Genomic DNA, 143719 nt, shown 5'->3' on the forward strand with positions numbered 1-143719 from the left:
GGTCTTCTACCAATTCTCTGATCTGGAGAACAAAATTCCATGGAATGGGGTAGAGAGGAAGATAAAGAATCCTAAGGTAGAACAACCTATAGAGGGCAGTCTCCTGTTTTAACAAAGGTACGAGGCCAAACTCAAATTGAGGTGTGCAAGGAGGGAGTTGCTACCCAAGATACAAATTGCCTCTCAAAACAGCTGGGAGAAGCCCCCACCCCTTTGGTACTAGAAGTTAATCCTAAGGACCCAGCAGTTGACCCTGGTTCACCTCTGGAGATCCCAGGAATGGGCTATAAATCAGAGGCCCACACTCGAGCATACCCTCCCAGCCTGGCTTTGGTCCTACACCCTAGTTGATCCACACTACAACGTACCCCCTTGCCTGCCCCCGACCCGGGTCACTGTTCCCCAGCCCCACTTCATCCCTTTTTCTCCTGCACCAGGTTCACATTGAGCACAGGACCAGTCACCTGGGGACACAACACTGCCCTGTGTCTTGGCAGGAGACCCCCACCACACACCCACCTAACCCTCCCCACCCAGGCCCACTAGTATCCCAGAGATGGAGGCTCTGAGCCCCCAAACCCACCCTCCACAGCCTTCTGCAGACAGTTAACTGCAGCTACGTGGCTAATTACAGCTCAGGAAACCATTTCAGCACCATTGCCAAGCCAGATGCCTCCTGCTGTTGTGGCATCTAGAGCTGGAGAGCCAGGAGACAGGACTCCTGCTCCTCCATGCAGACCTCTGGGGACAGGAACTGCCCAACTGAAGTGCTCCTGCAACTTGAGGAAAGAGGTAGGAGATGCCCAGGCAGGAGAAGGCAGGTTTTGTCTTTTTCCTTGCTACCTGGGGACTGTGGTTAGACCCACCAGTCATCTCCACCAGGAACAGGGCCTAGAGCCTATAGGATGAGCAGCTGGCCCACCCAAAGGAGCCTTGCTGGGACTCACTGAAGGCACTGCTGCCCAGAGGCGCCACTTGGGAGCACCTGGTGCCTGAAGCCTCCACTTCCCCCAGTCCTGAGAAGTCCCTCCCTTCCTCAGCCCTTCACTTCCAAGGCTCCTACCTTAGCCAATCTCACCTCAGTCAAAGGGATTTCTTATGAATCCATACAGTGCCATTTTCCCTGCTTTACATGGTCTGATAGGCCTGGGCAGGTGCTGCAAGAGGCCCCAGCCCGTCCTGAATTCTCAGACACAGCCACCTTCACCCGCGCATACACATGCAGGCCCACATGCACAGGTGTGTGCGCTTCAGCCTACCTGCCTTCTCTGGGAACAGACTCTCAAGTTGCTCTCTTTGCCCCGGTTTTTGGGTTTTTGTTTTTTGTAAAAAAACCAAACTTCAAGATATAAGTGGCATTTAACACCATTGGTCTACAAGCCTTCACACTCACAGCTAACTGAAGGCATCACCTCCCCCAGGGACTCCCCCTCCCGAGGCCCCAGACACTCTGGCAAGCCAGAGAAAAGCCTTGCAGAAGGATGCAGAGCACTGCCTGAGGGTTGGCGGGGAGGAGACGTGTCTATTTTGAATCTGTTGGGATTAAATAGCTGCCTGCTTATTTTTAGCAGGTCCATTTGCCCGGGAATAGATGCATGCTGGCTGGCTGCCCAGTGGTCACACAGAGCCGAAGGCAGGCACGTGCTGTGGCCCCACAAAGCCTTAGGTTCACCTGCTCTGTCTGGGTTCTAAAAGGATTCCTTTCCTTCCTCCCAGAGGAACCTGCGGCTTCTCAGAAGAACTTACCTCTGGAGAAGTAATGGCCTCACTCCCAGCACCGATGACCAACCCAGTTACTGCAGTCTAGAGCCTTCTGCTAAACAAGAAAATAAATTTCTGGGAACAGTACAAACTGTGGGTCCCAGTGACTAAGCCTGTTTGGCTGCAGTTATTGTGGGGGAAAAAAGAGCTTCATGTAGTTAACTGACGGGAAAGCTGATCATCAATACAAGCACTTGGGAGCCAAGCGGCTATCAAGTCCAGTGCGGACCTGAGCCTGGTCAGTGAAGTCACATGCACTCAGCAATCTAAATAGTCTTAGGTAATGCCCGCTCCAAGTGGAAATATGAATATATCCATTATTCCAGGCCTATGTGTTCATATCACCAAAGACTCTCCCCAGGTGTTCAACCCAGTCCATCTCTAGAATGCTCAGCCCATCAAGTTGTTGCTGAAGGGCTTTTCCCCTTGAGGCGGTCTTCAAGGGACAGGAAACAGCTACATGATACAGAACCTGAAGTCCAGGACTTGCTGCCACTGCCTTCAAAGAGCAGATGGCTGTGGGCCAGGTCAAGTCCCCCTCGCCCTCCCCCTTTCCCACTCCACCCCCACCAGTCAGCTGGAGGAAGACCACACACACGGAGGTCTGTGCAAGACCACAAGAGGGCCTTTTGGTTTCTACAGGATGGGTTTACCTGATTCCTCATCAGGTTGAGCCTACACACATACATTCACTCATGTAATAATTCACACATAAATAGGTTTAAGTTGCTGTCAGGAAAAGACTCTGTCCACCGGAAGCTCACAATGCATACTGAAGAATCTGTGTGCATCTCTCACACACCTCCACCAATGTCAGATTTCACGCACCTGAGCCCAATTTCAGAAGCAGGCAAACAGAACCCAAACAAGATTGCATCAGAGGCAGCCAGAATTTGCTCAGGTTGCAATGGTGGGTTACAGACATAAATTAAAGTTCTAAACCCAAGATGCCTTTGGGGATGGAAGGGAGCAGCAAGATCCAGACAGAGCAGAACAAGTCCTGGGAGCCAAAGCTGAAGAGCTGGTAGGGGGCCAGACAAAAGGGAGTTTGACCTTTACTGTCAAGGCAATGGGAAGAGGAGGCAGCAGCTGAAACATGGCCAAAGCAGAGCAGGTCACAAGAGGCAAACGCCCGGGTGATCTCCAAGTGGAGACTATCTGACAGCTACTTACTCACTTGAAATGTGACCAGTGTAACTGAGAAACTGAATTTTAAATTTTTATTTAATATTTCAATTTAAATAGCCACATACAGCTGGTGGCTTGCTACAAGAAAGCACAGTCCTAGAGGTGTTCCCAGCAGACCGGAAACAAACACAAGAGCTGGGTGAATGCTGTGAAAACCAAAGCCTACCTTGTTGGGCAGTCTGGTGCTGCCACTGAGGGTGAGGCCGATGGTAAGCTGGGCCACTCCCCCTCAGCAGCATGGCTGGGGCCCGGGAATCAGAGTACTGGAGCCATGCCTCAGGGAGATAGCTCTCAGCCCAGCCCTGATGTTCAAACAGTTGTTACCTTCAACCGTAGGGGGCTGTGTGGGCTGTGACTCATGCTGGCACCCTAAAGATTCCAAATTAGCTCACAGTGGGGCTGTGAGGTCCTGCCCCATACTTCCCCCCACCCTTCATTGTGATGGCCCCACAGAGCGGCCAGGTGAGGCACCATGCCTTGCCCAGGCCTATTCCCTGTTCTCGGTAGATCAGCTGTCCAGAAGTCACAGAACACTTCCTGGGCTGCTCTCCAGGAAACTGGAGGCTTAACCCAGTAGTGTCTGGGTGGGAGCACCTGCTCAGTGAAGGTTTTTCCAGGCAAAATGGAGACCCAAAGCCCAATCCCAGGAACTCCAGGTTAAGAAGAGCCAGAAGCGAAAAATCCCTTCTTAGGACATGGTCTCAAATTAAGAGCTGTTTCTCCTCTAGATCAATTACAAATTAAACTAACTCCCAGTTTGGAAAACTTGGTAAAAAAGAGAACTCCATACAAAGGTGACATGCCCAGTCTCCCTTATTCTGCTGACGTAACACCTGACAGGTCCAGTCTCATTAGGTTTCAAATGATAAAGGGGAGATGGGGGGAAATCAGCATTTTCTACAAAGGTCTTCCCACTGCTTCATGGGGGAGGGGGTAGGAATGCAGCTTTCACATGGTTTTCATATCCATCCTGTCCCTTATTCCTAGCTCTTGGCCACCAGATTGCGTTACCAGTAAATTCTGACAGATTTCTGAGGATAGTGATAAAGCAGGTGCCAGGGAAGTATTCCCAGGTACACAGAGTTCCCGATCATGACCACGGAACAATACCCAAGACTGCCCAAAAGATAGGAGCTTGTGCTCTGACAACAATCTTACCCAAAAAAGCTAATGAAGACACACACCTTCAGAAGGAATCAGAAAAGACCATGTAAGGCAAGCAGACCTTCACACCATCACCTCAGGTAGGCAGAGCAACAGGTGAAACAATGATTTCCCAAATGGCAGATGGAAGAATATGACCAACTCAGAAATCACATAAAGGCCTAAGGTCATTTCCACCCAACAAATATTTATGGGCACCTACAGGGTACAAAGCACAGCAGAACACAGAAATGAAACAGACAGACTGTACTTTTGAGGCACTTTAAAGTCTGTTTCTTTGGGGGCAAAAAAAATAACAAACAAAACCAATGACCTTCTTCAGTGGGCCTCTTGGTGCCACCCTCTGCCACTGGCCAACTGACAACTTTGGTCCAAGAGTCAGGCAAGTATCCTAGCTGAGGCTGGGGACAAACAGAAATGAGGCTGCCAGTTTCCACAGATTAGAATGGTCCAATGTCCTGGGGTGGAGAGGTTGTCAGTTTGAACACTAGCACTGTGAAAGCCAAGAGGGCTCGCTTGGGTTGTCCCATTCAATACGTAGACTTTCATTCCATACCCTTTCTCCTCACTACCTGATGTCCAATCCAGATCCCCTCTCATTGAAACTATTCCATAAAGAGAAGCCAGACACTCTGCTGGCATGGTGAAAGGACTGTGGGCGCCTCGTTGTCTTTGCTGACTTCCCACCAAGTCTTCAGCCACACCCCAAACCCATCCCTTCAAAAGGACTTGTCCTTGAGCATGAATCAACTTGCTTCTAGTTAGTTGCCCACCCTCCTCCATTTTTTCCTCAGCAAGCTCCACCAAGACAAGGGAGTAAACCAAGAAAGGAGGGGGACACCCATCCACAAAGCAACATAAAAGAAGGGAAGAATGGATTCCCAGAATGAAGGGGAAGCAGAGTCAGGGACAGGGGTGCCTCCCAGGAACAGCATCAACAGCTGAGAACCTGCTGTGTTTAAGCATAATGAGGTACTCAGCAACGGCCAAGGCTCAGTGAAGACCTGGCAATCAGGTGAGACCTAGACAAGGGAGGTAAAGAAACACAGGAAATTACCTAGGAGAGGAAAGGTGGGGGGTGGATACAAGAAAGGAAATAGGGAATACCAAGAACTCTGAGGCCATAAGCAATATTTACATCATAATGTACACTCAACAGCAGCTTGACTAGAAGTTGTGCTAGCTACCTCCATACCAAGAAGATGAGGGGAGAAAAAAAGTGTAGGAATGAGCCAAGTCCTTACCTTCCAAAGTAGAAAAACAATCATGTAATATTAAAAAAAAAATTTTTTTTTTAAAGGAAGAAAGGAAAGCAAAGAAAAGCATTCCACCTAGAAATACAGATGTAAATGGCAAGGAGGACAGCCTAGAAGAATTGAGGGCAGCTGCCTTCAGCTCCTTGCTGGTCAAGGAACACTCAGAAGAAAGAGCTGTTCTTTCAAAGAGTAACTGTGTATAACTTGTGTATCAAATCTTTCTACCAGCAGTGCTTTGATAGAACAAAAAATACATTCGTGGGCACCTGGGTGGCTCAATCAGTTAAGTAACTGCCTTTGGCTCAGGTCATGATCCCAGCGTCCTGGGACTGAGTCCTGCATCAAGCTCCCTGCTCAGCAGGGAGTCTCCTCCCTCTCCCTCTGCAGCTCCCCCCTGCTTCTGCTCCCTCTCTCTAATAAATAAAATGTTTTTTAAAAATTCTTAACTATTGGGACGCCTGGGTGGCTCAGTTGGTTGGACGACTGCCTTCGGCTCAGGTCATGATCCTGGAGTCCCGAGATCGAGTCCCGCATCGGACTCCCAGCTCCATGGGGAGTCGGCTTCTCTCTCTGACCTTCTCCTCGTTCATGCGCTCTCTCACTATCTCTCTCTCAAGTAAATAAATAAAATCTTTAAAAAAAAAAATTCTTAACTATTAAATACCAAGAGATGCTCTCTTACCATAGATTTTTTTTTTTTTTGAAGATTTTATTTATTTGACAGACAGAGACAGCAAGAGACAGACTAAAAGCAGGGGGAGTGAAAGAGGAAGAAGCAAGCTTCCCCTTGAGCAGGGAGCGAGATGCAAGGCCTGATCCCAGTACCCTCCCGGAACATGACGAGCTGAAGGCAGACGCCTAACGACTGAGCCACCCAGGCGCCCCTCTATTACCACAAACCTTTAGGATTCTTGTTAACCAGTATAGCCTGTAGTGTCAACTCTATGTACAAACTTGGATTGCTTTAATTTTCCCGTAGCTGATGTCAATTCTGCTTCAGAGCCCCCGAACTGCCCTGCCAGTATGACAGTAGTAACCACAAGAGCAGGGGCTTTAGTGACAGCAAGACCCTCCAGTGCTAAGGTACTGGGGTTCCCCACTCTCCTGAGGTCTAACCAGCATCAGGCAGCAGGACCCCTCAGGACTAGTCGTTGAATAAAGCTTTTAATTCCCACAGTGAGCCAGGTCCAGCGGAGGGGGCTGAGGAGGTGTAAAGAGCCCTCAGGAAGCAAAGGCAGAGGGAGGGGTAGGCAGTCACATTTCAGAGAAGACGCTGTGAAGATACAGTGACCCAACAGCATCAACCTGGAGCCTCGCAAGGGTGTTCAGAGAACAGAGCCTAAGCACCCCTTGTAGATAACAAATTAACTATATTCCTGTGCATCTGGAAGGGTACTAGTGGAGTTAGTCACTTAGTCATGTGCTCTGTAGTTTAGACGAGGAACCCAGGTGGAGAAGAGCTGGGTTAAGAACGCCTGGCAGAGGGAGCTTCAGACAGAATGGTCAGGGAATGCCTCTGCAAAGGTGGCAGCAGAGCTGGAACAGTGAGGGGTAGCTGTGCCAAGATCTGGGAGGACAGGGAAAGGAGAGGCGAGAAAGTTCCAGGCAGGGAGAGCATGTGCCAAAGTACTAGGACAGGAACACACTTGGCTGACTCAAGAGACAGCAAGAAGCGGGGAGGGGAAGATGAGGTCGAAGGGCTGTTGCCAGAGAAATCGCTCTCCACCATCAACCAGCTGAAGCTGTGCTGAAGGTCAAGAACCCGGAGGGACAGGTTCACCTAACTTTCTCCAAAGAGGAGAACAGACTTACTAAGCTCAAAGAGCCAAGAGGCTGTAGTTTCTTTTCGTTTCTTTTTAAAATTTTTTGAGTGATGCAGTTTTTAATTTTTTTTTAAGAGTATTTATTTATTTGAGAGAGAGAGAGAGAGAGAGCAAGCATGAAGGGAGTGAGGGGCAGAGGGAGAAGCAGACTCTCCACCAAGCAAGGAGCCCAATGCAGGGCTCAATCCCTCATCCCCAGGATCATGACCTGAGCCGAAGGCAGACACTTAACTGACTGAGCCACCAGGCATCCCTTGACTTTTATTTTTGAAGTTTTATTTAAATAATCTCTACAGGGGTGCCTGGGTGGCTCAGTGGGTTAAAGCCTCTGCTTTCAGCTTGGGTTGTGATCTTGGGGTCCTGGAATTGAGCCCTGCATCGGGCTCTCTACTCAGCGGGGAACCCGTGTCCCCCTCTCTCTCTGCCTGCCTCTGCCTACTTGTGATCTCTGTCTGTCCAATAAATAAATAAAATCTTTATAAATAAATAAATAAATAATCTCTACACCCAACACGGGGTCTGAACTCACAACCCTGAGACCCAGCTGAGCCAGCTGGGTGCCCCTATAGTTTCTTAATTAATAAACAGAAGCAAATTCTGGAATCTATTTCAGAAATACAGTGCTTCTCTGGCTGGTAGATTAGGTACACACTACATGATCCAATAGGGGCTCACTTTCTACTTGGGAGTTCTCAGCAAATGCATTTGCCAGGAAGCCCTGAGGCCACACCACTCATTGGCCTTGGAGCCAATGCTAGGCCCTCACCCTAGCACCCCCCCAGCCCCACCAGATGAATCTGTTCCAAGAAGGCAGTCCAGCCCTAGGGAGCAGATGGGAATGGAGGCACGCATGCGCATGAGCGCGCGCGCACGCACCCCTTGCTACTTCTTTGAATCAGACTGCAAAAACAACCTCGGTCTCCAGCCAACATAAACCACAGGCAACAGAGGGCCTTATACGGCTCGAAGGTTTCTTAATCAGAAAAGATAGATGGGCTGGAGTTGGCAGCTCCAAGTTAGAGGATGGGAGGAACAGAAAAAAGGGGGAGAAGGCAGGATGGTGGTGAGGAGCAGAATTCAAACTCCTCCTTCATATCTCTTCAGCTTCTGTAGCCCTCCCCCCCACTTGAGAATTCCTAGTAAGGGGCATGGCTCTTACTGCCTCTCGTTTTGTTTTGGTTCTTAAGCCAGAAGATGCCAGTAATCAGGCTGCCAACAGAACCACAGTTTGACAGAGTTTTTAGAGTCTGTGTGGAGGACCACTCTTGAGTCAGGTGACTTCCCATGAAAGTGGGATAATGTCATTTTCAGAGAAACTGGCCACAAGGGCAATAAGAGGTCCTAAAACCAGGGAGTTCCCTGACTCCTGGGCTGCCTCTGCCACAGATCCAGAACAAAAAAGGCAGCCCCAGGGAACTCTAAGGCAGCTACCACCCCACACACTCACCCCACGAGAGTTTTTAGGGTGACTTTATTCTCCTCACCACCCCGCCCCCCCCATACTGACTGGGAGACAGCAGCAGCGTCCACAGCAGGACCTGCTTGTATGCTGAAACCACATGTACTTGGCCTTCCTAAAGGATGCCACATGCTAAAAATAGCACACAGCACAAACTTGGCTGGGTGGGCCTCACCAAAGTCAAAGGACAAAGCAAGAAGGTTATACTCAGCACAGCCTTTTCTCATCAGAGCTCAAGGCACAAGGGTGCAGGCCTCCTTCCAAGGCAGCTCGGGAAGTCACTCCTGCTTCTTTCTCTGTGGAGGGACAGGAAGGTCTACAGAAGACTGAACTGGCCTTCAGATCCATCGTCCCAGGCCAAGGCTACAGGAGATGGCATAGGGGTGGCATGCTGAGGATTGGGCTTGAACAGATCTGTGCCTCCTCTGGCAGAGACAGACCAGGCTACTCCTAGGTGACAGCCTATTGAGGTCTCAGGGGTCTGGGTCCATGACCTCCATGTGAGGTCCCATAGGCCGCATTATTATGAGCCAAGGAATGACCACTTGAGGTTGTCTTTTCAGCCAGGTGACTGAACTACATCAGAGTCTGCAGAGCCGTTTCCAGGCCCTAAGGCACAGCTACCTAGCCTACAAGTCTGTCTCAGTCACACTCATTATTTGTGCCACTAAAAGGCACTGGACAGTTGCATAATTTGGAGCTAAAACCTGACTTTGGAAAGACAAGAGCATTAGAGTAGAATCCTGATTCAGTTTCCCATAAAATGAAAATATCCTGCAAAATGGGTTACAAATACCTCTACAAGGCTGTTAATGAGGCTGATGACTCAAAACACTGAAGAGCCTTGGGGTTATGGACACTGGGGAGGGTATGTGCTTTGGTGAGTGCTGTGAAGTGTGTAAACCTGGCGATTCACAGACCTGTACCCCTGGGGATAAAAATATGTTTATAAAAAATAAAAATTTAAAAATTTAAAAAAAAAAAAACACTAAGAGCTTGACTGTTTGTGGGATACATCATTTCAATCTTAGGAACCCAGTTTCATTTTCCAGACGAGGATGGAACGATAACAGGGCAGTAAGAAACCATCTCTAAGCATGCAGCTAGAGAGAGAACCCTCACTTAAGTCAAAGCAGCCCTGTGTCCCCGGGGTCGGCTTAGTTTCCTGAGGGCCTCAGCTCCCTCACACGCAAAGGAGAAATACTTTACCTTGTAGAATTGAGATAAAATAAAAAGGGAACATAGCTGACTCTTGAACACGGGTTTGAATTGCATGGGTCTGCTTGCATGCAGATTTTGGGATGTAGTACATTACCATAAATGTTTTCTCTTCCTTATGATTTCCTTAATAACATTTTCTTTTCTTTAGCTTACTTTTTTGGTAAGAATACAGTAGAGAACACACATAACATACAAAATATGTGTTCATTGACTGCTATGTTCCCGTAAAGCTTCCATTGGCTTGTTCAGCTTCTGGGGAGTCAAAGTGATATTTTTTTACTGCAGGGATGGGATGGGGGCGGTGCGGCTGGTGCCCCTAACCCCCACATCATTCAAGGATCACTGTAGTTTGAAAATAAACAAACAAACAAACCCTAAGATGCCAGGTGTACAGTAGATTCTGTATCCTATGCTGGCTGGGTCTGGGACAAGAGAGCTCTCACATTATATGCCAGTCTAGCAGGGTTCAAACTAGGCATACCCAGGACTGGATGAGAGGATATCTGGAAATAAAGCTCACTCCCCAGAGCTAGCCCACACCAACACTTCAGGACCCCCACTGTGGCCCAACTTCCCCCAATGCCTTCATAAAAACAGGCCTCCTAATACCCAGATGGACTGGAGAGACAGAATGAAAAGGTCATTTGTTTGTAAGGTGCCTGCAAATCTGGTCCAGCCTTGGTCCCACAGTGGGATCCTACAGGAAGTCACCAGGTGGGTGAGTGAAGGGCCAAGTAGCAAATCCACAGTGAGCACAGGCTCCAGACAACCAGCAAGGGGCTTTAGGATAATAATTTTGAAACCAAAACAGCTTTCTGAGGGCTTAGCATCTGCCTCTCCTGTTTTGCACTCCCATCCCCAGCCTCCTTACTATGTTCTTCTCTAGAACCATTTCTTAAGTGATCACTGCCCTCCAAACTGGCAAAACAAAACCTGTTGAACACACCAAACATAGAGCTGATAAATAATTTGTCACCAAAACTGTGGATTCGTGGACTCTATAGAGGACTAAGCCCAAACATGTGATGCTTTACAAGGTGAGACAATTAAGCTTTTACAGTTGGCCCAAAGCTAAGACCCGCACTGTCCAACTAGAACCTTCCGTGAAGGTGAAAATGTTCTAAGGCCTGCCCTGTCCAATACTGGCCACATGAAGATACTGAGCACTTGAAATGAGACTAATGTCACCAAGGAATGGGTTTTTAAATTGTATTTAATGCTTAAAAGTTGTGTTTTTTTTTTTTTTAAGATTTTATTTATTTGACAGAGAGTGAACAAAACCAGGGGGACGCACCAGAGGGAAGAGAGGGAGAAGCAGACTCCCTCCTGAGCAAGGAGCCCAACTTGGGGTTGGATCCCAGGACACTGGGACCACAACCCAAGCCAAAGGCAGATGCTTAACAACTAAGCCACGCAGGTGCCGCTAATGCTTAAAAGTTTAAATTGAACAAGACACACATCACTGGTTGCCACCCTACAGGACAAGGCACCTCTAGACCCTCTCTCCTAAGGATAGGTTTAGGAGATAAGAATAGAGATAGAATAAAAAATAATAATAAATAAGAGGTGCCTGGCTGGCTCAGTCAGAGGAGTATGCAACTCTTGATCTTGGGGTTGGGAGTTCAAGCCCCATGTTGGGTATAGTGCTTACTTACATAAATTAAAAACTTTTAAAAATATAGCACTGTAGCATCTAAAAGCTAAGAGAACTTGAGATGCCCTTAAAACAGTGGACTATGGCTCCCCCCACCCTGTGGTCTTTGACTTACACTATCCACAAAGCCATGTTTCCTAGCCCAAACACATCCCTGCCAATACACACCCCTGCAGGTAAATCCACCCTGCAGTATCCCAGAGGCACTCTAAGGAGCAGAACCTGAACACTCTTGACTGATGTTGATCAACCCTCCTTTTACCAGCTGAAGAAACTGAGACCCCACAAGGGTCTATAACCACTGCCAGGTTTCAGTCCTGAAAGCTGCCCCCCCACCCCTGTCCTCAACCCCCAAATCAGGGCTCTTGCCAGCTAAACCCAGGGTTAAAACAAGCCTCATTCCTAAATCCTCAGCCTTTGCATTTTGACTTCCACAACTCACCTGGGGCTCTGCTTTGTTCCTGAATGCTATGGGCCTCAGTAACATGGGGCTGAGTGAAGGCAGGCAGCCAGTCTTACCAGATGGGGACAGAGTGTTTACTACCAACTGCTGTAAACTACCAAACTGAGTTGTAGAAATATCCAAATGGCCAAGATTTGAACAGAAAGAAGACCACTTAGCAAGAGGAAAAGAAAGTTAAGGAAAAGGACACCTTGAAAGCTACTTATTACTAAAAGCCAGTCTTCAAAATGCTGCATGATAACATACACTCCTTTACTCCAATAATCTGCTTAGAAAGCAACAGAAAGATTAGGAGAAAAGCCCACGGATTTGACTATTCCTTGGTTCTTCTCACAAAAGCCCTCCAGAGGACCTAGTTTAAGCACAAAGCCATACTTGTCAGTATCTCTGCCCCTCAATCTGTATTTATACTAGCCATTGAAACAATCCCAATTGACCTCCAGCATCACCCTCCTCAATTGTACTCAGAGGTGTGAAGATTAAAGGATCAAGGAGGTGTTTGCCTGTAACTCTCCCAGTACAAGACAGTAACAGTCAAGGAAAAGGCATCCTCTAATTTATAGTTTCCACATCCCCACCAGCTACCTCTTCAGCCAGATTCTGTCCCACTCAAGACACTACCATTGATCCTGTTTTCCACAGCCCAAGTATAAAATCAGGTATTGGAGCCAGCAGAGCTGCTCTGTGGAGTGCCACAAACAATGGATATTTCATGTTAAAATGATCATAAAGGTGAAACCTGCATGAGGCATTACACCAGAAAGGGCTGTGGAAAAAAAAAAAAAAAAAAAGAACTTGCCTTAGAAAGCCAAGGTTAGGATTTAAATACATCCCACGCAGATTAGCAGCTCAAACCACAGGAGAGGATTTCAGTGGGACAAGAGGCCCAGAGGACCCCTGCCTCCCCAGAGCAGAAGAAAACAGAATGGCAAACAGAAGGTGGCTAACTCATACACAAAATTGACTTCCTTACAACAGCACAGCAGACCAAGCTACAGAGAGTTCCTCTCCTTCGACACTCACAGGGAAGATTAGGAAGGAGTGGCCTGGAGAGAATGGGCAGGAAGGCACCAGCTGGCCAGGCACATGGGGTGCCCACTCCTCAAACCCTGAAACGTGTACTCAACCAAATCATGTTGCTTCAGGCTAGAGCCAGGAGGCTGGGAGCACAGTGTGGGGAAACCAATTTGCTTTCCTTCCAACCAAGTATCCAGGTCAGAGGCTAGCAAGGAGGGGTATCTTTAACAAAATCCAAATCACTCAAGTGATTTAAGAGAAATTAACGTTAATCTCAGAGATTCTTTAGGAGAAAAAAAGCAATGCTTGAACAGCCATCATGAACCAGGCACAATGCCCAGTCTAAAATATAATCTCAATCTGTCTTTAGGATGAGAGGGAACACTGTAAAGGCTAAAACTAGTCTTCACCCACAAACGAGGGCTATGGCCAGGCCTGGGTTCAACATCCACAAATAATTTAGATTACCAGCTATAGCAAAACCAACGGCTTTAAAATATTGATGTTCAGCATTTACACCATAGCCACATCCACCTGGCATCTGAGCAGAACCTTTGTGCTCACCCTACGGGGGCCAGGAGTTGCTGTACTTCCTAGAAAACGGCTGGGCAGAGGAAAAGATATTCATACAAAAGGCTCTAGGGACCAAGATATGTGTCACTCAAGGGCTTAGATGGGATCTATTATCTGCAAATTTTGGGTCATCGCCTAGCAATGTGCATGACAAAGGAGCCAGTTTAATCCAGGTAGGTACCGAAGCTTCAGTGATTTGCGTATCTGTAGGATCAAAAGGCCCTCTCTGATCCTAGAGCCATATTTCCTGAGAATATACCCCGGAATTACTTCCCAGAACCCACAAAACTAGTTAAGAAGTGAAAGAGTCTAAAGTTCAACACAAAAGCCCCCCCCCAAAACATAATTGCACTTGTTCCCAGTGCTCAGAACATTTTTAAAGTTTTATTTACTTTTTAGTAATCTCTACACAATGTGGAACTCGAACTCACAACCCCCAAATCAAGACTCGCATGCTCTACCCACTGAGCCAGGGAGGCGCCCCTCAGAAAATCTTTTTTTTTTTTTTAAGATTTTATTCATTTGACAGAGAGATCATAAGTAGGCAGAGAGTCAGGCAGAGAGAGAGGAGGAAGCAGGCTCCCCACTGAGCAGAAAGCGGGGCTCGATTCCAGGACCCTGAGACCACAACCCAAGCAGAAGGCAGAGGCTTTAACTGAGCCCCAGGCGCCCCCAGAAAATATTAAATAATCAGCAGGTGAACTACTTGAATGCTAGAAACAAAGAAATGTGATAAATGATCAAATCATGCTCTAGCTATCATCTATCCACTCATTTCAAAGGTGCTCTGTGCCTTTAAGAGCAAAAGGGATGGGTGGTGCTTACTAAGAGTCCAAGCTTTGCTTTCTGAATAGTTTAAAAAAAAAAAAACAAAACACAACAAACTAATTTGAGAAGCACTTGGTTACAAGAACACAGTAAGGTTACCAGTTGCTAGAGTTAACAGCTTTTTGTGAATGGTGTTCCTTGATCAGTAATTGCGACAAAGGGGGGAGGGGGGAGGGGGATAGGAAACCAACAGATATGACCGTACCAGGTGTCAAGCAGCCCAGATTCCCCTGCAAGAGATAAATTTAAACACAAAGTAGCCTACACTTCAGTAGGGAAAAGATAGTTGGCTTAACCTAATTGCTCTGCCCATACCCACTACCCGGCTGGAGCGGCCTTCACTAACACCTGGGGTGAAGAGCACCGGGTTTCTGTTAGCGGCGGCGGAGCGCAAGGCACCAGCCACCCTCGGCATCTCTGCAGGAGAGGTCTCGAAAGGCCCTGGGGTTCCAGCAGTCCCGGGTCTGTTCGACACCGCCCACCATCAACAGCGCCTTTCCTAGCCTCCCTCGGGGGTGGTGGGGGTGGGGATAGGGAGGGACTGTACCCTAGGGCGCAGCGGAACTGGTGAGAGCCTGCCCCGAGGCGTTCAGACCACAGTCTTCCCAAGCCCATTTTGACCCATAACCCCGACACTAGTGTGGTCCCTCCACACCGCGGGCCGGGGCGGCGGGGGGGGGGGGGGTGGTTGTGCAGGCGGAGTGTGACACGTGACCCACGCGCCCCGGGACTTGAAGTCAGCGGGCACTACCGCCAGGACAGTCTCCACCTCTCCCGACACCCTTGAAGGGGCTGCATATGCTAATCCTCTCGAGAGACACCAAGCCCTAGACCTCAGGACCCTAACTCGGTTCCAAAGGTCCCTGCCCCCAAAACCGTTCCAATCACAACGTTGCCCTAGCCCATCCTCCGCGTTCCGCAAATCAACCCTCTTCCCAGGTTCGCCGCACTGAACTCCCAGGGGCTAGGCTACCTGCACGGGTTTGCCAGCACCGTGCCTAGGCGGGGAGCAACCCAGCGCGAGCTTAAGGGGCCCAGAAGTTGGATAATGTTCCTGAAGTGACCATTTCAACTCCAGCCCTTCAGGAGGAAGAAAGGGGTGCCCGCGGGCCTCGGGGCACCTCCTCGCCCTTATGAGCGCCTGGCCCTGCCCACAGCCCGCCCCGCCGCCGCCTCTCCCAGTTCCCACTTGGGTACACACGACCTTTGAAAAGTAAACGCGTGTGGGGTTGGGCGACCTTGGGTGGGACGCGCTCGGGTCTGTCTCACGGGAGGGAGTGAACGCTCGGGGAAACTTAAGCCGCAGAGGGGTGCCCCGGGAGCCGCGTCCTCGCCTCCCTACCCCCAGAGGGCTGTGACGCGCGTGGGGGGCACCATGCGGCCGCAGACCATGGCTCCAGCCGCGCACACGCGACCTGTCAGCAGGAGCCCGCGGCAGACAACCCCGGCGGGGGAGGAAGAGGGGGCGCGCAGGCGACGACAGAGAAAGGGCCTGCTTGACAGCAAGCGATGGGCCGGATCCCCTCCTCACGCTCTCGGCTTCCGCAGCCTCCCGCCTCCCGGACACCTGGAGCGCGCGTCGCACACCGCACCTGCACCTTAGACTCCCCGCGCCCGACGGCGTCGCCCTCGGGGGCCTGGCAGGTGGTCATCGCGCCCGCCGCCCTGGCGGCCCCAACTCACCAGGTCCTCGGCGACAGTCGGGATGCAGAGTCCTCGCCCGCCGCCGCCCCCCCCCACCCCCGGGCCCAGCAGCCCAGCCCCGCTGCGCTGCGGCCGCTCCCCCACGTGCTTGCCCAGGCCGGAGGAACACAGAGACATTAAATACTGAGGACGCGCAGCTACGTGCCCGCTGCGCGACGCAAGGCCCCGCCCCCCGCCCTGGTGCCCCGCGCCGCCCCTCTCACCTGCGCGTGCGCGCCGCCTGCCTCTCCCGCCCGCGCTTCTCCCAGCTGCGCCAGAGAGGGCGCGGTCTGGAGCGCCTCGCCAACATCCCGCAGCCGCCGCCCGCAGCCTGGCCTCGCTCGGGCTCTCGCGAGAGGAAGTGTAATCTCGGCGGGGTTGGAGAGAGCGGCCTGGCTGGAGCCTGGGGAGATGTCTCGGAACCCCAAAGGTCTACCGGGCGAGCGCAGCGTGGGGTCTCCTGCCTCAGCTCTGGGCGCTTTCCCGGCGTCAGTTAGACCATCTGCCTGCCGCGTCGCGGACAGCCCCCTGGAAAAGGCGGAGTGGCCTGGCCGGGGAGGGGCAGGACCCCGTTGCTTCCCCGGAACTGTCAGTACTTCGTAATGCATAATCAGGTGGCCATTAATAATTGTTCAATAATGACTGCAGAATAGGGAGTACCTCGCACTACTCAAATGCAACTTTTTTGCCCATTTTCACATTCGGTGAGGTTGAACTGAAACAAACACTGTCCTCTAAATGGGTTTGGGTTTTGGAAAAATTCCTGTGAAGAGGTGGTCACTACGAGTCACTAACTCTGCCAGGAAACTTGGGAAAATAAGTTGCCCCCAGACAAGTGAACAGGATGGGTTGCAGTAGGCTGGGCCTGTTCTCAGTCTTAAAAAATAGGGACGTGAAGTAAACATTTGGGCAAAATAAAAGAGATCATGCTAACCACTAACCATTACTTGGGAAAACGCTTCATTCATCCTCATTAGTGACCAAAATGCAAATTTAAATGACAATGAGATACCATTTACTATTGAGTTTTAAGTATAAACTTATATATATATATATATATATATATATATATATATATGAATCCCAGTTGCATGCTGCGATTAGTGTTATGAAGGAAACAAAGAGGAAGCTGAAATAGGAAAGAAAAAGAAAAAAACAGTTATATGGTTCCAAAAGGCATAGGGTAAAACTTAAACTGAAACCTTGTGGATGAGAAGGAACCAGCCTTGCAAATAGTATTTGGGAAGAAGGATTAGGAAGTATTCCCAGCAGAGGCAACAACACAGGCAAAAGGAAGAAACAGCTTCTAGTGAACTAGAAGGTCAGTGTGGATGGAATATATAGTGGGGGTTGAGCACAATGCTGGAAAAAAAAGGTTGCAAACTGGGGAGAGGATAAGAGAACTAGATCACCTTATAAACTACAGTAAAGCTTGAATTTTATTCTACTCTGCTTAGCTCCAAAGCCGAGCATGCTTCTACCTCAGGACCTTTGCACTTACTATTTCCTCTGACTGGAATATTCTGCAGAACTCTGCAGACTATACTCACCTCTTTCAAGTCCTTTGCTCAGTGGTCATCTACTCAGTCTCAGTGAAACTTTCCCTGTTCTCCCTATTTAAGATTGTAATTACACACATGCATGCAGGTGCACGCCCCCACCCACACAATTCTCTATCCCTCACCCCTTCTTTATTTTTCTTCACAGCACTTACCACTATCTACATTCTATATACTTCATTTATTCACAAGAGCTGATATCATTGGGGGCATGACATATGGAGGGCACTCAGTAAAAAAAGTGTTTAGTGAATAAACGGGAATCCATTAAAAAAGGTTAAGTAGAAAGTAATACTAAGAGTGCATAGGTGGCTCAGTAAGTTAAGCATCTGACTCTTGATCTCAGCTCAGGTCTTGTTCTCTGGGTCCTGAGTTCAAGCCCTGCGTTGGGTGTGGCACCTACTTTAAAAGAGAAAGAGTGATACAATATAACTTCTGTTTTTAAAAGGAAGCTGAAGCTGCTATGGAAAGAATGGATTAGAAGACCAGTACAGAAGCAGGGAGACCAGAAGAGAGACTGCTACAATGAGCCAGATGAGAAATTGTGCTGGCCTGAGCTAAGAGTCATGGCAGTGGGTATGCAGAGATGGCTTTGGACACAAGGTATATTTTGGAAGAAGTACCAACAAGACTACTTCACTCATGTTGAGGTAAGGAAAAGGGAACAATTAACAATCCTTTCTCTGGCTTGAACCACTATGTTAAATGGGGTACAATTTATTGAGATGAGGGAAGATGGGGACAGTGAATCATTGGTTTCATTTGGGAGCCACTATATATATAGTGTTTTGTGACTGTCGAGTGCAAATAAGTAGTTAAGTTGTATATGCACATATGAAGTTCAAATTGGCAGAAGTTGGAAATACAAATCTGTATTGAAAATCATTTAAAAAGTGGACATTTTAGGGGCGCCTGGGTTAAGCCTCTGCCTTCAGCTCAGGTCATGATCTGAGGGTCCTGGGATCAAGCCCCACATCAGGCTCTCTGCTCAGCAGGGGGCCTGCTCCCCCCCCCCCCGCCTGCCTCTCTGCTTGCTTGTGATCTCTCTCTCTCTGTGTCAAATAAATAAATAAAATCTTTTTTTTTTTTAAGTGGATATTTTAAAGAAAGACAATGCCCTGGTGGTGGTGGAGGGATGAAATGTCTATGGGGGAGAACCTGGGAAAATGATGTCCAAGCTGTTATGTCCTGGAAGGATTGGTAGGAAAAAATGGGGAATAGGAGGAAGTAGAAAAAAGAGGGAGACAAGGCTATGAATATGGTTATGAGGAGAGGCAGAAAAGCAGGAGGAAATGATATCAATGTGTTAGTCCTATCCTAGGTGTGGTCACATGAGCAAAGGAAGAGGTGAAGTGGGGTAACTGGAGTACTAGGGAAAGTGTAAGACACAGTTGGGGGGGGGGTGGAGGGGTGGGAGCTGAAGACAGGATTAACTATAATCACAGCTAAAGATCAACCCAGCAGCTGTGGCGGAGGCAGAGGTGGCCAGCCACAAGGTCAGGGCAGTGCAGAGGTCACGAGGTGGCCCTAGTATGAGAATGAGAAGGTGGAGGAATGAGAAGGGAGGTGAGGATGGAGGGCCATCTTAAGAACTTGGCCCTGAGGAAGAGGCTTAAACTTTAGCATCAGCTCAATATGGGAAAAAGCCTGCTTAAGACAGGGATTTTAAGGGGTGCCTGGGTGGCTCAGCAGGTTAAAGCCTCTGTCTTCAGCTCAGTCATGATCCCAGGGTCCTGGGATTGAGCCCTGCATCAGACTCTCTGCTTAGCAGGGAGCTTGCTCCCTCCCCTCTCTCTGCCTGTCTCTCTGCCTACTTGTGATCTCTGTCAAATAAATAAATTAAATCGATTTTTTTTTTTTTTTAAGATTTAATCCTTTAAAGAGATCACAAGTAGGCAGAGAGGCAGGCAGGGGGGTGGTGGCGGAGAAGGCTCCCTGACTCCCTGCTCCCTGCTCGTCAGGGAGCCTGATGTGGGGCTCGAACCCAGGATGCTGGGATCATGACCTGAGCTTAAGGCAGATGATTTAACCCACTGAGCCACCCAGGTGCCCCAATAAAATAAAATCTTAAAAACAAAAAAAAGACAGGGATTTTAAGATAGGATATATAAAACAGCTTCAAGGACTTTTGTGAACCCTCTGAAATTGCTCACATAGTTTTTTAAGTATGATGTTTTTCTGTGAAAATAGTCATGAATAACTTCTATCAGATTCTCTAATCCTGATGTTAAAAAATAATAATAACGGAAACCTGGCTGGCTTAGTCTGTAGAGCATGTAACTCTTGAGCTCAGGTTCGTGAGTTGGAGACCCACATTGGGAATAGAGATGACTTAATAAAAAAAATTTTTTTAAATAAAAGAGTAAGAATCTAATAAGTGGAACAAGACAGAAGGTAACAGTGTATCTTTAAAAAAAAAAAAAAAAGGAATATGTCAGTTAGAAGTAGGAAGTGACAAAGGAGACCAAAAGAAAAAGTTGGGGAGCGAGTAGTGCCTGTCTTAGGGAGAAGGCACTCAATCCAGTCTAATCAAGACACTGCCCTCTCTGGTTAAGTGGAAATGGTCAGATCAGAACCCAGTACTATTATTCATTTAAATCCTAGAACTCTGCCCCTTATCCTGTTTCCATACCCACAAAACAACCTTCTGATAATTCTCTCCGAGGAGAGAAGCCATAGCTGGACTGCCTTACAGGTAGATTTTGGTCACTGTAAATTACACAAATGACCCTCTTGTTTTCTCCATCTCGTAGACCTTGTAAAGGTTTGTTGTTTGAGTCAGCTTTCAGTTTTGGAATTCAAATGTGGTGGAGTTTCTGAATCTGTCATAAGGCTGAGTGAGGACTTTAGGACCACAGCAACTTTCATCAAAACATCACCAGTATGTCCTCTTGTGAGGCTCTTGTTTTTTGTTTTTTGTGTTTTTTTAAGTAGGCTATACACCCAACGTGGTGCCTGAACCACAACCCTGAGGTCAAGAGTCACACATTCTACCGACAGAGCCAGCCAGGTGCCCCTGTGAGGCTGTTATAAAGTCAACCAGTTGTCTTCTCTTGGCAGCACATTTAACTTCAGAGGACACATATTTGAGAAGTGTCCTGCGTTTCCTACCAGAAGCATCCGCAGACGGAACTTTTCCAGTGCTAGCAAATATGAACTGTCCCCTTAATGGGCAATACAGTGAGGGAGTGTCCTAGCACCTTCAGTTTCATTGAATAAACAAGTGAAACTAAACCCCTCCCATTCTCCACTGGTTATACCCCCAGGATCATGCTGTGTCTGCAGAGAAGAGTAAATGATCTACTCCTAAAGAAGTCAATAGAAAGAGTTAGGGAGGGACACCTGGGTGGCTCAGTCCGTTAAACATCTGTCTTTGGCTCAGGTCATGATACCAGGGTCCTGGGCTTGAGTCCCGCATTGGGCTCCCTGCTCAGCAAGAAGCCTGCTTTTCCCTCTCTCTCTCTCCCCCTGCTTGTGTTCCTGCTCTCTGTCAAATAAATAGATAAATAAAATCTTTAAAAAAAAAAGAAATAGTTGGGACGCCTGGGTGGCTCAGTGGGTTAAAAAAAAGAAATAGAGAATAATAATACCCATAGGTAATACTTAATGAACACTTAATGCCCGGCACTGTGCAAAGTACTTTCTTCCAGTCCTCCACCAGCCTCAGATAATAGACGCTCTCATTCTACTGCATTCCCATTTTGCAGCCCTTAGTCACACAGCAGTGGAGGCAAGGTTTTAACCTCAGAAATCTGACTTGAAGCCCATGGATTAACCAACTCACTATAGCACTACTGGAGACAGACCTAGAGAATCAGCAAGCAGTTTGATACAGAAACATGGCTGCTCCATGTTTGATTTGTGTCCCCTTAAAAAAGATATGCTGAGGGGCCCCTGGGTGGCTCAGTGGGTTAAATCCTCTGTCTTTGGCTCAGGTCATGGTCCCAGGGTCCTGGGATCAAGCCCCACATCAGCCTCTCTGCTCAGCAGGGAGCCTGCTTCCTCCTCTTTCTCTGCCTGCCTCTCTGCTTGCTTGTGATCTCTGTCTGTCAAATAAATAAATACAATCTTAAAAAAAAAAAAAAGATATGATGAAATCCCAACCCCAGTACCTCAGAACATGACTATTTGGAAACAGGTTTGTTGCAGATGTAAGTTAAGCTGAGGTCATGCCAGAGTAGATTTGACCCCTAATGCAATCTGACAGACAGCCACAGGAAGACAAGAAACACAGAGAGAAGTGCCATGGGACAGGAGAGGATTGGGTTTATGCATCTGGAAGCCAAGGAATGCCAGAGATTGCCAGCAATCCACCAGGAGTGAAGAAGAAACAACACTTCTCGAACACTTTCATTTTTTACTTCTTCCTTCGAGAACTGTGAGACAACACATTTCTGTTGTTTTGAGCCACCCAGTTTGTGATACTTTGTTCCAGCAGCCCTAAGACACTGATACAGTATCTTTCTTTCTGGAACCCATGGCAGACAGTTGGTGAAAGGGAATGTGAAGTCATTTAGCTGGTGATAAAAGGGGGCTGTCCCCTTCCTCCCCCTCTGGACCCAAGGTGTCCTAGCTTCACAGGGCAGAGGCCCCATCCAAGGGGTTATCATGAAGGGGCCTCAGATAGCCAGCACTCAGGCTATCGCCTCACCACCACCATATATTTCCTGGGAACTTTTCAGCTACATATTTAAGACCTTGATTCAGGTTCTGTTCAGTGGGCGTCATGCAGGGGTGTGTTCGGCCCTTTCCCAGAGCCTCTCCACTCCTCTCAGCTTCTTGCAATGGCAGTACAGTTGGGAAGCGGAGCCTAAGAAACTCTGTAAACTACTTCAGACAGGGTGAAGTTGTACCCCAAAGCAGTTTAGGTCCTTCAGCTCTAGCCAAGCTCGTGGACACAGAGAAGCAATTAATTATCAGAGACTGTTACCTACTTTATTTTATCCCGTGGGAGGGATATCCTTCTGGGCCCACTATCACAATCCTCCCAGGAGGCCATCTGACCATGCTGCGTGTAGGGAGGCTCAAGTTGCTTGGACTCTCTAAGAACACTGCAGTGAGCCCTCTCTCATAAGGTTTATAATCTGTTGTGCAGTGTTTATTTTGTTAGTGTGCATACCTTTTGGTACACCGCTGCAACTGGGATTGTCTGAAACAGCAAGATCTAGGAGTCTCAGATAACCCACAGGGATGGGAACTTCTGTGGGATGACACCTTTTCCCAAGGCGACTCACCTCTAGGAGTGATGGGGTAGAGCACATAATGATATGGGAGCTCAGATACTGCACCCAAAGTTTTCCATTGTCCCCAACCTCCACTCACCCTCCACAAGTCCTCTGGAACTATTTTCTTGGCTCTATCTATTCTAAAATCTGGCAAGTTTCTGACTTCTGTTTGATGAGACACTCCAGTTTCCTACAAACTAACGTATTCCATCGAGAACTGCCAGTAGCCCACACGGTGGCATTGTGCAAATTAGGTAACAGGTGTCCCCTCCCCCAGACAGACACAGCTCTGTGCCAGGCTCCATAGTGAGCAGAGTGCAATGGCACAGTCTAGATTTCAGCCTCTACTTGCCCTTGGGCTAGATGTCCTTGTGCAGGACACAACCTGCACAACCCTCCATGACATTCCTGCAGTTGGCAGTGAGCTCTAACAGAACAAGTGCTGTCTACTATGACACAGTCAAGCAACCAGACCTCCAGGGGTTTTGTGCAACACACTGCAATGGCTTCATTCACTTAACCACTGCCAAAGCCTAAAGTATTGCCTTGTTCAGTATAGGTTTTGGTTTGGTCGGTTTTGGGTTTGTTTTGTTTTGTTTTGTTTTGTTTTGTTTTTTATTTGTCAGAGAGAGAGAGTGAGCACAGGTAGACAGAGTGGCAGGCAGAGTCAGAGGGAGAAGCAGGCTCCCTGCGGAGCAAGGAGCCCGATGTGGGACTCAATCCCAGGACGCTGGGATCATGACCTGAGCCGAAGGCAGCTGCCCAACCAACTGAGCCACCCAGGCGTCCCTGGTTTTTTGTTTTTAAAGAATTTATTTTTAAGTAATCTCTATACCCAACATGGGGTTTGAACTCATAACCCTGAGATCAAGAGTCACATGTTCCACTGACTGAGCCAGCCAGGCGTCCCTCAGTACAGGTATTTAAAATGCTCTTGTGGCAAACAGTCTCTCCTTTGCTGGCCTGCCCACTGCTCCCTTGCAGTGTATTCAATAAATTTCTATCTCTTTTGTTCTGCCTTGGGTGAATTCTTTCACTGCCCACACATTGGCCTCCACTGGATTGGGTCACCCCCACTTGGTGGCCCTCACAGGTTGGAACCACAGCCATGCAGGGCCAGGACTCTCCACGATTTTTCTGGGAATGTCTCGGGACTCTCCCTTGGTGGACTGACTCTAGTACTCCCTGGGAATCTGACGACCTCCAGCTGAGGTTTCTCCTCCATGAGGATCAGAGCCCCAGGGGGAACCTGCTGGACCACCCTTGCCCAAAAGGGTGAGGGATTTTCCCCCTTGCCCTTCGGAGGGATCCTTCCCTCCCCCTTCTTTCAACTTTCGGCCCTCTATCAGCCTAACCCTGGTGTTCCTCAAACAGCTGAAGGTCTCTGGCCAGGGCAGCTCTCTGGTGTTGGTCTGAAGGGCTGAGGGCAGAGAGGTTGGACTGCCTGTGTCCTCACCTCTCACACTCCATCCCCCTGAGGCATCCGTTCCTAATTTGTGGCACAGTTGGCAGTGGCAGCCCATCCAGGGTGAATCCGCACATACTGCAGATTCAGACTCAGTTGGAACCCCTCCTGAAGCAGACTGCAGACTGCAGACTCAGTTGGAACCCCTCCTGAAGCCCGGTGACCCTCAGCCTTGCTTCTTGCTTCTTTCTGCATCTCGCTTTTTCCTTTGTTTCTATGGGTCCAGCCACCATCTTGATCTACATTTCTGTGGATCCGAATGAATCCAACAATTCCACATACAAGTGATGATTCCACAAGGGTTCCAGCCGGTGCCATCAGACCTGACCACCAGAGAATCTCACTTGGATCACCTCTCAGCACATTCCTCTAACACCATGCTCTGGTCTTTAACGGCACAGAACCCCTGATGGACAGCTTAGGTCGGGACAGCCCCCACCTACATCCAGCAGAAAGCAGCTACTGAAGATGAGACCTCCACCCAAATGCCAAAGATTTGTCCTCCTTAATCAGTCAGGGGGGCATATAGAGGCCACTTTCAGGCAAACAGGCTTGAGCAATGGAAGCTTGATTAAGGCAGAAGAACCCACAGTGACCCCAGGGCTGAATACAGACAGGCCATCAGGCAACCCACCTCAAAATAGCCCAGAGTCCCTGGCTGACCAATGGGCTACTTACAACTGGGAACAGGAACCAGAAAATTCCATATATTCCCATGCCTTCTCACTACCCCCAACAACAACAGCAGCCCCCCACCCCACCTCCTGGCAGACAGTCTCTCCTTTGTTGTCCCACCCTCTGCTCCCTTGCAGTGTCCTCAATAAACTTCTGTCTCCTTGTTAATTAATTAAGAAAAAAAGAAACAAAACACTTGTAACCTCAAGTAATTTGACCTAGCCTCTCAGTATCCTCATCTGTAAGATGAGGGTAATTACAGGACCCACTTTATGCGATTTTTGTGAAGATAAACTGAGATACCCCATATGAAATACTTTGCACAGTGCTGAACCCAATAAATAAAAGCTATTATTCCATTTCAAGTGCTTTTATTAAGCAATCAGGAACAAGTCAAGATTCATTCAACATATGTGTATTAATTATTTTGTGCTAGGTCTTGTGTAAGGTGTTGTGGTTACCAAGGCGGAGGCCCCGCATCTGGTAGAGAAGGTAGACATGAACATGGTGAAGGCCATGTGCAGTGGGGTCAGTGCTGTGACAGAGGTAAGTACAGACGCGGGATGAAAAGGTGGTAAATGTCAGTGACTTTTATTCTGCCTATGTTAGAGTTAAGGGAGCTCGAAGGTATCCCCGCTACTCTTTCTGCATTTGTTATTTACCAAAATAAAATGTATTGCTCCCATTATTTGTTGTTGCATACCAAACCATGCCATCCCAAAACTGAAGTGGCTTAAAACAATCACTAATTTTTAGCTCATTGGATGGTTTGTTTCTGCTCCCTATGTTGTTGGCTGGTTGACTTGACTAAGATTGGAAGATCCAAGATGGCGTCACTTACATGTCTAGTGCCTTGGCTGTCATGACTGGAATAGCTGGGCTGGCCCAGTGTTTGTTTATCTCTCTTTGTGATCTCTCCAGACCTCCCTCTTTGCTGGACCTCCCTAAATAGGAGCTGGGCGCTCCAAGAGGAGGAAGGCTGAGGCTGCCAGGAATCTTAAGACCTAGACCCAGATCTGGGCAGCAGGTTACTCAAAATCTTTTCCACTCTTTCTTCAATCTGTAAAAGGAGGGGCAGTAAGATCTAACTTGCCATTTTTGTTGTTGTTGTTCGCTTTTTTGTTTGCTTTTTTTTAGGATTAAATACAATGCAAGGAAAATACTGGCACATGGTAGATGAGATAGTTGAGGGGTGACAGTATACTGTTGTTATTCATTTTCTTAACTTACTTCTTAAGTGATATGACTGCTACATTTGCAAACGTTTTTTCAACCTGTTATGGGAACAGCAAACAGGGCTCTAGTATTGCCTGCTCCTCCTTGAAAACCTGAGCATTCATGCCATGGAGTTGGGGCATGGCTTTGTGAATTTGTTCAACCTTTTGGAAAGCAATTTAGTAATCATTAACAGACTCATAAAAAAACGTTCATATCCTTTGACCCAATAACTAGATTTTCAGAAAATTATCTCAAGGGCATTGATTCAAAAGGAAAGCAGCATACACACCAAGCTCTTCATTGCCATTTTTTCTAGAGCATTCTAAAATGGAGAAACAGGGGGCACCTGACTGGCTTAGTCAGTGGAGCATCAGACTCTTGGTCTCAAGGTTGTGAATTTGAGCCCCACACTGGGTGTAGAGATCACTTAAAAAAATAGAGAAACAGCTTAAATGTCCAATAGTAAGGGAATGGTTAGCTAAAATATGATACAAATAAATGCTTTAATATGATACAAATGATTAAATGCTAAAATATGGTACTACTTTCTGGAAATAAATGCATTCTGGAATATCATATATTTCCTAAAGTGACAAATCTTACCACTATATGATAGCATGGAAAATTTTATAAATAAAATGTTAAGTGACAAATTCAGAATTCAAAAATGTCTCTACATGAAAAAGGACTAGAGCCAGACATGGGAAAAAAATTTCATGTGTTTGGGAAGTGGGTTTGGAATTGATTTGTTTTCCTTAAAAATATTTTTTATTATTTAAAATCAAAATCAGACAAAAAATTTAGGCGAGGCCATATGGAAAAATCGTTTATTAAAAAAGAGAGGCTATAGAGTAAATGGTAGAGAATAAGTTGCAAAGCTTTTAAAAATACAAGTGCCAACTGAATTTCAGCTCAGGTTGCGATGTCAGGGTCTTGGCATCAAGCCCCAAGTTGGGTTCCTTGCTCAGCTTGGAGTCTGCTTGAGATTCTCTCTCCCTCTCACTGTGCACCTCCCCAGCTGCTCACATTCTAAATAAATAAATAAATAAAATCTTAAAAAACAAAAATACAGTGGCACCTGGGTGGCTTTGTCAGTTAAGCATCTACTTTCAGCCCAGGTCATGATCTCAGGGTCCTGGGATTGAGTCCCACATTGGGCCCCCTGCTCAGTGGGGAGTCTGCTTCTCCCTTTGTCCCTCCCCCAGCTTGTGTGAGTGCACACTCTCTCTCTCTCTCTCTCTCTCTCTCTTGCTCACACTCTCTTTTTCTCAAATTAATAAAATACAAGTGCCTAAGCTTCTCCATACAGATTCTAATTGTTAGGTTCTCAGGTAGGGCTTAGCTATTTATATTTTTGCAGAGCTCCACAAATGATTTTGATGTACACCTGGGAGATACCCACTGAGATGGATACATTGTTACCCTTTCAAATGATTGAATAAACATTCAGATCAAAAAGAGTAATGCAAGGGGCACCTGGCTGGCTCAGTGCTATAGCATGTGACTCTTGATCTCAGGGTCATGAGTTTGAGCCCCATGTTGGGCATAAGGTTTACTTTAAAATAAGAGTAACACAAGGAAGATTTACATAATTAAAACATTTTCCCCCTAATAAAATATGTTCCTACTTGTGGACCTTTTCTATTTCCATTTATTTATTTGTACTCTGATGAATTTGTAGCCTTTGTACATAATCCAGAACACAGAAGGGACAGCTTTTGATAAACATGTGTAGTTCTGTACAATGTAAGGAAAAAAACATGGCATAAGAGCTGATGGCCTGGGGCTTAGCAGGAAGAGCAATAGAAGCAGAGAAAGATCTCATCTCCATATCAGTTAAAATATATTGACAGAGGTGTGACTGGGTGGCTCAGTGGGTTAAGCCTCTGCCTTTGGCCCAGGTCATGATCTCAGGGTCCTGGAGTCGAGCCCCACATCGGGCTCTCTGCTCAGTGGGGAGCCTGCTTCCCCCACCCTTCTCTCTGCCTGCCTCTCTGCCTACTTGTGATCTTTCTTCCTGTCAAATAAATAAATAAAACCTTAAAAAAAAAAAATATATATATATATATAGGCAGAATTTCAAGGATGATTTCCCACTGTGACCAGCTGTGGACTGTTCCTAAGGAAAAGAAGTAGTAGGTAGTCTCATGATATTTAATATGAATATTTTTCTTTCTTTTATAATACTGGCATTAACTCATAGGGAGTTATTGTTAATGACTGGAGAGTAGAAACTGCAAAAGCCAAGCAGAACTTTGTTCTGCCCAGCCCAGCTTCCAGAAAATATAGTGAAAGAGACAGTAGATTCTTTGAGAAAATCCTGGAGTTAAGCAATTTCACAATGACTATGTTTCCTAAGACCATCATTTCCCAAAGTGTGCCCTTTGTAAAAAGTAATTTCTCAGAAGACTGGAAGATATTGCTTGAAAAGGGGTTTCATGTTAAAATCAGTTCGGAATGTAGGATTTCACCAAGTTAGATTTCTTTGCAGGACTTCTCAGAGCCTTTGTGAATCTCTAAGAAAGAATATAGTATGAAATATGAAAACCTTATGTTGGTGGATGCAACACACTTTGCAAAACACTTCCATAGACCATAAGATTTCCAGTCAGCGCTAAATAAATATTAGTTTATGTATAAATGTTAATGCAAGGAAAATTAGTACAGAGTATAATGGTCCTAGATTTGTATTATTTCATTTGGATTTTTCACTGAGGGAAAATTAATCTTCATGTGAAAATTAGGAGACAATATATAGAAAATTCAAGAGACTCTCTGGATAAACTCTTAGAACTAGTGAGCAAGTTCACTAAAGTTTTTAGACATAAGATCCTTGCCCCCACTCACAAATTGCTTTCCTATTCACCAATAGCATACAATTAGAAAATTTAATTTAATTTAATTTTTTTGAAGAAATTTTAATTTTAAAAGTACTATTTATAATAGGGCCAAAATCTGTATACTAACTAGGAAGAAGTCTAACAAAATATGGTCAAAGCTACTATGGAGAAAACTTAAAGTCTTTATTCAAATACATAAAAAATTTCCTAAACAAACAGAGAGATTATATACCGTGTTTGTGGTTAGGGAGATGCAACATGGTAAGGGTATAATGGTCTCCATCTTTCACTTCCTTCATTTCCTGATTAAAACTTGTATTTATCTCTTACCCTTCCTTCTCTTGTTTCTTGTAATGTCTAAGAACAAAGATGGTCTCCCCTCTTTCATTGTCAGAATGCCTTCTGCCTGTGTTAGCCAATTATGAGACATGTTTTAGAGCTCCATCTCCAGATGCCCAGTAATACCCAGCCAGCTCAATTGGGAGAGCATGTGACTCTTGATCTTGGGGTTGTGAGTTTGAGCCCCACATTGTGTGTAGAGATTACTTAAAAAATAAAATCTAAGAAAACAAGCAAGCAATCAAGAAGGATGCCCAGTAAACCCTGGTGGGTGGTTGTAGGATTTCTAGTACATTGTAAAAGGTCTTAAAGCACTTTAGAGTACTATCAGATTCTCTGAGCAGCGTATGCAATTAGTTTGTGTCTTCCAACCACTAAATATCTCTTGGATACCTTAGCTAGAAAGGGCTTTATCTGTGCTCAAAATCACCCAATTTAATCTACTAAATGGGTGCTGTCAATGTAAATGAAGGTAGCTTCCTGGTTCACAGCAATACCCACAGAGGCCACATTTGTGCTACATTTCCTCTGATAATAGACTCAACCCCAAATCATAAAGGTGGGGAGGAGGTGATCAGGCTGGATTGATTATAATGTCTCATTCCTCTGGCCTCGTGTACCTGTGACCCAGCCTGCACTGATCAGTATTTCCTGATGGAGGAGAGAATGAAGCTAACAGGAAAAGAGCAGAGAGACTAACCGTTTTGAACTCCTGGCTTTTGTCACCCCTGCACTTTCGTGGGTTGAGGATACAAGCCAAGAAAGGTCCCCCTTTTTTTTTTTTTTTGCTTAAATTTGTTCAATATGGCTTTCTGTCTCTTGCAGCCAAAGAATTTTCATAATAAGAAAGCAGGTGGAAAGTTCCATTCTTCGATTGCCCTGGAGTCTATGCAGGCTACCAGGAATATAGTCAGAAGTTATTCAGGGAAGCAGAAATGCCCTAAGTTATGAAGTTATGGGATAAGGAATTTATTACAGGAAGGAGGGCGTGCACAATGGTGGGAGTAGCTCAGGAAGTACAGGATCAGTCAGAAAATCGGGAATCAGAGAAGAGGTCACTGTTTGGTCAATCCGAGAAGCTAAACACATCCAGCACTGAAATGGGATGGCAAACGCAAGCTCCCGGGAGGTCAGTGGGAAGCTGTGCCCCTGTATAGTTACTTACTTTGAGGATCACTGTCAAGCATCTGGCACTGAGTCCTGGGCCACCATCAGTCAATAGGGTCACCAGTTGGTAAAAAGAGGCCAGTCAGGACCAGGGGAGAACAGGAACAATCTGGAACCCCCCCACACCTCTCTCTGTAACTGTGACAACCTTTAGAGGGTAATGGCTGCTGCTTCACCTCCACCTTCCAAATCTTATGCAAATTCCTCTTATGGCCAGCTCCTGCCTGGAACCATGCAGAAAGGAGGATTCTGGGAAATACAGATCCCAACTTATTCAAACTGTCACCGCACAAATTGCCCTAACCTTTATCCAGGCAGCCACACATGGAGAGAGTCTCAGGTAAAGAAAGAAATCAGGTGCTACACCACCTGACTGGTCTGGGGCTTCTGCAGCAGTCTGACCCTGACCCACCAGCTGCTCTTCTCACTGGGCAATTTTTCTCACACCCTTCCAGGTTCCTAGTTCTGCCGGCCCCTGGTACACCTAAGAGCCCTCAGTCCTCCTCCCAAATCTGTAAGCCCAGCCCCATAATAATTGTTAGGACTAATTCTAACTTTGGAAAAGGAAGATGAAGGATGTTCAGTCTGCTGCTTGGGGACACAACACAAAGTTAAGATTGCTTGGAGGCCACCTCTGACTTCTTGCCCCTGTCCTAGGTTCTGTTGGCTGGCTTCTGCCTTTCTTCTGGAGCAAAAAAAAAGCCTGATTGTCTGCATTCTCTCTAGGCCTCCTAGGACTAAGTTCCTGACTTGCTGCACCCCACCAACCCCACCCAAATCCTCTGAACTCCAGCCAGGAGCTGTGGGCACTCCTTCCAAACAGGCTTTCCTGATATCAGCTCCTTCAAGTCTAATTTCCGATAGCAGCCAACCCCTGACATGCTTGAGCAATACTCCTCCCAGCCACTCTGAACCCCTACATTGTTTGTACAAGTGGTTCTTATTCTCCAGAAGCAGAGTCACCTGCCTGTTGTACATAGCCTCCTTCCATTTTCGTCTCCTTTTCAAATTTCACTAAAATGTAACTTTGCCTTAATCATCAGCTTTTGTGGCATATTCAAACAGCTTCTTCAATTTGTTTTATAGGGTCCAATCAGAATGTTCCTCCCTTTGAGCCCAGCAGTGCTGATTCTGATATTCAGTTATATTTCATTTTCTGACTGAATTTCTCTTTGCTTTAATACTTGCATCAGCAGCTGACTGGTCATTCATTCAGCTAGTTCCCATGTGTCAGGTGTTTAAGATGCTTGTCCTAGCAAAATCACAAATGACTACGTGTCACAGATCTTTGGGGGTCACTCCAAAGCATCTTAAAGTGAGTGTGGCATCCAAGAGTACCAAAGAGGTCAATTTATTACTTGTTCTGTTGCTACCCTCTCTCAACCTCTTGCCGTATCAGATGACCCAGATACCTCCTGCTTTACTAAAAAAAATGCTTATCATCATCAATTGTCCTGGTCCCCAGATTCCATACCCTGCCTGTAAATTGGACAGCCTCCCAGAACCCATACCTACAGACCATCTTCTCTGGGTATATATCCTGAGTGGATGGATGTATGTGTATTTTAAATAATCTCTACACCCATTGTGGGACTCAAACTCATGACCCTGAGATCAAGAGTCATATGCTCTACTGACTGAGCCAGCTGAACACCACTGAGCAGGTGTATGAAGTACCACATCCCCACCCCTTCCCATATGTCTTCTTCAGTGCTCTGGGCCAAGTTGGCCAGGACGACCACCGTTACCAATAATGCATTGAGCACTTGATCCCTGGATGTACTGACTCACGGAAATAGTTTAAAATAGCTTTGCTGGCTCCAGGGAAATATACCAAGAGAAAATAAAGGCATCTCTGAGATATTTTGGGTCATTAAATCATCTCATATGAACGATCCTAAACTCTAACAAATTGAGCAAGGTTTTCATTGACAGTATTATGGCCATCCAATTAGGCTCTAGATCAAATATATGATCCAGTGACACTTTTATATTCTGCACAGCTCATTGGACTCCCTGTGTAATCATTGCAGAGAGTGTTTTATAGAAATTGTGGAGTCTCACGCTTCTATTGTTCTAGGGGATTACAGAATCTTTTAGGATTACAGATGATCTTTTAGGACCTATTTTTGGTTATATCACTGACTTATTCAGTGCCAAGTCCTCAGTCAGGAGTCCATTGTCCTATTGTAATAGTATTCCTATGAGAACATGAAATACATATCTGTTTTTTCACTCAGTGAATATTCTAAATTTTTTAGGTAGGCTCCAGGGGCACCTGGGTGGCTGGCTCAGTTTGTTGAGCCTCTGACTCTTGGTCATGATCTTGGTCATGATCTTAGGGTTATGAGACTGAGCCCACAGTTTGGCTCTGCACTGGGGGTGGAGCCTATTTGAGATTCTCTCTCTCACACTTCCTCTGCCCCTCTTCCCTGCTCTAAAAAAATTTAAAAATTAAAAAACTGGGGCACCTTGGTGGCTCCATCAGTTAAGCATCTGACTTTGGCTCAAGTCATTATCTTGGGGTCCTAGGAACAAGCCCTCTGTCCAGTAGGGCTTGATGCTTAGTGGAAAGTCTGTTTGTTCCCCTCCCCAACCCTCCCCCACTCATGTGCATACTCTCTCTCTCAAATAAATAAATAAAATCTTAAAAAAAAATTTTTTTAACTTAAACAATTTTTTAATTTAAAAAGTAATCTCCATGCCCAGTGTGGGGCGTGAACTCATATCCCTGAGATCAAGAGTCACATCCTCTACTGACTGAGCCAACCAGGTGATCCAAATATTTTAATTTTTGAATGAAGCACTCTGCCACTGAGCACATTGTGAGTTTTGCCTGATTTGTACACTGAGAGGGTGTATGTGTTGCAGACAGGGAGGAAGGAAATGGTGTGGAATGGATATGATCCTTGAGGAAAACTGTGGCAAGTTTCCTAAACAGAGAAGGAAAGAAGGAAGGAAGGAAGGAAGGAAGGAAGGAAGGAAGGAAGGAAGGAAGGAAGGAAGGAAAAGAAAGAGGGAAAGAAAAGAAGGAGGGAGGAAGAGGAGAGGAGAGGAAAGAGGAAACCTGTTAGAACAATCTTAAACCAGGTTTTACCTCAAAGACCCAATACCTTCAGCTTCCTCCATTTTTCTCCTGTGAAATTTCAACTTATTGAAAGAATGAGCCATTCTTTCTTCCCCTGACCCTGCTTTGGCTGAAGGCCCTAACATCTTTCCCCTGAAGCCTCAGCCTCTCCTAAACACCTGTGGCAGGCAAATACTGCCTCAAGAAGTTGTCCCGTCTTAATCTCCAGAACATGTAAATTCATGATCTTACCTAGTAAAGGAGACTTGGTGGATGTCATTAAGTTAGGATCTTGAGATAGGGAGATTATCATGGATTATCTGTGTGGGCCCAGCATATACTCAAGGGTCCTAATGAGAGGAATGTGGGAGGGTTAGAGTCAGGGAAGGAGATGTGACTATGGAAGCAGAGGTGGGAATGATGGGGCAGTGAGCCAAGGAATGCCAACAGCCTTCTAGAAGCTCAAAAAGGCAAGGTAACATTTTCTCCAGAAAGAAGGCTGCCTCATCAGTATCTTAGCCTGAGAAGACCCATGTTGGACTTATGACCTCCAGAACTATAAGAAAATAAATTTGTACCATCTTATTTTATGAAATTTGGGGTGATCTGTTACAGTAGCAATAGGAAACAAATACAGTGCCCCAGCCAGCATTGACTAAACAGTAGAAATGGTGGGGTTATCGAGAGCTACCCTGCTTTGTGTGGAGTCCACGAGTGACAGATTGCTGTTGAGCAACAGGAATGTGGCTAGTCTGAATTGAGATGGACTGCAAGTGTGAAACACACACCATGGCTTAAGGACTTCATTAATATTTTGGATACATCAGGGTAAATAAAATATATTAGAAATACTTTCATTTGTTTATTTTTACTTGTTTAAATGTAGTCACTGGAAAATTAAAAATTCCATGTGTGACTTGCACCATATTTCTGTTGATCAGAGGTTTGGATGAATCTTAATGCTACAGTTTCTAACATCACTGTGCAACCTGACTGGGTTTGCCCCAGGCCTTCTGCTTTCAGCTCATATGCCTCTGGTTCCCATCACGTACGCTAGGATGCTACCAGAAGGGGACATGCCCTGAACTACCCTGAACCTGCCTGGCTTGAGTCTTGGTACCCTACTTTAAGTTTTTCAAACTTACGTTTTATAGGCTGAGGTCATCTTTAAGAAAAAGATCACAAAATTAGGTAGGGTGTAGGAGAAATCTGTGTCAAGTGAAGGACCTTAAAGCTTCATTAACCTTACTGTGAATCTGCCTGTCTTCACTCCCAAACCTCATCGGGACTGACTCCTTTCTTCTAGTTTCTCTCTTCCTTTCTTTTTTCAAGCTTGTTTGTTTATTTATTTATTTATTTATTTATTTTAGTAGTCTTTGTGCCCAATGTGGGGCTCGAACTCACAAACCCAAGATCAAGAATCGAACACTCCTCTGACTGAGCCAGCCATGTGCCCCTCTCCTAGTTTCTAGTCTGCCAGGGATCCCACTTTCCAAAGATCTCTCACTCCTTCCTAAGACAACATACAAAGTGGCCCCCACTGCCCTTAACCCTGGCAAAAGAGGCCCAGCCCTTGAACTTTGGAGAACATCACATAACAGTAACACAATGGTTAGGTATGTTAAGGAAAATAAGGGTGCCTACCAGTTGGGATTCGGCACTCAGTGCTGGCAGAGCACAGTCCTAAACATTTGTTCTCATGACTAACACTGTTCAGGTCCCAAGAAATTGCTTCATTATATTTCCAGCCCTGTGTCCTTGAAACAAAAAAAGATCGAGACCAAATGCCATGAAGATTTGTAAGTTGTGGTGCTGATAACCCAGAGCTAGACACTGCACCTGAGTAAAAGGAGGAGGAAGCATTAAAGGAAAAAAAAAAAAAAAAAAAAGACAAATCAATTAACTTCTCAAACCCTCCTCCCAGCTAGCATGAATACAATGTGTTCTTATATAACAAGGTATCATTTCCCAGGGGTACAGTGGTTCTGGTTTTTGCAACAGTTGCAAGTGATGGCTGAGGAATATTTTGTAATACCTAATAGTTCAAATTACTCTTGAATGTTTATATATGCAGGTCTAGATGCAACATTCTTGAAACATTATATGAATTGGCACCTGGATAGACAAATAAAGGAGGAACTAGGTGGGCAGTGAATGCTAGAATTATGAGTTTTTATAAAAATTTTAATGAGAATGTAAATTTTCTAAAAATTTGGATATGAATTTCTATTTTATTAAAATAATTTTGAAAGTGAGTACAACTCAAGATTATCATAGAGACAGAAAATGAAGTGGAGTTCAGAGAAGAAAAAGCCTGAAAGAAGAGGAAATAGAAAGTCATCTGTTTATATTTCTAAAAACTGGAAACAGTGATAGTGAGCTGAGCATGACCCACATAAAAACTGCAGAAAGGACTTTACAAATCTTTAGTGAAAAAGATTTCATTACTAATCAAACGAACAGTGAAAATAAACAGGGGGGTGTCTGGTTGCTCAGTCAGTTAAGCATCTGTCTTCCGCTCAGGTCACTATCGCAGGGTCCCGGGTTTGAGTCCCACATCGGGTTCCCTGCTCCACCAGGTGTCTGCTTCTCACTCTGCCCCTCACCCCACTCATTCTCCCTTTCTCTCCATCTCTCTCTCCCTCAAATAAATAAAACCTTTTTAAAAAATCTTTCAGCCCACAATTTGAAAAGATCAGATGAAATTCCTGCAAGTTCTCATTCTTCATTAAATGAAAACTTAATTATGGATTAAAACAATGAGGAGGGAAAAAAGAATTATTCATAACAAAGTCATGACTCAGAAAGCCAAATGCAGTTCTGGGCAGTCCATTTGCACATGAAAAAATGGCATTTATAAAATCTGCAATTCAATGTGAAAACCAAAAACCTCTGGAGTTTTACTGTTCTTATCGAATAGTGATCCTGAAAAATGCCTGTCCCATCTTTCAGACAGTATAAATGCACCCCTGGCAAAGTGCCATCTAATTCAAATTAATGGTGATGGGGTGCTTGGGTGGCTCAGTCCGTTAAGCATCTGCCTTCGGCTCAGGTCATGATCCTGGGGTCCTGGGATTGGGCCCTCTGTCAGGCTCCCTGCTCAGCAGGGAGTCTGCTTCTCCCTGTCTCTCTATCCCTCCCCCCACTCATTCCCTCCACCCCAAATAAATAAATGAAATCTCTTAAAAATTTTTTTAAAAACAAAATGCACCAAATGAGGGGCTCCTGAGTGGCTCAGTTGGTTAAGCATCTGAGTCTTGATATCAGCTCAGGTTCTGATCTCAGGGTTGTGAGTTTAAGCCCCCCATGGGGCTCCATGCTTGACATGGAGCTTCCTAGATAGATAGGTAGGAAGATGATGGATAGATAGATAGCACCAAATAGATAGAGAGCACCAAATGATCACTATATAAAATGAAGAACTAAAGATGAGATTATTGGGATACCTGGGTGGCTCTGTCATTTAAATCTCTGCCTTCAGCTCAGGTCATGATCCCAGAGTCCTGGCATCAAGACTCAAATCAGGCAGTGAGTCTACTTCTCCCTCTGCCTGGCACTCCTCCTGCTTGTGCTTGTGCACTCTCTCTCTGGCAAATAAATAAATAAAATCTTTTTTAAAAAATTAGATTATTAATTTAATTGTTTCAACATAAGAAAAGGAATCATATACAACCTATTTAGATCTTTGTTACTCAATTTACCTAGATTATATTATGAAATATAATAAAAAATATCATACTGCTTTTTCTGTATTATCTTAGAAGTAATATATTTCAAAATTCCTGGAAGATAATTTATGTATATTATCTATAGATAACTCACCAAAAAGAAAACAACAACAACAAGGAAATTAAGGTTAATATTCATTGGCTTTACATCTGCAGTAATAATTACATTCCGTTTTCTTTACTATTTTGCTGGTTTTCAGTCACATAAAAACTATAGCTTTATGACTTTTTTAAAAGATTTTATTTTTAAGTAATCTGTACACCCAGCATGGGGCTCGAGTTTGCAACCCTGAGATTGAGAGTTTCATGCTGTAATGACTGAGCCAGGTGGGGCCCCTGATGGATTTTTTTTAAATTTCACTTTCTTGCCATCAAAGTATGTTTTATTGTGATGAAGCTATATTTGTTAAAGTAGAGAGAATATATTTTATTTAGCCATTTGTTTGTTTGATTTTAAGCTTTTAATTATATAAGACGTGGTACATGATTCTCTATTTGTATTCTTACCTGGGCCCAACAAATGTTGGAAGTAAGCCCAGTTCTATCCACCTACCCGACTTTCTCAGATATGGGGATCAGTCGCCAATTCGTGGTCACCCCAATTCCCAGCTTCTTCCTCCGCCCTGCCTACCCAGCCAGTTGTTGACATACCAACAGATGTCAGGATCAAGTACATCAGCTAGTTCAAATCTAATTTCTGTCATTTGCAGCTGAAAGAGACTAGTCGCACTCATTCACAGGGCTCTTTACAAATTTTCTGTTTCCTTCTTTCCCGACCATATCCTCTTTGAAGTTAGGTATGGTTATGGCAGCTGCTTTGACCAGTAACAGTGAGCAGACAAGAGCCAGTACAAGATTGGCCACTCCTTTCCCTCTGCCCTAACAACCAGCAACACTCCAGATGCTTTCTTAATTTGTGTATCATTTAAAAATCATCAGCATGCACAACCTGTACTTAATGCCACTGAACTATACTCTCAAAAATTATTAAAATGGTCCATTTCATGCTATCTATATTTTACCATGATAATAATAATGAAGAAAAAAAAAAAAGAGTATCATCAGCAGGCAATTGGATATCAACTCTAAGGCCCTAGGGGTAATTCCACATAAATGGCTGTGATGACCAAAGAAAGGATCTTCCTTTCATTCATTTGGCAAACTTTTATTGAGCATCTACTATATACTCACCACCATGCTAGGCACCGGTGGTACCGACACTATACTTCTGACCTTAAAAAGCTTTCTTCCTGAGATGGAGTCCTCATCACACCTGTCTTCCATCCTAGCCCATCCACCGCCCACTCCTACTGGCCCCATTTAGGTTCCTGCTTTGCTCCCTTGCTCTCCCTAATCTTTTTGTCATTTTCCTCACTAGTGTGGTGTGTGAGAGGACAGGGTCTCAAGTCCAGCAAGCCAGGCTCAATTCTCTGCTCTACCACATAATTGTTTGGTGACCTGGGCAAGGGACTTAATTTCTCTATGCCTCATCTCTTCGTTGGCCAAGTGGGGATTAAGAGTGCCTGCCTCTTAGGATCAATGTGAAGCTTACATGAGATATCTCATATAAGCGGACGCCTGGGTGGCTCAGTTGGTTAAGCAGCTGCCTTCGGCTCAGGTCATGATCCCAGCGTCCTGGGATCAAGTCCCACATCGGGCTCCTTGCTCCGCAGGGAGCCTGCTTCTCCCTCTGCCTCTGCCTGCCATTCTGTCTGCCTGTGCTTGCTCTCTCCCCCTCTCTCCCTCTGAGATATCTCATATAAGCATTTACCCCAATGCCTGGTACAGATTATGTGCTAAATAAGTATTAGTGATTGATGAGTCATTCTAAGCTCCTGGTTTGTCCTGTGATGCTGGCGTATCCGGCTCACTAATGGATATAACAGCAGGGATTCTGCACCCTGTACTTTGCCAGCTCTCTCTGCACTGATAGGTCTATACTTACAGTTTGGCTTACACACATCTTGCCTCTCTGCAGGGGCCTGTTGCTGGTCCACAGCCACTTGGGAGCACCCTCGAGTTAAGCGCAACCTGTTCTCCTTCCTGACAGGTGGCTTAGTTCCCAGCCTGTGTGCTCAGTGAGAACCTTTCACTTTCAAATCTAGCCAGGGCTGGTGAACTGGGTGTGTCCTCCCAGACAGTTGGCGGAAAGCTGGCTTTCAACAGTTAAGAAACAATAAACCGGGGGGAGGTGCCTGGCTGGCTCAGTTGGTAGAGCCAATGACTCTTGATCTCAGGATTGTGAGTTCAAGCCCCACGTTGGGCAAGAAGCCTACTTAAAAACAAAACAAAAACCACCACCACCATCACCAACAAAAAACCCATAAAACTGATTGAGACCACTTCTGCTGGGGAAGGCTTTTAACAGCACAGTATCCCAACCTCTGGAAGCAATTCCCAGCCATATCATCAGTGTTTGTAAATGTGACTGGAATTAATATTTCAAAGTTCTTCCTCACTCTCCTCAAATTTCTGGACGGCCTCCCTGCACACCCCACCCTTTGTGGATATGAGTCACCCTCCCCTGGAACCAGAAAATATAGGCAGCCAATACAGGCTGGTTAAATACAATCACACTGCTGGGCTAAACGAGAGAGATTGGAGCACACATTTGCAGAGTAGAATGATTGGATATTTCTGCCTGTCTTTTACATTTTTTTTAGGATTTCCATTTTTCTTGTTAAGGTACAACAAGAACTTGGTCACTTAGAGGAAATCTGAATGTAAAGTCCTTCTAGATGGTAAGAATTTTCTTCCTGTCATTCATAGTTATCTCAACCAAATGTAAGTTAAATGATTTTTTTTAAGTGACTCTCCCTTATTGAGAAACTCCAAAACATATAATATGGATTTTTTTCTTCTATTTCCCTTATTTTGTTAAAAATTAGCAGATTTTTTTTTTAGAGCAGTTTTAGACTTACAGCAAAATTGAGTGGAAAGTACAGAGAGTTCCCCTATATCCCCTCTCCCAAGTACGCACTTTCCCCCATTATTAACAACTTGCATTGGTGTGATACATTTGTTAAAATTAATGAATCAATATTGATACATTATATTAACTAAGACCTATAGCTTATCTTAAGCCTCATCCCCTGTGTTATACAGTTCTTTAGGTTTGTTTTTTTGACTTTTTTTTTTTTTTTTAGATTTTTGTTTGTTTGTTTGTTTATTTGAGAGAGAGAGACAGAGAGAAAGAGCATGAGCGGGGCAGAGGGAGAGGGAGACGCAGGCTCCCCACTCAAGGACACTGAGGCTTGATCCCAGGGTTGAGATCATTACGTGAGCCAAAGGTAGCCGCTTAACCAACTGAGCCACCCAGGCGCCCTTAGAGTTCTTTAAGCTTTGACAAATGAATGATGTCATGCACAGTATCAGAGTGGTTTCACTGCTCTAAAATCCCCCGTGTTCCACTTACTCATCCCTCCCTTCCATCCCACCTCTCTGACCCCTGGCAACCACTGTATAGTTAGTTTGCCTTTTCCAGAATGTCATATAGTTAAAATCATACCATGTGTATGTAGCCTTTTCATACTGGCTTCTTTCACTTAGTAATATGCATTTCAGTTTCTTCCATGTCTTTTCCTGGCTTGGTGGCTCATTTCTCCCTCCCCCTTCTCCACCTCCCCCACCCAAGCTTTATTAAGAAATCATTGACACATAACATTGTGTAAGTTTAAGGTATACAGCATACTGACTGCATACATTACTAAATTGCAAAATGATTACAACATAATAGTAACTACCACCCTCATCCCATCATGTAATTACTACTTCTTTTCGTAGTGAGAATATTTAAGATCTACTCTCCTAGCAACATTTGAGTATATGTGCTATTGGGTTGTTAAGTGTGATGGTCAAGAAAGAATTCTTAAGATGTTTTATGGTGCAACTTAGTAAGATTAATTAGTATGGGGACAGGACCTGTGGGCAGAAAGAGCTGCACTTTTTGCTGTATGAAACTGGTGACCAGACGCTTAGTTCCCAAGGGGAAGGGGATGTACGAGGAGTATTTGATCATAAATGTCTTCAGGAATAATATTTTCCTCAAGGTTTCTCTGGTGCTTATTATTTAGTTTGATATAACTATAGGTGAGATGTACAGGCAGTCATGAGACCCTTTAAGAATGCAGCAACCAGCACGTATTTGATCCTTATCAAAACTATGCAGGCCTGAGGTCAGCCTTCTGGGTTAAAGGTGAACATTTTTCTGCTTCTATCCCTCATCATTTCTCCCCAGACCAATTTTCAGTCCTTAAACCTTTAAGGTTCATGAGAGACAAAGGCCTCATCTCCTGTAACTTCTTCAAGCTGATGGGGTCGTAGAGATGTCCCTACCTGTGGACCAAAATTGGTTACTATCTGTCCTTACAAGTAACTGCAGCGGAAGGCCATTGCTGTAGAATCCAGAGTAGACATCAGGGTGAATATGTGTAGAGTAGTAAGGGCCATCAGTTGGGTGGGCAAAGGAGTCAGGAACTGTGTGCATGTATCTCAACAAGAGGGGAGAACAAAGCGGAAGAGAGAACACATTACGATTATTACAATGATGAAAATAAGAGAATGAGAAGACCTTTTAGTGTAGACCATAGTCCAGCTCCCAACCAGGAATGTGGCCAATCATTAAATGACAATGTAGGGCCTTTAAGAGCACCCATTTGATTATTCATATCAGTAAGTAACCCTTTTATATTTTTGTCATCATCTGGAATGTAGACACAGTATTCTGCTCTAGTTATGGCACACATTCCTCCTTGCACTGCTGTGAAGACATCTAGTACCATTCTATTTTTTTTTTAAGATTTTATTTATCTATTTGACAGAGATCACAAGTAGGCAGAGAGGCAGGCAGAGGGGAAGGGGGAAGCAGGCTCTCCGCTGAGCAGAGAGCCTGATGCAGGGCTTGATTCCAGGACCCTGAGATCATGACCTGAGCTGAAAGCAGAGGCTTAACCCACTGAGCCACCCAGGCACTCCTGCCATTCTATTTTGTAACTGATTTACTCACTTGGGTCATTTCAATGTTTAATAATATAATGGTATTTTGAGAGCCATTAAGACCTTAATTGTATATTTATCAAGGGACTCCATGTGCCATATAACATCTTATCGACCTACTGGTGGAAGAATAATAGATGTCAGATGGTCATAGCTATGGAATGCAGACCTTGTCCATCATTGTTTTAGAGATGGAAAATTAGCTAGATTTAGGAAAATCTTATTGCCACAGCCATGTGTCCAGCCTGTTGGAAGCAATGACCATAAATCTGATCCACATAACCATTGTGTTCCATTAAGTGCTAGCCATTTGATGTCTGCTCACCTTGTCCAGTCAATAGCAAACCTATTTGGTTGCCTTAAAATAATGGTATGGTCACGGGCTTCTACAGGGAGCCATCGCATTTAGCAAGTATTATTGGGCCATGAATCAAGGGTATAGTTTTTTTTTTTTTTTCCAAGCATAAAAGGGCCTTTTGGCTTAGGTGTCCTACTGTGGGAGTAAGCTACATAGATCCATCCTATATTTGATATAATTTTTCCTGGTTGTATTGATAGGAAGGATTAGTTAGTCGGGGAATCTGTTGTCAGGAGCCTATCTGTGGATTGGCATATTCAATTAAAATTTTGATAGTTTGAGGATAAAAGAAAGGTCTCTTATGGCCTGGAGAGCCCCATGTAACATTTATGATGTAACACAGGCCAGCAAGAAACATTCTTCTTACTAATAGAAATATCCCTGTATGTGCTGGTATTAGGGTGAGGTATCCTATTGGTGACACATTGATGTAAATAATGCCAATCTGTGCCTTGTCGGGGAGAAACCCACCCAGGGAGGCCTGAAGTGCTTGATATGGGCAATAAGCCACATGGTTTTGGAGCTCAGAATAACGTTGTGTGCATTGAAGAAAAGAGTTACCATTTAGGTGTGGTTTGTAGATAGCAAGTAGAAGAAAAAAGACCTTCATTTCTTCTTATCTTGTTGTTTGAAGAGGAGTTTGAGATCTTCCACTGGTTCACAGACTATGAGGACACGTTGTCCAGTTTGTTGTCAGCCTGTGTTGAAGGGGGTATAAGTTTAATTCTGGAAATACGAGTCCACATTGAGTGGCCTTCTAGCTCTACAACAGTGGGAGTGCTAATACAACTCTGTGAGGTCCTTTCCATTTAGGAATTAGTTCTCCAGAGTTCTTTTCTTCCTAATCTTCTAAATAGACTAGTTGTCCAGGGCTTACTTGCAAAGAAATTTGAGTTTCCTTAGGTCTGGTTTGGGCCGTACCTTATTGGCATATTTGTTGAGAGTTCTATGGACTAATCCAGTTTATGAAAAATTTGAGAGGTTATTATAATCTGGGTCCAAGGATAAATCAATAGTAAGGAAAGGTCTACCATATGTCAGTTCAAAAGGGCTTAGGGGTGCAGGGGTGGCACAGTCAGTTAAGCGTCAGCTGTTGGCTCAGGTCACGATCCCAGGGTCCTAGGATCAAGCCCTGTGCTGGGCTCCCTGCTCAGCAAGGAGCTGCTTCTCCCTCTGCCCCTCCCCCTGCTCATGCTTGCACTTTCTCTCTCAAGTAAATAAATAAAACCTTTAAAAAGAAAAAAGGCTTTACCCCAATCTTTTCCATGGAGGTTTTCTTTCTTTTTTTAATTTTATTTATTTGAGAAAGAGAGAGAGAGAGCAAGTAGAAGGAGGAGCAGAGAGACAAGCAGACTCTCTGCTAAGCATGGAACCTGATGCAGGACTCTGTCCCAGGTCCCTAAGATTCTGACCTGAGCCAAAGTCAGATACTTAACTGACTGAGCCAGTTAGTTGGAAGTTAGTTGGGCACCCAGGCGCCCTTCCCATGGGGTGATTCTTACTCTTAAGAGACCTATTAGTGAAAGAGTTATCCAGTTTTCTATTTTTTTTTTCTAGGCTCATCGGAGTGAGATGTCTTTTTTCTTTTTAAGATTTTATTTATTTATTTGTTTGTTTGTTTGTTTGTTTTAGAGAGAGAGCGAGCAGGGGAAGGAGCAACAGGAGAGGGAGAGAGAAAATCTCTGCATTGAGTGTGGAGCCCAATGTGATCAAGCCAATTGGGCTCGATCCCACTACCCCAAGATCACAACCTGAGCCGAAATCAAGAGTTGGGCACCTAACTGACTGACCTACCCAGGTGCCCTGTGAGATATCTTTTTAAATTATTTTTTTTAATTATTTTTTAAAAAAATATTTTATTTATTTATTTGACAGGCAGAGATCACAAGCAGGCAGAGAGGCAGAGGGAGAAGCAGGTTCCCCACTGAGTAGAGAGCCTGATGCAGGGCTTCATCCCAGAGGCTTTAACCCACTGAGCCACCCAGGCGTCCCTCTTTTTAAATTATGATTAATCTTTTCAGCTTCACCTGATGATTGAGGATGTCAGGTTATATGCAAATAATATTTAATTTTAAGGGCTTGGGCTTTGTGTTAAGTTACTTGGGCTATAAAGGATTAGCCCTTGTCACTTTGAAGAGATCAAGGGAGCTCAAACCGAGGATAATTTCCCTTATAAAGTCTTTGTTACCTCAGTAGCCTTTTCTGTCTTACATGAGAAGGCTTCCACACATCCAGTAAAGGCAGACTAATAAATATTTATATCTCTCACAAGGTAGCATTTGTGTGAAATCAGTTTGCCAGTCTTCCCCAGGATATAGTCCATGTTTTTGTTCAAGTTTTAAAAGAGAAGCTGGTCAGGGCACCTGGCTGTCTCGGTCAGTAGAGCATTCTACTCTTGATCTTGGGGCTGTCTGTTTGAGCTCCACATTGGGTGTGAGGTTACTTAAAAATAAAAATCTTTAAAATCTTAAAAAAAAAAAAAGGAGGCAGATGATTATAATACACCTTCTCAGTTAACCTGGGCACATATTGCATAGGATTTACATGCCTTTTGTAAAAGGGCTCTTAATCCTATTCCATCATACAAGGATTTGGTGAAATCCCATAAAGCTTTTCTTTTCATATGAGTAGCCTGGTGCTGGCCTATTGCTAATTTCCATTGTTTTTCCTTAGAGACAAAGATTTTTTCCGTTATCATTCTTGTGCCATCTCTTGGCTGTTTTAGTAGATCCTTCCCCAAGTGCTCTGTTGCTTTCTTCTATAGTATACTTGGGAACCACAGTGCTTAAGGGATTAGAGACTGGTATAAAACTCATAACTAGTTTAGTGTGAACTGCCAGGTTGGGTGCCAGTTGGCTAAATTATTTCCTTTAGATTCTAAATGTTTCCCCGTTTTTTTTTTTTTTTTTTTTTTTAGAATTAAAGATTTTTATTTACTTATTTGACAGAGAGAGACACAGCAAGAGAGGGAACACAAGCAGGGGGAGTGGGAGAGGGAAGAAGCAGGCTTCCTGCTGAGCAGGGAGCCCGATGTGGGGCTCGATTCCAGGACCCTGGGATCATGACCTGAGCTGAAGTCAGACGCTTAACAACTGAGCCATCCAGGCGCCCCAATGCTTTCCCTTTTGATATCCTCTCTAAGATATATTACAGCAACTTCTTTAGGGAGATGAACTGCCTTTAGTAGAGTTATAGTTTCAGGTCCATATCTAATAGGGGAATTACAACTAGTTAATAATTCTCTTTTCTTTCCAGATGACACCGTGTGCATGAAGTACAAGGAAGGCATATTTTGAATCTGTATATATTAACTCTTAGGGCTTTAGCTAACTGAAGAGCTCAGGGAGAGCTATCCATTCTGCTTTTGAGCTGAAATATTGATTTGGGGGTGCCTGGCTGGCTCAGTCAGTGGAGCATGTGACTCTTGATCTTTTGGTTGCGTGTTCAAGCTCCATGTTGGGTGTAGAGATTACTTAAAAATAAAATCTTGGGGCATCTGGGTGGCTCAGTCAATTAAGTATCTGATTCTCGATTTGGGCTCAGGTCATGATCTCAGGGTCATGGATTCGAGCCACAAGGAGGGCTCCATGCTCAGCAGGGAGTCTGCTTGAGTTTTTCTCTTTCCCTCTGCCCTTTCCCCCACTCACTCACCCTTCCCTCAAATAAATAAATAAATATTTATTTGAGAGAGAGAGTGAGAAAGCATGAGCAGGGGAAGGGGCAGAGGGAGAAGCAGACTCCCCGCTCAGCAGGGTTCCATCCCAGAACTCTGGGATCATGACCTGAGCCAAAGGCAGATACTTAACCAGCTGAGCCACCCAGATGTCCCAAAAATAAAATATTAAAAAAAAAATACTGATCTGTAATGAGTTGGCCTCAGTAGTTTTCATTAAACCAATAATTGTGTAGCCAGGCTTTTTTTGTCCTCCTATAAAAATACTACCATCCATAAATCAGCTAACATCAGTGTTGTTGTCTATGGCTTGATCTTCTAGATCTGGATGGCTGGAATAGAGTAGTTCTATTACCTCTTTACAGTCCTATACAGATGCAACAGTGGCATGGTCTGATCCAGGTATGAGGGATGCCGGGTTTAAGGTTTGACAGATTTCGAGAGCAATACTGGGGGAGCTAAAAGCATTGCTTGATACTTAGTCATCCCCCTGTCATCCACTGATGTTCTTTAGTTTCTAAAAGCCCTTGAACCTGATGAGGAGTCATCACTGTCAATGGCGGTTCCATTGAAAGTTTGGACACTTTTACTAACAGTGCAGCAGCTGCTACTGCTTGGAGGCATGCTGGCTATCCTTGGGCTCTCTTGTCAATGGCTTTGGATAATATCCTACAGGTCCAGATTCATACCTGCATTTTTGTGTTAGTACTCCTAGGGCGTGGCACTGACTTTCAGCAATGAATAAGGTAAATGGCTTTTCTAAGTTTAGTAGAGCTAGGACCAGGGCCACGGACAGTTTAGTTTTTAGTTGTTGAAAGGCCCCCCTGTTGTTCTTTAAAGCCTCTTCATCTGGCCCTCTAATGGACTCATATGGAGTTTTAGCTAAGATTCCAAATCCTGGGATCCACAGGCTACAAAATCCAGCTATTCGATAAAGGTTCAGAGTTGGTTTTTTGTGGCAGGTGACCCCAATTCTGTTATAGTTCTTTTTCTCTCAGTGGACAGGAAATGATGTCTAGGAGTTAATTTATATCCTAAGGATTATACCTCTGTTTAGATATTTGAGCCTTTTTCCACAATACTCGGTATCCTCTAAGAAAGTTTAGTACAATAGAATTATAGTCTGAGGCCTCTTTTGTGGGGCTATATATTAAAATATTATTGACATGGGGTTCCTGGGTGGCTCAGTGGGTTAAGCCCCTGCCTTCTGCTTAGGTCATGATCTCAGGGTCCTGGGATCAAGCCCCACATCGGGCTTTCTGCTCAGCGAGGAGCCTCCTTCCTCTTCTCTCTCTGCCTCCTCTCTGCCTACTTGTAATCTCTCTCTGTGTGTCAAATAAATAAATAAAATCTTTAAAAATAAGTAAATAAAATAAAATATCATTGACATATTATACTACTGTTCCCTGAGGCCATGCAAGAAGTCTCAGTTCTTTCCTGAGTACATTGCCAAACAAATGGGGACTGTCTCTAACTTCCTGCGATAGGACTGCCCATGCAAGCTGGCATGCTTGGTGTTCTCCTAACGGAATCCCTTCAAAGGCAGATAAAGGCTGGGCTGCCTCCCTTAAGGGATTACAAAAGAAAGCATCCTTTACATCAAGCACTGCAAACTATTTTGTATCGCTGAGAATTTGAGTCAGTATAGTGTAAGGATTTGGCACTGTAGGGTGAATAGGGATGAGAGCTTCATTTATTGTTCTAAGGTCTTATACAAGTCTATATTCTCCATTAGGCTTCTTAATAGGCAAAAGAGGAGTATTGTAAGAGGACTGGAAGGGTTTAAGAATCCCACATTTAAGAAATTTATCCAGGAGTGGTTAGAAGCTAGCCCTGGTTTCTGTCTGAAAAGGATATTGGTGTTTTGTGTGGAATAGTAGCAAGATCCTTTAGAGCTATTTTGATGGGTTGGACCCATATTGCCTCCCCTGGGGTATCACAATTCCAAACTTGTGGGTCTACTCATTCCCAAATGTTAGAGGAAGTTCCAGGATGGATGTCTAATTTTTCTTTAACCAGCAAGGAGAAGAGACCGTCCCCCTGTCAAGTTAGTTTAAACTAGATTCCCAACTTCAACATGAGGTCCCTTCCCAATAGGGAAGCAGAACAGGAAGGGAAAACCAGGGAAAGAGTGAATAACTAATGGTTTCTATATTTACAGGTTAAAGGAAGAGTTTGTGAGCATGATTTAGGTTCTCCTTCTATTACAGTAATTTTACATTTAGAAAGGTCAGGCCAGAATGCTGAACAAGGACAGAGTAAGTGGTTCCTGTATCAATAAGTGAATCAATGAACTTAACTCTCACACCCAGGGCTCAGCCATCTTGATGTTTAGGGGAGCTGGAGCAGCCTCAGGGCCCTGTTATACCATCTCTTCAAGTTGCTGCTCTCAGGCTGGGAAATGAGCTCCTGGGACACCTGGGTGGTTCAGTGAGTTAAGCATCTGCCTTTAGCTCTGGTCATGATCCCAAGTCCTGTGATGGAGTTCTGCATCGGGCTCCCTGCTCAGCGGGGATCCTGCCTCTCCCTCTGCCTGCTGCTCCCCCTACTTGTGCTCTCTCTTGCTCTTTCTGACAAATAAACAAATAAAATCTTAAAAAAAAAAAAAAAAGGAAATGGGTCCCAGTCTTCGTCTCTCTCTGGTGACCAGTGAGTCCCTGTCTTCGTCTCTCTCTGGTGACCTCCCTTTTCCAGTATCCCCCTGTCCTGCAAACAGGACATGGTCCTGGTGGAGGGCATTTATCAGGACATCCTTTTCTCCAGTGTCCAGTTTGGGTGTAGCTATAGCGTGGGGTCTTACCTGGACTTCTGTCTGATGCTGGCTTCTTCTGCTGCTCCTGGCTTGCTGGCATTGTAGGGGATCCACAATAGTGCAGCCAGTACTTAAGCCTACATTCTGGTGTGTATTTTAGCACGGTGATCCTTTTTCTGTCTTGGAATCATATCTCTGTTATTAAAGACTCCAGTGGCCTCTTCTAGCAGCCACTGGTTTGGAGTTTGAGGGCCTAAGGCCATTCTGGCAATGTAGAGCCAATGTCTGCTGCTGACTGGCTCATAAAATGCACATTTAAGATAGCCATCCCTTCCAGTGTGGCTGGGTCTAAATGTGTATGTGTGTGTGTGTATAAAGATTTTATTTATTTATTTGACAGAAAGAGATAACAAACAGACAGAGAGGCAGGCAGAGAGAGAGAGAGGGAAGCAGGCTCCCCGCTGAGCAGAGAGCCTGATGCAGGACTCAATCCCAGGACCCTGAGATCATGACCTGAGCCAAAGGCAGCGGCTTAACCCACTGAGCCACCCAGGCACCCTAAATTTGTATATTTATGAATTGCTTCTATTAAACATCCTTGAAACAAGGCTGGATTTTCATCATCTGCCTGGGTTACCTGCTTAACTTTATCAAAACTGACAGGTTTAGAAAATCCTCTTTTCATTCCCTCCAATAAACGGGTGACCATATGGTCTCATCGTTCTCTGCCAGATCTGTCCTCTTGATGGTTCCATTGAGGCTCAGCCTTAAGAACAGGGTCTCCTCCTACTGGACAATGATTTCTATCCCTCGTGGCCAGCTCATCTGCAAATTCTTGTGCCCAGCCCAAATCTGGGCCTTTTCTTCTGGGGTATGACATTGTTAGAATAATTTAGATATCCTGCCGGGTCAAATCAACTATTAGAAATACCTGGTGAAATCCATTATAAACTTGGTTAGATTCTTAGTATTGTCCTATTTGTTGTTTTTACTTGAACCAAATCTAGCATGGGAAGTGGGACATGGACGTTAATTGTGCCCATTTCCCCATTTGCTACTTCTTGAAGTAGATACAATCCTGCCTTAGTCTAAGTGGTAGGTATTAAGCTCCACTTCTCTATGTTCTGCTGAACTAGAAGTGGAAGGCTTTGAAGGTTGGTGTGGAGGGGGAGTTACTAGGGGACCTGGGCTCAACTCACAGGCTTATTTCAACTTTTTCTTCTACTGATTGACTTTCTTGTTTGTCTGACTCAGTTGTTTCCTTTGGTGGGGTAGTCCGCTTAAACAGTCATCATCTAAAACAATAGCGGAGGGACCTGGAATCCTACCAGACACATCCTCCAAGTCTGTCTTGGATCAGGATGCTGACTCTGTGGCCTAACAGCCTGAGTCAGTAGGGCACTTTGGTCCATTTTCCCTGATGCCTAGGAAGAAAGGTCTAATTGATAAATAGTACTGAAGTATTGAGGACTGGTTCGTAGATCATTTTTCATCATCCTCCAGAGAATATTAAGGCCAGGCATCATTACAGAGGAAGATGAGATGCTGCTTCTTTAAATCCTGTTGTCTATATGACTCCAGTGTGCTAGGAGACAGGCTAAAGGGGAATCCTCTGGGATCGAGGAAGTTGATCCCATAGTTAATTCCTATAAAGTGAAGAGAGTACTTTAACTAAATAGGAGTCCATTACCAAAATCCCCCTCAGCTTCCAAATGGTGTCCCATCAGGAAATTTGCTGAAGGTTCCTCGGGTTCAGAGTGGCAAGAGGTGTCCCTCTTTCTCAACTGCACTGACACCTTTGTGCCACTTGAGAAGAGATGCTGACCTCACTTCACTTCCCCACTGCATCCTAGGCTACAGTAGAAGCTGGGGAATGGACTGAAGTGCCTCAGAGACTGGGGCTGCCTCTACCCATTTTGAGGGAGTTGATATATTTTGCGATCAATGATCCTACCCTTCGTAAGCCTCTAGAACTAGTATTAATGGACGCGGTGGAGGCCATCAGAAGGGGCACCTATTTTATTTTTAAAGATTTTATTTATTTATTTATTTATTTGATACAAAGATAGAGAGAGAGCACAAGTAGGCGAAGTAGCAGAGGGAGAGGGAGAAGCAGGCTCTCCATGGAGCAGGGAGCCTGATGTGGGGCTCGATCCCAGGACCCTGAGATCATGACCTAGGCTGAAGGCAGAGGCTTAACTGGCGTACCCACCCAGGTGCCCCCAAGAAGGGGCAGCTATTTTATATCATATTAAGCACCATGTATCTAAGCTAGAAGTACTTTCAATCTGAGAGCATGATGGAGAATGCCAAACAGATCATGGGAAAGGACAAGTGAGAAACATGAAAAAAACCCAAAGTATAAAACTCCTATCTAATCCAAGCAACTTTCTCACGACCTTTATCCATGATCCAGTCCCAAGGGAGCAATCCCGCCTTGGGTGAGTGCCTCAACTCCATAATGGCTCCCACTGATCCCTTTCAGGTATGTGACAAAGGCTAGGGATAAAGAAGACTTACCTAATCACACCAGTGGTCTTGGATTCTCTCCATTGTCCCCATATGGGACACCAAAAATGGTACAGTACAGTTGAAAGAATTCTTGAGCTATTCTACCATGCAACTTAGTAAGTTTAATTTAAGTAGTACGGGGGCAGGACCCGTGGGCAGAAAGAGCTGCACTTTGTGCTGTATGAAGCTGGTGGTCAGATGCTTTAGTGCCCAAGGAGGAGGACGCTCAGGGAATATGTGATCATAAATGTCTTTGAATTTCTACATTTAAAACTACTTTTGCAAGATTTCTCTGGTGCTTATTATTCAGTTTGATATTAACTATCAGTGAGTTAAGGGTCATCAGACCCTTTAAGAATGCAGCAACCAGCACATATCTGATCCTTATCAAAACTATGCAGGCCATAGATCAACCTTCTGAACTAAAGATGAACATTTTTCTGCTTCTATCCCTCATATGATACAATATTATTAGCTATAATCACCATGCTATACATTAGATCATCAAACTTGTTAATCTAATAAATGGAAGTTTGTGCCTTTGACCAATGTCTTCCCATTTCCCCACCCCAATCCCCTGGTGGCTCATTTTTTTTTTTTTTAATCGTCGAACACTATTCTACTGTTGGCATGTACCAAGTTTATTTATCCATTCACCTACTGAAGGACATCTTGGTTGATTCCAAGTTTTGGAAATTATAAACAAAGCTGCTATAAACATTCATATGAAGGTTTGTGTGTGGACATAAGTTTCCAGCTCATTTGGGTTAATACCAAGAAGTATGATTCCTGGCTCATATGGTAAGACTATGTTTAGCTTTTAAGAAACTGCCAAACTGTCTTCCAAAGTGGCTGTACCATTTTGCATTCTTGCTTTTTTGGATTCTCATTTTTTTTTCCTTAATGTGCAATGAGAATTCAAAGTCATTTAGAGGAAATCTGAGTATAGACTCCTTCTAAATAATAAAAGTTTTATGTCAGTCATTCACAGTTATCAATCTAATTCCAGTGAATCAGACTCAATCAACCAAGTCTAATTCCAATGATATTTTTTACATTATTGAGAAATTCCAAAACACCCAATTTAGAATTTTCTTCTTTTGTCCTTATTATCTTTTGAAAACCTTGTTATTATGGAAAATGCTATATACAGACTCTAAAAAGAGCAGATAATCAGTGTAATGAAATCAATGTGTAAACACCACCTAGCCCCACCAGCTGGGAACCAGCTTGTGGCCAGCCCTGTCTCATCCATAACCCTGTCCACTTCCTCTCCCATTTTAGTTTTCCAACTGGTACTTTAATTGAGATATCCCTTTATTGAGATTATTTCCTTTGAGGTAAAATTCATTTACAATAAACTGTATCCATTTTTGTGTACAATTAAATGAGATTTAACAGATATCTACCCCCTTGAAACCACTGCAGTAATCAAAATACGGAACATTCCTATCATTCCCCAAATTCTCTTGTGCCTCTCTGCAGTTTCTTCCCTTCCTCCTTCTGCTGCTAGTCCCAGACCACCATGATCAGACTTTTTTCACAATATATACCCCCCTCATATTATTTTGGAGTAAATGTCAGATAGCCTATCATTTTGTTTATAAATATTTTATTGATTTTTTTAAATAAAATTTTTAGTATGCATCTCTAAGACATAAGACCTCCTTTAAAAAAAAAAAAAAAACCAGCATAGGGTGCCTGGGTGGCTCAGTCAGTTAAGCATCTGCCTTCAGCTCAGGTCATGATCCCAGGGTCCTGAGATCAAGTCCCGCATCACATTCCTTACTCAGCAGGGAGCCTGCTTCTCCCTCTCTCTGCCCCTTCCCCTCCTCATGCTCTCTCTATATCTCAAATAAATAAATAAATAAATACGACCTAAAAAAAAAAAAAAACCAGCATAACTACAATGCCATTATCACATAACACAATTAGCAATAATTTCTTAATACTATTAAAACACCCAGTGGTAGAGCAGGTGCACAGCCTGTGCACTAGGCTGTACACTAGGTTGAAGCCTCCAAAGGCTGGGAAAGGGGAGAAAAGCAGGGATCATGAGCAGATCAAGCCCTCCCCTCTGGTGGCCAGATTTAGGATATAAAAATATGGGATATTGAATTGAAGAGTTAAATTTGAATTTTAGCTAAGCAATGAATAATGTTTAAGTATGTCCCATGTAACACTTGGGACATACTTACACTAAAAAATTATTTATTGTTTATCTGAAATGTAAATTTAATAGGTGCTTATCTGGAAGTTAAATTTAACAGGTGTTTCTCTGGCAATCCTACCCCCCCCCCCACCACGGACACATACATACTGAAAAGATGCTCTTCTAGACCCTAAATACACATCAGTGTCATATGCAGGTAAACCACCCCCCCACAAGTCTATATATAGAACAATGTCAGGAGCCCAGGAAGGATCTAGAGAGGGCTGGTAATTCAGAAAGCTGAGCTCCATCTTGACCAAGGTGGGACTAGATACAATGAGCTCAAAATCCTCAAAGGAGATAGGACATCTCCTCCCAGTCCCTTCCCTCGTCCCCATCCTTCTTGCGGACAGAGACTGACTTCCAGATTCGTCTCATATATTTCCAACTGGCCTGGGTCCAGAGTCTCAAACAAAACCCAACCCAGAAGTCCCCTCTGGATTTTTTTTTAAAGTTTGTTTGTTTGTTTGTTTATTCAAGTAATCTCTTTACTCAGTGTGGGACTCGAACTCACAACCCCAAGATCGAGTGTCACGTGCTCTTTTAAGTGAGCCAACCAGGCAACCCCGCCCCACCCCCCCTCACTCTGCTTTTCTGACAGGCTCAGAAGGATAATAAAGTAAAGCCTAATTAACCTGAGGTATGCAGGAGCGAGCTTTCCCTTGCAGCAGTTTTGTACAGAGTTGCACTTTGCTCTGGAAAGCTCCAAGTGGCTATTGCTACAACGTAAATGGAGTCTCACTCTTCAGCAGCCCTTTTAGGAATGCTCAGCACATTGGTTCAAATGGCAAGATGATGTCACCAAGCACTGTCCTCAGAATTTATTTTGGGTCTAATGCATGTTACCATAGTGGTGAGCCAGGATGCAGGTGCACCTCTGTGAGACATTTGCGGAAGGCAAAAAAGCCTTCTGCCCCTGTGTCTCTGAAAAAGAGAGCTCTTTACCTGCCATCACAGGTGCCTGCTCACCTGGCCAATAACATCCCTCACCACACAGTTGCTTGTTACTGTACTTTTATATATTGTGAACTATGTCATCCATACAGAGGAGCAAAGAGAACATATGTACAGTTGCAGGTGTCATCATTAATTGGACGAAGCCACCAGGTCCAGAAGAGTACTCTGCTCCCCAGGAGCCCTGTGGGGCCCATTCCTCCTCACATTCTCCTCCTCCCCTCGGAGATGGGCACCATCCAATTTTTTGCTGTTCTATTCAGTGTATCTGCTCTTTGTGTACCTCTCAGCAAGCCCCTGTTTTTGAAATTCATATAATTGGAATTACAGTGTATATATTCTTTGTGACTTGTTTCTTCCTCACAATTGTTCTTAGACTAGCAATGTTTTCAAGCTTGTGGATTCAGGAGTATGCTATCTTCACAAAAATTAGTGGCCTTGATGTCATCCTGACCAGCTTTGTTTGACCTCCTAGCTCAGCCACTTACTTGCAAACCATGTGACCCCTCTTTTCCTCCTTTGTAAAACATGAAACAGATTATACCGCTGGACATGAGCACCTCAAGAACAAGAAGTGTACTTCAGTTGTCTTTCTCTTCTCCACAGCTCAGTGCCTACTAGCTGATGGATCCTGAGTGAGTAAAGGAGTTGGGGGGCACCTGGCTGGGTCAGTGGGTAGACCACGTGACTCTTAATCTCAGGGTGGTGAGTTCAAGCCCCGTGTTGTGCTCAGAGCCTACTTAGAAAAATAATAAAATAAAAATAAAGGAGTAGGGATGAGGTAATACATGTGAAGCCCTAATACCAACCCTAATTCATAGCAAATATTTAACACATGGTGGGTAAACTCATTATTACTGTCATTATTGCCTTTTTGTTTTTTTTAAAGTAAGCCCTACACCCAACATAGGGCTTGAACTCAGACCCTGAGATCAGAAGTTGCATGTTCTACCCACTGAGCCAGTCAGGCACCCCTCATTAGTGTTCTTTATGCCTATGGTAGGCAGCCTCTGAAAGGGCCTCTGAATACTCCTGGTCGTACATCCCTTGAATATGGCCTGGATTTGCTAGCTCAGTTCTAACAAATAGACTGTGGTAGAAGTAATGGGATGTCAAGTCCAAGAGTAGGTTATAAAAGCCATGACTTCCACCATGGATCCTCTTTCTCACTGCCTCTCAGATTGCTTCCTCTCCTCTAGAGGAAGTCTGCTGCCATGCCATGAAGTCCCTCTCCTGTGGAGAGGCCCAGGTGATAAGGGTTCAAATTCTGCCAACAACCACACAAGTGAGCTTAGAAGCCTGTTTCCCTTCCAGCTGAGCCTTCGGATGAGACCGTGACCCCAGCTACAAGTTGACTGCAACCTTACAGAAGACCTTCAGCCAGAAGCTTCCAGCTAAGCCATGCCTGGATTCCTGACCCTCAGAAACTGTAAGATAATAAATGCTTGCTGTTTTAAGCTGCTACATTTTGGGACGATTTGTTGCACCTGATAGATAAGTCACATACACCCTTCTCTTGGATGAAAGGAGCACTGGCCAGTTTTTAGAGCATGTGACAGACAGGAAGATGCACTGCTGAGATCCCCATTTAAGGAGATCCCAAGTGCCTGATGCCAGGAGTGCAGTTCGCTGACAGCCTTGAGGGGCCAGCCCAGTTTTCAAGCTGAGGTCATGCTCTTCTTGGAGTGCTCTCCTCAGCCAATGGGTGAGCTGCAGTAGTGACACAAGGACCCACCCATCTCTGCCCAAATGCGGGACCCCTTGAAATGGGCAGTCTTTGCTTCAGAGCTCCATGTTGGGCTGGCAGAGACTTTGGTCTGTGCTGGGTCTTGTCTATCTGTGGGTGTCACGCCCCAGTAAACCTCTCTCATTCTCAATCCCATTTTGGCCTGGGTCCACTATAGACTCTACCCTTTCCTCGCTCTGTGACCCTGGGCAACTTACTCAGCCTTTCTGAGCTTTTTCTTCTTGCATGTAAGATGGATGATAAATAATGTGGGGTTCGAGTGAGGTATTTATAGAGTGTCACAGAATGTGGAGCACAAAGTGCTAAATCAAGGATAACTATTGCACATCCACAGACCACACACCAATCAGCCACTTTACGTTTTCCAGAAACCTGTACTGGAAATCAGTTTAATATATTGTGTAGTGTATCTATAGTAGATGTTTGGCTTTCATGAGGATTATAGCCATTATCCTTATGGAACTCCAAACTACCAAATGCCCCCATAGCATGTACTGTCACCCATAAAATGAACCGAAGTACAGCTGAAAATTATACCTGACTTTTAGTTCCTTAACAGTTCTATAAATAGGGAACTAAACCTTTATAAATCTGTTATGATGTGCCAAAGCAATTTGGTGAATTGTTTCTCTTGTTTGCATTGGACTTCATCACATCAGAGGGCTGAGTCACCTCTGAATACCGCCCTTTTAATAAACTCAGACATCTGAAATTTAACATGCCCAAACCTGTTCCTCCCACAATCTGCCTCACTTTGGTGATAATTCCAAATGAGAAAACAGGAAGCCATCTACGGCACCTCCCTCCCTCTCCTTCCCACCTCTGATCCAATAGCATGCTTTGTCTATTTGTTTTCCTTTCAAAATGCCCTAAACCCACGAACCTCCTTCCAGCTCCATGGACGCAACTGGCCTCTTTCTTCTCTTTCAAGAACCTCCTAGCTAGCTTCCTCTTGCCTTTAGAATGAAGACCACAGTCTTTGCCAAGGCTGAGAGGCTCTGCATGAGCTGGGCCCTGCCCCTCCACAATACCACCTCCACTCCCCAAACACGCGTGGGTGCCAAGCTCGCTCTTGCTGTCGGACTATCCCGCAGGCTCTTCCTGTGTCTGGAACTCCTCTCCACCTACTCTTGGCGCTGCACACTCCTTTTCCTCTGTCAGGTCTGGGCCTACATGGCACCTATTAACCACCTCCTAAAATAGGTTCCACCACGCACAGCCTCCTCCCATTACCGTCAAATCCCGGCAGCCAGGTCATTTCTTTTTGTTGCCTGCACCCCAATTTGTCACGACATATTTATTTGTTTATTGAAGGCGTTCTCTAGCTTGTTGCAGTTTCTTTGAGCGCACCAGTCTTTTATACCCCTTTTGTTCATCCAGGGCCAAGCCCAGCACTGGCTATAACACAGGCTTCATAAATGTCCATCGGATGAATTTTCCAACTAAGAATATCGATTTTCTCTTTAACAGTCATTTTGACACTATTGCAAAAGCCATACCTTTCCATTGTAGAAAAGATTATAAAATATAGATTGAAGAAAAGGATAAGACCATGTTACCCTACATTTAGAGCTAGCTACCATTAGCCTTCACATATATTCTTCTGGGGCAATTGTCATGCATCTCTAGCCACCTGTATAGGGATATATATGTTGTCAAGTCCTTCAGCTTTCTGTGGTCACTCCTTCAACAGCCAAACAGAACATCCTTGGTCCCCATGCACACCCTGAGGGAAGTCAAGCCTTCTGGAGGGGCTATAATGGGGCGTTGCTTCCTTGTTTACGAGGAGGAAAGAGTACAGATGACGGCATTCAGTGACAGCCTCTGGGGAGGTCCCCGGAAGCAGGGGAGGCACAGCTCTCGTGGACAGCAACCCAAAGCTGGAGGAGAAAGGGAAACAGACGGCTCATAATAAATGTGCTTGACTTCGTGCTTTCCATCTTTGCCAGTTTGGATTTTCTAGTGCTTCTCAAGACAACCCGCAGTACTTCTCGAGAACTGACCCAGGCCAATTTCAGCCAACCTGCCCGGCAAGATCTGAGCCGAGGCGAACAGCGTGTCCAGACAACACAGAGGGCACAATTACCAACAAGTGAGATTAACTTCAGCCAAACTTAACCAAATGTGGGAGAAGTCTGAAAAGTCTAGGAGACCTCAGAGCTGTTTAGAATATGTATCGTCAAGTGGAGTGGGGTAGGGGAGCCACTGGGCCATTCCACGTTCAGACCAGTTGGACAAGATGTGTCCAGGCACTTTTCCTGGTAGTACGTCTTCCCAACAACCCTGCAGGGGAGGTGGTTTTTACCCCTTTCACAGGGAAGTTAAATCGTGTGACCAGAGTGACATGGCTAGAGGGGCCAGAGCTGGGATTGGAATCAAATCTGTTTTGAGTCCAGAACCTGAATTCTTTCTGTGGATCAGGAAGATAGATAAAAGGATATCATTAGCATTGCTGAACTCCAGGACGGTTCATGGCATGATCCTGTGTTGTTAGGAAGTAATGAAAATATGGGGCACCTGGGTGGCTCAGTGGGTTAAAGCCTCTGCCTTCAGCTCAGGTCATGATCCCAGGGTTTTGGGATCGAGCCCCACATCAGGCTCCCTGCTCTGCAGGGAGCCTGCTTCCTCCTCTCTCTCTCTCTCTCTCTGCCTGCCTCTCTGCCTACTTGTGATCTCTGTTTGTCAAATAAGTAAATGAAATCTTAAAAAAATAAAAAGAAGGAACCAATCTATTTGTTTTGCTTTTTTGCAAATGAGGGGATTGAAGTACAGAGAATCAGAATAATTTTTCCAAGGTCAAGTCAATACCTGTGCTAGAATTCACACCCAGACACTCTTGCTCCAAAACACACTCCTTGAGGCCCCCCTGCTATGCTCCTGCTAACAGAAACAGAGGCCAGCAGACTTTCAGCCCTAGCTGCAACAGTTCCAAAGGCCCGTTCAGGAGGGACATGACCATCCAGGTAATGGAGCAGGAGCTGTGGAGTCAGGCCTGCTGAATCCACATCCAGCCAGGCGACCTCCCCCAGGGGGCTGCCCCTCAGCTCAGCTCCAAGCCTGAACACTTTGGCTGCCTCCTCCTTCCTGCTATTTCCCAGGACTGTGATGTGAACCTGCAGAGGAACGAAAGTACCACAGCCCTGCTGGGACTCTCCTACCTCCCGTGTCCAACACCGTTCCTCTTTTGTTCACCCCATGTCAACAGACCACAGAGCTCAGCACTTCCTCAGCTTCCAGAAGGATTGTGTTCACCCACACGTACAACAGGGAGCACCACCAAGTTGAATGAAAATTTGAAAGCACAGCTGGGGAAGGGAACCTACAGCCCACGACTCACAGAAAACCATTATTCCGTTTTAATTTTTCAACTCTTCTTCCCAGCCTGCTACCCATTTTATGATCATTCCCCTCTTGGCCTTTTTCCCACACATATTCCCTGCCCTCTGGGGTAGCAGATGGTGGTCCAGAAAGGCCTTCTCTCTTCCCTGTGTCTTTGCTTCTCCTCTCCCCTCATACCCTGGGCACACACAGATTCCTCTTGGAGCTTTGCTTGGATTAGCCACTATCTTTTTTTTTTTTTTTTTTTTTTTTAACTTATTAAGTAAGCTCTACACCTAATGTGGGGCTCAAACTCAGGCCCCCTGAGATCAGAAGTCCCATGCTCTAGTAACTGAGCCGGCCAGGTGCCCCATCCACTACTTTTCTTATACAGTACATCGTTTGGGCCCTCGCTCTAGTCCAAATAATTTGTTCAAGTATTTGTTCCAAATAAGTGCTGTTCTCTCCCTGCTTGGTATGCTGGTTAATACATGAGCTCCCTCTACTGCCCCCTGCCCTCACAGAAGCTCTTTGAGAAAGAGGACAGTGGAGAAGTCGAGCAGAGCCGTGATGCCTGTGTTGGGGGGTGGGGAGGGGTTGTCCAGCTGCCTTTGCCTGCACTGGCCTTTTCCCCACTTCCTCCCTTTTGAAAGGTCATCGGCTTCAAAGGTCTCAGCAAGTTTGTCCTGAGCTCTTATTTTTCCAACTGTGGGTTTCTAACTCCTCCTAACAGCAAGAGGGATTTGTCTCTGGTGACGGCTGCCAAAGGTAGTGGCAGGAATCTCTCAGAGAGCAATTACCTTGAAGAACCTTCCCTGGAGAACAGGCTCTTTCTCTTCCAAATTGGAAAATTCTCACATTGTGCCAATTAGTCCAGAGGGCATTTGGAACTTTACCAAGGGAAACACTAACAACTCTTAAAGGGAAAGTGAGCAAGGCAAGAAGGCACCCTTCCCAGGGCCGTGACAGCAGGCAGGTGGCTTTTAGAAAGCACAAAATAATAATGAGCCGTAATCCTGGCTGAACACACTGGAATATAATGTTAAAGCCCATCACTGATTCAAGTTCAATGTGGGGCTCACTGCCCCCCAAAGGGTATAGATTTCATTGCCAGTGTCTCCTTTACCCTAGAGGTGAAATATCTATTCTGAAAAAGACTTGCAATACCAGAAACCTCCTAAAGTCCATACAGAAATGGACTGTTGGACCTGCTGAAGGTTGATTATTTATCACGAGAAGAGAACGGCCAAGGATGGTTGCATGTTTCTTTTTAATCACACCAGCTTTGGGCTGCGTGGCATGATTTCCTTCGAGACAGATTTGCCACCTCCGTTCGGCTTCGCCTCTCAAACAACACTTACCTTTGCTTGCTTTCCCCAGGTGGGCGGCACCTGACTGGAGTGGTGCAGAGGTGTGCAGACTGGCGGGAGGACCGCTGGCTCGGGCTCACACGCTGCCGTGTGCCAAGTCACAGATTGCACAGCCGCTCTCCGCTTGCTCCAGAGTGGACCGCATGTTTGTGCACACACTGGATGCTTCAGTCTGTGGTGAGTCGGGGACAGAGGGGATCTTGCAGAAGCTGGCCAGACCCCTCCCATGTGGTTTGGTAGAGGGGACAGGAAGCGGGCCATTTGGAAAAGAGGGAGAGAGAGACCTCTGTACACCAGAGGACATGCCATTGAGCTAACTTGATGTTCCTATTTAATTCTGGAGAGAATCACCTGGGTGCAGCTCTTTGCTTTTGAGTCTGAACCTGATTTTCACTGCTGACCAGTTCTCCTCTTGGCAGGAAAAGGAAGGCATCAGGATCACTCTATACATCACAGTAAAATATTGCACTCCCTTCCTCATGCCCACGAATCACTTTTTTTTTTCTTTGAAGTAATCTCTACATCCAACGTGAGACTCAAAATTACGACCCCAAGATCAAGAGTTGGATGCTTTACTGACTGAGCCAGCCAGGAGTCCAAATAACCATCTTTTTTTTAACATTTTTTTTTTTTTTTAGGAACAAAACACCCTGATTCCCCAGTCCTTGGGGAATCAAACACCCTGAATCCCCAATGCAAATACAAAATCCTATGTATTTTAGATCTGAGTCCCAAAGTGTGTTTTCAGCAAACTTGATTTACTGTAACCGAAGTACATTCTAACACAACCTTCTTTGGACTTGGCGTTTTGCTTCCTTTTTAGATTGGCATTTTTATTTTAAAGTATTTTCTCAGTGGTTTCCTTTTTCCAGCCCAGATGAAAACATGGCTTGACTTGAGCTTTTTAGCAATTAAAACAGGTTATTCTTCTAGGAGCAGAGTTAAATGTGTTCCCAGAGAGATGCCAAATGCCATTTTTGGTTGTAGTTCTCTCAAGAGGGCCTTTTAATAGTTCTTGGAGTGGGGTTGGTAATCTCTGGAAACAAGATAAACTGGGAGAAGATTGCCCTACCCCAGTCCTTTCTTTTCCTTTACACTTGAGGCAACTATATTAGAGGTTGGACATCATGAATCTCACAGCTGAACTTGGAATTTCCTGCTGCAGACGCTGGCTTTTGCGTTGGGATCAGGAAGACTTAAGAAATGAAACCCAATGCTATGGTCTCAAAATACATTTGAAATGCTTCCCATGGCAGTAACTCTCAACGTCTCCAGGCTTATGAAACAGAGGGTAGCAATGCCATTCCTAGTTTCTAAAACCAGACTGTATTAGAACTAGGTTTGGCTTGATGTGGTAGAAAACCAAACCATCAGAGGCTTAAGATAGAACTTTATTGGGACGCCTGGGTGGCTCAGTTGGTTAAGCAGCTGCCTTCAGCTCAGGTCATGATCCCAGGGTCCTGGGATCGAGTCCCACATCAGGATCCTTGCTTGGCAGGGAGCCTGCTTCTTCCTCTGCCTCTGCCTGCCTCTCTGTCTGCCTGTGCTCACTTGCTCTCTCTCCCTCTGTCTCTGACAAATAAATAAATAAAATCTTTAAAAAAAAAAAAAAAAAGAAGTAGGTTTGGCTTGATGTGGTAGAAAACCAAACCATCAGAGGCTTAAGATAGAACTTTATTGGGACGCCTGGGTGGCTCAGTGGGTTAAAGCCTCTACCTTCGGCTCGGGTCATGATCCCAGGGCCCTGGGATCGAGTCTGGCATCGGGCTCCCTGCTCAGTGGGGAGCCTGCTTCCCTTCTTCTCTCTCTGCCTGCTTCTCTGCCTACATGTGATCTGTCTGTCAAATAAATAAATAAAATCTTAAAAAAAAAAAAAAGATAGAACTTTCTTTCTTTCCCTTGCAAAGAGGGCCGTGGTGGAAAAGTGGAATGGTGGCTCTATCCTTCAGAGTTCTCAGGGACCCTGGCTTCTTCCAGCTCCTCTCCCCACCATGCCTGTGCTTTGGTCCTTATGCTCATTACCCCCACAAGGTGGCATCCACTTTCTAGCCAGTAAAATGAAAGAAAGGGGAAAAAGAGGGCAAAAAACACCTACTGGGGAAGGTTTCTAGCCACTACCAAGAGAACATTTCTGCTTCTATTCCATTGGCCAAAACTTAATCACAGGGTAGCACTGAGCTACAAGGGAGGCTGGCAAATGTAGACCTTTTCTTCTTCATGGCTGTGTGTCCAGTTAAAGATCCAATTTCTTTGTCGTATACTCTAAGGCTTTTACTCTTAAAATTCATCCGTATCTACCAATGTATCTTGAAAAAATTGGAATGCCTCTTGAGATTACTATATGACAACACAAGATGGCATAAAATCAGTATTAGAAATGCCCCACTCAGGGGCACCTGGGTGGCTCAGTGGGTTAAGCCGCTTCCTTCGGCTCAGGTCATGATCTCAGGGTCCTGGGATCGAGCCCTGCATCGGGCTCTCCGCTCAGCGGGGAGCCTGCTTCCCTCTCTCTCTCTCTGCCTGCCTCTCTGCCTACTTGTGATCTTTCTCTGTCAAATAAATAAATAAAATCTTAAAAAAAAAAAAAGAAATGCCCCACTCAGATGGGCAGGGGCCAAAAACAAACAAACAAACAAAACAAACAAACAAGCAAAAAAGAGAAATGCCCCACTCTTCATATTTTCTTAAAAGTAATTTTTGCTTTATGGGGCGCCTGGGTGGCTCAGTGAGTTAAAGCCTCTGCCTTTGGCTTAGGTCATGATCCCAGGGTCCTGGGATGGAGCCCCGAATCGAGCTCTCAGCTCAGCAGGGAGTCTGCTTCCCTTCCTCTCTCTCTGCCTGTCTCTCTGCCTACTTGTGATCTCTGTCTGTCAAATAAATAAATAAAATATTTTTTAAAAAAGTAATTTTGCTTTTGGTAGTCCATAGTAATTAAATACCTCTAAATACAGAAAAAGTTTTAAACAAAACCATATTCATCACATGGTTATTTATAATCACACACACAAAAATGGAATTAGAATGCCAAAATACGGGGGATTGAGCACATCAACAATGGAATATGTTCTTAATGAACTACTATGCATCTGTTAAAAATTAAGTTTACAAAGAGTCCACAGTAACAGAAAACTGCTTATCCTGTTAAATAAAACTAGAGAGATACAGATTTGCAGTATAGTTACAACTAACCTAGAGAGAGGAAAAAAAACCAAAAACAACCAAATACTGAAAACAAACCCCAATGACCTTTCTGGTTAATGAAACTTCTAATGACTATTTTTTCTTACATTTCCTTATTTTTCCAATTTTTCTTAATGATTATACTTATTGTTTTATTAGAAATAAAAATAAATCCCATTCTCTGGTCTTTCTAGGTACCTACATTCTACCCAGTTCATAGGGCTCAATTTAGTCCTTCTTCTTATCTGAAAGCTTCCCCTGATCCCTCCCTCTCTCGCCGGCATCACTGTTAATACCACTTGTAATGGAAAGTCACCACCTTGACTTGCCAGCATCAAGGGGACTCCTCTGCTAGAGAAGTCTTGGGGTTTGAAGGGGGCTAGACCTCTGCCCTGTCCGCTCCTTGGCAGTTGTGGTGCCGTCCTGTGACCCAAGCACACTCATCAAATAAAATAAAGCAGGCATATGCTTTAAAAATAATCCATTTTGGGGGGGGGGTGCAGTCAGTTAAGCATCCAACTCTCGATTTGGGCTCAGGTCACGATCTCAGGGCATCATGAGATTGAGCTCCATGTTGGGCTCCATGCTGAGCGTGGAACCTGCTTACGATTCTCTCTCTCTCCCTCTGACCCTCCTGTGTGCTCTCTCTTTCTCTTTCTCAAAAAAAAAAAAAAAAAAATCAGGGTACCTGGGTGGCTCAGTGAGTTAAAGCCTCTTGCCTTCAGCTCAGGTCATGATCCCAGGGTCCTGGGATCAAGCCCCACATTCGAGCTCTCTGCTCAGCAGGGAGTCTGCTTCCTCCTCTCTCTGCCTGCTTCTCTGCCTACTTGTGATCTCTGTCTGTCAAATAATTAAGTAAAATCTTTAAAAAAATAGTCATAATCATAATCCATTTTGGGGGGCAGAAGGCAGAATAGGTAAAATAAGTTTGTTCACGCGTTGACCATTGTCCGAACAGAGTGATAGGAGCATGGAGGTTCGTTATACTATTGTCTCTATGATTGTATTTGTTTGCGATTTTCCATAATATAATTTTGCTTAAAACGGTACCTAGGGGAAAACAAACAAAAAAACAACAATAACAACAAAAAAACGATACCTAGGATTTACTCTTTTCTGAAACCCGCTAGCTAGGCAATAGCAACAGTTCATTGAATTAAGCATTAACAACCGCCAATAAGGTTGTGAAATTTAAGGCGGGAGGCAGATGTGAATTAGATATCACCTGTATCACTTAGGATTATTTCAGTTTCAAGTGAAGGAAAATCTCACTCAAAATGGTTTAAGCAATTTATCGGATCCCAGAGGAAAAGTGGGAGAATACTTCCCCCTTCAGATGTTATTTGATACGGGGCTCAGATATGTCGTTGCTCTGGAACTCTATTCCCCCTCACTTTGTGGCTCTGCCTTGTGCCAAGTTAGCTTCATCTGCAGGTTTCCTGAGGCATCTCCTGAGGGTCACATCGGCTCTGCTCCACGTGCCACAGATAAAAGGTAACGGTTGCTGCTGGTGCCCCGGAGGGCTCTCCCCACCCAGGCACGAGTGTGCACACACTATATTGTACACCCTCGTATCCCACCATCATCCCGTGCAGCCCGTGCACGTGGATGGCTTTCAACAAGTGCTTCTAAATGCTCCTTTGAATGGACAGCTGTTGGCTAGTGCACAGCCACGGGGTGAGCCGCCAGACTCAGAGGAGGAACTCCCCGCACCACCCCAGGGGGAACGGGCTTTCATTAGGCCTGTCTGGTGACGAATGTCTGTTAATTCCATGGAGGATGACACCATTGGCAGGCCTCCCCAGGGATTAGCCTTTGCCAAAACCAAAAACAAAAACACCTTCTTCTGTCTGTGGAGTGACAGCAGCTAATGCTGACTGAGGGTTTATTGGATGCCCTTCACACTTAACCATCACAATAACCTTATGATTCGTTTTCTTAACATTTTATTTTTTTAAGTAATCTCTACACCCAGTGTGGGGCTCGAACTTAACAACCCCGAGATCAAGAGTCTCATGCTCTACTGACTGAACCAGCCAGGGACCCCTATTATTATTATTATTATTATTATTATTATTATTATTGCTATTATCCCCATTTTACAAATGAGGATATTGAGGCACAGGCCACCTGAGTAGTAGTGACCTGAGCCAGTACTGAATCCAGGTAATCTGCCTATGAGATGATTCTTTTAACTTTCCTTCCTTCCTTCCTGTCTTCATTCTCCTCCTTCTTCTCTTTCTTCTTTTCCTTTCTTTCTTTCTTTTTTTTTTTTTTTTAAAGATTTTATTTATTTGAGAACACGAGCAGGGGAGTGGCAGGCAGAGGGATTAGTAGGCTCCCCACTGATCAGGGAGCCCAATGTGGAGCTCGATCCCAGTTACCCTGGAATCATGACCTGAGCTGAAAGCAGATGCTTAACCCACTGAGCCACCCAGGCACCTCTTTTCAACTTTTCTGCTTCCTGGTCTTAGAGATGCTTACTGGCAAGCACTCCTGGCTAAACACCAGTTTCAAGTTTTTCCTACTTCTCCAAGTTCTCTTGCAAGTCCACCTTCTCTGCCTGGCTGTTCCGTGTTTCAAGGTCCCATAGGATTCTTCCTAGGCCCCTCTCCCTCCTCACATTCTGGACTCTCCCTGGGCTTCTCATTAATGTCATGGGGTTCAGGGGTCATCAGTAGCCTGGGTAGCATTTGACTACATGCAACAGAAAAAGTGACTATACTAGTTTAACCACATGGGGGCTTTTTTTTCTAGGAAGACTGAAAACATGTGATGGGGGGCTGGCACAGCAGCTCTACAATGTCATCGTTGTCCCAGGGACCCTCATCCTCACGTGTAGCTTGCATTTACATGCTCTTTTTGCCTTATGTCACACGACAGTTGCTCTGCCTCTAGCAAGTTTACATTCTGGGCCAACAGGGGAAAGACAAAAATGTACCCAAGTCTCATCTATCCCTTTGTATAAAGTATCCTGGTAGTCTATCCACCTACTTCTGCTCACCACTCACTGGGCAGAGCTGGCCATTCTGAGAGCAGCCAGGAGGTCGGGGAAAGTATCTTTAACTAGGCACACTGTCCTCTGAACAAATTTAAGACTGATGCAATGGAGAGAACTTACATAGGTACAATGGAATATCATTCAGCCTCGAGAAAGAAGGAAATCCAGCCATTTACAACAGCATGGATGGACTCTGAGGGTAGCAGAAGAGAAATGCTGTATGATATCACTTACATGTGGAATTTTAAAAAGCTGAACTCATGAAAACAGAAAGTAGAATGGTAGCTACCAGGGATTGGAAGATGGGAGATGGGGAGACATTTAAGTTTACAAACTTGCAACTAGTAAGTAAGTTCTGGAGAGTTAATGCGTGGCATAACTCTCCAGATCATTCAACAATATGAATGAAGCTGTATTACAAGCTTCAAAGTTGCAAAGAGACTAGATCTTAAATGTTCTCCCCAAGAAGAAATGGTAATTACATGACATGAAAGAAGTGTTACCTCATGGATACTACAGTAATCACATCGCAATGTACAAATGTAGCAAGCCAACATGTTGCACACTTTAAATTTACACACTGTTATATCTATTACATCTCCATTAGAAAATAAGAAGAGAATAACTATTGGAAGGACAAGTAACCAGCATGCCACTGATACACCACTGATCCCAAATTGACAGTTCTATTTCAGACCCCTGCACAAACTGAAGGTGAATTCTGTCCCCTAGTGCTAGAGCATTACTATCCTCAGGCTCCTCTCCCCTAGGCCTACACTCACCACTTTAATGAGGGTCCAGCTTTGTTGATCTTTGACACCATCTGTTAAGAAGGCACACATTCTCTGCCCTTTCCTGGAAGGGTCTTCTTGATTCTCAAATACCTCTTCTTTTCTATTGCAAATCAAAAGCCTTGGTTCCTAATCCTTCTTTCTTTCTTTCTTTCTTTCTTTTTAAGTAGTCTCCACACACAACCCTGAGATCAAGAGTAGCATGCTCTACCAACTGAGCCAGCCAGATGCTCCTATTTGCATTATTTTAACAGTTCCAATCCATTCTTCCTTCATTCATTTAAAGTAGGCTCCAGGGGTGGCTGGGTGGCTCAGTCCGTTAAGCGGCTGCCTTCGACTCATGTCCTGATGCCGGGGTCCTGGGATCAAGCCTGTATCAAGCTCCCTTCTTAGCTTCCTCTCCCTCTCCTTGCTCAGGCTCACTCTCTCTCTCACTCTCTCAAATAAATAAATAAAATATATTTTTTTAAAAAGCAGGCTCCATAAAAAAATATAAATAAATAAATAAATAAATAAATAAATAAAAAGCAGGCTCCATGCCCAATGTGGGGCTTGAACCCACGACCCCGAGGTCAAGAGTCGCATGCCCCTGGGTCTGAGCCAGCTGGGCGCAGCTCTCCAGGCATTTTAGATGACCCTGGATGATCTGGTGAAGGATCATAAACTCAGTAAGATAGAGAAGAAAATCCCAAGGATTAACATTTCAAAATATTATCTTGCTGTAGATAAAGAATGCCTGTGGCCGTCAATGTGAAGAGAATCTAACATCAAGACAAATGACAGAAACCATTGTAAATCAGCTTCACAGAATCACTCTGAGTCCAGAAAATGAGAACTGTAACATTTACACAAGTATCTGGAGAGTTGTTGTTGTTTTATTTACTCTTGCTGATTTATTAGAAAAGGATATGACTCAGGAACAGCCAAATGGAAGGAATGCACAGGGCGGGGTAGGGGGTGAGGGGCGGGGAGCTTCCGCGTCCTCCCTGGGTATGTCACCCTCCCAGCATCTCGATCTGTTCACCAATCTGGAAGCTCTCATCCCTGGGGAATTTTCTGTGCAATACTCTTCAATGAAAAACAGGGTAGGGCATGAAATAGAAACACATGATGTTTAAAAACGTATCAAAATTAAATTTCTGTAGCAGTCAAAAGCGGACGAGCTTATACTTCATCTCTCTAAACTGATTTCCAAAGAGATAAAATGGGACAATTTTTTTTAAGGTGTCCAGTTCATGAGGTCGGAGTAGAGAATAAATAAGACAAATAATGCCTGTAAACACTTGGCCCAGCATTTCATATGGGGCAAGTGCTCAATCATTGTTAGTTGTTAGCACGGTATGGCGGTCGGATATGAAATTTTATTTTATTATTTTTAAAAAATATTTTATTTATTTGACAGAGAGAAATCAGAACTAGGCAGAGAGGCAGGCAGAGAGAGAGGAGGAAGCAGGCTCCCTGCTGAGCAGAGAGCCTGATTCGGGGCTCGATCCCAGGACCCTGAGATCATGACCTGAGCCGAAGGCAGAGGCTTTAACCCACTGAGTCACCCAGGCACCCCAGATATGAAATTTAACACGATAAGGCAGGAAGGACACATTTTTATGTTTTGCAAAATTATTTCAAGGTCAAACATTTTTAAGAAAAAAAAAATCATAAGAAACTTGTTTCACTTAATAAAACACCAAAGTGTCTGCTGATGACCTGATCAGAGTCCTACATATCTCCTGCAAGACGGAAGAAGTCAAGAAACAATTCCTCAAGACCCTAATGAGATAATGGAAACGATGCCACCAAGTTTGGTTCCCAGTTAGGTTGATGCGGTTTGCCGTGTTGTTGGGGCACGGGACCAACAGCCAAGAAAGAATTCTTGAGACATCTTTGGTGCAAAACGGTGGTTTTATAGAACAGGACCTGTGGGCAGAAAGAGAGGTTGCTCTAGGACTGTGGGGAGCAACTGATGATATATACTTTGGGGTTGGGGAAGTAAGACAAAGGGAAGCTCTGAAAGGACTTTGATATGCTAAAGAAGATTCACCCAACTTGGGATGTCTGGCTAAGGTTGTTTTTTCCCTCCAGCAAGGCATTCACGTGAAGATGGCTGGGAGTTCCCTGGAGGAAGGTTCTACCCTGTCGGCCTCAAGTATTTGTCCATGGGCTACATTTCATTTTATCTACATTTCTTTCTGCCTTTGTTTCCCATATCAGGTCCTGCTAAAGATCAAACAGGAACAGCTCTCCAGGTGATACAAAGAAGGCGCGCCTGGCAGGAGGGTATCCTGAGAGATGCGTGGAGGAGGAGGTATGTGGTTTCTTGTCTGGGAGGGACCGCATGGTGACGGGAAATCTGACATCACCAAAGTCCCAAATGACACTGGACCCGTATTTCTCCCTTTCTTCCATAGGCTCCATGCTCCAACGTGATGCTGACAATTTAGTTCAGTGCAGCACAGATACATCTAGTGTTCTTTGTATCCAGGGACTGGGGATACAGAGACGAGTAAGACAACTTCTGTTCCCCTGAAGTGCTCTCCAGCCCGCTGGGGGAAATGGATAATGGTGATTGCAGGGAGTCCGTCCTTCGTTAGAAGCTGCCCCAGGTGACAGAGAGTCTTAGCAATCTGGGTAGGACATGGAGGGGAAGTCAGAGAGGACCTGTCCAGGTAGTTGAAGTTTTCTAAGATGGAAGACAAATTCATTTTAAGGCAGAGAAAGCTTTTAGTTCTGGCACATTCAACCTGTTATGCCCCAATAATGGGTCCGTGATTAAAGGAGCGAGACTGATATAAAGCGAAGGTCAAGCAAAGCTTTATTTCACGCCAAGCATCAAGAATCTAACGAACGTTCGGGGACGCACCTCTTACAAGAGAGGGCGACCCTTCTCTGTTTCACAGTCTAGCTTTTAAGGGCAAAGGCCATGTGGTCGGGCCTAGCCACACACAGGTGACCAATGAGATTGTAACACACACAGGAAACTCCACAGTGATGCTAGGTGACCAGTTGAGTTACAATTTACCCTAGTAGACATTTGACCCAGCTTATTACACCTTGATTGGGATTGGCGCCAAAAAGGCTCCCAAAGGGCGGGGCCCATACACCTTGGTAACCAGGGAGACAGTATGCATCCCCCCACTGATCAGATGTCTCCACCTGGCCTGACCCACCCTGTATCTGGGCTTTGTTACCTGTAGCTGATTTCTGAGACTTGTCTGCAAGCAAATCCCCTGGGGGAAGGGGAGCAGGGACAGTTTCTAAACAGGTCCTTACACAACCTCCAACCTGTTGATTATCTATACCCCTGCATGGATATAGACTTCCGTAATGTCCCAGCTGGCAGCGGGAGCCCTAAGTCAAAGTGCAGTTCCATGTGAGAAATGCCCTCCTTCCTGCTGTCGCTGAGGTCACTGCTCCCAGGGATCCCGCCACGGGGAACCTCATCTGCCATGAGAGCTGGAAAAAAAGTGGCACATGTAAGGAGCCCAAGTTTCTGGAAGGAGGAAATGTGGCACATTTTCATAAACAGATGAGGCAAAAAGTGGGTGTCATCATGGAATGTTGAAATCCCAGCCAAAGCAAGTGAGGTAGGTTGAAGTCTGCAACAGAGCCAACTCCAGGGGGCCAAGAATGCAGCTCGGGGGCCACACTTCACAATCTGGAGGAGGTCCGTGGGCTCCTTCCTCCATCCCTGCCCTGGAATGCCAGTCAGTCAGCTGTCTAATGAACAGGGAAGGCCTGCCCTGTACCGGGGACACCAAAACATCATCACAAGAAGCCTGAGGATTACAGAGTACAGGGAGAGTGCTAGGAAGGCAAGGGAGGGGACTCTTAACCTAGTCTGGGGGACCAGAGAAGGCTTCTGGGAAGGGGTTCTGTTTCCGCTGAGACCTGAAAGGGAAGGAAGGAAGCAGCCAGGTGGGGAGGGATAGGAGGGGGTTCGGCAAGAAGGCATGTGACCGTTGCAGTGCTGAGTGCTGGGATGAGGAGGAGAAATGCCTGTTCCCTAGTTCTGGTTTTAAGTCTTTCCTGAAGACTCCTGACCTCTGGCTCTCCCTTAGTCCTCCTCAGGGTGGAAGGGTGAGTTATTTGATGGGGATCTGTTTTGTGATGGTCTGGGTGATGTGAGGCCAGCAGCTAGGAATGCCTGGGGGCACTCCCCTGGACCCCTACTCCTGCTGCGGGCCTCCCCTCCTCCCGGTGGAGGGCACCTGGCAGCCAGGCTGCAAGACACACCTCCCACGACCTATAGGGAACCTTAACAAAACCAGGTTTATTACTCACACAAGCCCTGGAGAGGACACAGTGGCCTCAGGACCATGCTCGGAGGTCAGGGGTAAAGAGAGGGCAGCAGACCTGGGATTCTGCCTTTTCGGGCTTGAGGATCGGGGTGGAAGGTTTCACGAGTTCACTCGTCACTGGTGAATTTAAAGCAAAGTTCTGAAGTTCTAACGCAGTGCATGGCGATTACAGTCAATTGTACTATAAAGTTTCAAGTGGCTAAGAAACATAGATCTTAACTGTTTTCACCACACACACACAAAATTATGTGACATGACAGAAGTGTTGGTTAACGTTGCATAGTGTGATATATAAAGGTATCAAATGAACATGTCGTATGCCTAGAGCTTATATAAAACTGCACATCAATTATATCTTGATGGAAAAAAGAAAAGGAAAAACTTAAAAAAAAAACACCTAAGAATGAGAATTAGAGCACAGGAAGGGAAAGGCAGGGTCCCTCACTGGGCCAGGTACGCAGGTCCCCCAGGGTGCTCTAGAAGGGGAATGTCATGGACTGGACGGGGCAGCCTGGCACGTGCCGTCTGCATGTGTCGCCAGCAGTGCGTTATTGGAGATGGAGGTCTTTGAGAGGGAAGCCTTGAAATTCGAAGCCTTAGTTAATGGCAGGCGCTCCTGTGACAATCTAAAATGCTACCTGTCAGGCCCTGATGCTATGGTATCATTCAAAGTTTAGTGCAGGCAACAGAAAGCTCTCTCAGTGTTTTGGGTAGAAAAGGGTTGACCAGGTATCCGTGCTTTCGTCATTGGAAAGACTGGAAGGAGGGGAAGAGGGGCTCAAGGAAAAGGTCTCCATGGGAGACTCCAAAAGCCCAGAAGAAATGGCCCCTGAGTGGAGCTACTACTTCCCAGCCCTCTGCTGGGCTGCTAACTGAACACAGACCCCCACAGCTGCAAGTCGGGAACCCGGACACCTCAGTCAAGACGCTGCCACAACAGCCTGTTGTTACGCGCCAAAAATGGGTGCTGGAAGGTCGCTGCAGAAAAGTCTCAAGTCTCCACACGATGACTTGGCGGCAACAGCAAAATCAAAAGGGGCTGCCATCACATCTGCACCTGTTTCCAACCAGAAGCCTTGCTACAAAGGAGCCTGTGACTACAGTTTTTGGCTTTCTGAACTCTGTCTTCAGAAAGGAGACTTTGACGGTGGGCTGGAGGTTGGAAGAGTTGAGCCACGGTGCATCACAGTGGGGTACACACACTGGTCTCCATTTCTTGACTGGGTAGATCCAGTCTAGCATAGGTCCTGGATCTCAGGATTTGGTTTTTCTTTTTCTCTCTCTACTGGGATAAGTGGGAGGCGGTGTCTGCTCTACACATGCCACCTTTCCCTGAGATGGGCTGGTCCAAGGTCAAGAGTGGGGACTGTGAGGTAGCAAGTAGACTGATTCAAACACTGACCTATGTTCTTCAATCTATTCAATCTATTTCAGTCTTCTTACCTGCTGACTTTGTTCTTTTGTTTTTTGTTTTCAATTGTTTCAGTATGTGGGTAGGGAAGAAGAATACAATTTACAGGGTCCTCCCAAAAACCCATCTTCTAATATACAAAGAGCTGGGGGTAGAGAGACACAAAATGAGACTGAAGAGGATGATTCTGTTAGGTCTTCCGGGTTTACTTAAGGATTGTGAGCCATGAGAAAGCATTGGAGAAGCATATCTGAAGGGATGAGCCTAAAGTCAAAATGCATTAGGGGTGCCTGGGTCGCTCAGCCTGATAAGCATCTGCCTTCGGCTCAGGTCATGATCACGGGGTGCTGGGATCAAGCCCCGTGTCAAGCTCCTTGCTCAGCAGGAAGCCTGCTCTGCCCCTTACCCCTACTCATGCTCTCTCTCGCTCTCACTCTCAAATAAATAAAATCTTTTTAAAAATGCACTAAATGGACAAAGAAGCAAACAAAGGAGAAAATCATTGTAGGAAGTACAAAGACTTGGTTTCCTTATTCTGCCCCTCATGGACTGTGTGACCTCTGGGTCTCAGTTTCTTCATCTGTAAACTGGACATAATTAAATCTTTATCTTAGGAGAACAAAAAGGGGAAACTGCTTAGGATGGCGCTTGCCAGAAAAAGGTTGAATCTGAATCCAAATCCGACACTGTAATCACTAATGAAGCAAGTTCACAAAATCAATTTGGATGAACACAGAGTAACCTAAAGCACCCTCTCTCTGGGACCAAACCCTCAGCAATGAGTGTGTTGGAGAGTATTTGAAACTTTACACGGTGGTTCCACACCTACATTCGGGAGTTGCCACTTACAGCCGCGGGATCTCGGCCAGGTAATGTGATCTATTCAAGCCTAGGTGTTCTCTTCTTTAAAATGGCACCAAATTAGGGCGCCTGGGTGGCTCAGTGGGTTAAGCCGCTGCCTTCGGCTCAGGTCATGATCTCAGGGTCCTGGGATCGAGTCCCACGTTGGGCTCTCTGCTCAGCAGAGAGCCTGCTTCCTCCTCTCTCTCTCTGCCTACTTGTGATCTCTCTCTCTGTCGAATAAATAAATAAAATCTTAAATAAATAAATAAATAAAATAAAATGGCACCAAATTATTGTACTTCACTTCAGAAGCCTGGGGGAATTAGATGTGAAAATCCACACAAAGCATCTGGTATAGAATAAATGTTCGTGTTATCTGTTGTTGATCTGGACCAAACCGTCAGCGGAGCAGCAGGCGTGAGACACAGCTCCGCCCTTCACGGCAGGAATGCAGTGTGGTGCAAAGTGAGTGGAAGCAATTCCTACTATTCCTCCCACCTGTGAGATGGACTGTGAGTCCGGCAGATGTCAGGACAGACGGAAAACAGCCCGGTGAGCTCACTCTTCCACCACAAGAGTGTGGGGAGTGAAGGGAGTGAGGAGAGCCTGCAAGGTTGTGTGATCACCATGCTTTCTCCATGGACCCTGCTCCTGACAAGAAGCGATCTGAGGTGAAGAATGACAGAAGCAAGTATGAGAAGACGCAGTGTCGACCCACCATGACAGCCAGCTTCTAAATGATTCCCGACGATAGTCCAGCACCTGGCACCCGTGCTCTTCTGTAATGCCCTCTGCTGCAGTGTGGGCTGGACCTGCTGACCTGAGCTTGCACCTGAGTGCATGCTTGTGATGAGCTAGACTGTCGAGATCAGCTATACAAGACAGTGATCTTGATCTTGCCCGCACTCTGACTCCTCTCTTGCTTGCTCCGATGAAGCAAGCTGCTGCACCGTGAGCTGCCCTAGAGAGAGGTTCCCAGGGCAAGTAACTGGGGGAGGCCCTCAGTCCAACAGCCCGGGAGGAACTGAATCTCACCGACAACCTCCTGAGTGAGCTTGGAAGCACATGCTGCCCCACTGCTGTCTCGAGGTCTTAACTGCAAGCCCGGCCAACACCTTGCTGGCACCCTCATGAGAGACCCTCAAGCACAGGACCCAGCTAAACCATACCCAGGTTCTTGACCCACACAAGCTATCAGACAGTACACGTTGTAAGTCACAGTCTATGGAGAGTTTATAATGCAGCAATACAGAACTAATACACCCAGCAAATAAGTCCCTAGGTCTCTCCTGACTTCGCTTCTTTACCAAAGTGCTTGGTCCATCCTGCAGCAGGAAACACAACAAAATCTGAGTGTTTCTGCCGTTAGTAGGCCACGGGGAATATGTCTCCAGTAATTACTGCCCAACCAGCGAGCATCCACTTCCCTCAGGCAGCAGACACACTAAATGGGTCACACAGATCCACAATATCCAATTTTCCTGAATAAGAACTAAGTGGAAAATCTAAGAAATAACCAGATGAACTGGATGGGGAATTAGAGGATTCCCATAACCTCATTCAGACAGATGGAGGCACCAAAAAGGAAACATGAACATGAGAAACACACACAGAAACTGAAACTCAAGAAGTTAATGCGAGATACGAAAGATACATGAGGAACATTCTTTTGAAGGTTTGTACTAGGAAAGTCGAAATACTTTGTTCCGTCTCAAGGAGATTAGAGCAAACACAGAGTCCAGGAAATGGGAAAAGAAGAAGCAGACAAGGAGACTTCGGTCAAAGGTGAAACAGCCGCTGCCATAACTGAGGAAAAAAAGGAGAAAGATAACTAAAGAAAACGAAAGCGCTTTAGAAATGTCAAAACCTGACCAAATTTGGGGCACCTGGCTGGCTCAGTTGGAGAGCGTACGACTGTTGATCTCAGGGTTGTGAGTTCAAACCACAGGTTGGGTGTAGACAGGACTAAAATAAATAAAGCGTAGGGGTGCCTGGGTGACTCAGTTGGTTGGGTGTCTGTCTTTGGCTCAGGTCGTGATCCCAGGTTCTTGGGATCGAGCCCCACATCGGGCTCCCTGCTCAGCGGCGAGCCTGCTTCTCCTTCTCCTTCTGCTGCTCCCCCTACTTGTGCTCTCTCTCTGGCTCAAAGAAATAAAATCTTTAAAAAAAATAAACTTAAAAAAAAAAAAGACCCCCAAAATTGACCAGAGTTTACCAGAAATTGAAGTATAGTGATGTTAATGTCGTCTTGTTTTCCCACCTCTTTTTTTTTTTAAGATTTTATTTATTTACTTGATAGCGAGAGAGTGAGAGAGAGCATGAGAGGGGGAGGGTCAGAGGGAGAAGCAGACTCCCCACTGAGCAGGGAGCCCAATGCGGGACTCGGTCCCGGGACTCCAGGATCATGACCTGAGGCAAAGGCAGTCACTCAACCAACGGAGCCACGCAGGGGCCTCTTTCCCAGCTCTTTTTAAGATATAATTAACACAGTGTGTGAGTTTTAGGTGTACACTGTATTGATCTGATACATTTATAAGTTACAAAATGATTAGCACCATGTTAGCAGGTAGTAATCTGCTGATGGCAGTCTCCATTAAAAGCACCCAGAATGGGGACGCCAGGGTGGCTCAGTTGGTTAAGCATCAGACTCTTGATTTTGGCTTGTGTCATAATCTCAGGGCTGTGAGATCATGCTCCCCGTCGGGATCTGTGCTTAGCACAGAGATTGCTTGAGACTCTCTCACTCCCTCTCCCACTGCTTCTCTCCCTTCACTCTCTCAAACAAAAACAAAAACAAAAACACAAAAAAGCTCACTACATTATCGGGCAAAATTAATTAAAAACTATTCACATCAGTGTACCATCTAAAGTTACCAATCTACAAGATTAAACAAAGACGCGTCCAGCGTCCAGGTATCAAAATTAACTGTTTACAAAAGTAAAAAACAAACAAACAAACAAACAAAACAAAAAAACCCAAAACCCAAAGTCAAATTGGTTTCCAACTTCTCAGCAACAGCTGAGGCCAACAACGAAGGCGAGATGTGACCCAGGGCTCCGCATCTGATTAAGCTGCTGCTCACAGGGACAGAACAGAAAGGCATTCTCACACAAGCAGATTCCAGTTGTGGGAACTCTGAATCTAACTTGTGAAATCCGTCAGGATTCGACCAGAGAAGTGGAACCGTGTGCGTGCACGCGCGCATGTATGTACGCGTGCGTGCGTGTGTGGGGATTTGACTCATGCAGTGTGGGAGCTGGGTAGGCAGCTTTCACAATGTGATGCTGGGGATTGAGGGACACAGGGCTACCAGTCAGGAAGGGACGGTAAAGTAGAGAAAGGAAAAGAGCACTCTGGATCCGGTGAGCGGGAGTCCATGAGGACAGTCCCTGGGACAGAAACTCCTGTCATCACACTCACCTGGCCCAAGAGGCAGAGACGCTCCAGGAGGATCCAAGAGAATGTGAAGCCGTGGCAGGCCTGGCTGCGGAGGGGCTGAGGCGGCAGAGAAATGACAGCACTTTGAGCTAAAATTGGCTGCTGTCTCATTTCCAGCCTCCGAATCTCCATGAGAATCTCTAGTCTTGTGGGCCGTTCTAATAAAAAACATACAGGAAAGATAGTTCTGGAAAAATATAATTTGGCCTCGCCAAGTGGAAACATTACAAAGACCCCACGGTCCATCCCTTTCCAACTTGGCACCTGGATACATTGCCTTAAACCACACTTACTCTCCAAATAACGACAGTCCAGAACCACACTTGTGTATAACACAACACAATATCCACCATACGGCCAAAACCACACTGACCTTCTCCCCAGAACAGCACCAGAGTCCCTGGTTTGTCTCTGGAGAATGGGCATTCTTTTCTGAGCTGGTTCATACTCCCTTTTTGACATCTTGATACTTAAATACTTACACAGAACGTTATTTATTATGAGCACATCTTAAATTAGAAAATAAAGTATTGAGAGATTTTTAAAATTTGGTTAATATTTATTAAAATATATTCACATCACCATAAGGGAGAAATACTCATACTATTACAGTCTTTTCTACAACAGGTCATGAGGTCATGGATCGTGTTTGTAACTACCATCATTCACCACTTACTCCTTATTCCTTTGTCCTCAGCAAGCACCTCGGTTCATCATAGTTCCTCACCTGGTGGAATGATCCAAACCTCTGTGGAAGGTGTGAGCCATTGCCAGTATAAATTGGGTTATTACTGTTTTCCTTTTACTTGAGTCAGAGGCTATGGGAATGCTATAAGGTACTGCAAAGGATCTCTGGCATTCTCCCTCATTATCCCTACTGTGTAGTAACAACCCAATTTCCCTTTGATAGGATCAGTCACCCCAGCCTGTCCTATGCCAGTTTATTCAGTGCCCAAAGACACCAGATGGCAGCTTCCAACTCCACTTCAAGGCAATCTTTGCTCTTGTGTCCTGGGGAAAGCATTTCTCCCTTTATAACTAAGACTTCTAGACCAGTAGAAGCTCAAGCTGTAGGAATGAGAAGCAAAAATTTGACTACCGGATCACCAGGGCTGATAGGGAGAGGAGCAACTTTTTATTTTTGTGCCTTGATTCCCAGACTCCCAGATCCAGGGTGCGGGAGAAGCAGGATGCCGACGGACAGACAGCATGTACCGCATGCTGAAGGACTTGGCCTCAGCCCTGCGAGGGATTCCCACCAGGCTGGTACCGTGGTTGCTTACTCAACCACGTGTCAGGGCAGTTGCTTCAGGATGGTGGGGGAACACAGTAAAACCAGCGAATGCCAAGAGCATGAACCCACTTCTGCATTCCGTGTGCTGCGAATACCATGATGGCGGATGGCACATTCTCTAAGGCCACAGATGGCAGTTTTGGCAGAGGCATTGTGGGCAGAGACGGCGTATCTATGTCCCCGGCAAGTGTCAGTTCCAGTAAGATCAACCCACTGCCTTTTTCGTAATGAACGTGGTCCCATGTCATCCACCTGACACCGGGGAGCTGGCTGATCCCTCCGGGCACGGGCGCCGTGTCAGGGGCTCAGCGTTGTCCCTCGCGCTGGCAGTTGAGGCACTCGGCAGCAGCTGTAGCCAGGTCAGTCTTGGTGAGCACGAGTCCACTACTGTCGCTATGGCCACTTCGGTTGGCACTGAGCCCACAGGTGTTGCTGGGGAAAGAGGCTGTTCCATGTCCACGGAACGGGCGATTCTCGCCATCTGATTATTAAAGATCTTCCCCTACCCTTTGGTGAGCATTCACCTGGAACACAAGTTAGCTTCATAACCTGCCACTCAGAAGTCTGTCCTCATACCTCTTCCTCAGGCCTTGTGATTTTTCAGTTGTGTTCCTTCCAAGTCCAGCTACCCAGCCAAATGATGCCTTGGTGTGGACCCTTTCTTCGGACCACCTCTCCTTTCCGGCAAAATGAACAATCAGGTACCTCGTTCCAAGTTCTGTCCACTGGGAGGACTTCCACTCTGTCCACTCCCAGGTGATGCATGCCCACCATGCAGAACAATCTGTAAATGAAGCCCCAGATGTCCTTCCCACGTGAACTGATCACAGAAAATTTCCCATGAAGGCATGGCTGTGGGTTGAGAAAGAATGTAATATAGCAGGAGGAGGGCTTTGGGCATTGTGGAATTGGTGCTAGGATCTTTTTTTTTTTTTAAGATTTTATTTATTTATTTGACAAGCAGAGATCACAAGTAGGCAGAAAGGCAGGCAGAGGGAAAGAGGAGGAAGCAAGCTCCCTGCCAAGCAGAGAGCCCGATGCGGGGCTCTATTCCAGGACCCTGGGATCATGACCTGACCTGAAGGCAGAGGCTTTAACCCACTGAGCCACCCAGGTGCCCCTGGTGATAGGATCTTAAGGCAGGAGAAGATTCATTTCCTCAGGCTGGGATGGAAGGGCTGTGTCTAGTGGCAAAAAAAAAAAAAAAGGTCAGAGGTCTCTAGCTTCACTGGAATCTGCCAGTGTGCACATCCTAATGTTCAAACTCAGATCTCTTCCCTAACTTCTTTCCCTCTATTTTTCTTTCTTTTCTTTTTTTTTAAAGTAGGCTCCATGCCCAGCATGGGGCTTGATCTTAGGACCCTGAGATCCAAAGTCTCGTACATAACTAACCAAGTCAGCCAGGTGCCCCCTAACACCCTAACTTCTATGAAAGCAATCCTGTGAGGTTGGGAATTCAACTGTGTTCTAATTCAGTACCAGAAGGACTCACAAGACTCAGTAAGTATACTTACAGCTACCTTTTCTTCCAGCAAAGGACCCAGCAAAAGCAGCAGTGGGATCCAGTGGGACCCAGCATAAGCCTGTCACATTCTTCCATGTCCAAGGGCACACAGGAGTGCTTTCATCCCAACAATGAATCATGGTTAAGTGCACGGTAGCCCTGCCCCAGCAGCCCTGCTTTAATCTCAGGTCTGAGCCCCGGGGAGGGTCATGTAGACTTAACCCACTATTTCTTTTTTTCTAATTTAAATTCAATTAGCTAGCATATAGCACATTATTAGTTTCAAATGCATAACCCGCTATTAACACTCTGTTCTACTGGAAGGCTCTGGGTTTGGTTTTCAGTATCTCAGCCCCACAACCACAAGACAGAGTGTTTTTTTCAGGGTTGTCACAGAGGCTATGACCTCCCTTATGAAGACCTTAAAAATCCTCACTTTTAAGTTAAAGACATCATTTTCATTTTAAAAAGAGAAGTTAGTTCTTTGAATAAACCATTGTGCCTTTAGGAATCTACCATATGAAAATAAGGAGGATATGTATAAAAATATAACTGTCAAGATGAATCACCAGAGCACTGTCTCTAGCAGACAGACCAGGCACTGCTCACAGGAAACCGTTGTGCCTCATGGCACATCCACGAAATGGAATGTTCGGCAGCTATTAAAAATGTCACAAGAGAACATTTATTGACATGAAGAGGTGATGGGACAATTGGTATGTGTGCCAGGTAGTCAGACAACATACAGTAATGATTCCATTTCTGTAAAAAATATATATGCATATATGGAAAAGAAAAAGACTTACAAGGCTGGACAGTGAAAGGGTAACTGAGCTGGTCCTAGCGAAGGGAGTAAAAGGGTATTTATTCTGTTTACTTGTATTTCTTTTTTTTTCCCCCCATAAATCATGTCATTTTGTAATACCAAAATGTCAACCTATTTCAACGCTTCATTTTTGATTAAAACAAATCCATCGGGAAAAAAATGGGAGTTCTTCAGAAGCAGAAATGATTTCCAAGTTGCCGCGGAGACAGCGAGTGTGTTCTCAGGAGACGTGGGCGGGAACCTTCACACTGACAGGCAGGCGGGGTTCCGTCAGGCAGGCGGGGTTCCATGGTAGACGGGCAGGAGGCCGGTGCCTCCTCCAGTGTCAGGGTCCTGGCTCTGCCTCCCGTGCCCTGGGGCGGAGCAACTCACCACCAGTCCGTCCTACTCCTGCTGAGTCACCATCCTCATCATCTTCAGAGCCATGTCCCCTTGGTCAGAAGGAACCTAGGACCAAACAGTCTCCTGAGCCCACACTCCTGGTTCTGGGTTCAGGGGCGATATCCTGAGACCCCGCTCCCAGGAGGAGTGCGGGCTCCGCAACAGCAGCCTAGGAGGACATCGCACCAGAGTGCACCCCTTACGGGAGGGTCCCTTCTGTGGAATGACCCCTGTGCAGGACAGAAGCTTGTCAGACTGCAGGGGTCTGAAGAGGTCAGCATTTAGGAAAGACCCTGCTGCTCCATTTGGGGCTGATCTGTTGATTCATTTATTTTTAAAGAGAGAGAGAGAGAGCGCGCAAGTGCAGAGAGGGGTGGAGGGAGAGGGAGAGAGAGAGAATCCCAAGATGACTCTCCGAGGAGATCAGAGCCTCAGCGGGGACTTGGTCCTAGGACGGTGAGATCAGGACCTGAGCGGAATTCAAGAGTCAGACACTTAACCCACTGAGCACCCCCCAGGAGTCCCTGCTGATTTCCTTATGAGACCCGTGCTTAAGTTACCAGGACCTAGCCTGTTCAAGGAAGAGCGGAGGTTCTAAACAATTTAAAGGATTCTCTGGGACTGGAGTACAAAATAGCCAAGAGGGAAGCTAATAGCAAATCTGTCAACAATACAACAAACAAACAAGATGCTTTGTTTGGGCAATAACCTATTTTGGTATTATTGTTATTATTCAATTTTCTTATGTTTTTCCTTTAGATTTTTCAGGTAGGTTCCACACCCAGCGTGGAGCTCAAACTCATGACCCTCACATCCAGAGTCACACGCTCTACTGTCTGAGCCCACCAAGTGCCCCATCCCTTAGATTTTTCAGATAATTCCTTTATAAACTGCCTCCCTTCCCATACACCATGGAGAAGGGGAGGGACAGCAACCTCAGTTTCTCCCCCACAAAGATGGGCGTCCTGTTGATGGTCCCAAGTTCTGAGAGCCCATGGCTCCATGATTCTCCACAGCACACTGCTGTCCCTTAGGTCCCCTGGAGGCACAGGCACAGTGGGGTATATCAAAAAGACATTCCATCAACTAAAGGGGAAGTGGTTGGGGGTAATTTAATAACAGTTTCCAGGAGCTATTTTAAGGCTGCCCCAACTGATGTCTTGCTTCTCTCGGTGACAAGCCAGAGGAAATGGGCCTGAACTCCGGCACACATGCTCTCCTTACCCTGAAAGCCCTAACAGGGAGGCACCTGGGTGGCTCAGGTGGTTCCGTGTCTGCCTTCGGCTCAGGTCATGATCCCAGAGGGTCCTGGGATGGAGTCCCAAATGAGGCTCCCCACTGAGATAGGGAGCCTGCTTCTCCCTCTCCCTGTTCCACCCCCCTACTCTCTTGCACTCTCTCTCTCTCTTAAATAAAACCTTAAAAAGAAAAGAAAAAAACCCGGACAAAATGTCCTCTTCACCCTGGGTGCTGCTGCCTTGTTCATGGTCTCTCCACATCAAGTTTCTTCAAAGGGCAGGCTACTACCTCCTTCCGGTTTCTGAGAGGAAGCGATCTTCCACCCGCTCACTGCACGTTCATCTGCTCCACCCCGTCCATGCTGGCTTCTGGGCCAGCTGCAGCCCTGAAAGCCCTTGCCACGAGCTCCACGGATACCACTCTGCCCGAATCCCTGCTGACACTTCGCTCCTTTATCTGAGCTGGTGGCAGCTTGTGACACTGCCGGCCCCTGGCGACTTTGCGCATGTCCAGGTCCCTGGTCTCCCTCTTCCTTTTTTGGCTGCCTTTTCTCAACTCTCATTTGTATGTCCTTCTTTTACCTCCTGCCTCTTTTTTTTTTTTTTTTTCCAATTTATTTATTTGACAGGGACAGAAGGAGCACAAGCAAGGGGAGTGGAAGGCAGAGGGAGAGGGAGAAGCAGGTTGCCCGCGGAGTAGGGAGCCTGAAGCAGGCAGCACTCAATCCCAGGACCCCCGATCATGACCCGAGACCAAGGCAGACCCCAACCGACTGAGCCACCCAGGCACCCCACCTCCTGCCTCTTAAATACTGGTGTACCCAGGGCCTGTCCCCAACCTTTTTCATACTCGACTCCCAAATCTCAGTCTCCAAAAACAAAAATTGGACTCCGGATCATATACACACAGTGTATTCAGTTGCCTTATGAGCGTCCCACTTGCTGGTTCTACAGGCAAACAGGTACCAAGTCCAGCCAGTTCTCCCTTCTGATGCTTTATCAGCTCCCTCTACTTCTCTTCCTCCTGGATTACTATAAGAGCGCCTTAGAGGGGCGCCCAGGTGGCTCAGTTGGTTAAGCATTTCTGCCTTCGGGTCAGGTCACAATCCCAGGGTCCTAGGATCAGCCCCACCGCATTGGGCTCCCTGCTCAGCTGCTGCTCCCTACTCAGCTGCTGCTCCCTCTGCTGCTTCCCCTGCTTGCATGTGCTCTCTCTGTCAAATAAATAAATAAAATCTTAAAAAAAAGAAGTGCCTTAGATTGGATCTTTGCCCCAGTCTCATCCCAGGCCCTCGGCTGCTAGAATGCTGTTTCTTAGACAAATGTGGCAATTTCACTCCTTTGCTTTAAGACCCTCACTGGCACCCCGTTAGTTTCAGGACACGTGTGAGCTCCCTAACAAGGACTCCCCAGCCTCATCTCTCCCAGTGCCCCTCCTGAGGCTCTGGATCTGCCCATGCGCTTCTCCTTGCTCCTACACCTCCTCCTAGCCTAGCTAATACCCCTAAGGAGTTGGTTTCTGGAGAGGGCACTTTAGTTCCTGCTGAAATCTCTCTTAGCATCTCCTCGGCCATCCAAGTAAATACATTGTGTGGGCTTGAAGTACAAATGGAGCTTACAGACGAGTTTTCTAGCCAGACCACAGCCCCTCAGCCCCTTCTCTGTGGAGATTCTGTCCTAAGCACCAGGGGGCCAGGCAGAGAGAGCGTCCCAGAAGGCACCTTACCACCCCTTCCAATGAATCTCCTCCAGGAAACCACTGTCCTGGGAAGAAGAGAGACCCTGCATTTAAGCGGCCAGACCAAAGCCTCACCACAAGGGAAGCACCTGACCCCTTGGGTGCCTGTGCAAGTGTCTGCATCCGTACGTGCACACACATGTGTGTTTACAGTGGATTCATCCCTCCAGAATCTCCCTCAGCCTGTGGAGAGCTACTCAGTCAACCTACGACCTAAGGGGAGATAGTGTGTTCACTTGGCACGTGAAGACCGCCTCATCTTTGCACACAAAGCCACTTCCAAACTGCAAATCTGGAAGCTACTGCGGTTCAAACACTCCCCCGCACCTTGTCCCATGCACTGCAACTCAGCTTTCTAGGGCGCGGAACTTTGGTTTTCGCTCCCCAAAAATGTTAGGGAAAGACAATTTTTCCCTTCTTCCCCCAAGACAAACAATTAAGAAGAAAGTAACATTAAACTCATTTGAACTAAAAAATCAAAGATAGAGAGCCCGGCTTAATGCTCTCAGAAGGATTTAGCTTTTTTAAATGAGACTCTCTAGAGCCAAAGGAACGAAGCACTAATAGTAGGACTTCAGTAGAGACCTGAAAACACTCCCCAAACCAAAACACTTCTTTTAAGACCAATCCGGGCACTGCACTCATGCATCATCAATCACTCGTGGCCTCCCTCTCAGGGCAGCTAAGAGTCCATGACCAAGGCTGAGGGACACGGCCTCACCATGTGCCCAGCTCTGAGGATCCAGTAGAAAGCCAGGTTCTTGTAGGACTTGACGAAAGCAGACGTTTCCGAAGACTTAGGGTCACTGTACACGGCCTTCCACTTCAGCTGCTTGAATTTCGGCAGATCTGCCCACTTCAGTTTCCGCACCCAGGCCTCCTGACCTGGTGAGAGGGACAGAGCAGGGCCTGGCATCAATAGCTGGTTGGGGTAGAAACAAAAATCTAGATCCCACCGCTTTCCCTTTCCCAAACTGTAACATGCATAGAACTCATCCTGAGATCTGGTTTAAATGCAAACTGGGAGTCAGTAGGTCTGGGGAGGGCCCGAGACTCTGCCTTTCCAGTGAACTCCCAGTGATGCCCAAGATACCCAGAAGAAACCTAAATGCTGAGAAGCCTGACTACGTTTGCCTCTGCCTTTCCCACCACTGATGCTCTGAAGGAAGGAAACTGGGGACCTCTGCAGGCGGCAAGACTCTCTGGAGGACTGTGAGGTCTCAGGGTGGGGAGATGCTAACAGGGATCCCCTGGGCAGGTCATGGAAGAAACACAGAACCCTTTCAAAGTGGCCTTAGTGCCCTTGGCTTACAACTGGCAGAAATATTCAATCCCACTGACCTTAAGAGGTGCGTCATTGACCTGTCAGACAAGGTGCCTCGATTTACCTGCTGGTTCTGAGAACCTGCCTCTCAGTCCTTACCTGGCCCTACTGAAACAAAACCACAAAGGCCATTTCCCTCAGGTCTTCAGGTTTAGAGCCAGCAGGGTTTAGTTCTAATTCAGCCTGCAGAGCTTACCACCTAATGGGCCCGTGACAAAGACTCAACTCAACAGTGCCTTGATCCCATGGCCAGGATAAGGTCTCCCTTTCTATTTTTGGCGGGAGTAGGTGTAGTGTGTTTCTTAATCATACATAAGGGCCTCAAAATCTGGCAGGCCCAGGCTTCTCTAAGGGGTCACCATGATGAGGAGCAGGAGGCTAGCCGAGGGCAAGCAGAAGCTGACACCCTGCAAATGCCCGGCCCCCCCTAACCCCGGGCAGGATCTGGGACACATTCTTCAGGCACTCCTGGCTGCCTTAAAGCTAAGGGAAGGAAAAGTATATGATTCCCTAACAGAGATCACAGTCCAGCAAGACCTGCACTTCCCTCAGTTTACAAATGTTTTCATGATTTACAAGAAAAAAGCATTCTTAGCAATCACCTCACTACCAGAAGGAAGCTCCCAACTGTCTTCATGTTAATGCTTTACTAGAGGGAGAAACTACTTGAACTCGACAATAGCAAGGCCTCCAATATCTTGTAGGTCCTCTTTAGCATACAAAAGTTTTGAAAATCTCCCCCCTTTTCCTTACCCCCAACTCCAGAGTATATAATCAGCCACCCCTCAAAAGCCCAGGGCAGCAGCTCTTTCTGCCCATGGGTCCTGTCCATGTACTTTCAGAAAATCACCGCTCTGCACCAAAGATGTCTCAAGAATTCTTTCTTGGCGATCAGCTCCAGACCTCACCCCACCAAACCTCACCTACATTCAAAAACTGTGTCAACACCTCTGTTCTCTTCAAAGAGGTCATGCAGATGAATGGAACATGAAATGGCCTTCTTCCTGGCATTTCAACATGACCAGCCCCAAGAGTGGCATGTCTGGGGCCAGCTCCCTTTCAGCTCAACCTACCGAACTGTCTCCATGGGCCCCTCAGAGTGCTTTCCTACCTATGGTGTCCACGATGAGATCGAGCTGTCCATTATAGATGGTCACGTTGACGCCGGCTTCCAGCAGCTCGTCCACGATGCTGATGACGGGCTTCATGAAGTCCCCCTCCATGTTCTGGAAGACATTGGCAGACTGGCCTACACATGAGGAAAGAGAAAGAGGTAAGTGCCAGCATAAAGGGCACCTTTCAGACCAGAATATCCTGGGCTCCGGATATAAGTAACCACTGTGCTTCACCAAACAAAGGCTGAGCCCAAGTGCTTCACTAACAGGGACCAGCCAGTCCAGAAATCCACGCCCTGAGCCAGTCACCTGAAGCCTAGTACCCACGCAGATAGAGCTTGTTAGGCTGGTCTTCTCAGGGAACAATCTCTGCTTTGGGACACGTGTTAGTTTCCCTCCTTAGCTAAGTAACACCAGGGCCACACTGTAAGTCCTGCACAAGTGAGGCCACCCTACTAATAAACCAAATCAGACCCAAAGCAATGCGGAGCCTCCCCACCAGGGAGCCACATCGAGGACGAGCCCCAGGCAAGAGAGGAGATGGTTGACACCGCACCCCTGGCAGAGTCCTGACCGTCATCTGTGACACTGAACCCCACAGTGACACCCCACAACGACAGCAGCCACTACCCATTTCTGTCCTCTAGTCATTGGGTTAAGCAAGCACTTTACAAACAACATCGCATTTCCTCTTCACCAATCCCGGGAGGTAAGGGGTCCTAACCTGTGCAGTGGTTAAAGCAGACGAGGGTCCAAGAGGCTAAGAAACATGCCCACAGTGACAGAGCTGGTCAGTGGCAGGTGGGGCTGTGAGCACAGGCCTGGCGGGCTCCACAGTGTGTGCGGAGCCTTAACTGCAAACCCGAGCTCAACACCCTGGGTGTGGCTATCGGCCAGCCAGTTTGTCCTTTCCCAGACATAGCTGGAGCCACATAGAGTTGTCTCTATCACTCATCGTCTGCTAAAATGTAATCTCCTTGCCCGTCCAGCTGCACAGGGCGGGGAGGGTCCAGGGAACCAGAGAAGCTGGGCTGGAGAACGCAGTCACAGGGACCCACGAAAGGGGCAGTGCAGGAGAGGGGCTCTTGCAGACTTGACCTTAGCTGCCTTCCTGTGACCTGTAACGGCTCACACCCCTATTCTCAGGACCACCCGGCTCCCCGGGGGGGGGTACTCCCTGAACGCTCTGACATTGGATTATTTTTATTTGATCTAATTAACTCCCTCCAACCCCACCCCCATTTCTAGAAAACTGTAAGGGGTGAGGCAGAAATGAAGACACCGGAGCTGGGAGGAATCCTCTGCGAACTGTAATTTGGGAGGAGGGCCCGTGTACCCTGAGGAAGCCGGGGCTGGAGCCGCATCTTAGCCTCTCGGCAGCTGTCAAGGGGCTGCCCTAGAAAGGCATCGCTTTGGGCGAGCTCACACATAAAGGAAGCCCTCTTCAGCTTGGCCTGTCTCCCCTCCAGGGATCTGGGAGTCCCACTGGCTCACAGCCTCCCTATAGGACTGAGTTCTGATATCTGGTCCTGTTTTCTGAAGACCAATAGTTCCCAATATGGCCCCCAGAACAGAAGGCAGTAGACCCTGGAACTACATCCAGCATGAGGAGGCGGGGGTGGGGGCTCAGGGGGACGGAGAGGGGGTGGTGCAGAGGGGGGCTGGCCAGGGAGCTGGTCAAAACCCACCCCAAAGGACCTTGGTCTGGAAGTCACACCCACAACCCCCGGTGGCTTTAGGCTTGGCTTTTTAATCTCACGTGTTTTTTTGTTGTTGTTGTTTTGTTTTGTTTTGAATTATGGAAAACCTCAAACTGATAACAAACAGTCAGAAGAGTGAGAGGATTCCAAGGTGCCCACAGTCTGGCTTCAACAATTCTCAACGCCTACCCCATCCGCTCATTCCCCTCCCCACCCATTTCCCTACCAAGGTCTTACTCTGAACCGATTTTGGCAGGTTATTTACTGTCTGTGCATGTGCTTGCTCACCTATAAAACGTGGCCAGTAATGCGGTCCTATCTGCAACCTGTCCTCACCATCAACAAAGCCCATTCTTCAAATTCAGGCCTCTAAACCCGCACCTCTACTGCTCCACACCCCACAGAGGGCCCTTTATCAGGTCGCCGAAGTACCTACCTCCCCAGGAGCAATCCTCAGGAATAATTTTGAGCTTCTTCCTGATGGGACCATTCATGAGCTGACTCAGGGAGTCCTGCTGGAGGTGTCTCACGTAGCGCTGGTAAAGATGAACTGAAACAAACTGGCACGTGGTGAGCCAAGGGACTGGAAATACCACCCAGAGAATGTCTTCCCCCGAGGCTGGGACAGTGTCTAAGAGGGAGGTTTTCAGCTGGAAAATGGAAAGTGTCCCCTTCATTCACCCCAGATGGAGGAAGAAAGCCAGAAAGCCACTGGAAGTGTCGAGATGCTTTATAAATTTTGATCACTGCACTTTATGTATTTTGGGGCCATTGAGACTATCCAGCACAGCCCAAGGCAGTCAGTTGAGACATGGAATGTAGAGGCTCCCGCAGCCTTTATATAAAGACCTATGGAGGGAGGACGCTGGGGCGTTTAGCATCCTCAGCAAAGCTGGCTCAGCTGAAGGACAGCTCAGTCCAGCTTTCAGAAGGACTGTAATGTTCAATGGGTGGAAGATGGTTTCCAAACGTCAAAAACAAGTGAAAGTAAAAAAAGTAAATAAAATCTTTAAAAATTAAAAATTAAAAAAATTTAAAATACAAAAATTTAAAAAATTAAAAAAAAATTAAAAATAGTTTAAAAATTAAAAAAAGGAAAAACAAAAAGCAAGCGAAATAAGCCAGATGCAAAAGACCAGATGCCAGATCTGCAAAAGACCAAAAGCCAGATGCATGGTTCCATTTAGACCAAATGTCTGTTTCTAGAAACACAGACAGATCAGTGACTGCCTGGGGCTGGGTGTAGGACCGGAAACCAACTGCCAGGAGACACAGGATCTTTCTGGCATGATGGAAATTTCTGGAACTGGACTGTGGTGATGGCGGTTGAGCAGCTTTGTGAATACACTAAAACCACTGAATCCTACACTTAACATGGGTGAATTTTGTGGCATGTAAATTATGTCACTGAAGTTAAAAGAATTGATTCTCTCTTGCATGGAGATGGAGACAGGGGTCTTGCAATGTCAAGGTTCACTTACCTAGGGGGCTCTGGGTGAATTCTAGGCTCGACTTCACCGCAGACGTGGGAGTGCTTTTAGTTAAGATGTTATAGAAGTTCACGCCATCTGTGTTCTGAAATACAGAATGGTAATTGGCTGTTTATTTATCTATTAACGAAACTGCATAATAGAGAGGTAACTGGCTTTCCATCTTATCCGAGAACAGCTTGAACTTTGTAACAATTTGCCAGGACCAGAAAGAAATGCAGCTCTGAGGGCTGAGACCGGCCGTCAGCCTGATCCTGGGGCAGGGGGAGTGAGCAGTTTTTCCACATGAAGCTCAGATGCTGGAGAAAACCAAGACCGCCTGTTATTCTACACGGAGAACAGGGCTAAGGAGGGTCCTGCACACTCATCCTCAGCTGTGCATTCTTCTGTCCTGGCTCTCTGGGGGCAGAATGTTGCCTGGCAAGAATTCAAACATTCACTTCTCAGGATGACCATACATTCGGTCAAGAGACAAGCGGGTCTGGCAGGCCTGGGGTGGTTTTCTGACCTCATCACTGATTCATCGGCTTTATTGTTTAGCACGTGACCCTTTTCAGATCTGCGGGGAGTCTCAGAATAGACCCAAACCCTGGTAGCACCAACCAGGGGGCCCTAGCTCCACGTGGGAACGAGGCAAGTGGGCTGCCCCCGAGTGTGGCCCATTACCTGTTCAATGACCATTTCTGCTTTGCCCCACAGCTGGGTGGCCTCTTTGTAGAGCCCCTTATTCACGGCATCCAGGACATCCTCTGCAACCTGAGACACCTCTGCCAGGCCTTGGTCATCGAGAAGAGACTGGAATGCAAACCGAGAATGAGAAGGCCTGCTCCACTCAGAGACGCAGACCCGGCATCACCACAGCTGGGGACAGGTGACAGAAAGAAAGAGAGCAAAACGCTGGCAGAGTCCAGATGGTGGGTATAGGGGTGTTCATGGGATCTTTCAACTTTTCTGCATATGTGAAAATTTTTCTCATAAAAAGTTGGGGAGATTTTAAACACTATGTTTCTTATGCCTGGAGAAACAGGGCACTGGGCTGATGGTTCATTCAGTTTCCCCCAAGGGTGCAGTGTCAACTTCGTAGGCAAACCCAGCTAGCCTGTATGTCCTGGGGACAGAGCCAGGAGAGGTCTGCTGGGCTGCTTACCATGGAGGGTGCCGAGATGAGGACTCATCTACTTACCACGCTGTACAGGAATGGTCCCCAGGAGAGCACCGAATCTGAAGGAAACCACACAGGTACAAAGTAAGTCCACCGTGGCTCTCCCTTCCAAAGAAAAACCCAACTAGCTTCCCTCTCAAAGTGGAGACAGAAGCAAGAAAGCTGGTGGCTCTGGGGCTATCGGCTCCTTAACTCACTGATGCCCCTGGCAGGGCACCCCCACTCGGGAGGCGGCATGATGTGGGGACCTTTCTGTTGATTCAGGGCTAATGACACGTTAATTTGGCTTGATCTTGGAGCAGCGAGTGAGTCCCGGCCAGTGATGGCATCCCCGTAGGCATGGGTGTGTGTGTGTGTGCGCGTGCGCATGCGGGCATGAACACAGGTTCCTCTCTGCTAGACCTCTGGGCTTTCCGACAGCTTAGAACATTCCTCCCCACCCTCACATTTCTGCTCTCTATTTGCTCCTCCAGTCTGGGGACACTAGCTTCTGCCGAGGAGCTAATTAAGGAGGAAGACTATGGACTTTGTAATTCAAGCGCCTAGGACTACACTATCAGCCAATTCTTTTCTATTCCACAAACATATCTGAGAATTTACAAAGGGTTGGAAGCCAGCAAGGAATTTTAGAGATACAAATGAGTAAAATAATGTCTGCCCTCAGATAGAAGAGTTGGGCTTGGTCTGACAGATTCGCAACTCCTGTAACTCTACATAAGGCTAGTACCACTGAGATGTGCCAACGAAGTATCAAGGACCATAACTTGCACACTGGATATGTCACTCCTTTGCTTAAAAGACTTCAATAGTTCCCTAAGGCCAAGCATCTCAAAGTATGTTTTGTTTTTTAAAAGATTTTATTTATTTATTCGACAGAGAGAAATCACAAGTAGGCAGAGAGGCAGGCAGAGAGAGAGGAAGGGAAGCAGGCCCCCTGCTGAGCAGAGAGCCCGATGTGGGACTCGATCCCAGGACCCTGAGATCATGACTTGAGCCGAAGTCAGTGGCTCAACCCACTGAGCCACCCAGGTGCCCTCAAAGTATGTTTTAAGGAGCTTCAATACTGCAGGAGTTCAGCCTACGTATCAGAGAAGAAAAAACGATTCTTCAGTTAAATATCTCTGAGGCTATGCAAAACAGAGTATTTCACCCCCCTGCAGGACTTCTCAGAGCCTTTCACAGGCCTGTGAAACCTTGAGGAGGTAGAGCCAGTACTGAGCCCTGGCAACTTACCTGACCACGAAGCCCTTTGCATAGCACCTCACTGGTCTGGTATTCTTCAGGGTACACCCTGAGACATGCAGACGTACCAGGGGACCTCACTATCCTTCATCTCTGCAATTTAACTATCAAGTTTCTGCCTTAGTTTCTTGAAATACAGAATCGTCTGCAACTTCTCCAATGCGCCCATTCCCTGCTGGATCTAGACCAGGGAGGGACAAAACTTTTCTATAAAGGAACAAACAGTAAACATTTTTTGCTTTCCAGGCCAGGCAGCCTCTTTTGCAATTACTTGACTCTGTTGCGGCAACCTCCAAACAGCCACACACAACATGTAAACGAATGGGTGTAACTGTGTCCCAGTAAAAAGCTTCTCTACCAAAGGAGGGTGGCCGGACAGACTCAATTTGTATGCTGTAGTCCGCCAACCTCTGATGTGCAACAGAACTTCCTGAGGTGATGGAAATAGTCTCTATCTATGTGGTCCAGGATAACTCTACAGTCATGTGTGGCTACTGGGTGCTTAAAATGTGGACAGTGCAATTGAGAGATTAAAATTTTTATTGTACGTTAATTAATTTAAATTCAGCTACATATGACTACGGCTACCATCTTGAACTGTGTAGATCTTCTTGAAGACATGGAGCATGTCTGTGCATCCTTCCTAGCACCTAGCAAAATGGCTACTACCTAGCAAATAATAATTGTTCATATAAATTAACAGTATTTCTCTCTCAAAAAAGGAGTATTTCTGGGATGGCAGGGTGAACTTAAGTGGATCTGAAAGGAGGGATTCAGATCTGGGCAGAAGATTTCTTTTTTCTTTCTTTCTTTCTTTCTTTTTTTTAATTAAGAGAGAGTGCACAAGTGCAAACAGGAAGTGGGGGGTAGGGGGAGGGAGGGGCAGAGGAAGAGAGAGAAAGAGAAAACACGGGGCTTGATCTCATGACCCTGAGATCATGATCTGGAGCCGAAATCAAGAGTCAGATGCTTAATCCAATGAGCCACCCAGGCGCTCCTGGGCAGGAAGATTTCTAAGGGGAACTTCGTCACAGTAAGGTGAAAAAAGGTAGATTTTGGACAGGATGAATGGCACTTGTTTTTGTTGTTGTTGTTGTTTTGGTTTTTTAAATTTCTTTTTGTTTTTAATTTATTTGACAGGGAGAGAGAGAGAGATCACAAGTAGGCAGAGAGGCAGGCAGAGAGAGAGGGAGAAGCAGGCTCCCCCTGAGCAGAGAGCACGATGGAGGGCTCGATCCCAGGACCCTGGGATCATGACCTGAGCTAAAGGCAGAGGCCTAACCCACTGAGCCACCCAGGGGCCCGATGAACAGCACTTGTAAAGCCTTGTGTCTTGTGTTGGTAGGTGCAATGTACTGGGTGAGTTCATAGAGTCTGGAGCCTGCTGCCTGGACATGAATGCTGACTTTAGGAAAATTGTTCAGCCTCTCTGAGCCTCAGTTTCATCATCTCCAAAACTGTGATCATAATAGCATCCATCCCATGGAGCTGTCGTAAGTGTTAAATGAAGTTAATGCATGCCGGGTGTTGAGTGCTGTTAGGAAACTGTGATGAGACCCCAGAAGGCAGCATTAAGGCCCATGGCTGTGATTTTGAGTGAGACAGGGGGCCTCACGCCTCTGATCAAGGCTTCTGAAGCTTTATGATGTCCTAGGAGGTCTATCCAGGAAGGAAAAACAAAGAAGAGCTCTTCTCCCAATGCTAACTCCAGAGCTCTCGCTTATGCCATTTCAGCCCTGGATGATGCCTAGAATAAGGACAAGAGACACCATTCTCAACAGCATCGGGATATCCCAAATCCATTAGAGGCATGGCTCTGTCACAAACTGAATCCCCACCTTTAAGGAGAAAAATATTGCTTTTTACAAATTACTATTTTTAAAAACCGAGGCATCATCACACATCAGAAATCATACATGCCAATTCAGACGTTCTGATGAATACACACACCCACGTAATGACCACCCCAACGAAGACAGAGAACACACACAGCCTAGAAAGTTCCTTGGTATCCCCTTCCAGCTCATTCCCCTCCCTCCTCCAGAGGTAACTTCTCTTCTAATTTCCTACTTTGTAGTTTGGTCTTGCCTATGAAAAGTCACCTTCTGTTAGGTTCGAGCGGTTCTCAACCAGGAACATCAGGAGGAGCGTGTGTGTGTGTGTGTGTGTGTGTGTGTGTGTGTGTGTCACACTGGGGTGGGCATACTGACATCTGAAGGGTACAGATGCTGCTAATACCCTACAATGGACAGGACAAGTCCCGCAACAAAGAATTATGTGGCTTCAACGGTCAACAGCCCTGAGATTAGAGTTAACCCCACCACCGTGACAACTTCTGACATGGGAAGCTACACCCCAGATGTCTGCATCACAAACCACTTTTGTCTGTAGTGTCCCAAAGAGGACACTCTGGCCCTGAAACAATGAACCTGAGCATCAGGACCTAATGTAACATCTCACCACCACTGTGAGCAACAGATGGAAATTCCACCCCATTTGCTCATACAGACTAGGGTTTGAATCCCAATGGGGCCACTCATGCTGTTGTGTCTGAGGGCAACTTCCACCACCTCTCTAGTCTTTAAAATGTTTTCAACTGTAGGGGCACCAGGGTGGCTCAGTCAGTTAGGCATCAAAATCTTGATTTTGGCTCAGGTCATGATCTCAAGGTTTATAAGATTGAGCCCTGCCTTGGGCTTGTGCTGGGCACGGAGCCTGCATTAAGATTCTCACTCACTCTCTCCCAATCTCCCACTGTACCCGCTTCTCTTATTTAAAAAAAAAAAAAAAAGTCTTCAACTGTAAACTGTGATTCTTCTAGTGTAAGAATCAAATAAGAGAATTAATCTGGCCAGCAGCAATCCATGGTAGGAGCTCTATAAATGAGTTCTCATCCCCAAATTTCTTGGACACTCCTGGGGCAAACGCTTTCTGCTTTGACATCTCTAAGGATCCAGAAAATTCTGTTTCCCTGTTTTTTGATCTGGACCACACAGCCCCAAGTCCCAGGAAAGGATGGAGAAAAGGAGTAAAGCATCGAAGGATTCTGGACTTACCAACAGGGGAGATCCACGAGTCACCCAAAGCGACGCCGGCAAAGTTGCACTGGATGGTCCCTTGCTGAATGGCCTGAAAGAAGAGCCCAGAAACATTCTTGCCAAGGAAACCCCGAGACCTCTGTCCCTTCTTCAGCAGGAGCGAGCCAAGCCTTTATGCACCACCTTTCCCGAGCACAGAAAACTTCTGCCCATCCTTTCTAAGACTCTCTGGTATCCAAAGACCTAAGAGACCCAGTGGAGAACCAGAGTAACTCTTTCCTGCTGCCATTTGCAAAATGAGGAAGAACCGCTCGGGTTTCTCTCTACTGTTTTCATAAGAGTGTTGGCAGGATGTGCATGGGGTCTGGTGTGGCCCTAGCTTCTTTCCAAGGGTCACTGGCACTCTTTCCCCTGAGGTCTGGGATCCTTCACAAAGTGCTGGGGTAGGGAGGACGTGGGTACAGGTCACTGTCCATATGGCAGTTGCTGAAGGGGTGGCGGTCCTCCTCAGGAGGTCTTTGAGGGAGGGAGGGATGCCTCAGAACTATACTATCATTTGTATAAAAATGAGAAAAGAAGAATATCAAGTGGACCCGTGAACATAGGGTAGGAACAGCACAAGTCTACTGACACACAGATTTTTTCCAACAAATACAATACAGTAATGTAAATATATTTCTCTTAAGTTCTTCTTAATAGCATTTCCTTTTCTAGCTTACTTCACTGTAAGAATACAGTATATAATATACGTAGAATACAGTATATAATATACGTAACATACTTTATGTTCTCAGCAAGGCTTCTGGTCAACAGGAGGCTATTAGTAGTTAAGTTCCTGGGAGAGTCAAGTTATATTTGGATTTTCCATAGTCCTACTTATATGAGAAAATGAATCACTGGTACACACCTGAAACTAATTTAACATTGTGTGTCAACTGTACTCAAACAAACCAACAAAAAAATGTGTTTGAAAAAGATGTATGTGGGGCACCTGACCTATTATAATATATGCTATCCAAAACTTTTTTTTTTTAAAGATTTTATTTATTTGACACAGAGAGAGAGAGAGAGAGATCACAAGTAGGCAGAGAGACAGACAGAGAGAAGGGGAAGCAGTCTCTCCGTTGAGCAGAGAGCCGATGTGGGGCTCGGTCCCAGGACTCTGAGATCATGACCTGAGTTGAAGGCAGAGGCTTAACCACTGAGCCACCCAGGTGCCCCTCTTTTTTTTTTTTTTTTTTTTTAATTTTATTTATTTGACAGAGAGAGAGACACAGCAGGGGGACAGGGAGAGGGAGAGGGAGAAGCAGGCTTCCTGCTGAGCAGAGAGCCTGATGCAGGGCTTCATCCCAGGACCCTGAGACCATGTCCTGAGCTGAAGGCAGGCACTTAATGACTGAGCCATGCAGGTGCCCCTGCTACCCAGAACTTTTACCTTGAATATATTAGACCTTTGTATCTAACTTACAGTTTCATAGGAAATACAATAGAGAGAAAAATAAGCTAAATAAAAAAACACAATGAAGATGTTACCAGACAAATCCAGAAAAGGAGACAAGCCATGGTCTGGTTTCTTCACCAAATCAGTCATAATAAAGGAGCTGCACTAGATGAAAACAGACGTTAGGGACACCGCAGCCAGATGTAATTCCTGCATCTGGTTTGAACAATGGCTTAGACTAACTGGCTATCAAGGACACGCTGCGATCATTAATATTTGAGACGACTATCTGAGATGAAAAAGTACTGAAATGGGAAGGTGAGGACTAGCGACTGAAGAAAGAAGGCTGTAGACATTATGCCCAAGATGATCTCATAATGGTTTAAAAAGCGTTTTATTACAGTGCAGGAGCAGATGTAAAGGCTATCCACTAAGGTGCTGGGGGGGCTCTCCACCTGGTGGGAAGGTGACGTTTTAAGCCTTAGTTTGTGCTTGCTGTATTTTCTAATTTTCTGTTATGCACATATACTATTTCTTATGAAGGTTCATTTTTTAAACAGAACTAATGAATCTTAAAAAAGTAAAGGTCGAGGCACCTGGGGGGCTCAGTGGATTAAGCATCTGCCTTCGGCTCAGGTCATGATCTGGGGGTCCTGGGATCACGCCCCGCATCGGGCTCTCTGCTCAGCGGGGAGCCTGCTTCCCTTCCTCTCTCTCTGCCTGTCTCTCTGCCTACTAGTGATCTCTCTCTGTCAAACAGATAAATAAAATCTTTTTTAAAAAAAGTAAAGGTCATATGAGCTCACTGGAAACAAACTGGAACACCGCAGGGGACAGGAGAAAATGTGGCGAAACTTTCCCCTCTGTCCCACATGCGACCTCCTGCTCACCGGTCAGCCACAGTTCACATGGCACATACCTTAAACCCTTCCTTTGCTCTCACAAACTTATACACACACACATATATAAAGAGGCATCCATTCTTTATGACGGCTGCAAATATTTCCCATGGAAAGATACACTTCCTTTACTTAACTAATCCTCTAGGGACAACCACTGACCTTGTTTTCAGTTGACGGGCACTGTAAGCAATAGTGAATTAAACATCCTCTGACTTGGGGCGCCTGGGTAGCTCAGTCAGTTAAGTGTCTGACTCTTGGTTTTGGCCCAGGTTGTGATCTCAAGGTTTTAGGATCGACCCCCATGCTGGGCTCCACGCACAGTGCAGAGTCTGCTTAAAACATTCTTCTTCTCCCTCTGCTCCCCCACCACCCCACACTCTCACTGACTCTCTCTCGCTCAAATAAATAAATAAATGTATGTTAAAAAAAAAAATCCTCTGACACACACACATGTAAGAATTCCCAAGGACAGGGGCACCTGGGTGGCTCAGTGGGTTAAGCTGCTGCCTTTGGCTCAGGTCATGATCTCAGAGTCCTGGGATCGAGCCCCGCATCAGGCTCTCTGCTCAATAGGGAGCCTGCTTCCTCCTCCTCTCTCTCTGCCTGCCTCTCTGCCTACTTGTGATCTCTGTCTGTCAAATAAATAAATAAAATCTTAAAAAAAAAAAAAAAAGAATTCCCAAGGACAGGTTCCTGGAACTGAAACTATTGGGTCCAAGGGCATACAAACTTTAAAAGCTGACAAAGACTGCCAAATTGCCCTTTTATTTATTTATTTTTAAATATTTTATTTATTTATTTGACAGAGAGAGAGACAGACAGACAGAGAGCACAGGCAGGCAGAGTAGCAGGCAGAGAGAGAGAGGGAGAAGCAGGCTCCCCGCTGAGCAGGGAGCCCAATGCGGGACTTGATTCCAGGACCCTGGCATCATGACCTGAGCTGAAGGAGTCACTTAACCAACTGAGCCACCCAGGAACGCACCCCCCGCCCAATTTCCACCAAAAGTGCAGGAGAGCACTTATTTCCCTGACTTCTTACCAAAACTGGGTGTCACCAATATTTAAATATTTATAAGTCTTATAGATTTGGCTACTAACAAAAGTTGAGCATTTGTCCTATGTTCATGGCTGTTTGCATTTTTTTCTATAAACAGCTTGTTTATATTTGCCTATTTGCTACTAGCATATTGTCCTGGTTTATGGTTATCGATATGAATACTTTTTCTATCATATATTTGTATACATATACATCTTTTGAAATTATCTATGGAACTCTCAAGTTTAAATCTGCATGGGGTCTAAATATGCCAACCTCATTCTTTTTGGCTTTGGGTGTTCCATCCTATAGAGCTTCAGGGGCTCAGTCAGTTGTGTCCAACTCTTGATTTAGGCTCAGGTCAGGATCTCAGGGTTGTAAGATGGAGCCCCATGTTGAGTTCTGTGCTGGGCATGGAGTCTGCTTGAGATTCTCTCTCTCCCTCCCTCTGGCCTACCTCCTTCTCTGGCTCACGTTCTCTCTCTCTAAATCATCATCATCATCATCCTCATCATCATCTAAAAATTAAAAGAAAATTAAGACAATGAAGGAAAGCCTCAGGTTCTCTTACAGTTTTGGTTTTTATGCTTAGATTTTTTTTTATGTTTAGATTTTTTTTTTTAAGATTTTATTTATTTATTTGACAGACAGAAATCACAAGAAGGCAGAGAGGCAGGCAGAGAGAAGAAAGCGGACTCCCTGCAGAGCACAGAGCCCGATGCGGGGCTCGATCCTAGGACCCTGGGATCATGACCTGAGCCGAAGGCCGAGGCTTTAACCCGCTGAGCCACCCAGGTGCCTCTTATGTTTAGATTTTTTTTTTTTTTAAGATTTTATTTATTTATCAGAGAGAGAGAGGGGGAGAGAGCGAGCACAGGCAGACAGAATGGCAGGCAGAGGCAGAGGGAGAAGCAGGCTCCCCGCCGAGCAAGGAGCCCGATGCGGGACCCGATCCCAGGACGCTGGGACCACGACCCGAGCCGAAGGCAGCTGCCCAACCAACTGAGCCAACCAGGCGTCCCTTATGTTTAGATTTTTAATCTTGAACTGATATTTTATCAAAGAAAGAATTCCACATGATGGTTTTTCAAAGTGAGAGCCATTTGTTTCCATACCATTCACTGAGTATCCTATCTGCTGCCCAATGATTTGAAATGCCATCTTATCATCGCGTATGATCATGCCATATGATCATATGCACGACACATATATGTTACTTACAGACACATATATACACATCATATCCTGCTACATTTAATCCGTTAGTCTGCTGCTGTGCTAGTACATTGGTTTACTTGCTGTAGCTTTCTTTTTTTAATTAAAATTAATTACTTTCTTTGATAGAGAGAGACACAGCGAGAGAGGGAACCCAAGCAGGGGAGTGGGAGAGGGAGAAGCAGGCTTCCCACTGAGCAAGGAGTCCAATGCAGGGCTCAATCCCAGGACACTGGGATCATGACCTGAGCTGAAGGGAGATGCTTCACAACTTAGCCACCCACGCACCTCATGGTGTAGCTTTCTTTATAGCCTGTTCCACATCTGCTAGGGCAACCTTCACTGTTCTCTTTGAAACCTTTTGTGGTTATTACAGACTTTATTCAAGGTCCCACTCAAAGTATATTCAATATCAGGTGATACAGAAAGGAACACAATCAGTTTTTGTCTGAAATCAAAACAACAGTCCTCTCCCCTGTTACCTTATAAAGTTCTAGACCAATGCCGGCTGCCATTTTTCCTCCGTAGGACTCTGAGAAAATGTAGAATGGAATCGTCTAGCAAGAAAAGGGATTTACAAAGAATTAAATATGCTGAATGCCTTTTTTTTCCCCACATGAATTAATTTCACATTTCTACTGCATGTAATGGCCAGACAAATCTCTTTTCTTGGTCTTTTCCTCCATATTAAGCTCAAAACCACTTTTAGAGATGACAGAAACAAAAGGCCACAACCTGTTCTTGGGTGCAGAAAGGTTTTCTCTGATAACAGCTGGACATTGAACTTCTGGGGAAATCGAAGTTAATTCAGATGGCTACAGCAGTGTGACTGCTACCCCCTCTGCTTAGCCATCCCCGAGTCACTGTTCACCTGAAATTCCTTGTGGCAATCGAAGAAAGTCTTCAGGAGAACCATCATGTCTGACGCCACGGTGGCGAGGTCTTTGGCATACGCGTCACTCCTGTTCACGTAACTGAACCCAGTGCCCACCGGGTTATCCACGAATAGGAGACTGGCTGACTGGAGCTACACGTCACACAGGAAAGTCAAGTGGTACAGTTAGTCACCAACTGTCTCTCCACCATCTATTTAAAATTTATTTTTATTTTATTTTATTTTTTTATTTCCACCATCTTCTATGCACTTGAACCCAGGCATATGAAAATATCAGTGAATTTATAATCCTACTGCTAAAGGGATTTCAAAAAATAATAAGGGACAGGACAGGTGCCTGGCTGGCTTAGTCAGTAGAGCTTGCAACTCCTGACCTCAGGGTTGTGAGTTCAAGCCCCACACTGGGCCTGGAGCCTACTTTAAGAAAATAAATAAGAAGGGCCAGGAACGTAGACTACTAAGGCAAAGAAAAGCAAAGGAGAGAAGAGGTATGTCCATATACACAGGGACCAAAGCATCCTAGCTGTCACTTTCACACAACACAGTGTCTTAAATGTAATCCGTGAGCTCAGGTAGGACCACACAGTGTCAGCAGGAGCCATGGCTCAAAGCAGAGACAGTACATCCCAGGTCTGAACATCACCCATCAGTTTTTTTCAAGATGAATCCAATTTCCACACCAGTCTGGCCTCCAGAACACCATGAGCACAGAACTTATCCTAATACCTTTTCCAGAAGCTCAGGGCTATAGACTCTTCTGTCTGGAAGGATCATCCCTGGTGACACAGTCCAGCCATGTCCTTTACCGATCAGGGAATTAAAGTCGAGAAAAGACCCAGGACTTGTCCAAGGAAGGTCACAAAGCTGGACAAATAATAGCAGCACCAGCACTCGGGCCTGGCCTCCTCACTTCTCATTCAGACTCTGCCAAGTTGTACTACACTCGGAGTTCTGGAAAACTTGTGAACGAGTTTATTTATTTTTTTAATATTTTATTTATTTTACTTGACAGAGAGAGATGACAAGTAGGCAGAGAGGCAGGCAGAGAGAGAGAGAGAGGAGGAAGCAGGCTCCCTGCTGAGCAGAGAGCCCGATGCGGGACTCGATCCCAGGACCCTGAGACCATGACCTGAGCCGAAGGCAGCGGCCTAACCCACTGAGCCACCCAGGCGCCCCGAACGAGTTTATTTTTATTTGCCACCAGTGTGGCACTTAGCTACTACAAATGGAAGCAAGTTCTGGAATGTTCCAGGCCAAGGGAACAGCATGTGCAAAGACCCTGAGGCAAAGGTAAACTGCACTTGAGGGAGACGGACAAAGAGAATCCAAGGACTCCGAGGGAACCTTGAGGAAGAGGCGGTCCCGCAATGAGTCTTGAATGATAGACATGAGTATGGGAAGGCAGGAGAGAGTGAGGGGCCAAAGGAATGAGATCCACGCCAAGGAACTGGCCAAGCAGAGGCCTGAAGGGAGGGTGTACAAAGACAGATGTTGGGACATGGGGCAGGAGACAAGCAGAGACCAGCTTATGCCCAGGAATCTGATCTTTTGGGAATTGGAAGATATTAAACTAAGGAACGAATTGCATCAGAGAGGTGCTCTGAAAGCAGCCACTAGAGAGGATGGGAAAGGGAGGGATGAAGAATGTTAACAACGCGTGGGGGTCTAACATAGAGTTACCAGGTGACCCCGCCACTCCACTTCGAGGTAGATCCCCCCCAAAAACCAAAAACAGGAACTCTTATGAATGTTTGAGCCCCAGGGTCCCCTGCACTCGTCATCAGAGCCAAAGGATGGAAACAACCCAGTTGTCCATCAACAGATGGAGAGACAGACAGAATGTGGTCCATCCATACGACAGAACATTATTCAGCCGTACAAAAGGGGCTCTAGTGGCACACACGACATGGATGTACCATCCATGGTAAATATCACGAGACGTGAAGGAAGCCACACACCAAAGGCCACATACTGTATGACTCCATAGTTACAAGATGGCTTACCCAGCCAAGTCTACAGAGACGAAGGTTGAAGAGTGGTGGCCTAAGGAGAGACTAGTGCTTAATAGCTAAGGGGTATGTGGTTTTCTGGGATGGGAGGGTAGTGAAAATGTTCTGAAATTAGCCATGGTAACGGTTGTAAAACTGAATATACTGAAAGCCACTGAATCATACACTCTCAATGGGTGAGTCGTATGGTGTGTGAATTTTATTTCAACAAGGCTTTATTTTAAGAATTCGTTTTTAGGGGTGCCTAGGTGGCTCAGTTGGGAAGGCATCTGCCTTCGGCTCAGGTCATGAACCCAGGGTCCTGGGATCAAGCTCTGCGTCAGACTCTGTGCTCAGTGGGGAGCCTGCTTCTCCCTCTGCCCCTGCTCGTGCTCTCTCTCTCTCTCTCTCTCTCAAATAAATATAATCTTTTAAAAAAATAATTCATTTTTAGGTAAAACTGATTGGACGAGCAGGGTGAGGGGTAGGGGAAGAAAAGGATGGCTCTCTGGTTTGGTACAGGCACCTGACGGGATGGTGGGACCATTCGCCACAGCAAGGAACAATGGAGTTGACTGGTTTTGTGGGTGGGCAGTCCGGTGTACTAATGACTATAGTTTGGGGTATGTTGGATAGGGAATTATGAGAGACATTCACGTGCAGACATCCCAGAAGCAAACAGAGAAAAGTTCTGGGGTAAAAGGTTCTGAGCTAGAGATAAGGACTTAGGAGTCATCACACGTAGAAGGTGTGATTAAAGCAGTCTGAGAGGACAGAGCTGCCCAGAGAACACACGGACGAGAAAGTTACCAAGGACAGAGTTTGGGACACAGAGTACGAAGCAAAAAAGTCCATGAAAAGAATCCCATGAAGGATCTGCCAGACTTGGGACTGGGAAGCCAGCAGGGCCCTGGGGACAGGCGCTCCAGCAGAGTTATGGGGAGAAAGTGAAGTGGGTTAGGACAGGGCTGCCCAGCCTCGTCACGTCACGGCAACAGAGGAGATTTGCGTATTCCTTCCTGGGGCTACTATGCACTGCGTTCCCTAGCACCCACTCTCCCCTGTCCCCAGCCCCAGCCCCCAGCCCAGAAAGCTCCAGGTGAAGGCATAAATAGGAGGTGAAGACTAGAGCAGTGAACAGAGGCACACCTCATTTTACTGTACTTTCTATAAATTGAAGGTCTGCAAGTCTACCGGCACCATTTTCCCAAAAGCACCTGCTCATTTCATGTCCCTGGGCCACATTTTGGTAATTCTTGCAAGGTTTCAAACTGTTTCATTATTACTGTACTTCTTACAGCGCTCTTTAACCAGTGATTACCACTCACGGAAAGCTCAGATGATGGCTAGCACTTTTTAGCAATAGAGCCCTTCTTCATTAAGGTATATACATTGTTTTTTCACACATCACTTCAGTGCTCATGGAACAGACCACAGTATAGTGTAAGCATAACTTGTATATGCCCCGGGAAGTAAAAAAATTCATCTGACCCACTTTACCGTGGGGGTCCAGAACGGAACCCAGAGTATCTCCAAGGTATGCCTATATAAAGAATTCTTTAAGAAAGGGAGGGAGCTTCAGGGATTGGTGTGATAGGCTGGGGAAAACCTGTGCATGTCTGTATCCCAGGGAGAAGAGAGTCTAGAGACAGCACAAGGACAGGGAAAGGTAGTCACTGTCTGAATAGAAGCCTAGAGGAAGGGACAGCGGCAGAGAGGAGGCCACGTGATGTTCTGAGATGGGGAGGAGGCTAGAAAGGGGTAGAGAGGTCAAACCTTACTAGTAAGGATGGGAGCAGCTGGTCGCAGGGGATAGCTCTGTTCTCCTGGGCAGGCAGGGAGGGGAGTGGAGTTGCAGCGCACAGCGGAGGCGGCCCCCTAAGGCCCAGCAAAGCCCATAGTCAGGCGACAGCCCCACCCCGCCAACACTGCCGTGTTGCCCACCAGGACTGGGCACTTGGGAGTAGGAGCCAAGCAGGCAGACAGTGGGAGGGACCCACGCTTGGGGGTGGCAGGGCTACTCCAGGAGAAGGATGAAGGAGCCAGGGGTTGAACAGAGAGGGGTTAGGGCAAAAAGTGAGACTAAGAATGAGGGAGGGAGGGAGCCAGAACTGGAGGCACACCAGAAAGGCTGAGGACAAGGGGTCTGAGGTCCTGAGGGAGTCAAGAAGCAAGGCAGGTAAGTGGAGAGGGGACAGGACTTGGGGGTTGTGGCTGGAGGCAGGGACCCTACAGTTGGACCACGGAGATGGCCAAGATGTGGGAAGTGAGGAGGTCCAAGCCGTCAGCTAGAATAGGCTTCTGCTGCCAAGTGGAGAGAAAGGTCAGGGATGTGGGAAGGCGAGAGAGGAAGCCTGTGGCAAGTAGGCAAGGCCCCAGGGCACACGGGAAAAGGGACCGGACAGGATGGCTAGACTTGTGATCCCACCCAGAATGGGTCAGGCCGGGTGGGGCTGAGCCCTGGGGAGGCCAAAGGGCACTTGCAGTTAGGGGCTGTGCTCACGGTACCCAGGAGCTTCTTCGTGGTTTGAGATCACTATCAAGGGGCCCAATCTCCTCGAAATTTCCAAATCCAGTGCTGGAACCACCCGGGCCACCCTGTGGAAGAGAAAATAAACAAAAATAAACCCAGAGAAAAAACATGGGTCAAATCATCATTACGACAACGACCACATTCACGACAACAACATATGATTTAGCGATGGCTGGGGCAACGTTATACCAAAGATCAACTCTGTCTGGACCAACAGAGCCCCCTCCTAACTGCTCAAGCCTTATTAAAGGGAAATGACCCAGGGACATCTGGCTGGCTGAGTCCAGAGGGCCCAGGACTCAACTCAGGTTTGTGAGTTTGAGCCCCATGTTGGGTGTAGAAAGTACTTGAAAATAAAATTAAAATTAGGGCATCTGGGTGGCTCAGTCGGTTAAGCAGCTGCCTTCGGCTCAGGTCATGATCCCAGGGTCCTGGGATCGAGTCCTGCATAGGGCTCCTTGCTCAGCAGGGAGCCTGCTTCTCTCTCCACCTCTGCCTGCTTGTGCGCTTGTGCACTTGTGCTCTCTCTCTCTCTCTCTGACAAATAAATAAATAAAATCTTTTTTAAAAAATTAAAATAGTAAATAAGCGAATAAATAAATAAATAAAGTAAATGGAAAGATGTGGCCATAGAGCCCCAGAGGGAACTTTCCTACTTCCAATCCTCAGAGGTTGAACCCTGGCCTGCCATGGGGTCACTGACCTTCAAAACACCTCGTCCGTCCTCTCTCATTTCCAAGATGAGCAGTAAGGGCCAGGGAAGGCACAGGGCAATGCGGGGTCTGCCAGGCCCAGACCTGGGGCCCTGTGACTCTCCATCCCACCACCCTCTCCTCAGTGTCCCTGCGGACCGACAAGGGATACAGACTTGATCACATGGATCCCCAGGATAGAATTTAGCAAATGCAAAAGTCCCAGAGCAGGGAGGACCCAATACTGTTGTGTACCCAGGACGAAGGGTGGGGCAGGACTGTGACCAGAGCTGGGTGCTGGGGCCCAACCATGAGAGGTGGGAGGTCCTGTGGGTTGTGAGGGGCTAAGTGAGGGAGGGAGGCCCTTCTGGAGATGATCAGGGGAAAGCATGGTCAGTGCTCTTCTGGACAACGTCTTGGGGGCCAGCTGAGTTGAGGGGATAGGCTCAAATAAAAGGATACTGCCTCCCCATACATGAGCAAGACAGATAGGAAAGAGAGACACAACATGGAAGGAACAACTGGCAAAACAGAAGCCAGGGCTCTGTACAGGGAAATCTAAAGGAAAAAAAAAAAGTCAGGGAGCCTGGTGAGCTCAGTCAGTTAAGCAACTGCCTTCAGCTCGGGTCGTGATCTTGGGGTCCTGGGTTTGAGCCCCACATGGGGATCCCTGCTTTGCGGGGAGTCTGCTTCTCCCTCCACCTGCTGCTTCCCCTGCTTGTGCACTTTCTCTCTCTGTCAAATAAATAAATAAAAATCTTAAAAAAAAAAAGAGAGAGAGAGAGACAACATAGGGTCACGGTTCAGGGGTAACTGGAAGAGCCCAGCAGGGAAAGACTGTACGAAAGTACGCAATGATTTGAACCTACACCTAACTATTATAGAGCTGGGTGGCTAGAAATCCCTCTAATTATATGCCCTCTGTATCTTAGGTTTTCCTAATAGTGTGGTAAGACGCCCACCAGCCAGAGGCGTAGCTCATCGCAGCGATGCCTGCAACAGTGAAAGGATGTACCTCCTGTGTCCCTCACTTGGGAACAGGTTAGTAAATTATGACACATCTACAAGACAGACTTGAAATGGCCATTTAGAACCATAAACTATAGGAAACTGTGTGGCAACACTGAAAAATGCTTATAAGGCAACATGCAGTGAATTAAGAGCAAGTGTGTATCCTCAGGTGAGCGCTGGGCCCCTTTCTCCTTGCTGACTAACTGGGAGACAGGGGGACAGCACCAGAGCGAAAGGAGTGAAGCTGGGAATCCTGGGAATCCTGGGATCCCTATTGGGATCTTCCAAATCCCAATTTCCTGTCCCGCTTTTGATAAGCTGTGGTTGTCGGCAGGTGACGACACTCCTTCCACTGTCCCCCCCCACCACGCCCCCACCCATGGCAACGAGAAACTGGCTGGAGGATGTTTCTGTTCTGCTTGAGAACATTCCACTGCAAAATCCTTTTTCCTCTGGAACTTTGGGATGGGGTGCTGTCATGGCCCAAGACTACCAGTGACTGAAATATGGGAAATGTGTCAGCAGATCAACCAAAAAGGCTTCCATGACTTGCAAGTGTACCTAAAATAGCTCACTGCTCCACTCAGAATTACTTCACTCGGGCGACATGACCTCAAGTCTCAAGGCCCTACCCACAGAACGCAGTATGTGCATCGTCAGCAAGCTGCTAAAACAGATCTCCTTTTAATCTAAATTAATTAGTTCTTCCCTCATCATAGTCTTTTTCCTTCTCCCAAGGGGCTCTGAGGAAATGAAAGGCAGGCTGGTTAGCCAGCCTGTTGATAACCTTCACACAGTATCTCAGCTCAGAGGGTAACCCTAACCAAAGGTCACAAACTGGGCAGCCTGTGGGGGCCACGGAGAGTACGTGCGGAGCAGAGAACTCAGCTGTGGGCAGAGGGATCCCCTCCTCCAGAAGCTCCTGCCCTGTCTCACGGGGGGCCACGGCCACTCAGCTCTGGCAGAGCAGGGTCAGGCCCCAAGGGGGCCAAGTCTTCTGATTTTTGGAAAAAGGAAAGAAGTGTCTTAAATTTAAAATGTTGCCAGCTGGGGTGCCTGGGGGGCACCGTCTGTGGTGCATCTGACTCTTGGTTTGGGCTCAGGTTGTGATCTCAGGATCATGAGCTCGAGCCCAAGCGGAGTCAGCCGGGGATTCTCTCCCTCTCCCTACCCCGTCCCCCCAAATAAATAAATAAACCTTTAAAAAAAATCCTGGCAAGTAATTCAGATAGAACCACCACCTCACTCTACAATCAACCAAAGGGAAGGTTTGCAGCTTCTGGAACTGAAGAGTTTTTACATTCCCGAGAGCCCAGAAAGTGCCTTAGGGCAGCATGTGACAAAGGGGAGCGCCAGGCCTACAGGCCAAGCACTTCTCCTTTCTGCTCTGACTCCATACATCAGCTTTCACTTGAGGGTAGAAAAAGTCCTGCTGATTAATAAAAAAGTTCAACACCCTCAAAATTCCTCAGACTAAAAAAACCAAAGCTCAGAAAACGGAAGTGGGCCCCATTCCTCCTCCCCCACCGCCCCTGCAGCCCGGGGTGGACAGAAGTTCCTGGGATACACACATGGGATCTTTCCTCAGACATCTTCCTATCTCTACCCTCAGGCTGGGCCTCACCGCCAGCCCCCAAGGAGACAGTTGTGATAATGCTACAAGAGAAAGGGCCCTCCCTACAAAGGGCTCCTCTGAGCTCTACCTCACCAGAAACGTCTGCAGGGGCTAGCTGAGGAGGCCAAGGCCAGGACACCAGCAGGGTGCTTGTGAATACTAACATTTTGGGAGAAAGTGACATCTGCACCCCATGGAGAGGAGCAGCAGGACACCTTCTTTACCCATGAGCAACCTGGAGCCCCATCCAGGCCATACGTCCAGTTTCTAGAGGCTGAAGCGGGAGCGCGTTCCTCCACCCCTCCCTAGAGCCTGGTCCTCTAGGTGGGTGTGGGCCACCTCTGGACAGGTATTGTAGGAGGGCAAGAAACGATCCTCTGCCTGCCCCCTAATGCCCTTCAACCAGCTTCCTGCCTTCCATCCTACAATCAGAGCTCGAGATCAAAAGGCAGGGCGCCTGGGTGGCTCACATGGTAAAGCGTCTGCCTTCGGCTCAGGTCATGATTCCGGGGTGCTGGGATTGAGTCCCGCATTGGGCTTCCTGCTCCTTGGGAGCCTGCTTCTCCCTCTGCCTCTCTCTCTCTTTCTGTCTCTCAAGAATAAATAAATAAAATCTTACAAAAAGAAGATTAAAAGGCAAACACACTCAGGGAGAAGGCTAGGGTGCAAGATTTAATACTAAGCTACACGAGGCGGAGTCCTTTCAAGATCAGCCTTTCTGCGGGCAAGGACTGAGAGAAGAGGAAGAGGAGGGCTGCTCAGGGTACCTCAGCCTTTGCTTGGGAACCTCTGAAAACATTTCTGTCAGCACAGAGTTGAATGTGAATTTAGAGCTTCCACAAAGGCGTCCTGCCACTGACTGGGCTTAATATAGGAACACCCCTGCAAGGCTAGAACCCCTCACTCTCTGATCTGGCCCCCTTGGTATACCATAGCCTTTGCCTGCCTCGGTAGGACACCGAAGCCCCAAGCCTTGGCCACCCCCCACTGGGCACTGGATCAGATCAGTCCTTCACCGCTGAGCTGTGAGTCCTTAAGAGCAAGCAAAGTGGCAAGTGGGGAAAGCTGACCAGGCAGCCCAGCCACTGTTACCTGAAGCCACATGACGAGGGGCAGTTCTGAGAAGTTCTTGCAGGGATTAGTGGCATAATAGAGCCACCAGAACATGTAGGCATCCTTGCGAACAGTCACATAATTCCATACTTCCTTTCCCTCCTCTGCAGGCTGGTCCGTGGCCACTCCTGAAACAGAAGCACAACGTGATCTTCCTGAAGAATGTGTAATGTCCAGGTAAATTCTAAGCCCACAGAGATGGCCATGATAAACTGGAGATGATTTGGTTTCTATTTTTAGGCCCTTTATTCACTCTAGTATACTGTAGAGATAAGGAAAAGTGCTTCATTTAGGATAAAGCAAACCAGGAGGGCCTGGGTGGCTCAGTCAGTTAAGCATCTGATACTAGATCTCAGCTCAGGTCCTGATACCAGGGTTGTGAGTTCAAGCCCTGCATCAGGCTCCAGGCTGAGCAGAGTCAGTTTGAGATTTTTTCCTTCTGCCCTTCCCACCCACTCTCTCTCGCTCTCTCCCTCTCTCTCTAATAAATAAATTTTTTAAAGATTTTATTTATTTATTTGACAGACAGAGATCACAGGTAGGCAGAGAGGCAGGCAGAGAGAGAGGAGGAAGCAGGCTCCCTGCTGAGCAGAGAGCCCAATGCGGGGCTTGATCCCAGGACCCTGAGATTATGACCTGAGCTGAAGGCAGAGGCTTTAACCCACTGAGCCACCCAGGCACCCCATAAATAAATCTTTAAAAAAAAAAAAAGGCAAACCAAACTTAATAGTGACATAGGAGGCTGGAGACTTTCACTTTTTCCTCCGCACCCCCTGTAATATTCAGATGTTTAACAGTAAGCATGAAACACTTTTTCTTTTTAAATATTTTATTTATTTATTGGACAGACAGAGATCACAAGTAGGCAGAGGCAGGCAGAGAGAGAGAGAGAGAGGAGGAAGTGGACTCCCTGCTGAGCAGAGAGCCCAATGTGGGGCTCAATCCCAGGACACCGGGATCATGACCTGAGCCCAAGGCAGAGGCTTTAACCCACTGAACCACCCAGGTGACCCAGCATGAAACATTTTTATAATTCTGTTTTAGAAAGACAGATTCACATTTCTGGAAAAAAAAGGAAAATTGCAATATGCAAAATGCTGGCCTTTATATCTCACTTAATATATGATTAAAGAGGTATCCCAGATGAGAGGGACCAATATTCACTATCTTATGCTGGGGCAAGTGTTAGCTTTTGAGAAGGAGAAATAAAATGCAGGTCCCTACATGACACTATAAACCAAAATACATTTCAAGTGAATCAAGTATTTCAATTTTAAATTTTAGATATTAAAAATAATACAAAAATATAATTGAGGATGCCTGGGTGGCTCAATCGTTAAGCATCTGCCTTCGGCTCAGGTCATATCTCAGGGTCCTGGGATCAAGCCCATTAGGCTCTTTGCTCAGTGGGAAGCCTGCTTTTCCCTTTGCCTGCTGCTCCCCCTGCTTGTGTTCTCTCTTTCACTCACTCTCTCTTAAATAAATAAATAAAATCTTTAAAATACATATAGAAAATTGAATTTTTCTTAATCTCGGGAAGGGGAAGTGATGTAAGCATACCCCAGAGACTATAAAGGAAAAGATCGACAGAGTTGAGAACAGAGACTTGTAATATTTTCTGTACAACAAAATTTATGTACATCAGAAATAAAATTAAAAGGCATACAACAATGATATGCAACAAATACAAAAAAGGGTGATTTTTCTTACTCATGTGGATCAATTTTGAAAAGGAAGAGCCTAATAGTCAAATGGGTGAAGGCTCTGAAGAAATAACTTATGAAAAGTAAATGTGAATGTCTGATAAGTATGTGAGAAAGAGCTAACATCACTAATACTCAGTTATGAAAATCAAACCAATATAAGGTTACACACAAAAAAACTTTGCTTATGTGACAGATTAAAAAAATAATGACAGGTGCCCAATGACAAGGAGACAGGAGAGCAGTCCTCATTACTGCTGGAAAGCGTGCACACTGGCATCACTTTTGGGGAAGGCAGCTTGGGTTTGCAAATATCAAAAGAAAGATATTCCACAGATCAAAAGCTATATATATATATCCTTTAATCCCACAGCTCCAATTTTCCCTAGTTAACTCTGTAGCATCTGCAAAATATGTATCCAGAAAAAAATAGGTTCAATACATTTTCTACATCACCTTTGCTAAAGTAACAACTCTTGAGTTACTGTTCTTTTTCTCAAGTACCCGTCTGGGTAAAAGGCTGCCATTCAAAGATGATGAGAGGTGATCCTCCATGAGGGGAGTTTCCTGCCTTCTACTTCCTCTTTTCTTAAATTTCTAGCCCCCATGACAAGGATAAGTACAAGAACTGGTCTCAAAAAGAAGGGAAGGGAGTAGAGGAGACCGGAGAAGTGAGAAGCAAGAAGAATGTAGATTAAGAAAACCAGAAGGTGGCTTGAGGAGCAAAACAGAGTGGCTAGATCATAGATGTGGTTGAAGATTGTACAAGTGACCTAAGATTACAGTCTCCTGGAAAATGACAGGTATGGTTCAGGTCCCTTTTCACTTAACCGATGGCCCTCCTCCCTTCCCTGGCAGTGACTGCTGTTAAAATGGGGGTGGGGAGGTGGGGGCAACGTATTTGACATTTCCCAGACCCAAACTGAAGGGCCAGATGATCCCGAGTTTACACAGGGTTAAGTCCAGAACTCTTAAGCACTCTGCGTTAAGATCACAAGGCCAGTGTGTGGCCAGTTCGAATTCTCAGATCTTGAATCAGACCACGGAACACTTTGCTGAAAGGCTAAAAATCGATCTGCAAGTCATCCTATTAAACGCGAGTTTGTTTTTGTCAAAAAGGATCGCAGCGAGGGGAGATATTATGCCGTCCGTTCTGATCAGGAGAGAAAGACCTCATCTCAGTGAAACGTCCCATTTGTGGCGGAGTTGGTATTTCTGGGTCCTTCGCCCCACACGTTTCCGCTCAAAATAAAAAGTCCTCATTAACCCCACTTAGCAGCCAATCACCGCAGGAAAAGGGAGGTGGACTTGGGATCGTGGAAACCTCATTGATCGGCAGTTTCCCCCAGTCATGTATTTTGCACAACTCCTTCTATCTCAGGGTAGGGAAGAGAGGAATACTAGACCCCGCAGAGCCAGAAAGAGGTAGAAAAAGCACTGGGCACTTAAAAAGAAGAAGAAGAAAAGGAAAGAAAAGAAAGAAAGAAAGAAAGAGTGAGGTTCTAAAGCGGTGTAATTACTCAAGGTGGAAACTGGGGGAAACAGATTTGTTTTCAAAAGCACAAACCCACTAATAGACGCTCATCCCTGGAGAGAGGAGGAGGAGGCACCTGCCGCTGATGCAAATTTTGTCCGAACCTACCGGTGCTCGAACCCAGATGCAGCAGGAGCAGCAGCAGCAGAGACAAGGGAGAGGTCCGGGGTGCCAGCTCCATGGCGAATACCGGGCGGCCTCACCAGCCGCAGGCTGGAACCCGCGCCCCACCACGTGACGGCGGTGGGTGGGGCCGGGCCCGGCCGGGGGCGGGGCCGGCGGTCCGAGGGCGGGGCCCGGGCTGCCGCTAGTGTCCCGGGTACGTTTTGCTGGTCTGGCTCCCCGGAAGCCGAGTGGCAGCGCGGGGGGTGTTGTATCTGCCCCACCACGTCCTCCTCTGAGGCTTTGGGGACGGATCAGAGAAGTTGCAGCGTTTAATGCATTTGTCTGACTTGGGTCGTGCGACAGGACTGAAACGCTGCGGAGAAATAACCACGAGAACCGTCTTTGCTGCCTGGTTCATCCCTTCCTTCCCCAAAAATACGCCTGGCATTTCGGAAGCTACTGCATGACATCTAGGCAGATGAAGCCTGAACCACCTGGTCGTAGAACACTGCGATTCCATTTTTCACAGATTTAGCTTTAAACGTATTTGAACTATAAAATTACATATATCATGGACATGTTGGAAATTACTAAAATTTTTAGTCCTGCCAAACCATTGTTGGCGTTATATATTTTTCTCTAGTCTTCATCTTTGTAAGTACAATGAAAAAAAAGTTTTATTGTTTTTTTCTGGGTTGGTAATTTGTCATTCACATAATTCTGTGTTAACATTGTCTTCGGAACAGTCATTTTAATATTTTATTTGAGAGAGAGAGTGTGTGAGCACAAGCAGTGGGGAGAGGGAGAAACAGTCTCCCTGCTGAGCAGAAAGTCTGCTGTGGGGCTCTATCCCAGGACCTTGGGATCATGCCCTGAGCTGAAGGCAGAGGCTTAACAGACCAGGTGCCCCCACAACAATCATTCCTAGATGGAATTCTAAGTTTGAGTAGGGGAAGGGAGGAAATGAATGGTAGAGGGGGATGTGTGTGTATGTGTCTAAAGGTGATTTTTTCCCCCTTAGGATATTCTAAATAACTCACCTCATAGAACTAGGACACAAGATAATACAAGGACAAGTTATTGCTAAATACTGTATTTCAAAAAGTGCTCATGACAGAGAACGAAACTGAAAAACAAAGTCCATGTGACAACTCCTTTTTCTGTCCCCCTCTGTATCCCTCTCCTCCTGACTCTCATAAATGGACAGATGTTTTTATCAGCAACCTTGTGAAAAGAGTCCTGCCAGTGAAGGGCAAGGGCACTGAGATTTGGGCCAGAGAAAAGAATTACGCAACCAGGTTTTCGCAAGCTTTAGCTTGGGTTGGTCCTGGAATGTGTTAAATGCTATAATGAGGGTACTGGAGATAAGCCTCTTCTAAAGGAACATTTGAAAAATATACATACAGGAGTGACTGGGTGGCTCAGTCGGTTAAGTGGCTGCCTTCAGCTCAGGTCATGACCTCAGGGTCCTGGGATCAAGCCCTGCGTCAGGCTCCCCTGCTCAGTGGAGAGCCTGCTTCTCCTTTTCCCTCTGCTCCCACCCCCGCTTGTGCTCTCTCTCAAATAAATAAGATCTTAACAAAATAAAATAAACACGCAGCTATCATGTGACCCATGCAATTGCACTCCTGGGCATTTATCCCAGGGAAATAAAGTCTTACTTTTACATAAAAACCTGTCAATGAATGTTTATAGCAGCTTTATTTGTAATAACCCCAAACTGGAAACAACCCAAATGGCCTTGAACATGGCCAACAGGTCTTCGATGCAAATGGTTAAACAAACGGGGGCTCACCCGTGCCACGGGATACTGTTTAGCAATAATAAGAGCAAACTATGGATATACAACAACCTGAATGAGTCTCCAGAGAGTTATGCTGGGGAGAAGAAAAGCCAATACCAAAAGTTTACATACTTCATGATTTCACTCATATAACATTCTTGAAATGACAAAATCACAGAAATGGAAAGCATAGTGGTGGCTCTAACAGCAACAGGGAAGATCACTGTGATAATGGAACTCTTCTGTGTCTTGGCTATATTCATGTCAACATTCTAGTTATCACTGGGGGAAATTGGTACACGAGATCTCTCCATTATTTTCCACAACTGCATGTGATCTATAACTATCTCATACTTTTAAAAAACTTAATTTTATTTATTTATTAACGATTTATTTACTTATTTGTCATAGAAAGAAAGAGACAGAATGCACAAGCAGGGGGAGCAGCCCTCAGAGGGAGAAACAGGCTCCCCACTGAGCAAGGAGCCTGATACAGGACTTGATCCCAGAACTCTGGGATCATGATCTGAGCCCAAGGCAGACTCTTAACAGACCGAGCCACCCTATTTATTTATCTTAAGTAGGCTCCTCCTCAATGTGGGGCTCAAAATCATGGCCCTGAGATTAACACCTGAGCTGAGATCAAGAGTGAGACATTTACCTGACTGAGCCATCCAGGTGCCACCCCCCAAAAGCTTAATTTTAAAAAGGAAAGCACATAGAAGCATAAAACATACAGCTCTGCGCCTTCTCTTTTCTCTCATTATATCCTAGGCATTTCCATCGAGGTATATTTGGAACTAACTAAATAGGGATTTAATTGCATAACTTTTGATACAGTGGAATTCTATACAACCATTTGATGTACACTAATTTTATTCAATTAAATCTATAGATGGGTATTTACTTTGTTTCTTGTTATTTGCTTTTACAGTGTTTCGGGAAACATTGTACAGGAGTCTCTGCTCATTGTATTAGTCTATCTCTAGGATAAATGCCTAGATATGGAATTGCTAAGTCAAAGAGTACATGAAAAAAAAAAGGTACATGAATTTATGATTAGGCAAATATTGTCAAATGACCTTTTGTAAGTTTTTAAAGGATCATTCGACAAAAGAATAAGTACTTTCTATAAATTTTTGAAGCCATGAACATTGTAAAATGCAGATAAACACACAGAATTGGGTACCTACCATCCAGTATGTTAATACTTTGGTTCTGAGTCTTAGATTAGATCTTATCAGATTTAATTGGCTCACATCTAGGACTAGATCTCTTAGATTTACAGTTTGGAATCAATCCTTTGTCATCACTCTAGGTTTCCACAGTAAAAAGAATGGTGGCATTTCACCTAGCTCCAGGAAGGAAACAAGAATAGGCAGGCAAGTACTTAAAAACCACCTGCTACTTAAGTAACTTTCCACTTTTGGAGGACTGTGGGCAAATCAGTCCTGAAGAGTACCCGAACACTTTCTTTCTTTTTTTTCTTTTTAAAGATTTTATTTATTTATTTGACAGACAGAGATCACAAGTAGGCAGAGAGGCAGGCAGAGAGAGGGAGGGAAGCAGTTTCCCTACCGAACACCCCACTGAGCAGAGAGCCTGATGTGGGGATCAATCCCAGGACCCTGAGGTCATGACCTGAGCTGAAGGCAGAAGCTTAATGCACTGAGCCACCCAGGTGTCCCTCAGGTGTTTGTTTTTAACATTTCTTTGTTACATTTGAATGATTCTTTGTTTTTAACATTATTGAACATAACTGAATTGTTGACTGATAAGAGTACTGAAAATAATTTTTAAAGGAAGATCCTTAAGTAACTTTAGCATTTAACTTGGCAGGAGTTTAAGGAATTGGCTGACATTGCCAATGACATAATTCCTTCTAGTCTTGTCTACTTACGTAACAAACACATTTTCTTAGGACCTTACATCTACAAAAACAAAAAATAGATCCAGAATCCATGTAAAGCCCTGTCTCTATTGCTAAATGAGACACAATATTCATCCAGAGAGACTTGGACTAATTAAAAAAAAAACCATAGAGCTCTATTTCGTTAATAAATATGTTTCCATGTCCATTTTATTTCCCCTGTTTAATAATTATGTACCAAAATGTGTGATATTTTATGCTATTTTGGTCAGCTGGGTACCATTCATAACAGTAATGATAATTCAATCAGAGGACTTACAGCATAAGGTTAGGAGAAAATAAAACTTACAGAATTTTTTTTTCAATGTTTCCACTGACTACAAATATTAACACTTATTAGTCCAGTGATCTTGGGTTAGTAGCTTAGTCTCTCCAAACTTTTTAAAAAACTTTCGGCATGGGAATAGTAATAGCTTATCTTTGTCATGAAAACTAAAGGAGTTAATATACCATGTGAGAGAATGGAAATTCAAATGATGTACAGTTTGTGATTTACTTATCTACTGGCTAATAAGAGGGCTACTTTTATATTTTAAAGTATGGATGGTGGTAGGTATTATACTGCTCAGGCCTCTAATTAATGATTTTATTTTAAAATGTCGATATCTACAATATATTAGGAATTGCATCTTTTCCAACTCTTTACAATGAAAAATTTTGTCAATTAAATGTATTGGGAGTTACTGTTTTTTGACATTTTTTTTCCGTATAAAAGCAAATATCTGCGAAGACAGCTACTGAGAAGTGCTTGTTTATCCAGAGAGTTGCCTAAATTCGGACGCTGCACAGAGTGCAGCGGAAAAGGAATTCACGTAGACTCTTTCCTAGCCCAGTGATGAACAGAATTGAATCGAATCAACCCCGCTCTGCGTTCTCACGGAGCCTGTAGTAGCCACTTGGAGCCAATAGGGGGCATACGTTAAAAGGCCCCAGGGGGCGGGCCTCCGAGCACGCCTCTCGGTAGCCCTGTGGTGTCTCTCGGCTTCCGTTGAGCATCGGGCAAGATGGCGGCCTCCGAGACGGTTAGGCTACGGCTTCAATTCGATTATCCGCCGCCAGCTACCCCGCACTGCACGGCCTTCTGGCTTCTTGTCGACTTGAACAGATGCCGAGTGGTCACGGATCTCATTAGTCTCATCCGCCAGCGCTTCGGCTTCAGTTCTGGGGCCCTCCTGGGCCTCTACTTGGAGGGGGGGCTCTTGCCCCCCGCCGAGAGCGCGCGCCTGGTACGAGACAACGACTGCCTCAGGTGCGCGCTGCGCGGTGTCGGGGTGGGCGGCGGGCCGGGGACGCGCCTGCGCACGCCCGGGGGCGCCTCAGGCACCTGGAGGCCGCGCGTGGGTGGTCAGTGGGGGGGCGGTGGGGAGTGGGAAGTGGGGTTGGGGGTGGGCGTGGGGTGGGGCTGTCAAGCTGCACGTTAGTGAATGCAGGAGGTGCTGATTAGGCTAGGCAGGTTTGGGTCTCAGGAATCCGCCGGCTAAGGAGCATCCTTCCCCGGAGTGCCTCTGAGCCAGGTGATGGGTGACCAAACTTGGAAAGACCCTGGTTTTGCGCGTGGGCCCGGCCGGTCTTTCTTTCAGCCCTGGTTCAGTGGGCACTGACTTAACGAGGCACTGTGTGACGTGCTCATGGCACCCATGTGCCTGAGACCCGGCCTTCCCCTGGAGGCTCTCAGGGTCAGGTGCAGGGGACCCAGGCAAACGGGGAACAGTCGTTATTTCTTCAAAGTGTGCTGTTCGCCCTACCTACGTGCTCCTGCTAGGTCTTCCGAGTCTTACGGTGTCATTCTTGTCATACGTGGGTGTTTTGTGGTTCTTTTAAATAGGTATTTGGGACCTTTTTGGGTTGTGAATTGGGAAATAAAATAGTTCTAAATATTTTGGAAGTTAAAAATGATGATACTGAGAGGAGTATCAAGGAGCCATTGTGGTATGGATTGCCCAGGTGTGGTTCATTTCTTTCAATAAAATGGTAAGACATTATCATATCAGTTGGAACTTTTTTGACCAATTCATTCAGGTCTTCTTTTTAAAGCTCAGCTCCAATGAAAAAATTCTAAAGTTATGAATCAGCCTACTTCCTCTGCTTGCTCTTTGTTGAATAGTCTGTTCCTTAGAACATGTCAGATTCACAAGATTTCTTCATAAGATTTCTTCAGGGAATTCAGTTCAGAACAATAACCACATCTTTGTGTGCGTGTGTGTGTGTGTGTGTGTGTGTGTCTTAAAATCAGGAATGCTGTGATTTATTGAGAATATTTAGCTGTTTCTAAAGACAATTTGAAATAGACCAAATTTCAAAAAAAAAGTTCTTTTTCCTTTTTCTTTCACTGTTAACGGCTCTCTATTATTTCTGCAATTCAGGGACTACCTAAATATTACAACTCAATTGCAAGGACTGCCTCTCCTCCTATTAACTCTCCTTTCTGGGCTATTCCTGCCTAATGAATTAATAACTTGCTGCTCACTAACTGCAGTTATACCTCAATTAATGAATCATCTGGGAATTACACTCTTTATAATGAAGTTAATGTCAAAAGCAAGCCATGACAGCTGTTAGAGGAAATAAATACAGCACAATGGTAGGAACAATTTCTCCTAAACACTTCAAATGTGTGATTGTGTGAGGTAAAATGGCAGCTGGCTTCGGTGGTAAATGGGGCAGACCTTAGAAAAAAACTGAGTTTGGGAAAATTTTGTATATTTTTGTGGTTGCCTGTTTTCAATCATTCTGTGTTCCAGCAGATTCACCTTTCTCCAGAGCTACAGAAGAAAGCATAGTCTCTTTTCTTAAAGGTTTCTAGTATTGCAAAATAACTAGTTTCGTGGTTCAGTATATTATCTTCTTGTGTGATGTCAGCAGTCAGCCTGGATAATTATATTAGGTTGTGCTGCTAAGTGTGGAAGATGATGGAGAAGGGAGAGATCATCATGGAACACACGGTCTGGGACTCTCGCAGTTCCTTGACGGACATGTTAGAAATGGAAATGCTGGATGGCCCAGGAGAGTTGTAGAGGCAAACGCTAGCCTGACTTGGTGAAGAGATAAGTCTGACTGCAGAAGGAGTCTGTCGGGACTGCTGGGAGTATTGAGGAAAGTCTCATGAGGAAAGGTGGAGCCAGCTGGTGGGAGGCTTGAGAGGCTGCTTCCCGGTGGCCATTTCCTCACAGCCCATTCTCTCAGGACCCAGAATCTGACTTTTTCTGCTCTGACAGACCAAAAAAAGTTGTACTTCAGAATAGTTCAAGGGAAGAAGTCCCTTATGTCTCTTCTCACATTCTCTTCCCACACCCTACTTTCTAGAAGTATCCTCAGTTAAGTTTGGGGTCTATCTTCCCCCAATTTTTCCATACACGTGCAAACATGTATACTTACCTTTTTAAAATATACATGTTATCGTAATAAACATAGTGTCCTGCACCTCACTTTTTTTTTTAACCTGACATATCATGGGTATCTTTCATTTGAGTGTACATTATTATTTTTTAATTTTTTTATTTTCTATTTTTGGGAGAGAGAGAGACGGAGGGAGGGAGGGAACGAGTAGGGGGAGGGGCAGAGGGAGAGGGCGAAGCAGGCTCCCCACTGAGCAGGGAGCCTGAAGCAGGACCCTGGGATCATGACCTGAGCCAAAGGCAGACTTTTAACTGAGCCACCCAGGTGCTCTACATCATTCTTTCTAAATGCCATGTAATATCCTTTTACATGACATGTCAATTTCTTTAACCAATCTCTTACTAATGGACCTTTTAGGTTGTTATCTGAGCTCCTTTGGGCTGCTATGATAAAAATACCATAAACTGGGTAGCTTATAAACAACAAGAATTTATTTCTCACAGGTCTAGAGGCTGGGGAGCCAGCAGATTCAGTGTCTGGTGAGGTTTGCTTTCTGGTTCATAGACAGCACCTTCTCATTGTGCCTTCACTGTGGAAGGGACAAGGGAGGGCTGTGGAGCACTAATCTGGTTTGTGAGGGTTCTGCCCCAATGACCTAAGCACCTTCCAGAGTCCCCATCTCCTAATTATCTCACCTTGGCAGTTAGGGTTTCAACGTATGAATTTTTCAGCGACGCAAATATTTAGAACATGGCAGGTTTGTTTTTTTTTAAAGAATTTATTTTTAAGTAATCTCTACATCCAGTGTGGGGCCCAGACTTACAACCCCAAGGTCAAGAGTTACATGTTCCATTGACTGAGCCAGCTAGGTGACCCCCTCATGATGGTTATTTTCTGTTTTTCACTGGTACATAGTGATGTAGTAAACATTCTTGTACATTCTTGTGTACTTGGACAGTAGTTCAGCAGGATACATTCCTAGAAAAGGTACTTTTTGGTCAGATTTTAAAACTTGGTGAGTATTGTTAAACTGGCCTCCAGAAAAGTTGTACTGATCTGTATTTATGCCAATAATATGTTGAGTTACTTCTGTTCAGTATTATGTGAAAGGTAAGAGGGCAGAGTGATTAAGAGTTCAGGCTCTGGAGTCAGACCCCTAAGTTTGAATCATGGCTCATTAGCTGTGTTCCCTTGGTCAAGTACTTTTACCTCTTTGAAGGTGATAATGTAGCAGCCAGGCAGGAGGGAGGCTGCAGGGAACTGAGGGGACCCAAACAGGGTGCATTGCTACCTTTTTACACTCCTTGTTGCTCTTCACCTCCATTTGGGGGGACAAATTCATTAAAAACCCCCCAACTCCTGGCCTCAGAGGACTAACAATTTTTGTATTAATAAAAATTAGAGTTAGCATTTGGATAGTTCTTGGTCTGAGTCTGGCACTGCTCTACACATAGATGATAGCTCATCTGAATATTATAATTATTATTATCACTGTCCCCATTTTTACAAATGAGAAGGATTGAGGTAATATTTAAAAATTTTACTTTAAGTGGCAGAAGAATTTGAATCCAGTCACTTTGACCTTGGCAGGCTGTGGGTTTGGGGTATTAGGCTGTGCAGCTGGGTGTGGCTGTATTTCTGTATGATAGAATCCTAGAAGAGAAATTGCACATTTAAAGGGAGTGCCTTGCATTTTGGGGTGCCTGGGCAGCCCAGTCGGTTGAGTGTTAGACTCGATTTCTGCTTCAGTTATGATTTTATGGGCTGTGAGATTGAGCCCTGCAGTTGGGCTCCATGCTCAGTGGAGAGTCTGCTTAAAGATTCTCCTCCTCTGTCCCCCTGCCCACTTGCTTGGGCACAGGCTCTGTCTGTCAAATAAATAAATAAATCTTAAATAAATAAAGGGAGTGCCTTGCATTTTGATAATACCACCCAGCTTGCCCTGAAAGAGTTTGCATGAACATTGAAGAGTCTGTTTTAAAAATTTCTTGGAATTAAATCTCTTTTATTGCTAATTACGTAGGTAATTCACTTCTCTTCGTACAAGGACAGCTACATTTATTGTTTGTGATCCAAGAAGAGAAATGAAGGATATTCCTAGGGAAAGTGTACACCCAGGAAGGGATGATAGCTCAGCAGACCCTAACGAACCATTCCTTATCCTCTGGATGGCGGTTTGTCTCTCAGTCTTCCTGTGTTCCAAACGGAAGTAATTCTCAGGAACAGCAGGTAGTGAGTGAGGCTGCAGCAATCACAGGTCATACCTTTATGCCGGTAGCCCCAGATTCGATATCTTCAGCGTAGGAGAGGTGATGCCAAGGGCTGCTTGTTGAAAGCGTGATGGTGTGGCAGCGGGTACTATGTGTTCCAGGGATCTAGCAAACCAGTGACTGAACTGAGAGCCTCGCAACCATCTTCACAGTTTGATGGGAAATATGGTCCGAACTGGTTGCCTCAGGATTGAAGCTTCAATCATAACATTGCTACAAGTAAAACAAATTGATGAAGAATGTCAAGGGACAATCCAATATACTGCAGGTTCGTTAGTAGTTCTTAGATTCACAGGATGCCAGCCCACTTTTTGCCCATTTGAGAATTACTCCCTTGCTGCTACATGCTAAAGTCCATCCCGGGCATAGAGGGTAATGTGTTTTTATAAATTAAATCCCTGATCCTTCAGACTTTTATTTCTGTCTATCCTGGTCGACAGCAGCTTTGATTTTACTTTGCTTTGTATGTGTCTGTGTATTTGTGTATTCTGCAGAATAATCTGGTATGTTTTTTTCAGCTACCACATGATAAATCACAGGATTACTATCCCATAAAAATTTTTTTTAAATGCCTACATCTTATTCCCCAATTATACTCCCCCCCCCCAAATACGATTATTTAATCTTCCTGTGGTCACTAAAAAAAACTTGATGAAATATATAGCTGGATAAAAATGTATTAAAAATATAATGTCTGTTTTTAGCAGGCAACTTTAAGCACCCACCATGCACTTGACTTTTGGGACACTCTCATCTTTCCATCATTGGACTGCACATGTTAGAATTAGCTGTTGCCAGTTCAGGGAACAACAGAGTTTTTTTTACTGTGATAATAATTTTAGATGAAGTGTGTTAGGGCTCTCCAGAAAAACCTAGTGAAAGATAATAGATTATATATAGATAGGAACTTGTTTAAGGAATCGGGCTCATGAGATAATGGAGGTTGAGAGGGCCTAAGATCCACAGTTGGCAAGCCAGAAATCTAGAAGAACCAATGATAAGGTTGTGGTCCAGGTCCAAAGACTTCAGATCCGGGGAGTCGATGGTGTAAGTTCCAGCCCTAGTCTGAGTCTGAAGGCTGAGGCCCCAGCTCAGACACGTGGGCTAAGAGAGGGAGTTCCATTCAGGCCTTCAGTGGATTGAATGAAGCGCACTCACCCACTAGGGTGGGCAATCTGTGTGACTTAGTCTACCAATTCAGATGTTAATCTCATCCAGAAACACCCTCACAGACAAGCCCATAACTGTCTAACCAAGTGTCTGGGCACCCATGGCCCAGTCAAGTTGACATATAAAATTAATAATCACAGAATTGAACTTTATGATGGCTTGTCACTATCCCAGAGAACATAAATTGTTAGAAAAATGTTCCCCTAATTTCAACAGAATAAAAGTAAAATCTGAATTTAAGAACAAGCTCACATTTATTTTTAATTTTTTTTAATTTTTTTAAAAGATTTTATTTATTTATTTGACAGAGAGAGAGAGACAGCTAAGAGAGGGAACACAAGCAGGGAGAGTGGGAGAGGGAGAAGCAGGCTTCCTGCTGAGCATGAAGCCCTATATGGGACTCATCCCAGGATCCTGGGATCATGACCTGAACCTAAGGCAGATGCTTAATGATTGAGCCACCCAGGTCCCAGCAACTTGCATTTAAAAACAAAAATAGAGGGGTGCCTGGGTGGCTCAGTGGATTAAAGCCTCTGCCTTCATGATCCCAGGGTCCTGGTGTGGAGCCCTGCATCGGGCTCTCTGCTCAATGGGGAGCCTGCTTCCTCCTCTCTCTCTCTCTGCCTGCCTCTCTGCCTACCTGTGATCTCTCTGTCAAATAAATAAATAAAATCTTTAAAAAGCAAACAAACAAAAAACAAAAAATAGATACTCTGCATTATCACCATTTGGGATAGGCAACATAATAGAGTGGAAAGATTGTGAACTTTGAGGTTAGACAAACTGGTTTGAATCCCGTTTCTGCTGCTTATTAGCTGTGGATCTTGGGCAGGTTACGTGTCTGAACTGTAATTTTGTGATCTGTTTTAGAATGAAGGATAACTGCTTCATGGTGGCATTTAGATTAGAGAAAAGGTCTAGAAAATATTTGGGATGCAGAAGATATTCAAGAAATAGAACTAGTCATTAGAAAGTTGACCGTAAGTGACCATGTAGGCTATTTTGTCAAAATGAGTCTTTTGTCCTTAAGTGATTTGACATTTTTTTCATTGCCTGGTGGCAGGGGTAGCTTGCAGTCATCTCCTTATATAACTGTGTCCTGGAGACGTGCTTGTCCAGGAGACGTACTCACTGTGACTTTCTCTCTTGTTTTGATAGAGTTAAATTAGAAGAAGGAGCAGCTGCTGAGGATACCGTGACAGTCAAGAATGGTGATGATAGTCATTTATTACCTAGAAAAGCAAAGAAGAGGGCATTTAAGTTGGAGGACGGTGAAGAAACTGAACTAGATTACAAAAATTTAAAGAAACAGTGGAAGAGGCAAGAGAACAATACTGATGAGAAGACCTTGGATCTGGAACCAAAAGCCGTCACAGATCTGAGTGTGAGGAAAAAAAGCAAGAGGAAGAGCAAAGCCATGTGTAGTGTCGTGGATGGTGATGATGAAGGAACCAAAAGAAAATCACCAAAGAGAAAGGAGAAATGTGAATATAAAAAACAGACGAAAAACTCCAGGTCTTCCAAAGCACAGACGGTGAAGGACTGGGCTGCCCCGAACTGTGGTCCTCTGAAAGGCTCGCCCGCTAGAAATAGTCTTGTCAAAGCCAAAAGGAAAGGTGGCACCAGCATTAGTACAAAAGATAGTCCCATTTCCTCCTCAGAGTCTGAGTCTTACCATGAATCAACCAGTGATGGTCTCAGCCATGTCATCTTGGAGGTCAGAAATTCTTCAGAGAAAATACCACCTGAGTCGTCAAAGGAAGGACCCGCTACCAAAAACACAGCTGCAAACAAAGTGACCGCCAAAACTGGCTTCAATTCTACCACCGTCAAGGGCAAGACAACTAGAACATCATCTTCTAGTTCAGACTCTAGCTCAGAGTCAGATGACCAGAGCACGGTGTCTAAGAGCACCCCGGAGTGCACTGCCAGCTTCTTAAAGCCAGTAGGCCTCTTTGCGGGACGAGGCTGTCCAGGCCCAGGGCCCTGTTCACAGCCTCCCACTGCTGCCACCTGGAAGCATTCTGACACCAACAGCGCCAGACCGGCTCCTCCTGCTCCCCCTCCCAACGTGACTCTTTCTGCCGGTTTGGGAAGAGGCTGGGGGAGAGGAGAGGACCTTCTTTCTTGGAAGGGGGCTAGGGGCCGGGGGATGCGGGGGAGAGGCCGAGGCCGAGGGCAGGCCATTTCCTTTGTGTTAAATAGAAACGCGGACTATCAGAAGCACCAGCAATTAAATGAAATGGTCACGAACTCATCTACTATTATCCAGGCAAGTACAATTTCTTCTGAGCGTATCTCTTTCCCTTCTCCCACGGGGTGTGTCTGGAGCGCATGTCACAGGTTCGCTTTTTTTCACCAGTAACAGACTCCCATGACTCATGCTGTTTTTCAGAATCCAGTAGAGACACACAAGAAGGACTACAGTCTGTTACCACTGTTAGCAGCTGCTCCTCAAGTTGGAGAAAAGATTGCGTTTAAGGTATATTTTAAAACCACAACAATTAAAACAAAAAGATTAATAAACTTAATCATTAGCAGCTCAGGATTATATATGCATATAGACCCTTTTCCAGATCATATCTGTCCTGTTTTTGTACCTGGCATGGAGGAGGTGCCTACTTACTGTTTCGGGAACGAAAAATGGCTTAGCCCAGTGTCTGGAACATAGCAAGTGCTCAATAAGAAAAGGGCTCTAATTCATGCACACTCCACCACAGCATCCTCCCCCAAATCAAAGAAACCTTTCCCACTGGAACCCCTGTTTTGCCCCTGTTTTGTTCATGGTAGGACCCCCAGGGTGGTGGGGTGGGCACCCTAACCTGGCATATTCTCCCAGGGGCAGAGGAGAGGAGCCGCAAAATTTGTGTATTTGTGGGCTCTTTCTTCTTTTGTAGCTTTTGGAACTAACGTCTGATTATTCTCCTGATGTCTCTGATTACAAGGTAAGGCTTTTGATTTCAAAATAACTTAGTATATTAAGTCAAGCAGAGAAAGACAACTATCATATGATCTCCCTGATATGAGGAAGTGGTGATGCAACATGGGGGCTTAAGTGGGTAGGAGAAGAATCAATGAAACAAGATGGGATTGGGAGGGAGACAAACCATAAGTGACTCTTAATCTCACAAAACAAACTGAGGGTTGCTGGGGGGAGGGGGTTTGGGAGAAGGGGGTGGGATTATGGACATTGGGGAGGGTATGTGCTTTGGTGAGTGCTGTGAAGTATGTAAACCTGGTGATTCACAGACCTGTACCCCTGGGGATAAAAATATATGTTTATAAAAAATAAAAAATTATATTAAAAAAAATAACTTAGTATATTAAAGAAGCTAAAGTCGTATTTAGTGCTGCTATTATGGATAATTTTGCTTTTTTGGAGTAAATAATGTTGTAAAATAGAAAATGGGAACATTATCAAAGTGTAAACTTTTTAATAGTATCACTGGAGCCTTCAGCGTCATTTTCCTTGCACTTGAGGGTGAATGCAGGATGATGATGAGTTTTAATTTTTTTTAAGTCTTTTTTTTCTAAGCGGCTTAGACATTTGCACGCTTATTTGAAGCCACTCCCCCAGGATCCTAAACTTTGAAAGGAAATAATGAATAGCTGTTAGCCAGAAATTTGATTATTTTCATCATAGGAATCTATTTTATATAATTGTGAATTACTGTAGATTCTTATGGTCTAACCCAGCCCCTTTTGCATTATCTGTTAACCACAGGTAACTCACAATATTATCCTTGAAATTTATTCACTAAACGTCTGTGTGGGACTTTACATTAGCATGAGCTTTATCATAGTTCAGTAAAAGCTTAACTCCAGTGGGATTACAGAATTGCATGTTTCCTTTTCTACCCATTCAAAATTTTTTTTAAATGCATAATTTTTTATTTTGATGTAATATATGGAATATAAGAGCATTTAAAAAATAATAATTGGTAATGTTAACATAGTAATACAGAGAAAGTACAAGGAGATTTGATTTAATCTGACTTGATACCTTGGAAGACTTTTTTTTTTAAACTTTGGAAGACTTTTAAAATCCTGTTAAGAACCTTTCCTCAAAAGCAGACTAGAAGAGGAATCAGTTCATGAAGGGGTTTGGTAGGTCAGTTTTAGATAATTAGTATTTCATCGTATTTTTTATCTTAGCCTCTTATTATAAGTAACATATAAGTTATCATCTAAAGCAGGATACTTGTGAGTGAAAAAGATTAATATTAATAACTATCCTTGAAGGAAATGTAAATGGGCCTGTCTTGGGCAAACCAGGATTTTTTTTTTTTTTTAATATTTAATTTATTTATTTAACAGGCAGAGATCACAAGTAGGTACAAAGGCAAGCGGAGAAGAGGAGGCTCCCCACTGAGCAGAGAGCCCGATGTGGGGCTTGATCCCAGGACTCTGGGATCACAACCCAAGTGGCAGGCAGAGGCTTTAACTCAGTGAGCCACCTGGGCATTCCAAACCAGATGTTTTGTCACTTTATGGTAGATAAAGAGTTTAATTCTGTGATATGTGGGGAGATGGATAAATACAGAATTAATATATGTCCTACAGCACGAATTGGGAGTCTAGATACTGATTTTTTTTTAAATGCATATTAAATTGATGGTGGTCATAGTTATTACCCTGGAAAGCTATTTGCTTACTTTTCCTGGTATTTTTAGGACTTTCTGGAAATTATTTTCAAAACCATTTGCAGAGTGAAAATCAGTCCCAGTTTTTGCTTTGACCTCAAGTGCTGTTATCTAGCTGATCACTGGCTTTATTCCTGAAGCTGGTCTTCAGAAGTCAAATCTGTCTTCAAAGAATGTAGTCTCCTCCATCCCTGACCCTGTCTCATGTGTATGCACCTACCTGTGGGATTTTAACCGATGGAAGTGACTGAGTGACACCGCAGAAGTCAGTGCAATGAAAGAAGACTTTATTACCTAAATTTCCTGCAGGAGCAGGGAATGCCTTGTCGTGCAGGCCCTTGGGGGAGAGTACCCGGACCTCACCTGGATCTCATTCAGAGGCAGAAGCAGGAGTGAGGAGAAACCGTGTGCCAGGGCCTTTACTGGGGTTTCCTTGGGGTAGGCAAGGCAGGATGGGGGAAACAGTTTAAGATTGGCTACTTGAATAATTAGCAGGCTTTGGGCTGTAGGGGCTGTCCCTAGTTGTGTGGTACTTGCCTCTGGGATGATTTCGACCAGGGAAAATAGTGACTTGAGGTATGGGAGTTCTTTTTCTCCTATAGGTGGATTTATTTAAAAATTTTTTTTTAAAGATTTTATTTATTTATTTGAGAGAGAGAGAGCATAAGTAGGGGGTGAGGAGGAGCAGAGAGAAAAGGAGAAGCAGACTTCCTGCTGAGCAGGGAGCCCAACGCAGGACTTGATCCCAGGACCCTGGGATCATGACCTGCGCCGAAGGCAGATGCTTAACCGACTGAGCCACCCAGGCACCCCTAAAAGAAGTTTTAATATTGAGATAAAATTTGTGTGATGTAAAATTCACCATTTTAACCATTTTAAAATATAAAATAATAATTAGGTGGTTTTAATATATTCTCAATGTTTCACATGTTGGTTTTTGACTTGGACTTTTATTTTTGAAAGGAAGGAAAAATACTAAGCCACAATCCAGAGACCCAGCAAGTAGATATAGAAATTCTTTCATCCTTACCTGGTGAGTCTTCTAGAAAAAAATTTGGAAATTTAGGCTCTTCACATCTACATTGGTTTCTAAATAGCTTTTATACCCAGGAGCTACTCTCTGCCTTGGCCTCTGTGACGAACTTTCCACTTCTCCCGTGGGCACAGTGCAGCCCTGGGGACCTGTGCTCCCCCTTAGTGGAAGTGTGTGTCCACTAAGGGTTGTTGAATTTGTTTCCAAAGCCATTAGACAAGTTTTCTTAGTCCTATAATTATGTAATTTCATAAAAATTACATAAACTGATGAGCACTGGTTGCAAAAGGAATTATTTCTATGTAACCCAAATTGAATGCGACCCAAGAGTGTAACTAAGAAATTTGTTGGATTATGGATCTGCCAAAAGAGATTGGGAGGAATCTGGTAAGAAATCTAGGAAGATTTCTAACTTAGGCTGCCTTGCTAGTGTTCGCATTCTTGTATCCCTTAAAAAAAAACAACAACTCAGAACTGGAAATTGTAGAAATAGCAGACATATATTAAGTATATGGTTTATAGAAGAAAGATAACTGTAGTCAGTAGGCTCCTAAGAACTACTTAGTTCTATTTCAAAAGAATTGCTAAATGAGTATACTTTTGTGTGTTAAGTCAAAATAAAATGTCTAAAGTACATGTGCCATCTACACTCTCACACATTATTTCAAATGCTTCCCTGCTTTATCCCTGATTCACCTCACCCATTATTGGTTCTAAAATCTGGGAATAAGAGAGCTTTCACTGAATATGGCTTCACTTGGGTCGTATTGGCCAAAGAGCAGGGGAGATCCCTTTTCTTTAGCAGCCCCTAAGGCAATTAAAATGTTAAATAAATGACTAGAAATAACTTAAATTGGTTTTCCAGCTTTCTTCTAATTAGGCTTTATTTGAAGAAATCTCCTTTCCTAGGAATGGTGGACAGAGAGGTTTGTCAATGGTCAGATTCATGGATACAGCCTGATCACTGTCTGTCAGGTGATTGGCAGTGAGAACATCCAGTTAGAACTTTTCTTCTTTGGAGCATCTAGAAGTGGCTTTATCTGTTCAGTAATAGAAATACAGGTAGTCCTCGCTTTGCATGGTTCTGATCATACATATATGTATAGGAACTTTGGTCCCATGGTTTGGTTACATAACACCAGTTCCCAGTGACATCAGGTATGCTGCTAGCTGTGAATAACCACATAAAGTACTGCCAGCTTTTTGGTCTGCAGATTACTATGTCAGTAACAGATGCCCATCGTGATCAGTGACCAGTGACGTCACTTCCAGGTCTCCCGGTGATTGGTCACTGTGCGCCTGTTACTCCATCCCCAGACATACTGCTACGCGTGTGGTTTGCTGCCTCCTTGTCTCTCAGGATAAGCCCACATGGCATTTTACAAAAATGTATGTTGAGGTAGGAACTTGGTCAACAAACCTGAAAGTACAACAAAGAAACAAGAAGTGATGATTCTGGAGGTGACATGCAAATGGGTTCAAGTGGAGTAGGGTCAGAGGGAACAGCTGACCATGTGGATGTTGGCCCTGCAGTTCATGTGAACTTCTTGACATAAATGAGGAGCGCTGGTGGTGACGAAAGAGCTATTTCATGATGATGGTAGGAGCTCAAAGGATAAAATCCTGAAAGCTGATGCACACTTAGGAAGGAGTCTGCTGCTTTTGCAAGTGTAGAAAAGACTCTCCCTCTATGTTGTCATTACATGGCAGGAAGGCAAGCACTGTTTAAACCACTCTTGCTAATAGCTTGTTCTTTTCTTTTTTTTTAAGATTTTTATTTTTAAGTCATCTCTACACCCAAAGTGGGGCTTGAACTCATGACCCCAAGATCTAGAGTCACATGCTCTACTGACTGAGCCAACCAGGTGCCTGGATAAGTTTGTTTTTTTTTTCCTTAAGATTTTATTCATTTATTAGACAGAGAGAGAAATCATATGTAGGCAGAGAGAGAGAGGGAGAAGCAGGCTCCCCGCTGAGCAAAGAGCCTGATGTGGGGCTCAATCCCAGGACCCTGAGATCATGACTTGAGCTGAAGGCAGAGGCCCAACCAACTGAGCCACCCAGGTGCCCCCTGGATAAGTTTCTTTACAAAGAGATAGAGCACTAATTCTTTCTGGCAGTTGAGATTACAGTGTACTACATGCAGAATATTTTTGCTGTTTTTCATCTCCCAATAGAGATTTTAATGTTTTGACAATTTTTAAAAATGTCTTGAGACCATCATGATTTTTCCCCATTGATTATTCAGATTGTTCAGCCTGCCATGGTCATTTTTATGACCCCGCACTACCGTACAAAGCGAGGACTGCTGTATTACCGAGTAATAAGTATGTTTAATTTTGAGGACAGAGCAAGATAGACAAATTTTGCCGAATTCAGATTACCTTTCCCAGCTGGAATATATCAGTAGTCTTTTGGGTTATCTAATGGTTACACCTATTCTTTTCCGAGAGTACTAATAACAGTGTATCAAGCTCATTTCTCTTTTGATGAAGGAAAGAGTCTCTCTGATAAATGGCCAGGAAGCTCCCATCTGCTGTTACAGGGCTTTCTCAGGGTCTCCTGTCACCGAGCACTCCATACTTTCATGTGTGTCCCCAGCCTCCATATCAGTGGACAATTTGTTTGTGGTTGTTTTTCTAATGATGTAAATTCCCTGTAGAGGAATGTTTTCACTACTGGGAAATGACTTATTGTCTCTCCTTCCCACCGTCTGGTTTCAGCCATGAAGGAACCTGGGAAATTTGATTTGGTTTATCACAACGAAAATGGAACTGAGGTAGTGGAGTACGCTGTGACGCAAGAGAAGAGGGTAGGCGTGCTTCGCTTCTTGGGATTGCTTGCTCGTCCATTCTTTCAACTGGCTACTGGCAGTCTGGAAGGTGACATTGCAGCTTCCTGAACTGCCTATATTAAAGTCTGGGATCCCTGGTCTGCCTACATGGTGGCAGTGTCCATGCCCAGTGCCAAGTTAGGGTGCCATCTTGGATCCCAAAAGAGCCAACAGGACAAGGTGCACAAATAACAGAATCTTACTGAAGATTATAGAGTTACATAAAAACATAGTTATGTAAGGGTTTCATTAGGGAAGAGTAGCATATTTTTAAAACTTCATCGATACATACTTTGAGTAAAATGTATATAGTATATAGCTTGAAGGATTGTCATAATTGAACATACCCATGTCACCAGCACCTGGGTCAAGAAGCAGAACATTAACAGCCTCCCTGGAAACCCCCATCATGTGTCTTTGCAGTCACTACCATCTCCCAAATGTTACCGTGATTCTGACTTACAACAGCATACATAGTTTTAAAGAATGACATAAAAGGATGATTCTGTCTTTTGACTTCTGTTTAAATTCTTAAATTGCCATTTTAGGAAATAGCTGGTTTAGAGGTTTTAGGCAGTCAGGCTTCTAGAGTTGCTGGCTCATTAGGCTGTGCTAGCATTTAACTAAATAGAATTTATATTTAAGAAAGTGTTTCCTCTTAAGATGTTTATATTTGAAATTTTATGGATATTATTCTGTAACTTTCAGTATTGCAAACTCACATTTCAGAAATGTACACTTGTAGAAACCCTAACCAGACTATGATTTGCTTTGTCTTTAGGATAGATGACACTCTTAGGGATTTATTCCAAAAACACATTTTAGGGTCTGTGGTAGGATCAGCAGATTTGGCCAAGTCTCCTGTACTTCTTTATTTGCAATGTGTGCCTCTTCACTTTTTTGTGGAAAATTAACCTTGGAAGCTTTCCTTCCTCTCTATTCCTTATTATACAGGGGCTAGAAGCAGAGTCTGTCATTACCATTCTCCGACACTAGATGGTGCTCATGATTCATCCACATGGCCCGAGTGATGGCATTTGTTTGCTCTCTGTAAAACACGAGATGCCTCCTAGGTTTAGGCAGCGCAGAGTAGAGCTGTGCAATGGAGCATTAGGAATCCACTGATAACCCTTAAGGGCCACATCTGCCTGTGAAGAGTCCATGGGCCGCCAAGCCACAGAGTCCTGCTGGGCAAATACCCTTGACCCTGAGTAACCAGCTGCCCCACACCCTGGCCCATCCCATCCCTACCCCTGCTCGAAATGAAGGAAAGGTGCAATGTGTTTAATATAAAGTGTAGTTGCATTCTAGGTAAACAGTTCTTCTAGCTAATTGGACTCATCTTACTGAGACTCAGGTCATTGCAGGTCTTCAACCATTCTGCACAAATGGAAATTTACATGACTGAAGTTTTTAACCAAGTGAAACCTGTATGATCTCAAAATGAAGCCTCTAAACCAAATTTTTTGTACTTTTCCTCAGATCACTGTTTTTTGGAGAGAATTGATTGATCCAAGATTGATTGTTGAACCTCCGAGTACCATACCAAGTACAGAGCCTGCTTGAGGATGACCTCTCCATCTCATAGTTTATAAATGTCTTGTTTATGAAAGTGACTATAACCTGAACTTTAAAAAAAAAAAAAAAGATTTGAAAGTTGTATGCATTTTTTGTTCACTTTACTGCATAGGAAAAAAATCTACCTCATCATTTAAAATAACATGGGTGTTCCTTTTTGTAGATCTTTTTCTTCTTCTTCCAAGCTTAATTTCAGTAACAAAATTTAATACATGACATTCCCTGCAGGCATTGTTACATATCAGTATATATGGTTTCTTCTCTTTTTTATTTATTTTTTGACCATCAAGTAGCCATCGTCAGTAGGAGTTTATAACACCAAGTACAAGAAAATGCTGCATATCTTGTCTTAGTAAGTTTTATTAAGTAACGTTCTAAAACCTGAAAGCATGTTACTTGACCCAATTTTTTAACATTTGAGTTCCATTAAATATGGAACATCTTATAAATTGCAAGTATTTTATACTTGTAACTGTCAAGAATTAAGTAGCTGGGTTTATTGCAAGCAGTGAGTTAGAGAATCCTTTCACATTTTTCTCAACTTTAAAATTGAGGATTTTCAGAGTCCTGTGTAGAGCAGTGAAAATAAGACCTCGTGTTTTTGCCTGGGGTGAACTGGTGTTCCACCTGGGTGAAAGGATTTCCTATGAGTTCAGACCAGGGAGCATGTTGTCTTGCTACAAGATCCCAAGCACCTGGCTGAGTGTGCTGGAGTAAGGACTGAATGGAAACTTCAGTTTCTGTTATTATTCAACAAAAGCTAAAATGGAAAAATGGCTAAATCTATACTGTGAAAATTGCTTCCTTTTACAAAAAATATCAGGTTCCTCCTTCAGCTTTGCAGATTTTTAAATAAAATCCGATTGAACTACACCTCCCTGCTGAGTCATCGTGTTTGGCTGAGTATTACAAATTGCTGTCTTGTGTCACCATAACGCAACAGATACAAATGTTCCGGAACAGGAAGCTTTGCTTTGACTGGAGAGTCTGGTGTTGCACAGTTCAGTCCAATGAGAGTCATCAGATCTAGGAGCTATTGGGCTGGTGATGCTGTCTTCTTTCAACCCGCACGACACTGATGTGCATCAAATGTGGATTTATTGATTTGTAATGAGGAGTATTACTCCAGAAAGTGTGAGGTCAATGTGAATAATGGGATCTCAGCACTGGGGTTCTTGCAGAGCATACTTTCCTTCCATGGTCTAGAAAACAAATTAAGGTAACTAGCAAGCACCAGCAGACATAGGAATAAATGCTCAACATCATCATCAGGGAATTGCAGATCAAAATCACAATGAGCTATCACCTCACAGCTCTTAGAACGGATGTTGTCAAGACAAGGAATAATGAGTGTTGGTGAGGGTGTGGAGACAAGGGAATCCGCTGTGCAGCCACTTTGGAAAACAGTATGCCCTCTGTTCATTGCAGCATTATTTACAAAAGGCAAGATACGGCTGAAAGGATAAAGCAAATGTGTTATATATACGTATGTATTTGTTATTCAGCCATAAAAAGGAATGAAATTCTGCCATTCGAGGCAACATGGATGGACCTTGAGGGTGCTGTGCTAAGTGAAACAAGTCAGACAGAAAATGATAGAATGATCTCACCTATATATGCCATCCAAACAGCCCTCCCCCGCTCCACCCGAAAAAGGGGAACTTAGATACAGTGAACAGATTGGTGGTTGCCAGTGGTAGGGGGTGTGGGTGGGCAAAATGGGCAGACGGGGTAAAAGGCACTGGCTTCCAGTTATAAAATATGCCACAAGCATGTAACATACAGCATGGGGACTATAATCAGTAATGCTGTATTCCATACTTGAAAGTTGTTGGGAGAATCGATCTTAAAAATTCTACAAAAAGTTTCCATAATTATGGATGGTGGTGGATGTTACCTACATTTATTGTGGTTATTGTTCTGCAATGGGTATATACAAATACAGAGTTATGTTGTGGACCAGAAACTAACGTTCTATGTCAATTATACATTAGTTTAAAAAGATAACTAGTAAACATTGATTAGATCAAAGGGAAGTGTTGATCTCAGGGTGTGTTTTCTTTAGATTATAATCCACGTATGAGTCCCCTTTTTCCTCTGTAGTGGTGTTTTTGAAACTATAAACAGCAGCCTACTAGAAAATTGGGGGTCATGATCTGTTTGAAAGATGCACTACCATAGAAAAATACTACATCCACTAAATTTCAGTTTTCCTTATAGAACAGAATTTATAGGGGTTCCTGTGGCTCAGTCAGTTTAGTGGCTGCCTTCAGATTAGGTCATGATCCTAGGGTTCTGGGATCAAGCTGCATGGGGCTCCACACTCAGTGGGAAGTCTGCTTCTCCTTCCCCACCCCACCTCCCACCCTGCTCTTGTGTGCAAGCTTTCTCTCTTTCAAATAAATAAAACCTTAAACCCCAGGATTTACATATAGCTGTGTGTGTACAGGATCACCATGTAAAATATAGCTGTATTTACTCTTTTTTTTTTTTTTTTTAAGATTATTTGAGTGAGGGACGCCTGGGTGGCTCAGTTGGTTAAGCAGCTGCCTTTGGCTCAGGTCATGATCCCAGCGTCCTGGGATCGAGTCCCGCATCGCATCGGGCTCCTTGCTCTGCAGGGAGCCTGCTTCTCCCTCTGACTCTGCCTTCCACTCTGTCTGCCTGTGCTCGCTCTCTCTCTGACAAATAAATAAATAAAATCTTAAAAAAAAAAAAAAAAAGATTATTTGAGTGAGTGAGAGCACAAGCAGGGGGAGCAGCAGAGGCAGAGGGAGAAGCAGGTTCCCCCGCACCCCCAATGCGATGTGGGGCTCGAACCCAGGACCTTGGGATCATGCCCTGAGCCGCAGGCAGACCCTTAACTGACTGGGCCACCCAAGTGCCTCTGTAGCTCTATTTACTCTTGCTTGAAATCAGATCATGGTCCGATGTGGACACTCAACTATGTAGTACATTCCAGGAGTGAGAGAGAAGAGGGGACATGAGGAAAGGGGCTGGGCCAAAAGTACCTGCCAGCGACTAAGTCTTTGCCTCACATGTCCTGGGATGGTGGTCCTGTTCTAGATGAGGAAACAGCAAGTACTCAGAGGCCAGCTCTGAATATTACAGGATTAGCCTGTGGGTTTCAAGTAGTGACGCATCTAACTCCTCTCAACTTAATATTGAGTAACTTGCCAGAGACCATGCAGGAGAGGAGAGAGAGAGCTTCCAGTGTAATTTTTCAGAGTAGTATTTTTTCCCCAAGGTGTTTCAGTGACTGTCCCAACGCTCTTGTGTCCTGGCCTGACCGTTGGGAGTTGGGCGTGCTCCACACCCTTACCCCACAGCCGCCTGTGTTTTTGGGAACAGAAAACTTCCTGCTCATGACCTTTCTGCCCTAGGACTCAGTTCCGTTCGTCTTCAGACTGTCCGCTCACCATTAAGTTCTTTTTTGTTTTTTTAATTGAGTATCTGTTTTTTTATTGTTTTTGTTTAGTTTTTTTTTAAAAAGCGCTTGATTGAGGTATGAATGATTCCCTGGAAACGCACGTATTAAATGTGTTTCCTTTGATGAGTTTGCACACACGCCCAAGCTCCTGAAACCGTCACCACCATCAAGCTGATAAGCAGCGCCTTCCAAAGTGTCCTTGCGTCTTGTTCTGTTTTTGTTTGTTTTCTGTCTGTTTGTCAGTAACACTTAATGTGAGACCTACCTTTCTAAATTTTTATACGAGTGGAATCGGGTAGCATTTGTCCCTTGTGCCTGGTTCATTTCACTCAGCAAGGCACCCTTTGGTTCATCCGTGCTCTTGCAAACGGCAGAACGGCCTCCTTTTAGGCTGATAATACTCTGTTGTTTGCAGGTCCACACTTATTATCCATTCATGTGTGGGCGGACGTGTGGCTTTCTACATCTTGGCTATTGTAAATAATGCTGCAGTGACCACGGTCACTATTAAATCCTAACCTGCTCTAGCTCTTAGGCCTTCATCTCTGTATAAAAAGACTGTGACCCTTGGGGTGCCTGGGTGGCTCAGTGGGTTAAACCTCTGCCTTCGGCTCGGGTCATGATCTCAGAGTCCTGGGATCGAGCCCCACATTGGGCTCTCTGCTCAGCGGGGAGCCTGCTTCCCCCCCCCCGCCATCTCTGCCTGCTTGTGATCTCTCTCTCTCTGTCAAATAAATAAATAAATAAATAAATAAATAATTTACAAAAAGACTGTGACCCTTACTTAATCAGCCCACTGTCCTACAGGATCTTTGTTCCCTTCTTGTGAAAACTGCGGGTTCCCCACTCCATTTACGTCCCTTGATACCACTGATTTCCTCTTTACTGTCCTCATCGGGGTCACCGTGCTGCTAGCTTCTTACCGGCTAACTTTTTTCCCCCTTTTCTTTTCTTTTTTAGCTGCTTCCAAACCTGGATTATTTAAAGCATTTATTCCCAACCTTCCTAACTGTTCTGAAGGGATGACATCACAAAAACTCTTCCCACGTGAGAGATCTATATACTCTCAAAATACAGGCACTATTTGGTTCTAACTTTTAGCTTCCTTATTTCTACCTGAAAGAGCGGTTGCAGACTTTCTCCTTCAGCCCAGACCCTCCTTCCCCCGTGTCAAGTTCTTGCGACTCACGGTTCTTGCCACTCACCAGGATGAAGGGGACCGGCGGGAAGCCTCTTCCCTTCACAGTAATGACTGTGTGGTTGGTTTTTCTTCCTGGGGTTTTGTTCTCAGCACAGGCTTGCAAGGCCTACCGTATCAGCCCCGATCCGATTGGGAGAGAGAAACTGCACAGTAATTCAACGAGGAAAAGTTTAGTACCCAAAATTACTAACTCTAACAGGGACTGGCGTCATGAAGGACTGGCTAGTCAGAAATAAAGAGGCCACTAATGGAATGGTGAACGTGACAAGCAGCTACTCCCTGCGCTGAGACAGAGCCCCCTGGGGGAGAGTCACCAAGACCCCCGCCCCGGGGCACTCCTGATTGAGGCCCTGCTGGGAGGTCATGGCCATCCCTCACTGAAAGGGAGGGCGGTCTTTGTGATGTTGTACTGGCAGAACTTGCTGGAAATCTGCCCTCTCCCCCACGTTTAATTATGTGGTATTTTAAACTCGCATTTACTAATATTGCCAAATATCTCGTCAAACCAGTCTCTGAGTATTGGGAAACTGTCAGCTCACTACAGCAGATACATTTCCAAAATTCTGATTTGTGCTTGAAAGCTCCCACTTTTTCACAGGCAACTGACACAGTTGCTCTTGAAGGGAGAGCTTCCCTCCATTCATGGTCAAGAAGATGTCTGCCAGACCCGCGTCTGAGTGACCACGGCCTGTCTGCCCATTGGTATTCTGAGTAATGACGGTGGGGCGCAGAAGGTGTCCACCACACAGCATGTCTCTCCGCAAGAAAACCACGCTCTCCGGTTTGCAGCAGCAGATGTGCCTTCAGAGGTCATGGTTTCATAACAGTATTTGTCCCTGCTCTCTCGGGGACGTTCCTTGTCCTGCCCACGGCCCATTCGTGGCTGCGTGGTCCCCCCAGCTGGGTTCCCGCTGGGTGCCGCACTTTGGGGCTTTCGCACCGTCACCATGGATGGGATGCAATGCCAAGACAAGACCTTCGTAGTTCGGACCTCACAGGCCCCGGGACCCACAGGGCTCCACAGACGACGCTCAGAGACCTGCTGGCCTCGTAGAAGAAGACGGGTTTTGAAGTCAGGGTTGGGGGTCCCATCTGAGCCCCAAGACAGAGTGGGTGTCTCATGACTGCGATGGACCTGCCCCACCCTCGGCTTACAATGAAAAGTCGAAACAATGTTTGGGGAATGTGACACCATTCAGGAAGGCTTGGCCCACTCTTAAGCCTCTAATTAGACTCAAGAGAGGCTAATTAATAAACACCAACTCATTAACATTCAGAAAGAAAAGTCACAACTGAGTATTAGCATGCGATCACCTTGTCGGTAGACTTGGTTCACTGCAAAGGCAGTGTCGATTCAGTCAAAAGGATCTGCTAAGCATGCCTAAAAACTCTGCACCCTGATGGAAAATGTTCTTGCATCAACAAGAATGTAGTGACAGCACCCGGCTGTTCCAGCAATCCAGGTGTACCCATGGGAGTGTGGCAGCTATGACAAAGGACTTGAGGGCATTTAAAGCTCTGGTTAGAACCATGAATCAAAACCATGGGTGCTTACTGGCACCTGAGCACCCAGTCTTGGGGCACTGGATGGAGGTCATACGATGTTAAAGCCCAAGGCACCCTCAGAATAATGAAGCCCAAACCCCACTCCCTGTTTGCCCCCCCCCTTTTTAAAAATACTGATTGATTTTAGCAGGGGAGGGGCAAAGGGAGAGGGAGAATCTCAGACAGGTTCCGTGCTGGGCTGGGCTTGGAGCCTGACAGGAAGCTTGGTCTCATGACCCCAAGATCATGACCTGAGCAGCAATCCAGAGTCAGTCGGGTCTCTTAATGGACTGAACGACCCAGGCGCCCTCTGAATCTCTTTTTTACACTGACAGTGGAGCCAGAGGGAGTGACACAGCAGAGGCAGTATGGGCTCCAACCAGTTACGGATTCTCTCTCTCTCTCTCTTTGTGGTCACTCGGCCTTCAGCCAGCCCAGTAGCCTCTGTCAACCTCAGCCTCCTCTGCACGGTGCTTGCCCAGGGGAGTGTGGCCAGGCCCGCAGGAGAGAACAGCTCACGGGAAGCATTTAGGGCATGACCAGGAACACAGTAGGTGCCTGTTGAGACATTAGCTGTCATTTATTCATGTTCCCGTTATGGGGCGTGCCCGAGGTCCGACTCTGAATTTTGGGCAGAATTTGGAATCTCCTTTTTTGAATTTATCTTAATGTTTAAATTTTATTTTTATCTGTTAGAAGCAACTTGCGCCATCGTTCATATTACAGCTGCCATGTTTAGACGTTCCTTAATTACATCTTTATTTTATTTTATGTTTTAAATATTTTATTTATTTATTTGAGAGAGCGGGGGGAGGGGCAGACAGAGAGGGAGAGGGTTAAGCAGACTCCCCACTGGGCGCCGAGGCCCTGTAGGGTAGGGGGGAGGCTCAATCCCGGGACCCTGAGATCATGACCTGAGCGGAAACCAGGAGTCTGAATCTCAACCAACTGAGCCACGGGGCACCCCCTTAATTACATCTTTAGGTGGGAGGAAGTGAGTCACCTAATTCCGATTAGTGATGCTTTTATTCCAGAAGGCTTGGGAGATTTCTGCTCTGACTTTGTCCATCCATTATCTCCAAACTCTTGGGCTTATCCTCATGCTCGAGTAGTATAGTTTGCCCCCCTGGCTTTAGCTACTTAGACACACGATCCCCACTTTCAAAGAATCAATATTAAGAAAACACCTCAGGATTGTGCTTTGTTTGTTTGTTCATTTGTGTCTGTTTCTTTTCCTCCCCAGCCAACAGGAGGAAAAGTCATTTGGAGGTGGGCGCAGTTTCCTGCTCATCAGACTAAGAACAGTTACTCCTGCTTGACTAAACCTGGTCTCCATGAGGTTTTTCTTGGGGGCTGACCTGGCAAACCTGAGATTCTCTTTCACTGTAGAGGGAAAAGGGAGTGACACAGCTGCTCCAACAAGGAGCCGGCCTAGGGGGTCTCAGAAGGATAAAGGTTTCATACTGTTTTTATTATTTAAAAATGTTTTTAAATTAATTTATTTGAGAGAGAGAGCGAGCCAGGGGGAGGAGCAGAGGGAGACAAGCAGACCCCCGCTGAGTACAGAGCCTGATGCAGGGCTCAATCTCACCATCCTGAGAGCATGACCTGAGTTTGAAACCAAGAGTCAGATGCTTGGGCCACCAAGCACCCCTAAAGGTTTTATTTTGATCAGGACTAACATTCAGTTGAGTGCTGTAAGTAGCGCTTCCTGACATTTTTCCTATCAGAGCATGCATGGAAAATATTTGCAGGCACACTGGGATAAGCAAATAATGCTCTCAGTAGCCAGAGGCAACCAACCACCTAGCTTCTGGCTGCACCAAAGCTGGAGGGATCAAAGTCTCAGAACACAGGTAAAGCAAGCTGCTGCTTGAGCACACCAGGGTTTCAGGACACAGCAGCTAGTTCAGGGTGGGAGCCGAAAATGGAGGCAGCATTGCCTGAGCAGTCCTGAGCAGCCCCAGCACCGTGTTGGACTGGTCACCATCCCAGCCCTGCAGGAGCACCGCCCCAGATGGAGACCCCCACTGGAGATGAGATGATCAGTGCAAGGAAGCTTTGGCGACTAGAAATGGTAACAAGAGCTGTGCCAGCTGTTTTTCTAAGCGGTATACGTGTGTTAACTCATTTATGTACTAAGTGAAGTACTGTTTCTATTTCCCTTTTACAGAGGAGGGAACCGAGGCACAGAGGTGCGGGGCTTGCCCATGGTCACACGGCGAGCGAACGCAGGAAGTCTACGTCCGGTTGTCTGCACCAGAGTCTGTCCTCTTGCTGTACCACCTGCCCGCAGCAGAAGATTCCAGGGAAGAAAGAGATGGAGTCTGAAGTGAAAAGGACACCCAGACCTGTCCGCATCCAGTCAACCGGCTGAGGCTTCCTCTGCAACCCAGGCTTGCTGGGTCCCCGTCACCCGGTTAGGAACAAACAAGAGGAAACAAACATCAAATTCCACATTAGGAATTGGGGGAAAGGTTTGGAGCTGAATCCTTTCAGAGTATGTTCTTATAAACACTGTTAAAGGGAAAAGGTGAAACACAAGTGAGTTCAAGAATGTGCTTTCAGGGGCACCTGGGTGGCTCAGTGGGTTAAGCTGCTGCCTCCGGCTCAGGTCATGATCTCAGGGTCCTGGGATCGAGTCCCACATTGGGCTCTCTGCTCGGCAGGGAGCCTGCTTCCTTCTCTCTCTCTCTCTGCCTGCCTCTCCATCTACTTGTGATTTCTCTCTGTCAAATAAATAAATAAAATCTTAAAAAAAAAAAAAAAAAGAATGTGCTTTCAGCCCTCCGACAGATAATTAGGACCACTTGCTCTTCCTCTGCATCATGAATAAGGCGCCTGGTGGTTTGTTGTTGTTGTTGTTTTTTAAAGATTTATTTATTTGGCAGAGAGAGAACACAGAGAGA

The 143719-nt window shown here is 45.5% G+C and overlaps 2 protein-coding genes and 1 long non-coding RNA gene across 5 annotated transcripts; 2 read left to right on the forward strand and 1 right to left on the reverse strand.

Moving 5' to 3' along the window:
* The first annotated feature begins 16320 nt into the window (after positions 1–16320).
* LOC309851159 lies at positions 16321–71025 on the forward strand. The gene is made up of 7 exons (XR_014304665.1): positions 16321–16704; positions 18098–18299; positions 25451–25560; positions 56143–56257; positions 61274–61440; positions 70444–70537; positions 70641–71025. It is a non-coding gene; the product is annotated as an uncharacterized lncRNA (long non-coding RNA).
* Positions 71026–81683: 10658 nt separating this feature from the next.
* Positions 81684–114206, reverse strand: SCPEP1 (serine carboxypeptidase 1). The gene is made up of 13 exons (XM_082706028.1): positions 114062–114206; positions 110696–110844; positions 106261–106350; positions 101741–101896; positions 101352–101426; positions 96294–96366; positions 92017–92054; positions 91500–91628; positions 90825–90918; positions 89780–89893; positions 87640–87777; positions 85926–86089; positions 81684–82294 (listed from the first exon to the last, which is right to left on the reverse strand). The coding sequence occupies exons 1-13, from the start codon at positions 114132–114134 to the stop codon at positions 82232–82234; spliced, it is 1356 nt and encodes a 451-aa protein (XP_082562154.1). The 5' UTR covers positions 114135–114206; the 3' UTR covers positions 81684–82231.
* A 4525-nt stretch (positions 114207–118731) lies between these two features.
* Positions 118732–135507, forward strand: COIL (coilin). Of its 3 annotated transcripts, none has more exons than XM_082706025.1 (7): positions 118732–119020; positions 125706–126819; positions 126943–127029; positions 127445–127492; positions 130154–130223; positions 132947–133105; positions 134539–135507. In XM_082706025.1, exons 1-7 carry the CDS (start codon positions 118776–118778, stop codon positions 134565–134567), a joined length of 1752 nt encoding a protein of 583 aa, XP_082562151.1. In that variant the 5' UTR covers positions 118732–118775; the 3' UTR covers positions 134568–135507. The 3 variants fall into 3 exon arrangements, with proteins under 3 accessions (XP_082562151.1, XP_082562153.1, XP_082562152.1); XM_082706026.1 differs by having other exon boundaries at positions 118734–119020; positions 132947–133035; XM_082706027.1 differs by lacking the exons at positions 130154–130223; positions 132947–133105; positions 134539–135507 and adding an exon at positions 127855–128805 and having other exon boundaries at positions 127445–127509.
* Positions 135508–143719: the final 8212 nt, after the last annotated feature.

The sequence above is a fragment of the Mustela nivalis genome (assembly GCF_964662115.1).
Source record: "Mustela nivalis genome assembly, chromosome: 17".
NCBI classification, from domain to species: Eukaryota; Metazoa; Chordata; class Mammalia; order Carnivora; family Mustelidae; genus Mustela; species Mustela nivalis.

What these genes read in the sequence shown, in the direction of transcription:
- SCPEP1 (XM_082706028.1), bottom strand. Translation starts at nt 114,134, where the DNA reads ATGGAGCTGGCACCCCGGACCTCTCCCTTGTCTCTGCTGCTGCTGCTC. An exon ending in TTGGTCTAGAACTTTATAAG is followed by an intron (nt 96,367 to 101,351) that starts GTAACAGGGGAG and finishes CTCTTCTTTCAG; the next exon opens with GCCATTCAGCAAGGGACCAT. An exon ending in TGAGGATTGCTCCTGGGGAG is followed by an intron (nt 87,778 to 89,779) that starts GTAGGTACTTCG and finishes CCTCATGTGTAG; the next exon opens with GCCAGTCTGCCAATGTCTTC.
- COIL (XM_082706025.1), top strand. Translation starts at nt 118,776, where the DNA reads ATGGCGGCCTCCGAGACGGTTAGGCTACGGCTTCAATTCGATTATCCG. An exon ending in GAGAAAAGATTGCGTTTAAG is followed by an intron (nt 127,030 to 127,444) that starts GTATATTTTAAA and finishes CTTCTTTTGTAG; the next exon opens with CTTTTGGAACTAACGTCTGA. An exon ending in CTGATGTCTCTGATTACAAG is followed by an intron (nt 127,493 to 130,153) that starts GTAAGGCTTTTG and finishes TATTTTTGAAAG; the next exon opens with GAAGGAAAAATACTAAGCCA.